This window comes from Pteronotus mesoamericanus, unplaced genomic scaffold (assembly GCF_021234165.1).
Source record: "Pteronotus mesoamericanus isolate MK-2021 breed Mesoamerican mustached bat unplaced genomic scaffold, CSHL_Meso_final scaffold_408, whole genome shotgun sequence".
In the NCBI taxonomy this organism is placed as follows: domain Eukaryota; kingdom Metazoa; phylum Chordata; class Mammalia; order Chiroptera; family Mormoopidae; genus Pteronotus; species Pteronotus mesoamericanus.
The window spans coordinates 3,883,469-3,997,452 of record NW_026555315.1 but is presented as its reverse complement, the minus strand read 5'-3'; the positions used below and the strand labels follow the sequence as shown (position 1 = coordinate 3,997,452).

Sequence of the window (113,984 nt, the reverse complement as noted above, 5' to 3'; positions counted from 1 at the left end):
TGCGACATACACCCCATAGCTAAACAGGCTATTTTCCTCCCTGGGGAAAATCCCAGCAGAGCCCAGCAGAGGCTGTGCAGACCTCAGCGCCTCCCAGGCAGCCCTGTCTTCCTGGCCGGCCCTCCTGCTAGGCCACAGCCTGGGTGCAGCCTCACCCTGTGCCTGGGAGGAGGGGAGGTGAAGGAAGGCACTTCAGTGAGTGGTCCTTGGGTGGGGACAGAGGAGGGGAGGAGAGGCGGGGGAAGAGGGCCTTCAGCCTCTGTCCTCCCAGAGTGTGGGAAGGGGCTGGGAGCAGTGACGGGGTCAGGACCCCTCGGTCCGCAGCTGCCGAGAGGGACGGGTGCTCAAGTCCATTGCTTGGTCTGTTGTTTGGAATTCCGGAGCTCATTTCCCACAGAAACAAAGCTCAAGTGGAGGCTGGCGTCCTGCCTGGCCCAAAGGAGCCAGAGTCAGCTAATAGTGACACGGCCTCTGAAGACCCTTCACACTCTCCACCATTGTCTGCGACTGGCAGGGCGCCGGCAGCAGCCTTGGAGACCGCAGATCCTGGGGCAGCGCTGCCAAGGGCTCTGGTGGCTGTGGAAACTGGGCCAGGCCGAGAGCTGCTCTTACACAGGCCACTGCTGTGCTGGGCAGGAGGGTGCGCGCATGCGTGTGCATTGCATGTGTTCAGATATTTCTAAGCGCAGGACCCACCTAAGCATGCAGCGAGTGTACTGGGCCGGGCAGCCCTGGGCAGCTCCTGCGTGTCTCTGTGCCTCCGTTACTGCATCTGGAAATGGTCGTGGTAGGTTTGGGCTAGATGGGGAGTTTCTAACTAGTTTTCTTTTGAACAGTTTCTCTTTCTTCCAAGCACTCTTGAGTAAAACCTGCCCTCGTTAAAGTGTCGGCGGGGTGGCGAGGGGCCAACCACTGCCCCCGTTGCCCCCTCCTACACGGCCAGGCTGCCCTGCCGCGGGCACCTCCTTAGAACGCCGGTCTTCTCAGGGCATGTTTGAAAAGTCACCAGACTGGATTCATCCACACAAATGCACAGACACACACACACACACTAACACACACCCAACACTCATGCGGACCTGCACACACACACAGGCACGCAGACAGACACACGAACACAGAAACACAGAGACGCACCCACGCTGACCCTCCGGCTTCAGCGCTATCCTAGACTCAGACTCACAGAGGAACGGCAGGGGCGTGGGTAACACTCCAGACCGGGATGACGCCGAACCCTGGGGGCCCCCCCGCCCACGCCAGCCTCTCACAGGCTGTGCAGCCCTGGGGGCGCCAGCGCCCTGCTGGGAGCCGCGGGGCTGCAGTGCTGGGCTTCTGGATGAAGAGGCGCACGTGAGTGTTGGCAGCTGGAAGTCACTCTGTAAATGGCAGGGACGCTGGGGCAGCAGACTCGGCCAGTCCGACATGAAGTCCACCCAGGAAGCACCAGTCCTCACCCGTCTAGCTCACATTCTGTGACGCGCCAGGGCCCTGCGGGTCAGCAACCCACAGGATCTCTGCACGGGAAGTGTGCGGGGGCCTTCCCCAGGAAGGCCCAGTGCCAAGCAGGGAGGGAGGTGGGGGCAGGAGGGGATGAGACGGGGGTGGGGGGGTCCATGCAAGGCGGCGGGCTCAGAGCAGGTAAGGGGGCTGAGGAGCCGCCCTTGTCTTGACAGCTAGAGAACAGCCTCCCCCACAGGCTCCAGTGCCCGGGGGGAGCTGGGGGCCCTCGGCTGCCAAGGGAACCAAACTTTGAACACAAAACGCCCTGAGCAAGGCGGCCCCTCCCGGAAAAACAACAGCCTGGCTGCAGGGGCTGACGCGGGACTCTGGAGGAGGGGCTATTTTTAGCGGCTGAGGCAGCCAGGGCAGGACTTGTATGGCCTTGCTGTCTGGCTGCATAACTCACCCTTTGTCCCCCGTGACCTTAGCTGGGCACTGAAAGGCCTCTGTCTGCCTGGGCAACCCCCTGCCGGGGCCTTTTCTGGGGTGTCCCTGGGCTCCCAAGCACCGCGGGCGGATTGAGCTGGCCTGGAAGCACATTCCCCCTGCAGCCTCAGGGAGTGGGTCCTCCCCCGAGAGCAGAGTTGGGGTGTCCCAGACCAGGATGGGGGTTGGGGGCGGCAGGGGGCACCGGGCCTTCCTGGGGGAGAAGCAGGGGCTCTGCTGGGGTGCAGGGTGCAGGTGCTCCAGCCTGGAGACTGAGTGCTGGTCCAGCGACACGGCTGAGTGCAGGGAGAGGTGGCAGATTCCAGAGGACACAGGTCCCTCTATTGCAGATGTTCTCGGCTCCAGCCACACCCTGGTCGGCTCGGTCACAGCCTTTGTGGGCTGAGAAGGTGTGTGTGTGTGAAAGGAACCGTGGGTCTCAGGCTTCCCTGCCCAGGCCCAGGAGCCGTGCTCTGCTCCCGGCATGGCGAGGCCTGCATTCAATCCTAGGCGCAAACACCGTGAGACAGGTCTTCTCGGGGCTGTGCCCTTCAGGATGAAAATAGCTGATGGGAACCAGGCCGCCCAAAGCAAACACGGGCGGCTGGGCCGCCGCTGTTCCAGTCCAGGCCCGAGGAGTCGGTCGCCACAAAGGCGAGCACCCTGTTTGAGCCCCCTCTTCCTGGGCCGGGGCTCTCTCTCCCGACAGGAATCAGGGATGGGGGGCTCTGTTCCCTTCTCCTGCCTTTCGAGACCAGCTCTTGAGAGATGAGAAACACCGAGAATTCTTGGTGGGAAGAGAGAAGGATAGAAAAGGGAGTCAGTCATTCAACAAATGTTTATTGAGCACCTACTACGTGCCAGGCACTGGCCTAGGAACCTGGAAGAGGAGGGGCTGGGGTAGACTGCATCTGTCCCAGCGAGGCTCTCTCCTGGAAACAAGGCCTGCATGGGAGAAGGATCTGAAAGACACTTGAAAGGGTCTGGGAGCCTCCTCCCCGAGAGGTGCAAGGCCACGTGCGTGGAAGGTGGCAGCCTCTAGAAATGGGAGTGCTAGGGATGTGTGGGACTCCAAGGCTGGCGCCTTCCATGGGGCAAGCTGGGGGCACAGAGACACGGGCGAACCGGGAGCTAGGACAGCTGCGGGCAGCCCGGGCCCCCTGGGTCACCTCCTCTTCAGCACCGATATGCAGGACTTCTTGAGGGGCCCAATCTGCAGGTGGGCATCCACACTCTCCAGGAAGAAGGCGGGCTTCAGCCTGGTCCTGAAGAGTCCCGCAAAGAAGTGGTCCACGTGGCTCTGGAAGAGGTCACTGGGGGAGGCCGGGGGGCCACTCCGGCGGGCCCGGGTGGCCTTCAGCCGCCGCAGGAGGCTCACCTTGCCGTCCCGCACGGCATAGAAGGCGAGGGCCCTGTCAGCATATTCCAGGCAGACGCCGACCGTGGGCGAGAAGGGGTGAGGCAGGGGCGCCTCCAGCCCGTTGAACCAGACGGAGAAGCTGCGCCCGTTCCACTGCAGGCAGCAGGAGTGGCCGTTGCGGCCGAGGCGGCCCCGGTCGTAGGGCTCTTGTGGGGGGAAGTCCTCAGCCATGACCCCCACGCTGACCCAGCCCTCGATGATCTCCACCTCCCAGTAGTAGGTGCCCCGGTCCAGGGCGCCCTCGCCCAGCACCTGCTCGCAGTGGGTAAAGCGGGTGGGCGACTCGGGGTAGTTGATGGGACACAGCACCCTCTTCACACCCTTGGTTCCAAACAGCTGCAGGAACTTGTCTGCTGTGTCACTGTCCAGGTCCACGATGTAGGCGACTGTGCCCCCAGCGGGGCGGGAGAGAGGCGCAGGGCTCAGGGCCAGGCTCAGGGGGCACCTCCCCTCCCCTGGGTGCCCAGCTTCCCCGACCCAGCCTCTCCCCGCCTGTGCAGCCAGCGCGGCTCAGCCCTGCTGGGGAGCGCCCCGTGAGCTGGCCTCGCTCACCCCCTGAACAAGGCGGGGAATCCAGGCGCCTGAGCACCAGGGCCCAGCCGCGCTGCATTCGGGGGCCCAGCGTGAACAGAGGGCAGGGCCCAGGGCCTACTCACACTTGAGGAAGTAATCCCTGGGCACCTCGCTCTCCAGGGGACCGGTGCTATCTGGGTCCTGGGACTCAGCATCAGCTGCAGAGGAGAGAGAGTGGGGAGGGGGTCTCCCCCGCAACCCAGGACTGGGCTGCTATGCAAGGTGCCCCTCCCGAAGCTGTGACCCCCATTCCCTCCTCACCCCAAATCCTGCCAGCATCCTAAGCCTCCTGGGACAGGCACGGCGCCCAACAGGGCACCCCTGTGGTCACGGGTACACCTGGTCCTCGGGTTCTGCCCCCTGCTTCACTTGCCCCCGGTCCCCAGCCTCTCTGTGGTTAAAGGGTGGTCTAAGTGTCTAAGGGAAGCCCCCTCTGCCCTGTAGGCTGTGGCCAAAGTGGCTTGCTTGTCATTGCACAGCGGTGGCGCCAGTCGCTGGTAGGGTTTGGGTCCCACCCTGCAACAGGCACAGTTTCCACCCTCTCCGTCGGAGCGGGTGCCAGGCCTGGGGGAAGGATGAGTCACTTGGACGGGCACCCACCTTCCTCGTCGAGCTTCTGCAGCCCGTCCTCATCCCGGCTCAGCCCCCGCAGCTGCTCCCACTGGCTGGTGCAGGCCGTGGTCAGCCCGTCTCTCACCGCCTTCACAGCTTGGGATGACTTGGTGAAGCTGAGCTCCCTCGGGGGGCTGGGCCCCGGGCCGCACCCCTCCTCCAGGGCCAGCCTCAGGGCCAGGAGCTCCTGGACAGACAAACGCCCATGGAGGGCCTGCGGCCACGGCGCCTCCCAGCGGGGGCGAGACAGCCTGGCTGGCCGCGAGCTGGCGCGGCCCTGAAGGCTAGCGCCCCGCCGCCTTCTCCTCCCTCGGCCTGGCCCGCTCCCGGGCCCTCACCTGCAGGAAGCTGACGGAGTCCGCCTCGTGGACCTGACTGAGGTTGTGCCGGGCCTGGCTGAGCCTGCTGCGCTGCTCCTCCTGCCGCCGAAGGTCTCCCTGGGAGCGGCCCAGCATGGTGGCCTCCCCCTCCTCGATGAAGCCCAGCACTTGGGTCTGGAAGCCCTGCAGGGCCGCTGCAGCCTCTGCAAACAGCCGGTTCACCCTCTCTCGCTCTGCCAGGGCGGCGCTCTGCAGGGGGCGACAGCGGGAGCAGCGGTGAGGGCAACGACCATCCCTGTTTGGGGCCGTCCCTCCCGGCCCACCATAGCACCCAAACCCTCTTGAGGGGACAGAGGGAGCAGCTGCAGCTGCCCGGAGTCTGTGCTCAGTCAGGGGAGACACTAGCGCTCAGTGGCCCGGGGCACTGCCCGGAGCACAGGTTTCCTTGGGGGAAGAGCCTGCGCTGCCGGCCACGGCGCCGGGAGCTGCGGCAGGGGGCGGGGCGGGGGGCGGGGGCCGGGCCCGACCTTGATGAGGGCCACGGTCCGCCGGGACTGTGCGATGCTGGCGCCCAGCTCGTCCATGCGATCCTCCACGGCGCTCAGCACTTTGGGCTGCTCGGTCTGTGGAGGACAGCCTTCTTTAATTTAATTTAAAATTTTTAAAAATTGAGGGGAGGGAGGGAGGGGGGAGAGAGAGAGAGAGAGAGAGAGAGAGAGAGAGAGAGAGAGAGAGAGACATCTATTTAAGCATTCATTGGTTGATTTTCCCAAGTGCCCTGATGGGGATCAGACGCTCAGCCTTGGCCTATGGGAGCAACACTCTAACTGAGTGAACTATCCGGCCAGGGCCGATGTCCTTCTTGAGTGCGGAGCCTGGCAGGGGCCGCAGCCCTGTCCTGGGATCCCAGACCTCGCCCAGAGGCAGGAGAGGGGTGGCCTGGGAGCACTGCGTGTGCACAGGTGGGGCTGGGAGTGGTCAGGATGCCCCACGACATGCCAGAGGCACCTCAGGCCCAGGCTGGTGCCATTCCCAGACGCCCAGGGAGAGCACAGGCTGCCTGGGGGTCGTCTGCCCGCCCTCTCTGACCAGTGGGCTCGTGCAAGGTCACCTATAGTCTTCAGTGTTGCTCACATTCACTTGAGAACTTCCTTCCGTGGGGAAGAGGCAGAGAATGGGGGTGAGGGGTGGCTGCACAAGAGGACATTAAGCTGTCCCGGGGATCCCTGTCCCCAAAGACTGTGTGTCCCCAGTCCAGGGCTGAAAAATGGGGATTCCAGGCAAATCCCCTGGGTCTTATGAGTCACAGCTCCAGGCAGGAGAGACGGAAAATCCCAAGGCCGAGGCGCCAAGGCTGGGCTGGAGGCCAAAGGAAACTGGGGGCGGAGGTAGCAGGACCGACTCTCCGCACACGCTCCCACCGCGGGCCCCGGAACAGCTGGACAGAGCGGTCTGTGTGCTCGGCTGCACACCCTTGCCTGCCACACCCATCGTACCCGCCGCCTCGGCCCTGGGCGAACCCAGGCTGGGACCGGCGGGAGCCCGGCCGCTTAGCATCGGTCGCGCCGCGGGAGCCAGCCGCCCGGGATCCGCGGGCCGGACCCGAATCCCTCCTGCCTCAGACCCCCATGGGCCCCGCCGAGCCTTCAGGCCCCCGGCCTGCCCCGCGAGTGCTTTTCGCGTTCTCACTGGGTCCTCCTTTCCCCCCATTCCATCTCAAACGGAATGTCCCACAGCGAGCGGATGACATTGTCACGGCCAGAAGCGAGAGCAAAGATCCTCAAGTTACAGGAGAACATTCACCACCACGGGAAGGGGGGTGGGGTGGGGTGCGTTCCACGACCCTCCGCCGGCTCGCACCTCCAGTCACCCGCCCTCCGCGACCCGCCGGCAGCGCCCGCGCCCCACCTCCTGGAGCGCGCGCTCCTGCTCCAGCGCCACGAGCTCGTGGCCTCGGTGCTCCTGGGCGGCGCAGGCCTCGCACAGGCACACGCGCTCCGCGCGGCAGTAGCGCTCGAGCGGCCGCAGGTGGCGTGGGCACAGGCTCTCCTCCAGCCGGCGCAGCGGCGGCACCAGGCGGTGACCGCGTAACGCGGGGCTGCGTTCGTGCGGCCCCAGGTGTGCGGGGCAGAAGGAGGCGAGGCAGGAGAGGCAGGAGAGCGCGGCGGGCAGGGCGGCGCCCTCGGGGCACGCGTCGCAGCGCACCGGCTCTTCGCCCGCCGGCCACTGCTCGGGCGCGCAGGGAGCCGACGGCTCCGGGGCACTCGGCGGCGCGCTGGGCGCCCCGGGCTCGGGGGACGCGGCCGGGGCCGGGGCCGGGGCCGAGGCCGGGCCGGGGCCAGGCCCGGGCCCGGGCCCGAGGCCCGAGCCCTGACGGAGCTGCAGCAGTTCGGACAGCGTGTGGTTCTTGCGGAGCTGCAGGCCGTCGGGAAAGGGCTCCTGGCACAGCGGACAGCGGGCGGCGCCTCCGGATGCGCCGGCTCCACCCGCGCCGCGGTGCGGCCAGAGCGCGCCCAGGCAGGCGAGGCAGAAGTTGTGGCCGCAGGGCAGCGTCACCGGCTCCCGCAGCGGCTCCAGGCAGATGGGGCAGTTGAAGGGCCCGCTGCCGTCCATGGCTCCGTGGCCGCCCCGGCACCGCCTGTTCTGCTCCCGCCTGGGAGGGACCAGACCGTTCGCGCCAGGGCGCCGCCCCCTGGGACAGAGGCCAAGGGTCCGGTCCCCGCCTGTCCTCAGCTCGGACCGCCCCTCAGCGCCACCGGCCCGCCCGCCGGCCCGCCGGTTCGCGACACCCGGCCTCAGCTCTGACGGCGCTGGGCGACCTCTAGGGCACCGCCTGCCTCTGCGGGGCTCGGGGGCGAAGGCTCCTCCGGGGCCCGTGGGCCGGGGGGCACGATCTGCTGCAAGGTGTGTGAGAGAGGGGGCGGGGGGGGGGCAGAGAGTGCGAAGGGGAGCACCCTGAAAGGAAGCTGGGAAGGAGTGCACCCCTCCACTGCTGCTCCACGCCTCCCCCAGGCCTGGGCAGGCCGGGCTCGCCACCGTGTCACGCCGGCACCTTTGCCCTCCAGCCCCTTCTTTGCACCATTAGCAAAGTTCCTGAGCTGCTGACTGCAGGGAAAAATAACGGCTGTAGAGCGCACGCTTTTACCCCTTAGCGGCTCCCCTTACCCCTGGTGGGGAACTTGGACTTTCCCCAATATGAAATGGGAAGTTGATGTCGTCCACCAAGCCGTTGCCTGAGGAACTCAGTTCCGCTCCATGGACACTCGTGGGCACCTGGGCGTGCCTGGGGCAAGGGGTGGGGCTTCCCCAAGTGGAGGCATTTGTTGAGATTCATCGTACTGTGCGCTTAAAGTGGTGCATGTTATTGTCTGTAAGTTATACTTTAATAATGTTAAGTTTACAAAAATAGAACGGCAACAAAATAACTAAAGTAACATTGAATTATACCCAAAGTATAAAATAAACACCCATGTCTCCATGCTGATATAAATGACTCGATAAATAAATAACTGGCGGAAAATAGCCAGATTTCCCACTCAGAAGAATTCCAGTTAATTTTCGTAGGCACCTCACTTCCCACCACTCACTTCCCGTCGAGTGGGGGCTGTGCAGAATACTTTGCTCCCAAGGGGAGCAGAAGGGTGATGTGGCCCGGGGAAACCTGGCCGACGCTGCCTCAGCCGGGGGGTCACGTTCAACGCCAGCAACGATACGTCTTGTTGATAACAAGCACCCTTGATAGGAGGTGGTCTTCCTCCCAAAAAGCCCATACCCTGCTTCTCATCAAAATGAAAACATCAGACAAGTCCCAGTTGAGAAGAAGTCTGCTATATACCTGACCAGTACTCCGGGACATGGTCAAGGTCATCGAGAACAAGGAAAGGCTGAGACACTGTCACAGCCAAGAGAGGACTAAGGAGACATGACGACTAAATATGATGTGTAACCCTGGACAGGATTCTGAGAGAGAAAAAGGTCATTGGGGGGGGAAAGTAAGGAGATTTGAATAAATTGTGGAATAAAAAATGAGAATGTAATCATGTAAGCTCTTGAATTGTGATGAGTATACCATAGTCGTGCTAACAAAAGGGGAAAGTGGGAGTGAGGTATGGGGGAACCCTGAACTATCTTCATAACTTTTCTTTAAATACATAACTATGCTAAAGATTAAAAAAAAAAAAAAAAAAAAAAAAAAAAGCAAGCCCTGGCTGGTGTGGCTCAGTGGATTGAATGCCGGCCTGCAAAGCAAAGGGTTGCCGGTTCGATTCCCAGTCAGGGCGCATGCCTGGGTTGTGGGTCAGGTCCCCAGTGAGGGGCACACGAGAAGCAACCACACATTGATGCTTCTCTCCCCTTTTCTCCTTCCCTTCCCTTCTGTCTAAGAATAAAAATAAATAAAATCTTTAAAAAAAATCCAGAACAATTGAGGCAAATCTGTCTAAGCAGAGGCCTGCAAACCTCCTGCTGATGAGACGCCAAAGCGGTCTGTCCAGCACTGGGGTCGCGCCTGTCCCCACCCCACCCCGGCCCCCGGTGCCCCTCCCCTTTCAGAGCCTGGGGCAGCCTGCAGAGCCCCTTTCAAAGTCATGTTTTTTTTTTCTTCTTCTTCTTCTTCTTCTTTTTTTTAAATAAGTGAGTTTATTTTTTAAAGATTTTATTTATTTTTAGAGAGAGGGGAAGGGAGAGGGGGAAACATCAATGTGTGGTTGCTTCTCACAAGCCCCCTACTGGAGACCTGGCCCACAACCCAGGCCTGTGCCCCGCCAGGAATCCAACTGCTGACCCTTTGGTTTGCAGGCCAGCACTCAATCCACTGAGCCACAGCAGCCAAGTCAAAGCCATGCTTTTAAATGTATAAAGTAGAATGCATAGGATTCCAGGAAACCAATTAACACTGAAACACAGGTACAAAAAATATTAAGAAAACAAATTTGTTCTGTCGTTACATATGTGTGTCTTTAACACAAAACATAACAAGATCTGCTGGAGGCCTAACAGTTACCGTATTGTTTGAACAGGGATGAACATAAACGGTGTTGCAAATTCTCTATCACCACTGGAACATGCTATGAAAGTGTCCCCGATTTCTATTAGTGACAAGTCACAGGTATTGCTGATAGCATTGTGATGTGTGCTCCCATTCAGAAGAGAGAGATACACTAGATTTTGGCTAGAGGACAATGAAAATGAAGACGGACTTACCCCCAAGACTCCAGGTTTTGAATGTTTAATTAAAAAAAGAAATGTCTAATTTAGAAATAAAATCAGCATCTCCTGACACATTCCCTGGGAGGAAAGAAGAAAACTAAGGTCTATTAAATACTGCAAGAGAGGTGCCATCTGCTCCTGCCTAGGGGTTCATGGGAAAGGAAGGGGCCCCATGCAGGCCCTCCCGGAAGCGACATTTGAGCTGGGTTTTTGTGGACTGACCACTAGGACCCAGGCAAGCAGAAACTAGGGCGGGAAGAGACTGTCAGAGCAGAAGGAGTAGTGGAGCGAGATGGCCTGGGTGTGCCCCGTTTGGCAGGGAGGCGGGTAATGAGTTCCATACGTTGCTTTCCACAGGGAGCTCTTGATCATGACCGACCCTTGTCTGCCAAGACTAGAGCGGCTCAGAAGCTCGGGCACCAGCACCGCCCTGCTCCGCGGCTTGGCAGGCAGGCCACCTGGACTTGCTGAGACCACGTGCCTGATTCTGGAGGCAACAGGGGTGCCCCTTGGGGTGGGGGGGCTCAGGGGCGAGTCCCAGCTGGCCATCTGCCCCCCGCCACAGCTTGCTCAGGAAAATCTGCTCCCCCAGGAAGACGTGGGGATTTGATTTGTCTGGGTGGTGGCATTTTGGTATTTCATTTGCAGTATCATAGCTTTAAAGGTGCTTGCCCAATATATTCATTCTTTTTTAAATGAGCTGGCCCTTAAGGGGAAAGGGCACCCTGAGCTCTGCTGGAGCATGTCCACGCCTGTACGTCTCCCCTCTGCCCTCGCAAGCATGTTGCGAAGTGTAAGGAAATGGACCGCCGAAGGGCTCCGTGTCTTGCCGCAGGTCACATAACTCATCCTGCAGGGGAGGAGGAATTTAAGCCCAGAAGGTGCAAGCTGAAAATAATCCTAAACCTCATATGTGAGCCTGTCTGGCTACAGTATTGCTTAAAAAAAAAAAAAAAAAAAAAGGTTGAACAGAAACAAAAAAGAACAAGCAAAAGCAGCCTGGCCAAGGACAGCAATGAAGAAGTCATCCTAACTTCGCTTGCATCTTTGAAAGAATCTGAAGTGGGACCCAAGCCATGTTATTTTGCAATGCTTTTGATGAGCTTTTTAAAAATTGGACGTGTGTTTATTTCAAATAACATCTTTAGAGTATTTTAGAAAGTAAACAATTTAGTGAGGCTTATAATAATAAAAACCGGCAGTCCCGGGCCCCGCCTACTCCGGCCTCTTGCTCCCACGGACCGGACCGTGGGTCTCTTCCGGCAGCTCCCCGCCCCCGGTGTCACTACAGCCTGTCTTCGGAGCCCGGAGCCTGTGTGTGGACGCTGCACTCGGGTTCCTGGAGACCTAGGTTCTTGCTCACTTCCCTTCCGTGCCAAATTCCGTGGTCTGGATCCCAGGTCTCCCTTCCCTGTCACTGATTTACTTCTTTCCTTTGAGAAAGTCCCCTGGGAGCTTCCTGAGGCTGCACGTGGAGGTGCCCTCAAAGGCCTCTGTTCAGCCCTCGCCCTGGACCGACAGCTTGGCTGGTCTGGAATTCTGGGGTGCAATCCGCTCCCCTCCGGGTCTCGCAGGCCCGGCTCCCCCACCTTCCAGCTGCCAGTTCCCCGAAGCTCCGCTTCCCACGGAGCAGCTGCTTCTCGGCGTCTCACCTCTCTGACCTCCGACCCCACGTCCTCCAACTCCACTGGCCCCTCAGCCCGTCTTTTATTTAGTTTTTTTTATTACACTTTTTTTCACTTACAGTTTACATTTAATATTATCTTATACTAGTTCCAGGGTACAGCACGGTGGTTAGACAATCATATACTTTACAGAGTGTCCCCCACCCCGCCCCCGATATTTCCAGTCCCCACCTAGCGCCGCAGTTGTTACACTGTGACTGGCTCTCTAGGTCCTGAGGGACCCTGTCGTGTGAAACCTCTCCTGCCCTCCCCTGCCGTCCCGCGTGTCCATCCTGATTCCACCTTCCAGAAGCCCAGAGGCTGTGAGCAGTGGGGGAGACACTGGCTGTCCAAATGTGACACCTTGAGCCTGTGCTTCCTGTCCCTCCCTACCAGGGTATGTTTCTGCCAGACTCCAGCGGACCACGTGATTTACTGCGAAGTTTTCCAAGAGATTTGTAGATGTCTTGTCCCTGTGCCAAGAGAAGTGCTGCTGCATGGCACTGTGCAGAAATGGCGGTAACAGTTTGTCATATGGCATAACAGTTAATAGTCACAACACAGGGCGCTCCCACAGAACCACACGGAAAGGACCGACCACCCAACAAAAAAGCAAATTCGTGAAACAAGTGACCCCAAACACTTCTCTCTGTGGAACTGAAGAGGGAGCCAGTCTTCCTTCCTGTCCCTTCGGAGGATGGGCTCAACCAGTTGGACCCATGTCGGGGACTTTGGGGCCAGGAGGGATGGCTGCAGCCCGAGCTGTGGGGTGCTCAGCAGGGATGGCCGCACGGCTGCCCAGGCCTGCCCCCTCCCCGCGGGGCCTTAACCCGGCTGCTTCCCCTCACTCTGCCGGGCTGCCCAGCGTTCGAACCCACTTCCCAAGCTTGGGGGTCTCCCCCGCTTAGGAGCCCAAGGGGGGGCTCCTTGCCCAGGCTGCACCAACCGGGGGCCTGGCCCTGTCCTTGACCGGAGAGCCACGCTGCTGAGAAGCAAGGCCACGAGATGGAGTTTGCAACTGTGGCAGCGACCAGGCCAGATAGCAACGTGGGAGGGAGGTACATTTTTAACAAATACAAATATACTGTGTATTTTTTTGAGTATGTGTTTTACATGTGTTATCCTTTAGAAAACTTCTTTTTTTTTTTTGAGGGAGATAGAGACGCTGGTTTGTTGTTCCACTTATTAATCAATTTATTGGTTGCTCCTTGTATGTGCCCTGACTGGGGATCAAACCAGTGACCCTGATATATCGAGAAGACACTAACCAAATGAGCTGCCCGTCTAGGGGCTAAAAAACTTCAATTGTGAAATATTTACACATGAGTATGTAACACTTTTATGTGCAGTGTAAAAAGTTATGAAGCAAACATCCTTGTAATCGCCACCCAGATCAAGAAGCGGGATGTGTTCCGTAAGGAAACTGCAGCTGCCCTCTGACCCAGCAGCCCCACAGCCGGGAACACAAGCCAAGCCGCACACAGGGAGCTTCGTGGAACCACGTTCTCAACAGCGAGATCCCGCAGAGAGGCAGCTGGCGCTGCGCTGGCCCTTGCTCGCATCAGTGCACCTGCTCCCCACAGCCGGGCGGGGCCCCAGGCGGAGGTGCGAGGGGCTCACTGATGCGATCAGGGGCAGAGGGGGCGACGGGGGAGGGGGAGCAACTTGACTCACGGGCACTTCATTTGGCCTTCGGTTTAAAAATAAAATCTTCAAGTGCTCACCGGTTTTCTATCGAGCAATTCCATTTTAGCTTGTACAAAGCTCCCTGCTCAAAAATATTCATTGTGGCCATATTTTTATAGCCCTAAATAAAACAACCTGAGTGTCCAATAAGGAGTGAGTAACTCCTGAGAAGCATTAGAACGACTGTTTACATTCACAAAACAGTTTTTATCAAGTGAAAAAATGCAGAAAACACAATTTTTAAGGAATGGCCATCACAAGGATGACCAGAATAAAAGCGACCAAAATGCGCTTAAACGTTAAGGAAAAAAAAAGAAATAGAGACAGGCAAGGAAGAGGTAAAAACCCATTTTCTCCAGATTTTCTCTAGGAACTGCTAGTGGCTGGCTTCCCCACGCACTGATGCTCCTTGGTCTACCTTGTCTCGATGGGAGGCACCCTGGAGCTCACATGTGTACCAGTGGGCTGCACACCACGCATGCGCCACGCGGCACACACGCTCCTCCAGGACCAGGGGCCCCTGTGCGCTGCCCTGGCCTCAGACCCAGGCAGCTCCGAGAGCTGGGCGCTGCCTGGGCAGGGCCCCCCCTTTTTACTCCATTCCTAGTCCCTATCCCCTTCAAAAAGGCTGGAAAAGTAAACTCCTGTTTGGGGGTGTCCTCCCCACCCTCCCAAGTGCCTCAGCCTAGGCTGGAGCCGGTCTGCTGGCCAACAGCCAGTCCCATTACAGCTGTGGCCTCAGGTCCCCAGGCCAGGGGCTAGGCAGCTCTTGGGCACACAGGCATGCTGGCACCTGTCCCCAGGCGAGGCTGCCATCCGGGCCTTCCTCAGGTAAGCCCGGAGGTCTCTTCTTGGAGCCCTGGAGGGAGCCTGGCCTCAGGCCTGTGGCACAGGGTCAGGGTCCTACCCTCCAGGAGCCAGAAGATGGGGCAGAGGGGCTGGGTGAAGATGGCATGGAAGGTGTGCAGGCGCTCGACCCTGGGCTCCAGGCTGTAGAAGGTGAGGTGGCCGGCGGCCAGGTCCAAGTCCATGCCCAGGAGCTTCCCCGACACCCTTGGGAGGCGCCGGGCCTCCCCGTTGTGCCAGGCCTGGGTGCTGTCCTCCTGGATGCAGAGCCCCCACGAGCTGGGCCCTCGGCCGATGTTGTCTGTGTAGGGCCCCTGCTTCTGCCGCGTCAGTTCTGGGTAGGCGACGCCCAGCGTCACTGAGTGGTTGGATGTATGCACCTCCCAGTAGTGCCGTCCCGACTGGAAGCTCTGGGCACACTGGACCTGCCAGAGCTCGAAACTGCGCGGCTCGGCCGGGCCCCGGGGCTTCCGGCAGTGCTTTACCTGCTGGTCCTGCTGAGACAGGTAAAGGTGGCGGTTGGCGCTCTCTGGGTCAAAGGTCAGGTTGCGATAATCTGTTGGGGAGAGATGGACTGAAGGTGAGTGAGCGGGCAGGGTGCCTGTGCACGCCCGCCTGCCTGTCCCCAGAGGGGAGAGACAGCAGCGGAAGCTCGCTGAGGGACCCGAAACCCCTGCCAGGCGCGCAGCAAGCTGAGCGCGCACGGATGTCATTGCAGCATCCCATCCTCGCAGCCACCTCGGGGGCACAATCTCCTCATTTCAGAGGAGAAGGCGGAGGTCCAGAAAGGTAACCCAGCTTGAGAGCGGTGGAAGGACCGCAATTGGTTCCAGACCTGTGAGCCTGGCCATCTCCTGAAACACCGTACTGGTTCCACCTGCAACAGGTGTGTAAGGGAGGGGGGTGAGGACAGACCCAGGGAAGGGCGCGGACGGGACAGTCACAGCATGTGCCACACACACATGCATACATACACGTGTGTTCACAGTGCACATGTGGACACAGACACACCCGCACCTGTGCACAATGCACTCGCACACACAGGTGCGCGCGCACGTGCCTAGCCGCCTTACTCTGCCAGAGTTTCCTCCTCAGCGGACAAACTGGGCTTGGGACCGATGCCACAGCACCTGGGGCCTCTAGGGAGCAAAGCAGTTTGGGGAGGGATGAGGAAGGGAGCCCACGGCCGGCTGACTCCACTCCCACCCCCAGCGGGAGGGACCTCTGGGCCTGGAGGGGTATGAAGAGATCAAGGTCCTCCTTACCCATGGGAACCAAGTCAGCAGTGTCAGCTGGTGCCCCGTGGGAGCCACCCTCATCCAAGAGGAGGCCGCAAAGCTGGCTCAGACACTCCTTCAGGCCACCCAGCTGCTTATCTGCGTCCCACTGTGGAGGGGTCAGTGGCCCCAGGGGCTCTGGGGCTGCCAGGAGCTGCGATTCCTGAGTCCCGGGGGTAAGTGCAGTCAGCCAGGGTGCCGGGGGCAGGCGCGGTGGTCCCCTGACCTGCCACCCTTCGCTCTGGTACCTGGAGGAAGGTTCGGTCGTCCAGCTGCCCCAGGAGGTCCTGGATCCTGCGGTCGAAGCGAGTCGCAGCCTCCAGGTGGTCCCGTAGTCGCTGCTCCTCCTCCCGGGCCTGTGCCAGTGCCCGCGTCTTGGCCACGTTGAGGTCCCTCAGCACCAAGTCCCGACGCATCTCCAGGGCCTGCATCAGGCAGCTGAACTTGCCAGAGACCCTGGAAGCCAGGGTGCAGGCCGAGCTCTGGATGGGCACAGAGGGAGGCGAGGGTGGCCAGGGCCCTGCCCCTGCCAAGGCAGGCTGGGCCACAGCTGCCCGCTGGGCTGAGGGGTGTGGGTGTGAGGGCTGCGGCTCCTGGGCCCTCTGCCCCCTCTCAGCCCCTCACTCCCTGATTTCAGGGAGCATTTTCGAGGTAGGTCACACCTCCTGCCCTGTGTCCCAGGGACCACCCGGTAGCTGCCTGGCAGACACAACATGAGGCAGCGGCAGGGCGGGCCAGGCTGTACCTGGATCTGGCTGCTTTGCTGCTGCAGTTCCTGTAGCTGGCTCTCAGCCTGGGCGGCCTGCTGCCGGGCAACCTCCAGCATGGCTCTCAGCTGGGCCTGTGGTGCCCACCGGGGGACAGGGGACAAGTGACATGAGGGGGCCAGGACTGGCTGCCAAGCAGCCCTCAGTCAATCAACAAACGCATGCATGGGCTGAGCACCTCTGCTCGTGCTGCCGCGGGTGAGGCTGGCCGGTGGCCCAGCACACAGAGCGGGGCCTTGGTCCGAGCTCCGGGAGGTTGGGTCGGGGTCCAGGGAGGCCCCGGCAGGGCCCCTTCCCCGCTGGAGCAGGACAGCGCATGCACAGAGCAGAAGCCTTGTGCTGAAGACCGACTTCCAGTCCCTCCTACCATCCGAGCAGCCTGCGGCAGAGCACCAGCTCTCTCTGGGCTGGAACCCCATCTCTCTGGGCGTTGCAGTGAAGCGGGGGTGGCCCAGAGCACCAAAGTTTGATGCGAGCGCAGCGCAATGCACACGTAAGATCGGCTCTGCCGAGTGTCCCGCCAGGGCCGAGGCCCAGCCTTGGGCACGAGGGGAAGAGGGCACTCCTGTTTGGTTGTGCCCCCTCGAAGATCAAAATGTAGTCTCCCGCGAGCAGGAAAAGCTCTGTCCTCCCCTGCCCCCCAGGAGTTGGTTTCCTGCACTTGGTCAAGAACCTGTCTTGAGTCCTCCCCTCCCAGCAACACTGTGAGGAAGGATGGTGCAGCCTCTCCTCTTCCAGGTAAGGAAATGGGTGACAGAGGTCGACAGTGTGGCTGAAGTCATCAGATGTTCCTAAGTCAAACGCTCAGCCCTTTTCCAGACCCAGAGTGGGGAGTGAGAGGCGGACTTGCCTGGTTCGCCTGCCTGGCCCCCAGAGGACACCCACGCAGCCCCTCATCACTTGCCGTCCCTCTGGCAAAATCTAAGTTCCAGTGCCACATGGGTCATCTGGTCGTACCACCTGCCCCCTCTGCTGTCATTGGCTGCAAACTCCCACGCTTAATGCTTAATGCTTGCTCTTCATGCCACCAATAGCATCATCCGGGCCTCATTCCCTAATACCTGGGCGGCCACCCGGATTGCCCTCCAACTCGCAGGTATCTGGACTCCTTGGCCGCCTTGCTACGCCTCAGCTACTCTATCTCATAACCCTGGCCTTGTACCCAGCTCAAAAAATCTCTGTTCCAAGTATCTATTTTCTGACCACCATCTTCTTGGAATAAAAACATCCCAAAGCTGCCTCCTGCTGAAGCTGCCCGCGCACAGAGAGCAGACTGGGTCCCCCCCGCCCCGCCGACCGGCGTGTCACCTCGCGCTTCCCGCGCTCAGCGTCCATCAGCGCCCTCTCGTGGAAGTGACACACGCTCACGGTGCACGCGCTGCACACACAGCGGCCCTCTGTGCGGCAGAAGAGCTCGAACGGCCGCCCGTGCAGGGGACAGCGAGCGACGGTGTCGGCACCGGTGTCCCGGTGTGGGGCCGCGGCGGGGCCGGGGGCCTGGCGGCGCTCGGCGCGCACCACCTCGAGCACGTCGCTGAGCGCCACGTTGCGGCGCAGGTCAGCGCCTTCGGGGAAGGGCTCCCGGCACTGCGGGCAAGCCTTCTCCAGGCGACCCCACCCGTCCCAGATGCAAGCCCTGCAGAAGTTGTGGCCGCAGGGCAGAGTCACCGGGTCCTCGTAGAGCCCCAGGCAGATGGCGCACGTCAGTGTGTCCTCCAGTAGTTCCTTGGCCATGGCGGCGGCGGCCGGCGGGCAGGAGGGCAGGCCTGAGCCACCCCGGAGGAGGGCCGGGCCTCTTAAAGGAGCCGCGAACCTGCCGGTGCGGCGGGGAGGAGCGAGGGCCCGCCTAGGGGGAAAACGGTGACAGGCTTTCCTGGAGGACCCGGACCAGCCACCACTGCCCGCGCCCGTCGCCTGCAGTGCACCCAAGCCAGCCCTGAGACTCCCCCCATCTAGGCTCAGAGCCACCCTTGCCTGCCTCCTGCCAACCCCAGGCTGGGAGTTGGGCTCCAGTTCTCCCTGGTTCCACCCTGAGACCCCCATCCTGCTTCCCTAGACCCTCCATGCAGCAGCTCCTGAGCAGGGGATCTGGTCTTGGCCTCTAGAGACAAAAACCCCAGTGGGCCTGCGGCGTCCTCCTGGCCAGCACCTGGGCCCTTCATCGGAACGTCTAACGCCACCGCGGCCAGCCTCCCAGGGGGTTGGCGATCGGAGAAGAGTGCACTGGGAGAGGCCGGCGGTAGAGCCCTGACCCGAGGGGCTCCGCCGCGCTTTTCCCTTGAGCCGTTTCAGGCACTTGCCAAACCAGGACGTCTCCCTTCTCTAGGCGACGCTTAAACAGCGAGGTGGAAATTTCTGGTCACCAAGAGACAGACCAGTCCTGTGGTTTTTTTCACACCCCCTTTAATGGAAACCAAAAGTCTTCTTCAACTGCACTTGGAACCCCACTTCCATGTGGGTCCTCTGCTGCTCTAGGCTGTCATGGAAACTTTATTTTTACTTTTATTTTTTAAAAAAGATTTTTGCTTTGAGAGAGAGGGGAAGGGAGAAAGCGAGGGAGGGAAACCTCAATGTGAGAAACGTATCGGTTGCCTCTCGCACGACCCCTACTGGGGACCTGGCCAGCATCCCAGGCATGTGCCCTGATGGATCAACTGGTGAGCCTTCGGTTCCCAAGCCAGCGCTCAATCTACTGAGCCACTCCAGCCAGGGCAGGACCTCACATTTCTGGAGCCGTGGCTCCCCTGCAACTGAGCAGAGCGGGCTCTGACTGCTAACCCCGTGCCCGGGGGCAGGGTGTGCCAGGCCAGCCCCCGCTGGAGCGACTCTCCCAACTGAGCCACCACACGCCCTCACTTGAATGCCAAGTGTTTCTTCCTGGGAAAGGTGCACTGATCTCTGGCTTGGCTACCAGGCAGCTCTTTTCTTTAGAGGGCAGACACACCCTAACCACTCAGGGAGGCTGCACGGCCTCCCCAGGCTCGGAGCAGGGCGTGTGCCCGAGGTCTCTGAGGTGACTGGGGTTCACAGGCCGAGCCGGCAACACGCGGTTTGGCCAGGGGCCGGCGGGTCCGTTTCCAGAGGGGGTCCAGCTTTTCTTCTGGACTTGTCTTCAGCCACAGGGTCACGGGGCCTCTGGCACCCACGGACAGCAGCGGTGAGGGGTTACTTCCTGGGGTGGGAGGCTGCCCTCTTCCCACCCGTGAGGCAATACTCCCACCCCCAGGACCGGTGGGCAAGGGGTGTCTGGCTACCCTGGACACAGACCCAGACCAGTCTAGCGGAAGGCATCTTTATTCACGCACCCGCCCCTGCCACGACCCCTGGAGGGTCTCTTCACTCCCAGGCCCTGGCCTGGGGGAGGGCCGCAGAGGGGCTGCCTCAGGCAGGGCCTGGACCCCACCGCGCGGCCTGAGAGGCCCAGAGCACTCTGCAAGGTGAAGGGCAGACTGGCCACTCAGTAGATGCCATAGGTGGGCTCGTGACTGTCTCTGTACCGGTCCAGGTAGCGCAGGGGCTGCCGGTGGGGGAAGCGCTTCTGCTTGGGGTGGTGAGGAGGTGGCCGCACAAACTCGAACACAGGCTCCCGCATGTCTGCAAGAGTCGGGGGAAGACATGGGCTGCTGCTGGCCCAAGCCCCTCTGCCTTGTGCCTAGCCCGGGACTGCCCAGGAGCCCACCTGAGGAACTTCTGACCCCCTCCCCGTGACCCGGGGGAGCCGCCTGTCAGGTCAGAAGAGGTCTGTGGCTCAGGCAGGCCACCCCCTCCTTCGGCCCAGCGTGCCCTCACCCAGAAGCTGGTGGAAGATGCGCGTGACCGAGTCGTCCCAGTGGCACTGAAAGAAGGCCAGGCCAGCTGGAGTCATGGCCTCCTGGTGTTTCTTGTAGAAATCAAAAGTGCGGAAGGTCCGCTGGGCAAGCTGGTGACTGGGAGGAGACGGGGAGAATCTGAGAGGGGAAGTGGGCCCCGGGGCCCCGCCCCCACCCGCGGCCCCACAGGCAGCCCTGAGAAGCCCCTTAGGGCCTGCCTAGCACAGCTCCCGCCTGCCTGTCTCAAGGCCTGCGTTACCAGAGAGGAGAGTGGAGCAGGGCTGACCACCGCTGGGAAGCAGGCCTGGGGCCGGGAAGGAGTTGTGGGGGGGCGCGGGGCACGGAGGGGGTGCAGATTACCAGGGTGAAGGCCGGGTGTCCCCAGAAAAGTCGATTAGCTTGTCCTGCTTGAAGAGCAGGAAGGCGAAGCGGTGGAAGCCAGAGCCCCGGGCAGGGAATGGGGGGAGGTAGGGGCACGTCTCCTGTCCGTCAGCCACCCTGTTGCCTGGGATGTTGGTGCTGGCAGGAGAGAAAGTAATCGGTCAATAGCCTTTCCACAGCAGTGGCCGCAGTGTGGCTGCAGGAGCACCCCAACCCCGCACTCCGCAGAGGCGGAAACAACTCCCGGGGACACAGACCCCCAAAGGATCTCTCCCAGATCATCAGGTGGGAGGCGGAGCTCTGTGAGCCCTTGGGGCTCAGAGGCGGAAGCCTAGGGTCCCACGGGCAGTCAGCAGGAGAGCAGAGCCCCACAGCCCGTTTGCTGGGCCCTGTGCCGCCAGTGGGGCTGCCACGGCCATTCGGGTGGAGACCGCGCCCGGCCCCCTCTGAGCTGCTGCTCTCTCTGCTTCCTGAAGCTCGGGGGGTGGTCAGAGTGTTCGCCCAGCCTGGCACCGGCGTGGCCACTGTACCTGCCTCGAGAAGCAGCCCCAGAGGGTCCTGCTGCACAGGCGGTAACTGCGCTGAATAAAAGTGACAGAAACCAGCCTCCCAGCCAGTGGCCTTGGTTACCCAGGAGTCCCGAAGCTGGGGTCACCTGCCTGGTGCTCAGAGCCAAAAGCCACTGAGAATGTAACAGGCAGGCCAACCTGGGCAGCTCACAGCTTCCAGAGGCCTCTCATGGTCCCTCTCCCATTTGACTGTCACGGAGCACCTTGGGGTGATTAAGGAATGCGGAGGCATCACCCTTGATTTAGAGGTGAGGAATTGAGTTCGGGGAGACCGAGAGGCCGGTGGGAGCGGCCCAGGCCGTGGCCTGCCCTTCCTCCTGCCTGTCTTCAGCCACCGGATCACAAGGCCCCTGACACTCCCAGGAGCCGAGATGAGGGGCTAACTCCAGGGGAGGGAGGCTAATCCACAGTGGATCCAGGACTGAAATTCAGGTGCGCCTCTCCCCACGATGCCAGGGCCTCCCTGCACGCCGGACCCGCTGCCCTGCCCTGGGTACTCACACCAGCCAATGGACGTACTCGGCATCCGGCTCCAGCAGGTGTCCGTCTGCACATAAACACACCCGCTGACTGGGCGCCGGGCCACCCCCCGCCCTCCCACTGAAGGAGCTGGGGCTCTCCGCCCGGCCCCTCCCCCAGCTCCCCAGGCCCTGCTCCCGCAGGTGAGGGAGGCAGAGAGGCCCAGTGCGCCCTCCACACCCACCCAGGTTGGTGAGCAGCAGCGTCCACGTGGAGCCCTCGTCCGCCTCATAGGTCACCTCCGGGGCCTGGGCAGCCTGGCGGGGGAGAAGGAGGGAGCTGTCACCCCCACCAGGGGCTGACGGCTGTTGTAAAGAGACCTTCTTTCTGGAGAGCAGGGGTCTGAGGGAGCCTTGGAGAAGGGAGAGCCCACCCTGATCCAAACACCCTGACAGCCCCTCCGGAGGCAGGCCAGCACAGAGATGGGTTCTAGAAGGAATCGCACAGAGCTGCCTCTCCTGAGACCAGGTGGCGATGACCAGGGGCTAGGAGGGCACTCTAAAGACAGCGGCCGGGATGCTGCTGTGTTTTCTTTCATTTTGTGCCCTTTTCTTCGTAATTATTATGATACTATTTGCTAGGAAATCAAAGAGGAGGTACAGGGCAACAAAACTCCGAATCAGACCACATATATGCCATGCCTGTGCCCTTAACCACCATGAAAACCTCCTCTGGAACTGCCTTCAAGAAGGAACTGTCTGTGCCCCGCCCCCACCCGTGGGGTGTGTCTGTGCACACAGGGCCCGGAGGGGCGCAGGCCAGCTCTTACCTCGGTGGGTGTGACCTCATTGCCGTGGTATACGGGCATCAGCTCGTCCTCACCCACAGTGTAAGCCACGTGCAGGGGCACTCGGGGCACAAAGGTGGCACCGTGGAACAGGTCTCTGTAGAGGCCGTAGTACTCGGCCAGACGCTTCTTGTGGTAGGGGCCGCAGGTCCTCTCCCATTCAGCCCGCACAGCCTCCAGGGGCACGCGCCCTGGAAAGGGACGATGCCAGTTTGGACGCAAGGTAGGGGTGGAGGTAAAGCCAGGGCCTCCCTTGGGAGGGCTTACCTGTGCGCAGGCGGGCGGCCCGCTCCTCCTCCACATTGGCCCGCAGTTCCCGAAGGACCCGTTTTCGCTCCAGCAGTTGTTGGGTCCGACAGACCCTGGGTGGAGGCAGCCCAATATCAATCTTGTCTTTGGGATCTACGGGGGGAGGATGTGTTGGAGGACGTAGGATCAATCCTTGGTAAAGCCACCTGTCTCTACGCAGTCCTCTCACTTGCCCAACATGTGCTGCTAAAGCTTTCCCTTTACTTCACAAAACTCATCTCCTGTGTAGTCTGCCTCACAGACCTGAACAGGGTCTGGTTGCTAAGCAAACCGGATTATCTTGAGGTTGCATTTTCTGATCCCTAAACCAAGATACACTGTCTGTCTAGGTGATGGGAAATGGAGGCAGACGGCCTCCCAAGTACAGTTGGTATCACCGTCAAGCCTGTTTGCAGCTGGGCAGACACACACCTGGGTCTTCAGTAGAACAGCTGAAGCTAGAAGGACTTAAAAAGCACTTCTCACACTTTCACAAACCATACAAGTCACCTGGGAAATTTAACAAATTTTATTCTGATTCGCAGGTCAGAGCGGGGCCTGAAATGACATTTGTACCGAGCCCCTGGGTAGTGCCCTGCTCCTGGTCCCAGAACACACACCAAGTAGGCAAGGCCCTAGAGAACTTTTAACCCAACACTTCTTCCCGTTTATGTTAGACAATGACAACAATTAACACACACTAAACCCTTACTAAGGATGGATTAGTCTAGGAATCCCAACAGACTGTGTCCTTTAATCCTCGCAATTTTGTGACACAGGCACAATTATCTGATTCTATAGTTGAAGGAATAAAGCTCAGGGAAGTCACTCCTAAGAGGCCGACGTGGCTTTAACTCCACGCCTGTGCCTTTAACGGCCGTAAGCACTGCCTCTGTAAATGCGTTCCAAAAGGATGCACTTGTCGGTTGCTCCGTGGCAGGGTTTCCGAGTCACCTCGCCCAGAGCTTTTAATTTCATTCAGCAAAGTACTGCACACTACGCCGGTGATGCGGATGCAAGGATCCAATGATGGCAAAGACAAGCGGGATCCCTGTCCTTAGGGTGCTCACCATCTGGGAATGTGGCAACGAAAAGAAAGTACGGATGCAATGTGGCCAGAGCTACGTACTATTTTAGGAGCGCAGAGCGGCGTTCTAACTCCAAATGGCCGGGGGGTGGGGGAACGGGGACTGGCCTAGAAAGGATTTTAGGAGTAGAAATATCTGAGGTGGAACTCCAGTAGTCGGGGAGGGAACTTTCCAAGCAGGGGGACGAACAGGTGTGAAAATTGCTAGTGGACCTGGCCCCTCCCCCAATGCTCGGGGAGGACGCCGGTGGGGCCCCTGCTCCGGTCGCTCCGCACCTGACTCCTGCACGAAGTGCTCGCGGTAGGTCCGCCACCAGTGCGGGGCGCGCGCCTCCTGCTCAGCCCGGCGCCGGTAGCGGTCGAAGCTGCGGTATTTCTCTAGCCGCTCCAGGTTGCTCACATCGATGTCCTCGTTGGGCATCGGCCCCAGCGGGGGGGTCCGGCGGCTCAGCGCGGCTGCGGACAGAGAGTGGGACGTCAGGCCGACAACGGCCCGGCCCCGCGGAGGCCGGGGGGCGGTGCTCTGGTTCGAGCCTCAGGGTTCAAGCTAAAGGGAAACCTGCTAGAGCCCCACACCCTTAGACCCCTCACCCGAGGTGCTGAAGCCCCGCCACCTCCGACTTCCGCCCAGCACGGCTCGCCACCAGGGCGCCGCCATCTTCCTTCAGGTCGGCACCGCCCTCACCCCGGACCCGCGAGTGCGCCGCGGAGGCCCCGCCCCCGCCAGGCCCCGCCCCCGAGCCGGCGACCTGAGAGCCGCGACGCCGCAAAGGCTCCAGAGCTCCTTCCTGGGAGCCCGACGCCCTTTCCCCCAGCCGGAGGCAGCTGCGGGTTCTGGGGTCCCTGGCGGGTGAAGTGCCCGGTGGACTACGGGGCGGAGTTGCGAGCGGTCAGGGCTCCGGCCCGCGGCCGGCCACCATGGGGTCGGCCGCGGGCCGACACCGGGGGCCATAGTCCGGGCCAGGCAGCTGCCCAGACGCGCGGAGGTCGGCCTTTTGCGGGGCTTCGGTGCGGCTCTGCCCCCACGCTCAGAAGGCGGCATCCTGAGCCCTCAGTGGCGCAGCGCCCCGGGCAAGGGAAAGGGTGTGAACACTGATTCTGGCTGCTGGCGGTCGAATTGCAGAATATAACCTTCCTCGTACCTTTGCATTACTTTATTTGGGGAAAAAAGCAGGTAATGATAGTACGTACCTCGTTCCTACGATAGTACGTAGGATTAAATAAAAAAAGTTACATAAATCACTTGCCGTGGTATATGTGTTAGCTATTGGTCACCTCCAATTTACTAGTGTCCATCCACACAGCAGCATAAGCAACCTGGTTAAGACAGTGCCTCAGTTTAAATCCTTTCTGGGCTGTGTTGTTCGTGGGATCCAGGGCCAAGGAGGTAGAACTTGGTACCCCAGGTGATCCAGCCCGTGCCCTGATGCGCCAGCTTCCGTGACACCGTCTTAGCTTCACTTAGCACTTTTGCTTTCTAGGGCACAGGTCCTTTGCACATGATGTCACATCTGCCTTCCTCTCTTCACCTTTCCCCCTGTGCCCTGGCTGCCAGTTACAAGTGTAAATTGGTCCAACTGCTTTATAGAGCAATCCGGCAATAACTGGTAAAGTTTAACTAGTAAAGCACATCGTCTGTGACCTAGAAATTCTTCTAGGTATCCACCTTAGAGAGGTGCTCACACATATGCCAAAGAGGCATACACAGCACCGTCTGTGACAGCTCTGTAAATAACACGGAAAACTGGAAACATCCTAAGGGCCCATTAGCAGAAGAATGAATAAATAAATTGTGCAATAGTCAAAGAATGAAATAGTATTCAGCAAACTGGAGCTACATGAAATTGCATGAATCAATGTAAAAAAATGAGAAAAAAAAGTTTGCACAACAATATATACAATACCATTTAGACAGATTTTTTAAAAAGTTTTAATTAATGATGGGGGGTAGGGAGAAATACATCAATTTGCTGTTTCATTTATTGATGCATTCATTGGCTGATTACTGTATGCACCCTGACCGACTGGGAATGGAACCCACAACGGTGGCATATCGGGATGACACTCTAACCAATCGAGCTACCTGGCCAGGGCTAAGCAGATTTTTAAATACACAAATCAATATTGTGTATTATTTGTGGATACATATATAGAGTGAAACTAAAAATGTAAACAGAAGGGCTATCTCAGAATCATGTATGGCAAGAAATGAACAGTAGTTGGATTAAAAAAAAAAAGAATACAGCAATTTAAGGGGTCCAAGATGAAGACTACAAATTGTGGGTAAAGTAGTAAGGTCCCTCTGAAAGCTGTTCTGAGACCAAGGCACAAATTGCCCACTCAGCCCACCCTCCTCTGCCTTCCTGCTCACGGGGACACTTCCTTCCTTCGGACCCCGATTAACTGCCCGCCCAGAGAGGCCGCTTTACAGGTAATTGCGATCCCACCCCTGCCCTCAGGCACCGTCCGGCTGGCCAGGGCCCACACTGCCTGGGGCAGGGGCGCACTCTGGTGTGTCCCTCGGGGTTGCTCAGTGCTCTGTATCCTCCCAGGGCAGAGGCCCTCGCTCAGTCCTCTTCATTCCCACTCAGCTATGGCTCGTGGCAGGCGAACAGAACAAGAGAATCCTTCGTGCCCTGTACCCCCTTCACCCCGCCCCCACCCCTCCATCACCCCCAGTGCCCCCCATCCCCTGCCTCTGGGGTAACCTATTAGAAAAAGCCAACAAGGCCAGTGTCCATGCCGAGCTAGCCACTCAGGCAGCTGGGAACAAGGCAGGGACTTGGCGTGAGCCCGCCCGAGAGCATGAAGGGCCAGCTGAGTCCTGAGAGCGCTCCAGGCTGGGAGGTAAACTCTGGCTGGACACAGCACCCCCTGCCCTAGCAGCCTCTGTCCCTGACCAGGAGGGTAGAAGGCCCTTCAAAACGTGTGGTCCGACTTGACGTCCCTCCCCATTAGGGAGGGGCACGGTGCAGCCTCTGCCGGCCTCTTGGGCGGGGAGGGCAGGAGGCTGCTTGCGGCATCCCTCGAGAAGACCCCTGCCTCAGAAGAGGCCCAGGTGACAAGACCCCCAAACCACCTGCCTGTAGAGGAGGGGAGGGCCACAGAGCCCAGTCAGGTCCTGGGGTCTGAGCTGGACATCGTGGGACAAGAGAACCACAGCCGAAGCTGACTGTGTCTCGGGGCTGAGATGCTCTCCGCATTGTCTCCCCTCTGGGGCCGTTGCACCTCGAACCCTGGGAGGCATGGTGGCACCTGCCCGCCTCAGCCACCAGGTGGTGCACCTGGAAAGATGGCCCGGGTGTCTGTCCACAGGCAGGGCTGTTCTCAGGCCCTCGCTGAAGCTGGCGGCCAGTGCGGCTGTGGGGACAGTGTCAGGGTCTGAGTTCTCTGTTGAGGAGGCGGGGGCCCTTCAGGCTGAATGGGAGATCATGTTGTAGGAGGCTTTCTTCAGCGTCTCCAGGAAGAACCGCTCATTCTCCAAGAAGTCTCGGTCCTGGAAGGCAGAGCTGGGTGAGCAGTCACCCTCCGGCCAGGTCCTGGGGCGTGGGCGAGGGCCTGACAGCAAGGCGGGTCCCTGCGTGGTGGCCCCGCCAGCCCTTACTGGGGCCCCTTCCCACTTACTCCCTGGCTCTGGGGCTCTGGGGCTCTGGGGCAGGGAACACACACACTGGAGTGGGAGAGCAGGTATCAGTCCTGGCGGGGCCATTCGCTAGCACCTGGCTTCACCCCATGAAGCCTGTCTGTGAGCTGGAGACAGCAACATTGCCTGCCTCGCAGGGCAGGGGGAGGGAAAAGGCTCATCATGCACACAAAGTTTTCGGTACAGAGCCTGAAACGCAGGAAGCACTCTGTAAGGCATGGCTGCTGCCACTGTTGTCACAGGGTCACTGAAATGCAACTGAGACAATACAAGCAGCGGCTTGCAACAGAATCGGGCCTAGAGGACAGGCCTCAGAGACGGTCACTAGGCAATCTGCACGGTTATTCTCCGGGGGTGGGCTTGGCCCTCCCCTGGCCAGGATGTGCTCCTCTCTGCCTGTGTCCTGACCTGCTTGTCACCAATGTGACCACGAGGGGCAGTGACAGGCCAGGGCTGCTTACCTTCTCGGCTGTGTGTTTCAGCAGCACCAGCTTGGCGTGGAGGAGCGAGGGGCCCAGGCTGGCGGGCGGCTGGCTGCCCTGAGGATCGCTGGGAGCTGGGGCCACGGCTGAAAAGGCTGAGGGGGAGGCAGGGGCTGAAGCTGGTGGGAGGGCCGGGCTCCACAGCCTGTCTCCCTGGGGCCTGCTGTCTCACCGCCGGCGGGTGCAGCCAGGACCAGCCTTCTGGGCGTATCCACCAACTCTCAAAAGCCTTTGAAAATGCTCATGGGATTTTACTGGGCAAGGCCAATTCTAGGAACTTACTCAAGGGTAAGAATCAGCAAAGGTGAACAGGTGTATGTAAAATATTTCCACTGACATGCTGTTTATCTTAGTGATAAAAAAAAAAAAAATCACCCAGGAGCCCTGGCTGGTGTGGCTCAGTGGACTGAGTGCCGGTCTGTGAACCAAAAGGTTGCCAGTTCGATTCTCAGTGTAGGGCACATGCCTGGGGCCAGGTCCCCAGCAGGGGGCGCATGAGATGCAACCATACATCAATGTTTCCCTCTTCCTCCCTTTCCCTCTCTAAAAATAAATAAATAAGACCGTTTTTTAAAAAAATCACCCAGTATAAAATCATTAAAAATATGGAACAGCCTCATAATGGAAACATACTGATTAAAAATTATGGTTCAATGTTTAATTACTGATATGAAAACATGCTCCACATGTATTATTTACAAATAAAAAAATCAAGGTACAAAACAGCATATATGATGTCAACTTTGTTTTTAAACACACACACACGGCAGTCTAGCATGCTATGCACCAACATGTTAAAAGGAGCTTTCTCTAGAGAGTGGGGCAGAGAGTGAATTTAAAAAGAGGTCTCCTGCCCTGGCTGGGTGATTCAGTTGGTTGGAGCATCATCCTGTAAACTGAAAGGTTTCTGGTTTGATGCTGGGTCAGGGCATGTGCCTGGGTTGCAGGTTTAGTCCCTGGTCAGATGTTTTCTCTCTGGCATTGATGTTTCTCTCTCTTTCTCCTCCCTTTCCCTCTCTCTAAAATAAGCAAGCATGTCGTCAGGTGAGGGTGAAAAACAAAAAGTTTCCTCCCTCTATTTTCAAATTTATTTTTCTATAATGAACACGCATTCCCTGTGTAAAAGGGTAGGTACGAGGTGACTTAAAAACCCAGCCAGCCCCCGGGGCCAAAGCCCGGTCCTTCTGCAGCCACTTACCGCTTGGGCCGGAGGCCGCCAGGCCCTGGCCCCTGGAGAACAGCCCCCCCAGGCCGGAGGGCAGGTCCTGTCGGACACGATCCAGCTGCAGCCTCTGCTGGGCCAGACTCAGATGCTCCTGTCCCCCGTCCCCGGAGAAAACGACACAGATGTGAGAGCTGGACGCTGGAGAGAGGGGTCAGTGGGGCCAGACTGGGGGGAGCCAGAGTTGGGAGGGGCCTTGCCTGGTGCACGTGCTGCTCCTGCTGCTGCAGCCATTCCTGCTGCCGCCGTACCAGCTGCAGCCGGGCCTGCTGCTCTGACTGCACCTGCCGGGCCTCACGCAATGCCCGCTCCCCCTCCTCGTACTTTTCTGAGGCCACCTACAGGGAGGCCACCTGGGTCAGCCAGGCCGGCTGAGGTCAGGGAACCTCCCAAGCCCCGGCCACGCCCTGGGCTGAGCTGCCTGGCACCTGGCTCATCCTCTCCACCTCCTCGGAGCGGAGCCTGATGCGCAGGGCGGCGGCGCTGACCCTCTCCTTCTCCAGCCGCAGCTCCTGCCGCTCCCGCTCCAGAGCCTCCCTCTCGGCTGCCAGCTGGTCCTCCTTGGCCCGGAGCTCGCTTGCCCTGATCTTCAGCTCTGCCTGCTCCTGGAGATGGCAAAGCCTTCACTGAATTACCCTCTTGGGAGCTGAGGTGGGCTCTGCTCAGGGTTTGAGAAGCCTCTGGCCAGCCCGCTTTGTTGCTGTGGCTCCACCTGACCCTGACTCTGGGAGGAGGTGGTGAGGTTAGGGGGTCCGGTCACAGAGGCCTGGGGCCAAGCCTCGGTGCCACCCGTCACCCTGGGCTCAAATTCTCTAAACCCCCGTTACCTTATCTCTGGAATATCTAAGTCATAGGGATGTAATGCAATTGAGTGAGCGATGTGTACAGAGCAACTAGGACAGTGAGATGAAGTTGTTACTACACGATTATTGTGGTTTTAATCCCGATGCTCCGTTGCTGTGCCCTTTGCTAAGCCGATCCATCCCAACGGAGGAGCAGACACTGAGGACTGGGAAGGAAGGGGGCAGGGCTGGCGGCTCGGGGCCCTACCTTGACCAGGCTGACGAGGGTGCCCTCCCGCTGGGTGTCCACCTGCATGGCCCGCTCCGCCTCTCGCTGGGCCCTCTCCTTACTCAGCTTCTGCTGCTCGAAGAACTCGGCCCACTCGGCGGCCAGGCGCCGCCGCTCCTCCCCACACTTGCGCATGACGGACTTCTGCTCCTCCAGCAAGGCGCTCTGGGAGGAGGGCGTGAGGGCGAGGGGTGAGCGTCCTGGGGCACAGCGGCAGGACGGCGGGGGAACGTGGCATGGCGGGCCTCACCTTGGCCCTCTCCAGCTCCTCCCGCTCCACGGCCATCTGCTGGGCCATGACCCTCCTCTGCTCCTCCAGGGTGCGCTGCGTGGACTCCGCCTTGGACTGCTCGGCACTCACTCGCCAGCGTTCCTGCGGCCAGGTCAGGGCTGAGAGCGGGCTCCCCCTGCTCCCAGCGAAGCCTGACTGCTGTGCAAATCCACCTGCGCCTCACACACTATGCCACAAATGCCTCCTTTCCAGAGAGATACAAAAGGAGGGGCACCCGAGAAGGACTCAGGGCCAGCTGCTGGGTGAACTGTAACGGCTCAGGGTCCTCCGCTGCGAGGCCCCAGAGGCAGCAGCATCCCTGCTCCCTGAATTGCCAGCACTCAGCCTGCCTGTCTCCCATCAACCAAGCAGGCAAAGCGCTGGGGTGGGCATGATACCGCATATGCCAGGGGACGTGGGCGTTTTTAAAGAGTAAAGCTTACTCTTGTATGTGAAAGTATATAGGAAGCTCGAAATACGTTGGTAAGAGCATTTCTCCCAATGTCACAGGCATCGCCTGTTGTGACAGATTCCAGTGACTGAAAAGAAAGTGGAATGTGCAGCTGATGGGCAGAGAGGGCTCAGCTGCGGAAGGCAAGGGCACTTCTGGAGGTGGGGAGGCGGAAGCAGGGGCTGGAGGGGCAGGAGGCATTTCAGAGGCCATCCTGAGGCCATGGAGGTGGGCTGGGAGCGCTGCTGACATGCCCGGCGGAGCCCTGGGGGAGGACGGCCCACCTGCTCCAGCAGCCGGCTCTGCTCGTTCAGGCGGGCCTCCATCTTCGCGATGACCTCCTGGAGCCGGCTCCGCTCCTCCTCCATGTCCCGCTGCTGGTGGCCTAGCCTCTCCTGCAACGCTTGGGTGGGGGGCCACAGGGCACTCAGTGTCCGCCCATCTTCCCACCGAGATGGGAGAGGAGGAGGGGACACGCGGCTCACATGGTACCTCGGAGCTGCTCGTCCCGCTGCCGGATGCCCAGCTCCCGCTCCTGGGCGGCCGTGAGGTGTGAGGCCTCCACACGGGAGGACAGCTCGTTGAGGCTGCTGGAGAATTTCTCCATCTGCTCGATGACGCCGTTCAGGGACCTGGGGAGGATCCGGTCACCCCGGCCTGGGGACCCCAGCACCTGCCCCTGGGGTGGGCAGGGCCTGGACTTCGCCAGTACCTTGTGTGGGAGGTGGCACTGGTGACAGCGTCGATCTCTCGGTCCTTTATCAGCTTCAGTCGCTGCAGTTGCTCCTCGTGGTCCTTGCGCATCTCCAGGATGGAGGCCCTGCAGGGTCGCGGGCAGGGCGGGCTGTGCGCTGCTCCTCAAGGGAGGGCCGTGCCGCCCCTCCCCGTCCCCTAGGCACTGCCTCAGTTTCCCTAGCTCCTCAGCCTTATCTGTCTTGGTGCCTTAACACCAATGCCACAGCCACTCTCTAAGGGGGGGCCCTTCTGTTGTTCAGCAAAGGGCACTTCCACAGAGGAAGAGACAGGTGTGCCTGCGCTCTGAGCAGCGCTGAAAGGCCGGCTCTGCCCTCACCAGCCAACTCCTTTATTTACCTTTTCTTAGTTTTGTTCTAACCTAGGAAGGCAAGCAAAGCGGCCCACCAGGCACACAGTGCAAACCGCATCCAGGGTCGGCCTAGTAACTAGACTCAAGGGGTCCGGCAGGGGAGCGGATGAGCTTGGGATGAGTCAGCTTGTGGTGGTCTGCTGCCGCTAGGCCTGGCCCCAACAGTGAGGCCCTGTGGGCGCCCCTCCCCCATTCCTGGGTGCGCCAGGTCAGTGTACCGGCCTGGGTTCTCACCTGCAAGGAAGGGGTCAGGCCTTGGTTCAAAGCCTGCTGAGTTACGGCTCTGGGGGTCTCATGGCAAACAGGTCCTCTGAGTACCCTTGAAGCCTGCTCCCCCGCCCGCCTGGGCGGCCCCCTCACCGCTGCAGCTCCCGGAGCCGCTCCATCTCCTGGTCCTTCTCCTGCGCGGCCGCTGCCAGGCGCCGTTGGTGCTGGGCCGTGAGCTCAGCTCGGGCCCTCTCGGCTTCCTGGCAGTGAGACAGGTAGTGGGCAGACAGCTCCTCATTCTCTCTCCGCAGCCGCTCTTCCCGTTGCTGGTACGATGTTTCTAGCACCTTGACACGGCTTCTGCCAACAGAACGCCCAGCCGTGAGGCTCAGAAGGCGAGGGAGGCCTCCCGAAGGGCCTCCGGGAGCACAGTGGCCAGGGCAGGCCATGAGCCTGGGAGAGCCCAGGAGGCTGCAGGCAGAGGGGGTACCTGTGAGCATTCTCGATGAGCTCCAGGTCAGCCTGGTGTCGCTGCTGCAAACTCTCCAGCAGCAGCTTGTGCTGGGTCCGCTCCAGCTCCAGCTTCCGCACCTGAGAGGGCAAGAAGGGCCACTTGGAGGGCGGGGAGGCAGGTCCCTCAGGCTCCCTGGGGAATCCTTCCAGCCCCCAAGGGGACACCTTCCTATCGCGACACCGCCCTCACAGGCAGCCGCCCGACCCTCACCTGGGCCTCCAGCTCTGCCAGCCGGGCCTGACTCTGCAGCAGCTCGGCCTGGAGCTCGGCCGTGCCACTCTGAAGCTGCACCTGAGCTGCCAGGAGCCGCTTCTGATGTTCCGTGCCGGGCAGCAGGCTCTGTGCCAGGGACTCTGGGAGGAGGGACTGCAGAGAGGGTGAGGGGCATTCCAGGGCGGCCGGGGGCAGGGGCTCTGCGAAGCTCAGCGGCCTCCGGCCCTCTGCTCACGGGCCTCCCAGACCCTGCACCTGATCTGGGGCTGTAGATGGGCACAAGGACACGACACCGAGAGCCTGGGAAAGAGGCGCTGGAGAGTCCCACGGTCAGTGCGCCTCCCCTCTCAGGTCTGGTTAGGAGAGCGAGTCTCCCTTCTTCCTCAGAACACCACCCTCCCCAGCAGTGTCCAGATTTCTAGACAAACAGCCAAGTCCGAGCAGTTTTTCTTTTTCTTTTTAATTTTTGAAAATTTACTTATTGATTTCAGAGAGAGGGAGGGAGAGGAAGAGACAATGATTTGTTGTTCCGCGTGTTTATGCGCTCCTTGGTTGCTTCCTGCATGCGCCCGACTGGAGGTCAAGCCCACGACCTTGGTGCATCAGGACAGCGCCCTAACCAGCTGAGCTGCACCAGGGCCCCAGCAGTCTTGACGACGACAAAAGTCAGGACCCTGACCCCTCTACTAGGCTTCCTGCCCTCGTGTTGATGGCTGCCCTGCTTCGCCCACCAACCCCCATCTCCAAGGGGGCTCCTGGGTTACCAGGGATATGCTCCTGGGGGGCCAGGCCTCCGCAGACCCAGGGCTCCGAGGTGACTACCACACCTGGGGAGCAGATGGAGGTGTGGAGGGGGGATGGCGAGAACGGAGGAGACTTTCTAGGTTGAACTGAGACAACTGCGGCTCTGCTTTCTGACTGGAGCATTTCTGGCCACCCCTGCCTGGGTGCCGCCTCTAACTCCCTATTAGTGCTGGCACGTTAGCACCCAGCTCTGCCCGCCAAGGCTACAGGTGTAAGAACGTGCCGGCAGGGGGAGCCAGGGTGCGCTCTCTGGAACCCTAGCAGGCTGTCACGCCAAACCACGGGGGCTGCCGCTGAGGATGGGAGGCCTGCTTCATGGGCCTGGGGCCTACACCTGTTTGTCCGCCCTCCCTACCTGGACAGGCACAGAAGGCCCCGTTGGTTCCTGGGAGCTCGGGAAACGCACCGCAGGCTCTGAAAAACCAAGAGCAGAGAACTGAGAGGGAGGCCCACACAGGCCCCAAGGTCTCGTGTGTATTTTTGTGTTCCAGCATCGGTGTTTTCTGGGAGCCCCAAATGAAGCTCAAGGTGCCTCTTTCCTACCCAGATTTAACCCCCAAACAAAGCAGAAAACAAACCAGTGCCGGAGAGGTCTCTGGGGGCTGTGTCCTTCTTGGAGTCACCTTCACAGAGGGCCATGGTGGCCGGGTTCCATGATACGGGGGACCTGAGGACACAGAAATGGGGGGCAGTAAAGGAAAACAGCAGCTTCACATCATCGACCAGAAAGGCCCAGTGGCTGGCAGCTCCCTGAAGCGAGATCTCAGTGGGTAAAGACACGGGGCTCCGGCTTCACTGCGCTGGACACAAGGTATCAGACACCGTAAACGAGTGGCCCAGGCCACAGGGAGGCCCAGTCCAGCGCACAGCGTGCCTCTCACCACCCTCGGCCCTGGCTGCAGGCATACCCCACGGCGGCAGGCCGCGCAGGCGGCTTTGGCGCTGTTGGTCCTGAGATCCCCTCGGCAGCTGCTTGCTCGAGCCCTCGGGCGCTGCCAACAGGCTGGCTGAGGGAGCAAATGCTGAAGTGAAGGTGGCCAGGTCCAGGTTAGGCTGGACAAAGCCGGGACAAGGCCCAAGCATAAAGCTGTGCTGCTACCCTCCTCCCAACCCCCTCCCACCGTCCTGTCATGGGAATCCCCCCAAGCCGGAGCCGGTGGCCTTCCAGAAGCCCCTCCCTGCCCAGTGCCCACCGCAGCACAGTGAGTGCCCAGTGACCATCTGACGACAATCCCGGGAGTGACAATGGGGATGTTATAGGCACCAGAGTTGGGTTCAAGTTCAAGGCCTTTAGACGGAGGCCTTCTGCTCCCTCTCCTGCCAGGCCCAGCTGTCCTTGGGGATCCTCCCCCTCTCCTGTCTGCTGTTCCTGCCTCTCTTCTTGGCCCTTGGGTCAGTGGCAGAAGCTCCCCGCTTGGTTTCAGGTCCAGGTCAAAGCCGCCCTCCTCGTTTACACCAACCCCAGGGCTGAGTGACGTCCCTGGCCTGTCACTTCATGTCCCCTTTCCTCTGGCCACACAGCATCTTGTCACTCCTTCTGAGTGATCCCAGCCTTTCCAGCCCCTTCTGCCTTCCTGCCCTCCGGGGTCACTCACCATCCTGCCCCATAGGACCGTCGTTCTATGGCTTCCCCCCGGGAGTCGCCTCTTGGCCCGTGTCTACTCTAAAACCCCCAAAGAGCACCAGCAGACGTCAACCCACATGCGCGGCACTTCCTTCAGCTCAGGCCAACAAAATCGCTGACCACTGGGGCACTGGGGCTTTGCCAGCCCACGAGCACTGTAGGCAGGGCCCCTGCTCAGAGGTGACCGCATGTCTGCCACATCAGGGCATCCTCCGTCTCCACCTGTCGAGTCAGCGCCAGTCCGCACAGCAGCCGGGCACCCTCTGCGCAGCGCCCGGAGGAAGCGTGGGGAAGAGGCGCTGCTCCCTGCACCCTGCCCGGTCCTCCCGCCCCGAGAGGCGCGGCCCAAGCCCGTACCTGCCAGAAGGGGGTCGGCTAGCCGTCCCCACCCTGTTCTGGCCCTTCGGGGCCACAGTGTACTCTTCCCTGGCCAGACCTCGGGACTTCTTCAGAGACAAGGCGTGGCTCAGCCAGTCCTCCTCCTCTTTTTCCTCCAGCAGTCCCGGCTGGGAAGGTTGGCTGGCTTTGGCAGGGGAATCTGCGCCCTTGGGCGGCGGTTTTGCCCCCAAGGAGGGGGAGGGCAGCCCCGCTGGGGCCGAGTGCTGGCCTAGAGCAGCACGCTGGCTCTCGGGACCCGGCACAAAGGGCGTGGCGGGCGCAGGGCCTGCCCTCCGCGGTTCTCTGGTGGGAGAGGGAGGGAGCAGGTCCTCGTCTTCGTCCTTGAGGCCCAACCAGTCAGCTCCTCCCTTCCGGGAGTGGGGGGGGCTGGTTGTCACTGGGGTGCTCTGCAAGGAGCTTGGTTCTCCCTTCAGGTCTGTGCCACCTTCTGCTAAGAACCTGCTTTAAGACAGAGAGGACGGGGTCTAGGGAAGGGCGAGCAGCCTATCCCAGGAGCCCCTGAGCAGTCTCCCCTCCGCTGCTGGGGTGGGGGACTGTAAGGCCCACGCCAAGGAGTCACGGTGCCCAGGGGCTTGGCGTGGCCAGCCTGAGGCCCCGAGAACATGGGGCCCACATCAGTTCAGGTGGCGGCGTGGTGGCAGCTGAGCGGTTTGTAAAACACCATGACACACAGACATCTTGAAGTCTGTCACATGAACCAGGGACAACTGCATCTGCAGTGAACAGGACCAAATGACACCACAGGCACCTGTGCCCAGGGCAAAAACCAGTTGGATCAAATGGTTTCCCAGCAAGTCATTTTGTTCCCTGTTCATTTATTCGGTCACTGCCTGTGTGTTTTACTGGCCAGTGGCAGCAGGTCCCAAGGTGAGGACACACTGGGACTGGAAACAAATGCTGGTGTGTACAGAGGGCTATTTAAAGAGAAAGAAAGGCTGGTGCAGCCAACATGGTATAATGTTAACAACTGCTGAGTCTGGGCAAAGGGTAGGGGAGTTCTTTGTACTGTTCTTACAACTTTTCTATCAGTTTGGAATTTCATTTTTTTAAGTTAAATTTTTTAAGATTTTTATTTATTTTTAGAGAGGGGAATGGAGGGAGGAGGAGAGGAGAGAAGCGTCCATGTGTGGCTGCCTCTCGAGCGCCCCCTGCGCTGGGCCGGCAGCCCAGGCCTGTGCCCTGACTGGGAACCGAGCCAGTGACCGTTTGGTTCGTGGGCCGGCACTCAGTCCACTGAGCCATGCCAGCCAGGGCTGAAATTATTTCAAAATACAAAGTTTAAAATATACACTGAGAGAAAAATTCCAAATTCAGACAACTCCCCTTTTCCCTCCAGGGAGGCCAGCAGCAGAGCTGGGGCCCAGGCTCCCCCCGGGGGCTGGCTGTGCCACGTGGCCTGCACTGCCAGGACTGGGCAACCTCCCTCTCCCTTCAGCCCCCGCAGAGCCAAAGCCTTGCGCAGCGCAGCCTCCCAACAAGACCGCCGGGTGGGATGGGGCAAGGCCGGTCTGCTCCCCAGGGGGCAGCGTGTCTCCAAGGCCAAGCCCCCTGCAGGCCCGCTTACCTGACCGACTGCCGGCGGGACTGCCGGCCCTCGGAGGAGCCCACGGTGGGCTGATAGGCCCCAAAGATGAAGTCCTCATTGCCCCAGGTATCTTCTTTGTCTGTGAATGAAGAAGCCTGTGACCTAGGGCAGGGGAGTCCAACTCTGTTGTGGCTACAGGGCTCTGTTTTTCAAAAGCTGACCCGGCAGCTTGCCGTGGAAGACACGGGCAGGGGCAGCTGCTTGGCAGGAGGCGGGGGTGAGGGGCAGGGCTCCACTCCAGCGCTCGGAAGGCCATCGGGGAGCCGCGAAGAACGCACTTGTGGGGCCCTCCCCCACATCCCTTAGGTGAGGCCACTGAGCTAGTTGTGTGTGTAACAAGGACGATTCAGCAGGTAACCCCTGGGCCAACGCTTTCAGAAACGCCACAGTGGTTTTCAAACTCTGAGCTGCTACCTATTAGCTGGTGAAGCCAATTTATTGAGTTGCAACAAACGTATTTATAAATCAAGTAGCATATAAATAAAAAATAGCAGTATTAAATGTGGTGATTATGATTTCGTAACTCGTCTTAGTTAGAAACGTGCACAATGTGTGCGTGTCACGACGTAACGTGCATTTCTTATCACGGGCTGTGGGGAAACCTGCTCTGGGCACCGCCCCGCCATCTCCCTGCCCCCCAAACTTCCTCACCCTGTGGCCTCTGGTACCTCCCATCCAGCTTGAACTCCCGGTGCTCCCCGGTGTCTGGACGAGCCAGGTGCTTGGAGGCAGTGCCTCGACCCAGCAGCTCATCCAGCTTGGAGCGAGCGGGGCGGGGCCCTTCCCTGCAGGACGGAGCACAGGGCGGGCTGTGTGAACGCCAGGGGCTCCTGGGGCGCCCACGCTGTGCCCGCCCTCTAGCTTCTTCCGGGACCTGCAGCAGCAGCCTGGCCAGGGAGTCTCCCCTCCTAAGGATCCTTACGGGTCTCCCGTCTGCCTCCTCTCTGCTTTGGGGCTGTCTCCAAACCCCAGGGTGGCCATGAGGTCGTCCTCGTCGTCAAAGAGCAATTCTTCTTTCTTTCGGATGGGGGTGTCCCCAGGAGTTACAGGAATGGAGGGACCTAAGAGTCAGAACATGGGGCACAATGCCCTCAACTGTGATGTCCGGATGGGTTGAGAGACATGTTTCTCTGCCACCTTGACCCTTGGATCGGGCAGCAGGCATTGAACATATTTGGTTTGCCCATAGGACCTGACCCACCCTCAGGCTTGCACACCCTACGGCCCTGTCCTGAGATGAACCATCTTTTGATCCTGGATCTTAGTCCTGAGACGTGCCTGGTGGGTCTAAGGCTCTGCACTGGGAAGTTCTGTTACCAGGCTGCCTACAGCATCTTCCCCAGGACAAGAAACAAGCCCACTCTCCCTACCTTGATCTCTGGCTGGGGCCGGGCCCTTCTCAGAAGCTGCTTTACTCTCTGTCACAGGAGGCTTCCTGGCGATTCCTTCCTCATCATCAGAGAGGAGTCCTGCCAATGGGTCTTCCAAGCCTCACAGCCGGAGGGGAAGCACACGTCAGACTGCACACTCGCTTCAGGACAAGGAGCCCTGTGCTGCGCTGGGGGAGCTACTATGCCGTTATCAGCTGCTCTGATAGAGAAATGCGCCCCTGCACATCGGGAGGGGCCTGTGTGAGGGGCTCCGACACAGACCAGCCGCACGGGGAGAGGGAGCGGGAGAGCACCCGGGGCCTGCGGTCCAGCGTGGCTGTGCCAGGCCTGCCTGTGACCCCAGACTCTGCTGCCTGCACAGCCTTCTGGAAACGTCCCTAGGCATCAGGAGAGAAGTCAACATCCATGTATTCATGAAGGGAAAGGAATTTTTCCTATACTCTATAAAATTTTCGGTTTGATATCTGGTTTCAAAGTCCTTGCATATAAGATTCCCAGATATCCAGGTGAGTACACATAATTAGTCCCTCCCTGGACTCATGAGGAACTAAATCAGTGGCACCGGTCATCTGCTCCTTGTCTGTGGGCAAGCAAGTAAGTGTTGCCAAGGCTACTCCACTCCCCAGATTGGAGTGTCCCAGAAGCATGACTGTGAGGCCTGTGGTACCTTCAAAAGAAAACTTCTTGGACTGATGCCCAGAGCTGCTGGGAGGCGGAGATGGTTTCATGGTGGGAATGGTAACCCCTGCAGGAAGCAAAGAGAAGGCAAGGCCGTGGGTCTGGGTCTGTCCTGGCCATGGTTCTTCCATGACTGGGGCCGTGAGGGCTTGCACTTCTTCCAGGTGGAGCTGAGGGCTTATGGCCCTGGACACAGCCACTCTCACCGGCTTCTGGCAGGGAAGCATAGTCTGGAAGCCACCTGCGCCGAGTCACAAGGCCCTCCAGAGACACGGGCTTGAGAGGCACAGGCTGCCGTAAATTTTCCAACTTAACTCAAACATGGACTGCTTCTCCAGGAGCTGCCATGCTGGATTTAGGGGATCGAACAGGCGTAGGAAGCAAGCTCAACTTGTCCCCCTTCCCCATTATCATCACTCACATATAAATTAGCTCCTAGCCTCTCCATCCCAGGCAGAGAAAACCCTCAGGACAGGAAAGCTTCCTTCTAAGCATCTTCCACATCCCCAAAGCTCCTTAGATCTGAAGAACTATGTCCCACTCACCTTTCTCACTGGCTGTTAACATAGCAGCAGGTTTGGGGTTGCTAGGCAGCTCTTCTTTCCCAGAACCCTTTGCAGCACTCTTGCTAGGGGCTAGATGAGTCTTCTTCAGACCTAACACATCGGCATCCATGTCATCCAGATCCTGGAAAAGCAGGAAGGAGGGGGGAACCCCCACAGGCACTCGGCTGGCGGTTGCTAGGCACCTCCATGTTCCCAGCAGCCTGGTGGTGATGTTGCCTTTTTCCACGTGGGACAAATGGGGGTCTGGCCAGACAGGGTTACAGAGCAGGACAGAGGCAGGACCGAAGCACAGTCCTCCGAGTCCTCACACACCCAGCCTCAGGCAGGCCCGGGTTTCAGGCTGGGACCTCCTAGCAGCTGCTGTCCGTGCTAGGACAAGGCGGGGCTTTCAGCAGCTCCTCATAGACTCAGTCAATGCTGAAGCTGTCTACAGACGAAGCCAAAAGCAGGACCCCCAGCCCCCTAAGGGACGGCTGCGGGTCAGTGAGAGGGGGCCTGAGGCTTTTTGTCCAAAGTCAAGGAAAAATCTGGATTCCTTAGCCTGCCGGGGTCAGGGGAAGTGAAGTGCAATGAGAGGCAGGAGTGTGTGAAGAGAATGCCGTTCTGTGTTAATGAATGTTCCATGGTGATGACATTGAAAGCCACACGAACCAAGCCAGGACTGCCACTGGCCCTCAATACGGACCCACTGAATGACAATTTTGGTAAGGGGGGCAGTTGGTGCCCCAGGGGCAGAATTGTGAGGAAACAAAAGAAAATGAGAAAACTACTCAGAGAAAGGTGAGCTGGGAAAGAAAACAGAACCACAGGCAAGCAAGGGCAGTGGTGGGGGCTTAGCTCATGGTTCTGGAATGAGAAACTCAAAGTCACCACCAAAAACTGAGTCGGGACTCAAGGGTTCTGTGCAGGGTCCCAGCTGGCTGCCTTGGGAAAGTGATTTCAGGTCGAGGTTAAAGAAGTTCAATCTGGAGCCAGGAGAACAGACTGCAGTTCCTCTGGGCCCCACAGGGCTGAGAGTGAGCGCCCAGCCTTGACAGGGAAGGCGGCGTGTGTGAGCCGGAGGGGTTTTGGGTCCGGCAGGGGGGCGCTGCCGGAGGGAGGGGAGGGAGAACTGAGGGCGACTGGAGGCTTTAGACTCTGGCCAGGCCACTTGATAGAAAAGTCTTCAGAATTTACATCTTGAAACTCCATCGCCAAGATTAGCTTGGAGCTTGAACTGATCAAAGGACAGCTGTACTGAGGGACTCGGCAGGGGATGTGGGGAGACAGGCTAAGAATAAGCTTTAGTGGAGGCAGTCTCCTCATCTCTCCCCCCAGGGGGCAGGGAGTGGAAGGGACGCAGCCCGGTGAGTTTCTGGGTGGGAGCCAGTCCCATGTCACCAGAGGCCTGGGGCCTGATGTGTCTCCGGGTGGGTGAATCTCTATAGGCCAGGAAAACGGATTCTCTCCCAGAGGGGTGGAGGGCAATAGCTCATGGGTGAGCTCCACTGTTGCCCTAGGAAGGGCTCAGAACACAATCTCTAAAGGGAGAAATTAGAGGGAGAATGAAGGCCTGGCACGAAATATGGGCACCCCAGCCCACAGGCTCCCCGGCCGTGCAAGCTGCTTCATTACCTTCATGGCCTGCAGCAAAGCCTGAGGATCTGCCTCTGAGACGTCCGAAACCTAAGTCCGCAGGAGGGGAGGACGCGTGTTAGTCGGGGCCCTTCGGAGCTCAGGGCTCTGGCCCCCGAGGCGCTGCTTCTGTTAGGGCTGGGGCAGAGCCCTGCCAATGGGGCATAAACAGGAGGCTCTGTCCTCCTGTGGGGCTGGGTGTTGTTTGTAGTCGAACCTGCGCAGGTGTGGAGACCCAGAATGTGCTGCCGCTTTCACTTCCTCCCAACTGGAAAGACCACTCCCATCAGATTGGACTTTTTTGAGTCCGACAGGACTCAAACCACGCCACTTCCCACCCCTGTGACTGGGCAGCAGTGGAGTTTATTATGGAAGCACCGTTCCAAGGGGCAACAGTCCAGGCTCCCATAGCGGCCATGAGCTCTAACTTCTAGGTCATCTCACTGGTAGGAAGGAAAAGCATGTTGCTTTGGGCATTCAGCAGCCCTTGGGCGTTGTTTTGCTTTAAGAACAAACTGGCTCTGCAAGGCCTTCCAAACAGTTCTGTGAGCGGCCCCTGGCCACCACACCCAACTCACTGTTCCCGGGGATCGGCAGAGGCTGGGGAGTAGGGACTGGACCAGGCTCACCTCGGCATCAGCTCCCGCCAGGTCTGCGATGGCGCCGTAGGCATCGTTGTCCAGGAGGGACCTGCAAAGGGGCGGCATCAGCACCCACCTGCATCCCCTGGGCACTGGGTGAGTCTAAAGAAGGGGGGCTTAGAGAGTCCAAGTGAACGGGGAGAGATACTCTTCTCTGGGAGAACAGAGCTGCTAAAAGGAATTTCACAGACCACCTAGTGCAGTGATTTTTAACTTTTTAAAAAAGGAGTACAGCCTCTTTAAAATCGAACTGTTGGAAACAACAGGTAAAAGAGAAAAACAGATCTGCTGCAGCTAAAATGAAGACGGATTGGAAAATTCAAAAATCTCTGCCCTGTAGCTCAATTGTCATGGGAACTTTAGAAGAACAAACAACCTGAACATCACCAATCTAGGCCAATCCTCTTATTCTGAGGGTAGGGAAACTGAGGATCAGAGAGGTTCAGGAATTGGCCAAGGTCACACAGTAAGTAGCAAATGTAGGACTTCTCCCTGCCAGTTCTGACCACCTTCCATCCCCCAGGCTCCATTCCTGAGTGGGCAGCTAAGGGAGGATGAGGAGATCACTGACCTCGAGAGCGGAACACACAGAAGTGCAAAGTGGGGGAGGGGAGGCTGAGCGTCTGGACGGAACTGGGTCGCGGATGCCCATCCAGGCCTGTGCTTACTTGGCTCTAGTCCTTGCAGAAGGGAGCATCTGGGCTCCACCTGCGTTATCTCTGGCATGTGAGGCGAGCTTAGCAGGCTTCTCAGGTGGTGTCACTGGTAAAAAAGAAAACAGAAAAGATGTCATTCGGCTACAGAGAACTGGAGTGAAGGTGAGAGGAGTCGCAAGCTCCTCCCCAAGCTGTCTCTCAGAACTTCCCATGGAAGGAAGGGCCCATTTGGAGGAAGGGAACAGGCCCCATAGGCAGGCTCCAATGTCACCCCTTGAAAAACCTGAATGGGGGAGAGGGCGGTGTATTTCCAAGCAGGAGGGCAAGCCTAAACACCAGCGGGCGACACATGAAGAACCCACTCCCACCCCATCCCCACAGAAATGCAAAAAGAACACCACACTTCCAAGGGCCAAAGCTGTCAGCTGGAACGCAAGGGCATGTGCGTTCCCTTGCTGGTGTTGGTGGGGTCTCCTGGGCCAGGTCAGGGGAACCTCAGCCTTGCTGTCCCTGCTGTCTGCAGTGAGCTTTGCGTGACACTGAAGCCCTGTTCCTTGAAACATCAAAGATGGACACACAGGCTAAGGGACTAGTGCCCACAATAATAAGAAACTCTTATTATTCCAGTTAAAAAATGGGCCAAGAACCTGAACAGACCTTCTCCAAAGAGGATAAACAACAGCCAATAAGTACATGAAAGGATGCTCAACATGAGGAAAATGCACATTGAAGCCACAATGAGCAGTTTTTCGCCCACTAGCAGAGTCAGAATCAAGCAGACAGATGGCAACAAGCATCAGCAAGGACGTGGAGAAACCGGGACCCTCTCACACCGCTGCTGGGAGCGCATAAAGGCACGGTGGCTGCCGAGAGTAGATTGGCGGTTTCTCAAAAAGTTAAATATAGAGTTACCATACAGTCCAGGAATTCCACTCCTAGGTTTACATCCCCCTGCCACAAAGCACACACAAACTTGTGCAGGAATGGCCCTAATTCATTATTCATAATAGCCTAGGTACCGTGTAGAAACCACCCAAATATCCATCAACTAATGAGTGAATAAACAAAGTGTGGAATACCCACGCAATAGAACATCGCCCAGCCCTGGAGAGGAATGGAGAGAGGGGTCCTGAAGACATGGTAAATGAAAGAAGCCAGATGCTGACGCCTCGGACTGCGCGATTCCATTGTACAGAAATTGCCCAGAAGCAGCAAATGCGCAGGGGAAGGAGGTAGATCAGCGGGGCCCGAGGGCCAGGAGGGGAGAGCGCAAGGAGCGACTGCTCGGAGGCACGGAGTTTCTCTGTGGGGGACGGAAGGCTCTGGAATTAGACTGTGGTGATGGTTGTACGACTTTGTGAATAAGTAAAAGCCATTGAAATGTACACTTTAAAAGGGTAAGTTTTATAGGAATTATATCTCAATTTAAAAAAACAATCAAGCCTAAATCAGGGGATTCCAGGAAGAGGCACTTACTCTCGTCCCCCAGGAGGTCACCAAGGACATCAGCAATGGAGCCTGGAAGAGAAAGGGTGGCGCCATGACTTCGGCTGGAGAGAGTGGTCCTCACGGCCTCCCACCCTGAGACCACACCCCGGACCTCAGGGCTCGCAGACCCTGGACCTTGGGCCCTAGCGCTGTCTGCACTGGCCACGAGATGCTTTCTCATTCTCTGGCAGCAGGTCACATCGTCTTATTGAAAGACCCCAGGGTAGAAATTGAAAACAATTTGCTCAAAGGAAGATGGTGCAGCTTTTCGGTAGACCCTACACTCTGTGTGACACACTGGCCGACAAGCCGATCCCCCAGACTCTGCACCAAGCCCGGTGTGCTTCTTCAGGAAAAGTGTCCAAGGTTGCTGGCACATACGAGCTTCTTTCATGCCAACACCCCCTAATCCCCGTCCACCTGAGAACCCCCAGAACTACTCTGGAGGCACACGTCCTCGGCCACCTTCCCATGGGCATGTGGCAACCCGAGGGCGAGCACTCAATCTGTTCTCGCACGTAGCTGGAGTGCCCTCACCCCAGCTGTGTGCTTCTAGATACAGAGGCCAGGGAGAAGGATTTTCTTCCCGAGTCCCAGCCCTTCCTTACTTCTGAATTACTTTAAGGGCCAATGGGGCAGCACAGGGAGGCCCCTAAAAGACCAAAGCTGCCTGCAGAATTAGGGGAACCGCCAGGAACATTCAGGCATACACAGTAAGCTACTTTTGGACCCAAGGTGCAGGAATTGCTTTTGGCTTAAGGGTGATGTTCCACCTCTCCACTCACCTTTCAATCCCTTCTTGGTCTTTGGTGCCTAAAAGGAGAAAATTAAATCACTTTGAGCGAAATCAAACAATGAAGGTATGTTGAAACTGAGAGCACACAATGAATTGTTTTGCCTTTTGCCAAGTTACCAGTGGTGAAAGGAGTGCAGATGGCATTTGGAGACAGAAGCCCTTCGTGCTGTCCCCGAGGTTCTGAGAACAGACTCATTCAGAGTGGAAAGGGCCTCTACCAGCAGAGGATGCCACTGTGGGTACCTCCCGCCACCTCAGCCCCACTGGGGCAGAAATCTCCCCCTTCCCCTGATTTCCAGATGCCACGCACAAACCCTCCCAGCCAGGGGAATGTCTTCCTCTATCCCATAGCCCCAACTCAATACCAGCAACAGACGTAAAAATGCTTCCAGCAGGACATTCAGAGGCTCGGAAGAAATGCTTGAAATGTGCTATCAATGTTACTTCCCTTGGCCTTTGCCCAGGGACCACCTCCTGGTCCTGGTCACCCAGCCTACAGCGTTCTCCCTGCAGTCAGGATCGCGGGGGTGGGGGCGAGCTCACATTTCCAGGCATCTTACGCACCATCTCCAGGCTCTGGGGGCTGCTTGCAGCTCCTTCTCGGCCTGGTCCAACTCATTTGAATGCTGCGCACAAGAGCCTCGCGCTCTCTGGTGAAGAAAATTAAAGGGGTTGCTTAATATTGATGTAGCCTTAACCACGCTTAGGTCCAAGGCCTAACGAGGCTTCTCTCTCTCTCCTCATTCAAGAGGTCACGACCTATTTCCCTAAATTAAAAATTCCTTACTGGAGGAGCAATTTAGATGAGAAGCAAAGTGCTCTGGGTAATTTGATGAGCGTTCGGAGCCTGGAGATTCCACGCATAAAGGGCCATGCTCCTCGTCCCTCGCCCACCCGAAAGAGGACGCGGGACGGCAGGTTCGGGTCTCAGAAAGGAGCTACCTGGCTCTTCGGCCCCCACACCTGCCCAGGCAACACCGCGCCTACTTTGCAGGCAGCGTTCAGTACCGTCAGCGCAGCCGAGTGCCGGCTCCGAGACAGTGCGTGTCTCCACCGACAATGTAAGTTTTTTTCCTTCACACTAACTATAAATCCGACTCGCTCCATTAACAGAGAGAACTGTTTTCTTCCGAGTTATCACGCTCTCCCGTCCCCCGCGCTCCACGTCACGAGCACCGGCCTTGGAAGAAGGGAGTCGGAGCGAGCCGTCTCTGTTTCCCTGCTGTTGGCCTGTCCTGTTAGGAGAACGCAAAGGTTCTCTGGGGTTACATCCAGGGACCACGCTGAAGGTTCGTGTTTCCCTTTCTACAACGGCACTTTCACGACCTAGGAGTGCAAACTCGCTGTGTCTCACGCCACGCCCAGAACTTCCGGTTATCCCCTGTGGGTCGTGTGCCAGCCTCCTAGACCACGGGAACCTCTCCCAGAGGCTTGCAGAGTCTACGGGTCCCAAAGTACCATCAGGCCCTCGCGTCTGCTCAGCCTACTCTAGACAGTCATTTTAAAATCCCGAGCCCGCCCCTTAGCAAGGGCCCTTCCGAAGGCACCCCTCAGTCCCGACCCTTGCGCCCTTCCACGCGTCACCCATCCGCGCACCGAGCCCCTCTCCGCCCCAGCGCAGCTTACGGTCCTCCCAGCCCCTGAAATACCCCGGGTTACGCGCCATTCCTTTCGGAGGCGCAACCGCTGGGACTTGTCCGAGCCATAGCCGCGGGTCTCAGTCAGGCCTCCCGCTTCGGAGCCCCGCGGAGCCCTTCTTTCAGTCACCCAGCCCCCTAAAGGAAGGGGAGACGCGAGGCATCCTGGGAGTTGTAGTCCGCGTCCCGCTCACCTGCCAGAGCAAAGGGAGCAGGGGACGCCAAGATAAACTACACTTCCCAGGGTACCCTGCAGCGGCCGTTAGTCGAGACCCGGCCTCGGTTTGCGGCGCTGCGCGTTGCTAGGAGCCGCCACAACGCCACTAGAAGAAGACTGCTGTCTCCTAGGCTGGTGGGAGTCTTCCTCCTGCCATTCCCTGGAGGCCAGGGCCCCAAAACCGAGCACACTTCTGAGACCTGACTCGTGACGGGGAGGGTGTGAGAAATGTGTTAAGATCGAAAGATTGACACGTCAAACCATAATTACGTATTTATCCCACATTCCAGAGCTTGGGGAAGCTGCTGAGACCTTCCTGTTCAATTAAGAAAATCCGAGATGTAAAACCAGAGTGAAACCCAGTACCATCACCAATAAGAGCATAACACAGATTTTATTAAGGGACTTTCAATTTACAAAGGAAAAAGGGATTAGTGCTTTGGTTTAACCGCAGGCCAAGTAGTGCTGGCTGGTCACCACTGTCTAACCTCGATTGACACGCCCTGGACCCAGGCACCTTCTCCACTCTCCCGCCCCTCTGACAAGAACAGCCCGGGACGAGTAACGAGACACGCTAACTGCATCTTGTCAGGTAGGAGCCAAACTCAAACCTCAACAGTAAAAGAAAAAAGGTAGCAAAGTAATTATACACTCCAAAGGATACAAGTCTTATCCTTGCATGCATAGCAATTGTGAATAAAATGGTGTTTACGAAGTACTAGTCAGCAATCTGAATATTACGTGGAAGCTCACGTATTTGTTACCTATGGAACAGTCAACAATATTGTGGCAAAACAACTTACTTGGGTTCAGAGCTCTTAAAATCACTTCCAATTTACCATGTTCTTCCTGAGATTATGAATGGTTCACTTAAATTCAAGGCAAAATTGAACAAAAACCCCTTGGAATCCAGGAATTTGCAGGTCTGCAACAGCTAACACCTGGTAACCAGCTCCAAAGTTTCCCTATATGTTTCTATGTTTACTATCCTGGACCACAGGAATAGTTACTGAAAATGTCAAGTATGTACAGCTAAAGGCAACACTCTACCACCAACATTTTAAAATGAAAAATCATTTTAGTCATTTACATATGACTTGGTCTAATCCTTCAAGAATGGAGTAATTTTCAATTAGTTGAAATGATCTCTGCATTATTCCAAGAAAATGATCAAACCTTTATGAGAGTCAGGAGGATCAACAGAAGACTCCCGGTCTCGGGTGAATAATCCTTTTCCTGCCTCTGCTCCTCTCTCCAGCTGCAGAAGCCGCTGCTGCTTGAAGACAGCCTGTAACTCCAGGCCTACCTTCCACATGTGTAAAAAGATCAGCAGCTGTTACAATCCACCTGTATGTATTCTCTTCCTTCCCAATAAGATGGAAAGAACTCGGAAACGGGGAGGTGGGACTAAGCAGCACTCTCCAGAGAACTCCAGGATCATGAACTTGAATCGGTGTATTCCTCTGGTAGTCTCGATGGCTCTGAGACATCTTACAGCAATTACAGATTTTAGTACCATCGCTTCAGGCGGGCCTCACTCCTTTTGTTTGTTCTTCGTGTTACCCATACCTAATTATCCTGTCTTAAAATTCTTCAGAATTTGAACTTAATTGTGGCACACTTCCCCTCTTCAATCATTCTATTACAGTTGTCCGCTTTTTCCCCTTTGCCCCCTCCGCCCAGCCCGCCCCTCACCCAATCGCACTGTCCCTGTCCACACCTCTCATACACGCGCTTTGACTCGTCCCTTCCCCCTCCTTCCACGACTCCCTCCTCTCCTCCAGCTCAGTCTGTTCCTTGTTTCCATTTTTTTCACTATTTTGTTCATGAGAGTCCAGTTTTGAGGTCATGCAATATGTCTTTTATATCACTGAGTGTTAAGTATCCAGTTCCATCCATGCTGTTGAAAAAGGTAGGCGCTCCTTTCTTTCTGTGGTGTAGTGTTCCCTTGTGTAAATGTACGAGTTTTTTAATCCACGCATCTACTGATGGGACACATGGGCTGTTTCCAACACTTAGCTATTGTAAATAGCACTGCTGTGAACATAGGGGTGCATGAGTGCTTTAAAATTGGTGTTTCAAGACTCCTAGGGTATAATCCCAGCAGTGGAATTGCTGGGTCAAAAGGCAGTTGCATTTTTAATTTTTTTGAGGACACTCCATGCTGTTTTCCACAGTGGCTGTGCCAGTCTGCATTCCCGCCAGCAGCGCACTGCAGTTCCCTTTTCTCCACACTCTCAACAGCACTTCTTATTTGTTGATTTATTAGATAGCCATTCTGACAGGTGTGAAGTGATACCTCATTGTGGTTTTCCCTCTTGTAAGTACAAATTAGTGAGCTTTTCCTACATCTTTATTCTTTGATTACAGTGAGTGAAGTTCAAGACAACACATTCCAGTATTAACAGAAAATAGTATCAAATAATTAGATTTTTTTTATTGTTTTTGTCATTTCAAACACCCTCAGATCGTGATTACAGATATTCACCTGTAAAGTATTTAAGTACGAATTGTGAAACAATTCTACATTTAACAGGTCAATATTAAGCAATTTAAATTTACCGTTATTTTCCAGAACCTGAAAGGATATACCCAAATGAGATTAACACAGTGTTTTACTTCAACCTTAACACAATTATCAATTTATTCTCCAGGTGGAGATTAAGGCTGTGTCAACAGATAGTATTTCTGCTGGACCTAAAATTCTCACATTACCAGTTCCACAGGGAGAGATTTTATGTCAGGACCCAAGACAGGAATTACATTTCCACTGAATGATGCTATATTCACAAGACTGATTCTAGAACAACTGGTTTCATGGGATAGATGTCACAGATACGGTTAACAGGTTAAAAAGAGAAATCAAGTGATGTGTTGTTTTACATTGATTTTAAGAATAAACTTCATTAAGAGGTATGTTTACCCTTTAAATATAGAATGATTGTGTAAAATTGGGTTTCAGCTGAAAGGACAATTTAGCAATTCAGATAAAGCCCCTAGAAATACACTGAGAATAAAGCCAGATATGCAGTAGATTCTATAGAACTTCCATTTATCCTTTAGTCATAGTTTTGCCTATATTTTATGATCCAAAAATCAGAACACATAGTTTGCAAAGTGTGTTTCTGTGCGATTCCTGGGTGTAAGAGTTAGTAACCTGAGTGATGCTTTTATTTTTGTCATGCCAGATACTGTCACCTCCAAGCATTTTAATGATTTGGGCCAAATGTCAGAACATGTGAAATCCTGATTGTTCTAGACTACCCAGTTAATACGATCACCAGAGTCAGAGCAAGTGTAACTGAGAGCTCTCCCTGTCCTTACTCTACTCGGGAGGAACTGTGACTTTTGTCTCCTTTCTTCAGCACCTCTTTCTGAAGGTTAAGGGAGAGGGAGGGAGGGAGACCAAACACCACTGATTGAAGTCCCATCAGTTGTCGTATGTCCTATGTGTTCATAACTTTGCTACCTACCTCTTCCCAAGAAGTTGGGGACAAAGGAAATTGTAGTGTTACTACAGTGACAATTTAGGGATCCTTCAAATGGAACACTAGTTCCCAACTACACAGGACCATGATCTTGATGAAGAAATCCTTGTGTTGGAAAAACGCTACTATAACCAAACAGAAACAGTATGTCCGCAACCGAGGGCAAGCAGGCAGGCAGTGTGCCAAGCACAAACCACTCCCACCCAATTTCCTGATTAGTTTATTTCCCCCAGTCCGCTTTCTTCAGCCCTGCTTTTATGCCAGGGCCCATGCGGGAGCAGCAGGGTATTTAGCAGAAAGCTTAGAAGGGTTCTACCCCACTTCAAAACACCTTTGCCTACAAACATATATCCAGTGATTAGCAATTAAGATGTGAAAACATTAACTACTTAGTAGTTAAATTCTAATTATCAAAAGTTATAGTCTACTAGGACCAGCAGCGTAGCAAAGGGAGGACACAATGCATTTCTTAAAGTTTTTTCTGAATGCTTAACAAGCTCTCTTTCAATGTTAATTGCACTTAAAACACATTTGTTTTTTCATTTAATCTCTGTAAGTTGTTCATTTTTTCCTTCATTTATAAAGGGGAAAAGGGTCAACTGATCATTTGCCCAATGCCTCTGATTCGATAAAGACTCTGCACAGATCCGTGTGACATACAGCGCGCGTGGAGTAGTACAGCTGCTTTCTGGAGCAGGCTCCGCTTGCTGCTGTGACCGTCACAGCTTGGACTGCAGTGGCTTCAGGTGCTTGTAGTAAGATTCATGGACCTGTAGGGGGGAGAGAGGTGACTGATGAGGAGCTTGCAGTGGGAGAGAACATACTTTTAACCAAGAAGTTATCAGGACCTTTTCTGGATCCTGATCCAAAGAAACCGAAGGGATGCAAAAGTAGAACTGAGCCAACTGGGAAAGTCTGGCCATTGCGTCATTCATGACATTAAAGAATTATTAATGTGTTTAGGTGTGAGAACGGTACTGTGGTTATATTTCTAAAAAGAATCCTTATCTTTTGGAGATGGATACTGAAATGCCTATGGATAGAAATATCTTGGGTTTGTTTCAAAATCCTCCCCAGGAGGAGACGGTGGGGGCTGCCGACAGCCGTTGTGAGCGCACAGGCGCTGAAGCCTGACAAAGGGCACGCGGAGCTGCGCCACAGCACTCTGCGTGGGTGTTTGACAATTTCAGTTAGTTGCTAGTCAAGGAAATGAAGAACCTGCTCACTGTGGGAACGACCCAGTTCCCTCCTGAACCTGCTGCTTGAACACAGGGACTGTCCAAGGCGAGCTTTCGAAGCTTCTACGGATGGACCGTGCTCGGAGGTCTTTCCTGTCCTAATATCTAATTCAAGAATTTAAAAGGTGAAAGAAAAGTCATTGTTTTTTACCTCTGTTTTGTTCAGGGGGGATAACCTGGCCCACTGAAACAAGTTCTCATACACATTCCCGTCATAGCGGCCAAGCACAGAGCCCAACGACCTATCCTGAAAATCAAACGCATCCACCAAAGCCACCGCATCCGGGCGAACGACAGTCAGCAACTCCTTGATGCGCTGGTGCACTTGGATGACCTGAGAGTCTGTCAGGATGTTCTCCTGGAAGAAGCGAGACAAGCAAACGACATACATACGTGTCTGTACAGGTGCGGCCAAGCTCGGCTTACAGTTGCATTGTGACATTTGAATTAATAAAGCTGTTTAATCATAACCTGTTCTCTCTTCTTTCCATACAAACTGTAAAGCTACAACTGTAAACTACTCCTGTATCTAGACAGATAGGTATATTAAACATATGCACAGTTATAAAGCAGACCACAATAATTTTTCTACAAAAACAAAAACTTCAACTTAGGAAAATACTGACCTGAAGAAAATCCCCTGCTTTCTGACTGATTCCATACAGAGAATACAAGAGACATAAATTCCTCAAGACAGCCTGGATGGATTTATCTTGAATTTTGTGGAGCTGTTCTGTAAAGAGCTTAACTACCACGTAGTGGCAATGTGCCTAGATAAAGAGAAAGAGGCAGAATGTGAGCCCTTTGAAAAAGATCCTCCATGCGTTGACAGGGTTTCTGCCCTCCCAAAACGGGGGCAGGCGGCGGCGTACAGCGTGCAGAAGGGGAGATGGAGAGACACCTGCCACTGACCTCACTTGCTCGAACGAGGTCGATGGAAGTCTGGTTCCACGCTACCTCCTTGCTTTTTCTGTGACTCACTTCAGTCTGAAGGTTTTTCGCAGCAATTTCTACTAGTCTGTTAAGTGAAAGAAAGATGAAGCTCAGAGGAAGCAATCAATGGTGCACATGCCTGCTTCCTCTTCCATCAGGCCCTTGGCCGAGGCCCCCACAGGGCCATTCCAGCACGGGGGGGCGGGGAGAGCTCACCTGGCCGCACGGAGTTTATACGCCTCGGTGAGGCTGTCGGGGCTGTTGATGTCCACTGTGGTCGGCCAGGCTGCGACCTGCTGCGGCTGGATGCGCTGACTGGGCAGGTCATTCAGGTAGGACACCATGCCACACACCAACTTCCCTGAGTGCACCTGATCGTAACTTTTCATCAGGAACCTAAAATCATCAGTACACATGCTTTCAGTAACTACGCTTCTTGTGAAACAGAAATAAAACAAAATCTTCAAAAGGCTTTAAGTTATGTGGCAGGTGTTTCAGCCTCGCTAGTAGGATCACAAGATAAAAATAGTGGGTCCTGACAGAAGGCAAGATGTCTTTCAGGAACAAATATAATGTGAAGAGAAAACGTGGTAACAGGAACCAATGAAAAAGGACTCAAACATTCTTATTAATAGAGAACAGTCATCATGAATTAAGATTCTCACCTGGCCGTCTGTAGCATCATGACAGTATTTTCTCCCTCGAAGGTGCAGGTGGGGGTGAAGGTGACATAAATATTGGGAAGACCACTGCAGTGAGAATAGCCATGCCCGCCACAAGCCATCCGACAGGCCTCGATCGCGGTGTTCGCTGTCCAGGAGGTGAAAGCTTTCAGCCCAGCGGTGAGCGCGTGAAGCTGAAGGGGAAAGCCCAGGTCATCAGAACAGCTGCGTGCTGGCAGCCCGAGTTGCAACAAGAACCATGAACCCCCTTCTACCGGTGCCGCTCACTTTCAGAATCACTGGCCACACACGTAACCAAAGCAGCATGGTCACCCCACACTCCCTACAGAACTGGTCGCCTTGGCCCAGCCACCCGTCACGTTCCCTTGATTAACAAACGGACAACGTGACACAGTGCTTCCGGAACTTAAAGACAGAACCCACACATCCTCATACCTAATCCGCTTCCAATCAGAAAAATTTCTGCATCCTTTGAGAGTATATGGACTATTCAAGAAACCCCAATGTGCAGTTTCCTCTGGACATTACTTAGCAGGCAGATATGAAGAGAAGGGTGCCCACAAGTGAGCGGGACTCCACATGTACCTCGGGCAGCTCGCTCAGGTCCCCGTGGCCAATGTCTTCATTGATCCGATGGTAGGTCTCCTTCATGTATGCGCCCACGAAATGGAAGGCGTAGGCAGTGGCCAGCAGTGGAAAGAGTTTATACTGCTGGGTTTGAAAATCCAAAATCTGTGGTTCTGGTTCACTAAAGGATATGCAAAAAGTAAAAATTAAACACACAAACAGAACTTACTCTGTGTCCGGTTCCAGTCTACGCCCTTTGACACATTAACTTATTTAACCCTTATTTATAAAGACCCTGCCTGCGCTCATGCAGCTAGTAAGGGGCAGATCCTCAACCCACAGTGAGGCTCTCCGGCTACAGGAGATGCCCTTAACCATCTCGTTAGGCTGTCTCAGGTGGACAGAAGTTTCTAGCTGTGAAGTTATTTTTCTTTGTCTTTCCAGCATGACTAAGGAAACCGTGTCTTGTGGCAACATACAAAATCAAAGTTAGTTAACTTTACAGGAGGAAGGCAATGCTTTTATTTTTTAATCTAAAGATTTTACTTATTTATTTTTAGAGATAGAGAAACACAGGGAGAGAAGCATTGATCAGTTGCCTCTCATACGCCCTCAACTGGGGACCTGGCCCACAACCCAGGAACATGCAACGACCAGGTATGGAACCTGCAACCTTTCAGTTCACAGGCTGGCACTCAATCCACTGATTCATATAGCCAGGGTGGAAGACAATGTTAGAAAAATGTAATCCACTAACTAGATGGCTGAATACACTATTGATACACATTGACCACAATTATGGAGAGGACCCAATGCAGGGAGTTAAATATTTGAAGACTAAGATCTGCTCTTATCAATTTCTTTATTCCTTCTTTAAGAGTAAAAGGGTTGGACTGGCCCAGTAGCTCAGTTGGTTAGAATGTCATTCCGATACACCAAGGCTGTGGGTTTGATCCCTGGTCAAGGTTTTACGAACAAAACAAAATAAAAAGAATAAAAAGGTTATCAGGGAGTCATGCCCACATGAAAGACTGTAGTAGGAATGAACTATGGGCACGAACACAACAGAGAATCAAGTTTAATATCACTGCCCTGGCTGGTGTGGCTCAGGGGACTGAGCGCCGGCCTGCTAACTGAAATGTCATGGGCTCCATTCCCCGTCAGGGCACCTGCTTGGGCTGCAGGCCAGGTCCCCAGTTGGTGGTGTACAAGAAGCAATCGATTGATGTTTCTCTCACACATCGATTTTCTCAATTTCTTTCTCCCTTCCCCTTCTCTAAAAATAAACAAATAAAACCTTAAAAAAAAAAAAGGTAAAACGATAGACACGTCCTTCTTAAAAAAAGTTTCATGTCGCTTTTACCGCGCCCAATCTGCAGTTGTTAGTAGCAATTAGAATTTTCGAACTACCTAAATGTTTTGAACATTTCATGTATAGAGCTCAAGTAATACTATTTTTTAAAAATACTTGAAAGACTTACGTATTTATTTTTAGAGAGGAAGAAAGGGAGAGAAACATCTACATCCCCCTCAACTGGGGACCTGGCCCACAATCCAGGATGTGCCCAGACTGGGAATTGAACCAGCGATCTTTCGGTGCAGGCTGGCACTGGATCCACTGAGCCACACCAGCCAGGGCTCAAGTAATACTATTACTGTTATTTTTGGAAGGTCAAAAATAATAAAGTGGTACTCTCATGCTTTCACTTAAGGAAAGGAAGCCCCGGTTCTAAGGAGTAGGCGCAGCACACTGCCATCTCAGCGGATCCTGCAGCAGACGCGACTTCCCCATACCACATTTGGGCAATCTGATATCTGAACGGACTCAAAGCCAGGGCTTCAGTAATGAGCCCACCTCGGACCCCACCCTTACCTGGGCTTGATTTCAGACTGGTGCCTCACGGCACTGTATCGGATGGCGATGGTGCATGCCTTAGCCAGAGCGCGAGCGGCTTCTCCCACAAGGACGGACCTGATAAACACCATGGTCCCGTAGGTCAGTTTGTTACTCACGGGTTTCACGTAGGTGCCATCGGGCTTCACCTGGAAAAAGAACATGGGATTGATGATTCCTTTTGTTAAACCCAAGACACAGTTTAAGCCAGTGGTTCTCACAGTGTGGTCCCCAGAACAATGGCATTGGCGTCGCCTTGGAACTTGTTCGAAATACAAAATCTCAGTCCTGCCCCGACAGATGTGGCTCAGTGTGCTGGGCATCATCCCGTAAAGTGAAAGGTCGCCGGTTCGATTCCAGGTCAGGGCACAGGCCTGGGCTGTGGGTTTGGCCCCCTAGTTGGGGCATGTATGGGAGACGGCCCATCTGTTTCTCTCTCCCACCCCCTCTCTAAAAATCAATACATACAATATTTTTTAAAAAAATATCAGCTGCCAACATTGACCTATTAAACCAGAAACTCTGGGGGCCAAGAAATCTGGATCTCAGCCAGCCCTCTAGGCGATTCTAACGCACCTCAGAGTTTGAGGTTGCTTCTGTGGCAGACTGAACATGCTCCCCAGACCTGCCAAGGGCCTTCGGTTTCACCGTCACTGTGAAAGCAGCATCAGAGATGGGACTATGCTATGGTCTTCTAAAGGCAGGGCCTTTTAGCCCTGTGGTCACCTACAGCCTCAGTGACCCCACCTTTGACCCCCTGCTCCCAATTCTGCAGTGACACACCTGGGCATACTTCATCAGCATGTTTTCCCTGGGGATACGGTAATGGTACATCTTCAGGTAGCCGTTATCCATCTCATCGTAGCCAAATTTAGGGCCAATATCCCCAACAGTGATACCTACCACGAAAGAAAGGAAGGTCACCAGGGGCTCACACTCTGGAACCCTGGCTGTCCCCACTCCTCTTTAGTTGTGTATTTTACTTTTTGCAGAAGGAAAGTGCTCGGTTTACGTTTTCGTCCTAACATCAGATGAACGATTCTAACCTGGCAAAGGCTTATGGGTTCCAATTTCACGAATAGGTACTATGAAGGCGTGTAATCCATAGCACTTCCCCTTGGTGTAGAGCTGGGCAAGTACTATCGCATGATTTGAAGTCTTCCCAACTGCAACATCAAAGAAAACCACAGAGGGATGAGCAATCGTTCTTACACACTCAAAGGACAGAAACAAAAGAAGGGGGAAGGACATCTGTAACTAGAACACTAGACCCCATCAGTAAACAGGTGCCCAGAGAGCCTGTCTTAGGACAGCGCCACACCTGGTTTGCAGAAGTTAATCCACTTAGGCTGACAGCTGATAAAAGTCGTGAAATGTTCACAAAGCAATCTTAATGGGTAAGTAACTGACATACAACACTGGATAAGTTGAAGGTGTACTACTTGTTGATTTGATAGTAATCCATTTTAAAAGACAGCTTACTTTATTTTCTCCTTAATTCCTCATTTACATAAAGACAATTATAGGATAACCAAAAGAACATTAATTTACTTCCTTTTTCTCCCTTAAGGCAGGGCTTTCCAAAACAATAGCCACAAATGGCCATTTACATTTAAACCAATTACAATTAAATAAAAGAGTCCCTTCCCCTGTCAGCTGGCTGCATTTCAGGGGTGCGGCAGGCATGCGCAACCAGTGGCGACTGCGCGGCGCAGCAGAGGCAACGCTCCCCCCACCGCAGAGCTCTGCGGGCCAGGGCTGCTGCAAGAGACGTTTGGTTAGTGCGTCCTGAGATATTTGTCTGCTTTTTGCCTGCTAGCTTTTTTTTCTGAAATTACCCTGATACATGGAAATGTGTAAATGAAAAAACTAAGAAAAGCAGAGAGAGACAGCTGTCCTTTCTGTGCTTTGTCAAATGTACAAATGTCTGAAACATGTACCGCATGGGAACATGAAATACTGAATAGCTTACAATAGTTTATTTAAGCCTTGTAAAATTATATTTTCATACGAGCTCTACACCCTAAACATGATCTTTCAATATATCTTCAAAAGATCCAAAACTGTTAAAAAATTCACTTACGTCCACCAGGCCACCACTTGATGGAGGTCACAGTAGGACTGTTGAGAATAAACTCCTGGGTTTCAGGGTCATAAGTGGCTGTGGTTTCCAAGCCTCGAAGATGAGTTCCTAAGGAAATTAAATTATATTTACTTCAGATAGAATATGGGAAAATATGAGAAAAAATAGGTACAGGGTAAAATCTCCTGTCCAGTCTTTTAAGGTCTAATAGCTCAGAGGATAACACGGTCTGATAACAGTAAAATGTTTTCAGCTAAGCTACAAATGGTTGATAACCAAGACACATAATTTCCTATACTTAGGTAACATTTATTCAGAGCAACCAAAAGACAATGAAAAGGCAGCTTAGAATCACAGTTTCGTAAGATCACTGGATATGAAATTCACAGGAAAGATAACTGCCCTTCTAAACCCATCTCTTAAGTTGTGAGTGTGCCAATTTCAACTCACTTTATTGTGCTTACCGCACCAACTACAAGAATAAGATAACACGTGGCAGGAAGAGACTCTAGTAAAGGCCTTTTAAGTTGAGAATGTATTCCATAATGATTGCTAGAATGGAAAACAAGTCTCAAAATGGTATAACTGTTATGGGGGAAAAAGACCTAGAACAGTGGCTTCCTTCTGGCTGGTTTGCTAGTGGGACCAGGAAGAGGTCCCAGTTTCCTGTTTGCTGAAGAGGTCATGTTTTAATTAAATACAAGTCTCACTGAACACAAACTCTGAAACAGGGATGTTCAAGGTGACCAACAGACAAGGCCCGTGTAATCAACAACCTTCCCCAGAGTGGAAATCAAAGGAACAAACACCTGAGAATCCTTTCAACAAAGCAGCAGTTTTTTAAGAAAACAAGATTAACATTTACAGAATAGATTACGATGAAATGTTTTTAAATGCATAACTGAACCAAATGGTATCCCACTCTGAGTCTTGAAAATCCTGTAATGCATAGTTCAGCACCAGGGCTGAAAGCCAGAGCAGCCGTAAAATGAAGATGAAGCCACACAGAAGGAAGGAACAAAAGGCAAATACACATTAGACTAGCTGTCCTGAAACCTCTGAGGAGAAAGAGAGGAGCCAAAACAGATGGACAACAAGAGCAAAAACGAATTCAGAACAGACAGAAAAAGGTAGGAGGGGGTGGAAAGAAAAAAGGCAGCAGATATAAAGCATGGAACCAACTGCCTGGAGTCGCAGCTCATCTTATTTTTCTGAGCTCTGGCCAAGCTGCCTTCAGAGCTTTACTGAGTTTACTGAATCAGGCACAAATCACTTGCAGGCATGAAATGCAGCATATTTTGGTTAAATAAGCCACTCATTTCCTGTCAGCAAATCGAAGAGCATGTATACTACAAATCTGTATTTCTTCTGGAACTGCTGCAAGTTCACTAATGTATCAGTAGTAAGGGTATTAAGACAGTAAGGAAGAAGGAAAGATGGGTTCAGACTCTGTGCGCGCGCACATTCTATACAACTTTGGTGAGCTTGGAAAAGCACTTAGTAAGGCCTGACTTGTAATTTTTTCTTTTTTGGTAAAAATAATCTTTTTTAATTTATTTATTTAAAGATTTATTTATTTACTTATTTTTTAGAGCGGGGAAGGGAGAGAAACATCAATGTGTCATTGCATTTTGCGTAATCCCCCTCCCCGGGGACATGGCTTGCAACCCAGGCAAGTGCCCCACGCTGGGAATCGAACCAGCGACGACCCCGGTTCGCAGGACAACGTTCAATCCACTGAGCCACACCAGCTAGGGCTGACTTGTAATTCTTGACCTTCTAAAGGGGAACCAATTTATTAAAAAATCAGTATATATCTTGATACTGTAACCTTTCATTTTTCACTGAGCAAAGCAATATTTTTGCTAAGACGCGTATGCTGAAAAACCTGACTTCTGCAGAAAGGTCACATTTAAACAGCTCATACATGGCACGCAGAGGTGCCACCGCTAACACATGGCGGGCACTCCATACCTGCTAAGCTTGCAGCGCCCCGCCCAACCCAGAAGATAGACTAAATACACCGTACCATGACCCATCTCTGTCTGGGCATAAGTGCCAATGATCTCCAAGTTCCAGGCGGGCATGAAGAAGCGCTCCTGCTGTTCCGCAGTCGCCTGGTGAAGCAAGGTGGGCAGGAACATGCCCAAGTGAAGATCCAGAGGCGAAGGCCCTCGGTGCACAAAGCTTCGAAGGAATACCCAGGGCGGGCATTTGAGGAGAGCCATCGGGCGTGAGAGAATCAGCAGTGCGGACAGACAGATCGAGGGAAGGGAAAAAAAACACAAACCTCTGTAAGTATGAGTTCGCTGGCGGACTGTATCGTGTACAGGAGCACTGCCCCTTTCTGTATTACTTTATAATTCTCAGCTGTTTCCGTTATTTTTTTTTTTTTTTTTTTGAGTAGGCACGAAGTATTGCCATACACTACTCATCTCTAAAATAACCCAGTTTGGCAGGATTGGCTGCTGATTCCCAAGCCTGTGCAGCACAAAGCCATGAGAGCAAGGCAGGGCGTTCTGGGCTTGCCGTTAAATCAAAGGAAACCAAAACCTGAAGAGCCTGAATGGAAAGCAGAATCAAGGCCGAATGACAGTTTCCTCTGACAAGCAGCCGAGACCGAACACAGTAGCTCTATGGGGGAGGCTTTCAGGGCGCAGCCCCAGCGATGCTGGGGCCCCGTCTGCCCACAGGCGTCCAGCACTGACCCCCGCTCCTCCGCTCGCTCCGGTCGTTTCATTCGGGTTCATCATAAATACCGAGCCACGTGCCTCTGAGACAATTTAATACAAAAACTGACAGTGCTCTTCATCCCAATAAGTTTCAGAAATAAAAAAGACATGCAATTTCTAGTGAAGACTATAATAACTACAAATAACAGATTTATGCATAACAAGCTCTCCATTACAATTTATGAGACTTGTCTGTCACTAACGATAAATAAGCATCTTAGTAGTCATTTTAATTCCACTTTCTAAAATCACTCTGTCCCTTTTAAAATCTGCAGGTGCCTTAGACTTCTGTGTGAATGTGTCTTTAATAGGAAATAGTTCTACGTGCCTTCCATATGCCCTTGTATTTTTTATGTTCTGGCATTCTATTGAGCTTTCAGCTCTAAGCTAATCAACTCTACACTGGTCTTATGATTCTCTTTAATTATCGTAGAAACATTTCAGTTTTAAGACCTTTCAATCTGTCCCATGTCAAATGAGGAAGAAAATACCCAAGGCTCCCTGCTCAGGCAAGGGCTGGCCAAGTCTGTCTCTCAACTGGGTGCCCGTGCTCTCAGCTAACCGATCACATGAAAAAAGGAAAAATCAAAAGACTGCGTGACTGGCTCATTTTACAAAGAGATAAAAAACTGAGATGAGCTAAATGCTTTCAGGGCAAAAAGATAATGGCAAAGAAAGGACTAGAACCATATTGCCTAGCCCTGGCCTAGCCCTGGCTGGATAGCTCAGCTGGTTAGAGTCCCAATATGCCAAGGTTACAAGTCCCCTTGCTCTCAGGGCACACACAAGAATCAACTCATAAATGCACAAATAAGTACAACGAACTGTGTCTTTTCACACTCTCTAAAAAAGGAAAGAAAAAAAAGAATCTCATTGCCTAATCACATCGTCTAACCTAGTACCACCATGCTAAGGACACTTGGAGCCTTGCCAAAACCACGGCTACCTAGGGAAGCATCCAGTCAGATGGCACCACCTGCGGAAACTAAATGAGAGGTCCACTGGCCTGCTCCATGCTATTCTTGCAACTTCTTGTGAATCTATAATTATGTCAAAACAAAAAGTTAAAAAAAAAAATTCGTGGGATGACAGAGCACCTTTCACTCACAATCGTGAACACCAACAGTCCCATTTTTAAAAGAATGGTAACAACGGAGAAAAATAAATGTGTGCCTAGGACTCAAAAAGAGAAAACCCTTTGAACCAAGACTGAAAACGGTGGCCTGGGACGAGCCACTTCCAAGCGCTGATAACCCGCATTACTAGAAACCAGAGCAGCCCCGGCAAAGGAAGGGCCGCTCTGCAGCACCAGGCACGGGGGAGGCGCCGCAGCCGGGTGCGGCCACAAAACACATGCAGTGAGGCAGTGGTAAGGCTGCTACAATCAGAAACTGGTTTGAGACTGAAGAATGTTTTCAGGAGGAAAAATGTCTCTGTGACTAAGATTATTCAGAAGTGGATGGAATTTAGACATATTACAAGGAGCAAGTGAACTAGATAATTTTTTGACTTAAACATTTGTTGTAAAAAGTGAACTATGTATTGTAAAGATTATATATTTTTTAAAATAATTTATTTTAAAATTACAAGGCACTAGCATGTTAGCTGGTGAAGTGCTAGAGTGAATTCTTTGAAACCCACAGCACCAAAGGCCTGCCCAGGCTGCTTCCTGTGGGATACGGGGCCGCAGAGGCTGCCTGCAACACCGAAGACGTAATTCAGTGCATGACACATGAGGGAGGAAGAAATAAAATCAATACCATCATGAATACATGATTTGAGAAAAGCTGTAAGCTATGAAGAAAAAAAAATCCTATCAAGAAAAAAAAAAATCACTGCATTCTTAACCATTAGGCCCATTCAAGTAGAAACCCCATAAAAGAGTTTTGCCAAAGCAACAAAATATTTAAAATTTGTTAAGTGACAAAGTTCAGGATATTAAAGATTTAATTAGGAAAAAATATATACTTAATAGGAAAAATAAAAGAATACAGGAAAGAAATTGCTAATCCTTGGCTGAAAGGACTAAATAAAGTTAATACTTCCCAAGAAAACAAAAGGATTTAATGTAATATGGATTTTAAGTTCCTGTAGAATCTATTTTATGGCTTGACAAACTGAGATCAGAATTCTCCAGAGGAATAAGTATACAAGAACACAAAAGACATGCATCCTGACATGTCACAACCGCAGGCTCATCCTATCAGATTTTAATGACCTTCCAGAGTGACAGCAAGCCCCAGTTTATGATGCTAGAAGAGAACCAGAGGAGGAAATGAATCGCTGTGATGCATTTAAGATTCCAGAAGTAAACTGGAACTGTTATAAAACTACAAGATGAACCAGGAAGAACATAAGAATGGAAAATGAGCTAATCATTAAGAAACACAGAAACAGTACTGGATTCACTCATCATTCTATAGAACACACAGGTCAAAGCATTATTTATATATATCCGCCCGGTGTAGCACAGTGGACTGAGCGCTGGCCTGCCAACTGAAGGGTTGCTGATCTGATTCCCAGTCAGGACACCTGCCTGGGTTGCAGGCCAGGTGCCCAGCTGGGGGTGTGCAAGAGTCAGCTGATAGATGTTTCTCTCGCACATCAATGTTTCTCTCCCTCTCTTTCTCTCTCCCTTCTCCTCTCTACGAAAATAAATAAATAAAATCTTTTAAAAAAACCAAAACTGGGAGAAAACAGAAGAAAACTTATATCTACTCAGAGAAGGATGCATTGAATATATATGGCCAAAATGTTTAAAGAGACAGAAGGCAATAGGAAAAAATACTGGAAGGATAAAATATCATCATATAAGGTCAACATGCATATTCCATTTAATCAAACTCAAAGGAGACGAACCCAGTTTTATATATGGGAGATTCAGACAGTAAGCCAAAATGTGTAATAATATCCAGGCTCACTAGCATTGGAAAATAAAACTCTTAAGATAGATAGTACTGTACCAAAACAAAATTAAAGCAACCATGTTGATAGGCCTATGGAAATACATGTATACTAATAAGTTGTTAAATATATTGTAAACTGGTTCTTTGTTTCAGGAAAAGTCTTTGAACTATGCAACAAAAGCTATAAAAATGTTCATTTCCTCCAATGCACTAATTTCTTTATGCGATCTCCTAAAGGCATAACCCCAAAGAACACACTTTGTGTAGAGAAGTTTATATTGTTATTCATAAATGAGTGGGGAAATCAGAATCACCCAGATATGGAGCAAGTCTCACAGGAAGTCCAACAGCAAAGAGGCTCACCCAGGGAAAAGGGCAGGAGACTGTTGGGGAGACAGCAGAGAGCTACAGGGGCAGAAAGATCAATGACTTATAAAATCAAGTTTACACCCTGGCTGGCCTGGCTCAGTGGACTGAGTGCTGGCCTGCGAACCAAAGAGTCGCCAACTGGATTCCCAGTCAGGGCACATGCCTGGGTTGCCAGCCAGGCCACCAGTAGGGGGTGCCCAAGAGGCAACCACACTGATGCTTCCTTTTCTCCCTCCCTTTCCATCTATAAATAAATAAAATCTTTAAAAAAAATAAAATCAAGCTTACTATTTTTCAAGTTTCAGAGGATGACGGGTGCTTCATTGCATATTTGAGTATTCATGATGGGAATTTGTAAAGGTACTGCACCATCTTCAAAGATGATCACTATGCACTGTATAAGCTCCATTTTCCTTCATATTAATACCACCATCATGCAGGAAGAAATCACCAAGTGACCAAAGCTTGAAATGATCGTAGGTCTGTGAAGACCATGCATACTATCTGCTCTGTGACCTGGAGCAGGATGATGAACGCTGGGCCACGTTCTAGGCTGTCTCTTCCACACCCAAACCCCAGGAAGAGGGCGCCTTCTTCAGCCCAGACCTCTGCCTGGAAGGCTCGCAGACCCACACACCAAGTGTCAGATTTTGTGTACCCAGGCAGACAGGCACTTTTAGGAGACATTCTAGAGGCAGGTGATGGAATTTTAGATTCTTGAGAATCCTGCAAGGAGCATGAGCACTATGGAGTCTCCTCACTTCTCAGCGGCTGCCCAGGCATGAGAGTCCCAGACCTGCCCTGGGCCAGGTAGCTCAGGGGGTCAGAGCCTCATCCCAATACACCAAGGTTGCAGGTTCAATGTCCCGTCAGGGCACATCCAAGAATCAACCATAAATAAGTGGGATAAACAAATCGATGTTTCTCTCTCTCAAATCAATAGAAAATCTTAAAAAAGACTTAGGAGAAAAGGAATCCCAAACTCAAAGTTACAGTCAATTCTATGAGAACACTTTAGACAATAATGTCCAAAGCCTCAGAATTTAAATAGTCAAATCTTCACCTTGTACAAGTTGCTCAACTGCCAATCTCTGATGTTTAAGAGCTTTTTATGTAACCTGTCTAGAGCTATATTGTCACGTGAGGGGCATGAACTGACTGCCTGGCTTCCCTGGAAAAGAACGAGAGTCAAGGAAGCACAGCTTACACGAATGGGCACTGACAAGATTCCAGCGAGGAACTCCACCTCATCTTAAAACACTGTCCTCCAAAGCAGGGGTTCTCAACCCTTCACCTCACGGCACATATAAACTTTGCTAAACTCATTGCTAAAGTATGGTGGCGCACCAAAAAAAATACATTTTTTGCTGACCTGACAAAAATTAGTGTATTTTTACTATTTTCATTTAATCTTCATTCTATTTCTTCCCATTACCATTAATGTCCTTATACCCCCACCCCCTATATTTAATAATTATTTTAATTGTTAAAAATAATTAAAATATTTTTAATTCACTCACACTGGACAGCTACTGGTATGTTGGCTGGTATTGTTTTATTTGACAATCTAAGGGGAAAGAGATTACTGCCCCTGACTAAATAGTCAGGTATTGCATGTTTAAAATTCTCTTGGCACACCTGTTAAAAAACCTCTGCTCTAAAGTAAACTATAGAGATTAATGTAACAAGGTGCAGCTAGGCCCCCCTAAAGGGATTTGTAAAAGGGCCCAGACTTGGGGTGTCCAAGAAAAATATGGGATATGCTCCCCCCGCAAGGCAGCCCGCCACGGGGCAGGTCAGGGGGATGAGACACGGAGCAGGGCCACTAAATCATTTTGCCTGTCAGTAACAGCAGGACAGCTTCAAACTTCATACGCAAATGTTATTTTGCATTATCAACCAGGCCAACCAAGGTTTGTGTAATGTAAACCCAGGATGTAACCGGGCAGGTGTGCAGGAGAGCTGCAGAGACCAATCAGGAAGAAAAGGGGAGAAAGGACTCTTGCTTGTGGGACAGGAGAAGGTGCCGAGTGGTTCTGGACTAAGAACTGGAGATCGTGGGACGCGGCAGATGGTCCCGGGAACTGCCAGAGGCCTGCCTAGCCGAGCCCCGGGCTTCTGTTCTTTTTCTTCTGAAGGATGGTACCCCTGGCTGGGCGAAGAGGGGAAGGCAGGACTGAGTGTTATGTGGGTGTTTTAAAGGGATTTTGAGATATAACAGTGACATTCAGCCTTTATTAAAAACCTGTATAACTTGAATAAGTAGTTCCTTTCCTTTTCAACCAAACTCTGCCACACAGGGAGCCCGGGAACAGTAGGGGGTGGTACGTCTGTGGGGGGGGGCAAATGATACGTTGTTCTGGCAACAGGTAATAGCATCTGGGGCACCCCCCCAGGGGGTCCACATTCGGTAACATTAAGACAAAGTTGGTTCAAATACAAGAAAATATCCCAAAACTAAAAGCAATAGGGAAAGACAGCTCTAACATGCAAACTTGCCCAGAACAATATAGGACCTGTAGTCCAATTTCTGGGTTCCTCAAACCAGTAAAGTTTAAGTCTTCATTTCTTCCTTTCTTCCTTCAAAATTCAGGGCAAATACATATTTTGAATGTACTTTACAAAGAAAGGTAGAAAGATTATAGCAGTAAGAGATAAACATATCAAACCCATTCAGAACCATAAAGCGATTTCAAGATTCTCTCTTCCCTGGCCTGCTACCCTCGCCAAGACAGAAAGACTGTATAGATGTTATTTTCCTTCCCTCAGGACACCTTTCTTCCGGCTTGTTATTTCAGTACTGGCTATCCTGAAGCTCAAGTCTTGTTTGACAAGGTGTTCAGAACACCCCAAACCAGCAGCCCTCCGAAGGATTATGATAAAAAGCATTTCTTTAAACCAATCCACAAATCAAAATGCACCCAATCAAACACAAAACCCCAAAACTTTCCTGATAGTTGCATAACAGAAGCAATATGACAATTAGGATTGAGACTGGGCAGCACAAATTCAAGGCACACAAATCTGCCAATGACCTTGCCCATGAAAACGAACTTATTTCACAACAAAACCAAACGCCAATTTTTTTAAAGTAGCCAGGCTCTTAGGAATAATTTAACCAAAAATTATTTGTAATGCAGTCCACGGACATGTATAGATTAAGATGTATAAAAGAAACAGAGAATCACTGCCTTTCTTTCAAACCATCTCATAACCCCGCCAGTGGGCAATGAGTAAAGACACTTAACTGCTCTAACCCCCTGCCTTCCATGTAAATCCATTTTTAACTTTATTTTAGCAGAGGCATCCACCGGATGTAGAAGCATCGACTCTCAAGAATTTCCAAGAAAAACTTTCATACTCAGACACGAACACAGCGGGGCGGTCTGGCACATTGTAAAATGAATGTGTGGAACATAGTAGGCAACGATGGAGGGCCATTCAGGCCAGAGTCCTGAGCCAGTTTATGGGGCACTGCCATGGACGAGGAGCTGAATTTTATTTAAGACTGGACAATTTCAAAATAAATTCCTAAATGGGTAGCAGGAGGGGGGAAAAAAAATCAAATGCCAGGAGTCATCTGATAATTGAAGTTGGGTCACTGAGGCAGGTCACCCACAACCCTCGCACGTGGACGAACCATGGCCCAACTTCGTCTGAGCGTAGGTGCCAATTATCTCGAGTCCTTTGGCGGGATGCAGCCATTTTTCTTGCTGAGCACGAGTGCCCTGATTCAGCAAGGTGGGAATAAAACATGGAGAAATTGAGGTTCATGGGTTCCACAAAATTGATCTTATATAAGCTACAGAGAGAAAAGAAAAGGATCTCAGCCTCACTCTAGAAACTGCATTCTCCCACCCCTTGTTGCCAAACAGCGTGGTCTTCAGGATGAAGGTGAGGAAAATTCAAACCCCTTTCTTATGAAATTAAATGTAAAATTTACCATTTTATCATTAAAAAGCCAACAGCAGAATCTGCCCCTTGTCATTTCAGGGCCAGAATTCTTCTTTCATTCTGTACTTAATCCAGGAAGCAAATTCTACCATTGTTTTAGCCTAAAAACACCTTTTGTTTTTGGTTTTGCTGGTGTTATGTGTTGGTTTGGTTGGTGAGATTTTTTTTGGAGTGTGTCTTTATTTTTGCTTTATTTTCAGGTTTTACTTGTTTTTAAAAAAAAAAAGAATTCCATAGAAAGAATTATTTTTAGATCTGGTAACAAAAACTCCAAAAGAAGAATGATGTAGGAAGGACACTTGATTTGGGGTGGTCAACACAATGTGCAGACGGTATCATAGAACTATACACTCGAACCTTATATAATTTTATTAACCAACGTCACCCCAATAAATTCAATTGAAAAACTCAAAATAATTTGTTAATTTTTTCTGTATGGTAACGCTATTCTGGCTACATTAAAAAGAGTTCTTTTAGAGACACATAATGAAATATTACAGATGAAAAAATGAAGAAGAACGTAAACCACTTTTCCCTAGGTAACCAAAGCAAACATCCAGGGTGGTAAACATACATTCCAGGGCTGAAGCGCAGATAGGTCGGTAGGTAATGTGAGCATGGTTCATGTTACCGATGGTCTCTAAAAATCACTCCAGGTTAAGGAACTCTTATCATAATGAAATTTAGTCTTCAACTACTTTCTAATAAAACAGAATCTGAAATAGTAAAAAAAAAAATTATACAGCCCTCCTTGGCTACACTGCATTATAGATGTACAGGGGTCTATTGTGTTCCATCCATCCATGCACCAAGGGCCTAAGGCACAACATAAGGGACTGATACCATGAGTTCTCAAGGGATAAAGAAGAGGTGGTGCCTGTCGTCCCCTGTGATCGCCCCCCGCCCCCCGCCCCGTGTATCCTGGTCTGTACAACAAACAGAAGGTTAATTAAAGGACAGAGTGGGTACACTGCCAATTCTTTTGCAGAGGCCCTGAAATCACTCCACCCCGTCCAGCGTGGAAGACCGCCTTTCGGCAGTGCCAGGACTCGCTCAAACATCCAAGGAATGGCTGGACTAGCCAACCTCAAAGTCCTATGATTGGTACAGCAACATCACATATTAATTGAAACTGAATGGAGGGAAAGAGGGGAAAGGAGGAGTATGCACAGAAGCGGTGAGCTGTTTTCCAAGTAACTCAGGTTAGCAGCTCTTGGCTGCTGCCACCCTGTGGAGAACGTACTTCCCAGAACACACCCCGTCTCACGGAGGGGAGCCAGGGCCTCAGGAACAGCTGAGTGCAGACTCCTCCTCAAAGGCACCACAGCACTCCTTCACAATCCTGTCTCTCCAAAAGAGGAAATCAGCCTACAAGAGTTTCTGAGAAATGCAAGCAGTCATTTAGATGCTGGAAGTGGGAGAAACATAAGACACTCCTACTTCCACAAGGGAACTGGGGCTCTGGGCTTATAAAGCGACACTGACACAAAGTAATGCTAGGAGACAGAGGAGAAAAATATGTGACACAAAAAAAGACTGCCACATATTTATGTTCTTAATATCATACCGCGATTTTTTTTTGAGGCCACTTGAAAATCAACTCAAGAACAAAATCCAAGTGCTTCTTTTTAAGTTATGTTTAATCCCTCCTGAAGTTGCTTTTCAAGAAACTGACTTTAAAAGCCTAAGGAGGATCAAAAAGAACCATGATTGGTTCTCCTTAGGATTTTAAATTAGTCTCAAGAACATGTTTTTCATAGCAAACAGTATAATTAACAGATGAAATTAGAGGAACGGAGATCAGGAAAACAACTTTTCTATTTATATTCCCTCAACAACAAGGTCTTATTTTTTTCAAGGACTGAACAGTTCTTTTGTTGCTCAAGTTGAGAAATTGCAAAGTATTTTACTAATACTTAGTCAACCTCAAAATACTCTCATAAGGGAATTGTATTTTGATAGGAAAAATGGATGTAAGAGACCACCAAATGCCCAAAATCCCCAGGAAAAGAGATATTACTGTTTCTTACCACTTCTAGCATATCCCCACCCCAATTTTAGCATTTGAGAAATCTGGTGTATCTTAAAATTTAGGCTACATCATATTAACTTCCTTAACAGTATGTAAAACATGGATGGGAGTTAAAATCAAGGGCAGGCTTAGGCTTGATGGCATTAGTTAATTGCAAAGGTTACTTTTTATTCCCTTCTCTTAACCTAAGTCGATCTTCCTGTTCTGTTCTACGGATATTGGAAGAATGTGAAAGGGGAGTGTTAAAGATTTTCCTTTACAGCACCAAACAGCAAGGTCTACATCATAAGAAATAAAGCAACTGGCTGGTGTCCACTAATCTTTAACCCACATAAAGGACTCTGTTATATTTCCTTGTGACTTCAAGTGAGTCTGGTTACCACAACAAATGATGAAATCTTCGAACCAACTCTGACCCACACTGCATCAACCACTTTAAAAGCAAAACAAAATAAATCTCTGTGCCATTTCTTGGAATAAAGTCTTACTCATATTTTAAGGTTTACAAACCCAACTCAGGTAATTCAGAAACACAATGTTCTAAGAGTTGCTCAACTCCCGCAATTTTCAACAGGTATGCGGAAGAATTTTTAAAACATACATCACCTGACTACTTAGCCAGGGCATTGACCTCTCTTCCCGTATATGGTCAAATAAAAAAATAACAGCCAACACAATAACAGCCATCTGGTTTGAATGATTCAAAATTACACTTTTTTTTTTTTTTTGGTCAAATCGACAAAATATGTATTTTTGGCATGCTGCAGAATTTTACTAATTAGTTCACGTGTGCCATGAGAGGAAAAACATTAAAAATCACTGCTCTACCTCCATATTCCCACAGCCATGAGTTACAAACTTAAATAAAAAAAGAGCATTTGGAAGTTTGTAAATGTTCTGATTTGGGCTACCAAAAATAAATTAATTGTATTTTTATACTAAAAATGGAGAGGAACTCTGAGGGTAGAGCTAAGGGTTAAAGTAAATTATTTCATCTTGACAATAATAACCAGGTAAAGATTAAAATAATCAGATATCAAATGTACTAGAGGCAGTAATATTATGGGAGGAATGACTATTACTACATAAAGGCAGAACTTGTAACATGTTTCATTTTTTTCTTGGTTCTTAAATATACACCATTCATACCATTTAATCTTTATTAATAAAAACATTGGAGTTCTAAAATGTAGAAACCCTAAAGGAGGAAAGGCCCAGGAATAAATAAGAAGTGTAGGAGGTGCTACAGGCCAAAGGAATCCTCTACAAAGATCATGCAGACTGTTTATTTAGAGAAAGGCAAAAGCAAAGTGCACTTTTTCCCAATTAAAAAATGGTGATGGGGGGAGGCGGTCTGAAGGCGGGAGAGTAGAGAGAGGATATATGGTGATGGAAAAATAAAATAAAAATAAATATACTACAAAACCAAGATTGTACACTTGAAACCGGTATGACCCTATTAACCAATGTCACCCCAATAAGTTTAATAAAACTAAAAGTAAGTAAAAATAACACCACAAGGCACAACCAAAAACACAGACGGTCTGACACAAGGCAGTGCTCTTCGCCGCACTGGGAGCGGGCACGCTCCGCGAGGCCTCCCGGGCGCCGAGCCGGGGGACACCGCCCCCCGCCGACAATGCCACGTTCTCAGAACGCGTTCTGTTCGTTCCGGGATTCGACCAACGTTCTTCTTCAGCCATCCCTAGGCTCCCCTGATTAAAACTCAAGATCTACACCATCACGTAAAAATGTGGTCCTCGTACGAAATACGTCCGTGTTTGGTCTCGGAACACTCCTCCGAACTCCGCCTCTAAATCCAGCAGGCCTCCTTCCCACAAAGAGCCATGGCACTGAGTTTAAATCGGTCAGAACGGAGGCGCCTGGCCGAAGACACCTGCGGGATCCTTCAGACTGCAAACCGCAAGGCCTCCCGCTCCTTACCGGCATTGTACCGCGTCATCCCTCTAAAGGGCTCCCGAACGAACGCGAACACCATTTCCCGCATACACAGCTTTCAAGGGGCATAAAAACACGCCAGCCTGAGACGTCAAGCGCCCAGCAGGAGGACCCCGCAGACCGCGGACTTAAAGTCTGAGCCCGTGCCGCAGATAAAAATGCCGCCCACCCGAGGGCACACCTACTTTTTAAACCATATGATTTCATCGGGGTCTGAGATGCCAAACTCCCTCATCTTCTTCACCAAGGCGGCACTCTTCTTGACAGCCACCTCGTACCGCTGGCTGCGCGAGAGGAAGTTCAAGTCCTCGTGCTGGAAGTACGGGTCGTGCAGGATCAAGTTCTCTGGAGGGGATTAAAGGGCATCAAGACGCAGACAGACATTCTGGGCTCTCTTACACCTCCCCGCACGGCACAGGTCCCGCTTTCCGGAGAGGCTATCCCCACCCCACCCCCGTCGCCACAGGCCCCCCCCCAGAAGTGGGGGGTCCCAGCGCCCCGATAGCTGGGCCACAGCCTGCGGCCTTCGGCACCCTCAGACTTCGTATCTGGGGAGCCTCGCTCGGGGAAGGAGGGAGGCCCGGCACGCCGCCCTCACCGATCTCTCGGCGGCGCCGGGTTTTCTGTGGGCTGCCGTCCAGGATATGCGTGAGCAGATCGGGGTTGAAGCTGGCGGCGGCCCGCTCCCGGTGCAGGTCCGGATTCATGGTGACGACAAGCGGAGGTCACGGAAGACGAGACGAAGAAGACGAAGGATGTCCGTAGCCAAAGTGCCAGCCCGGCCAGAAGAGCAGCCCCAGTACCGCGCGAGGCCCCGCCCCCGGCCCGCCCCTTCTCCTTCACCGCGGCCCCTCAGAGGGTGAAACGCCTAACCCGAAGAGGCGGCGGCGCTGGCGCGGTCGCCGTGTCCCGGCCGACCACCGAGGAGGCGAGTCCCAAGCCTTCTGCCAGGGGAGCCTCAGAGCGGACCCCCCGCCCTCCACACCAGAGAGGAGACCCCAGAAGAAGTTCAAGAAATTGGCCGGGGCTGTCGCGAGTCGAAGACGCGAGGGGCTCTCGGTAACTCGCCCCTCCCTCGTCACGTGATCACGTGGGGCGGAAAAAGGAAGCCTAAGGCTTCCTGGACGCCCGAACAGGTTGGCTGAGGGTTGGGGAGGGGCGGGACGACTAGGTTAAGGAAAACTGCGCCTGCGCCTCGCCCCTCTCACGTCCATCCTCGCAACCCCGCCGCTCCCGGGGTCTCCGCGCGGAGGCCTGCTGGGAATGCAGACTAGGTCTGCGAGGTGGAGCGCCTGTGGACTTCGCGCAGTTGCTAGGGGAGGTCGTAGGATTTCCCAGAACTTCCCACATTGGATCAAGAAAGGACGGCAATGAAAGTAGCACTGGGAAGAGGCTCCAGTTGTATTTTGTTAAGCTAATGGCACCTCTGCTGCCAGAAGTGTGGGCAGCTCGGAGCTGGGTGTGGGATTGCGGGTGCTCCTCCCGGGTTGACGGGGTGGGCGCGTACTTAAAGTGAGACCGAGCTAGCCCTGTGCTTATACCATGGAATTCACTTTATTTTCTCAATTATCTTCGTCGTCATCAAAGTTGTAAGTGCACGTTTTACAAACCTGGTACAGGAGGATTTGTAATGAAAAGCAAAAGTTCCCCATCCTCCGAAGCAGCCACTGTTAATTAGTCGTGCTTTTAGTTCTGGTCCCTAAAAATTTGTGAAATACTTAAATGCTTTTAATTCATTTTCGTTAGTTTTTTACTTCATCACATAATAAAGATAAACTACACTAAACCATCCCCTTTATATCTCCCTAACTTACCTTTGAAACTTTAATCGATATTTAATCCCTATTTTTTTTTAAACTGCAGTCGTATTAAGGAATGGCCAAACCTGTAGAGAATTTTTGTAACAGTTTATTTGAGTCAAAGTGACGACATATTTGGGGAAGCAAGATGTCAACTGCTCCAGACAACAGTTTTGCAGCTGCTTTTATGCATTTGAAATTACGGAGAAAACATAAAGATTATTATACGGAGGTGGGGAAAAGCAAGGAGGGATTAGATTACATAAGAGTTAAGTAAGATTATGTGTTCTCTGGAGACTGATTACATTTATTTCAAAGGTGTGTTAACCTAGATGCACAGGGACAGGACAGGGCTGGCTTAAAACCTTTCATTAACAAAGTTAAAGGTGAGGTTACTTTACATCGAACCTCCCCACTCCCCACCATAAAACTATAAATTTAATACCGTGTTCCTCCCAGTACTGGGAGTAGGCTAAGATGAGTGAGGCATTCACCTCCAACATAAAAATTTAAGAAGTGCCAAACTATTAACCAAGGTTAATAGTGTTTTAATGCAACATTAAAAAAAATCGAAATTAATGCAGGAGAATCCACAATGAATAAAATACCAAAAATGTAAATGCAGACAAGATCATTATCACTTTTTTTTCCAAGTTATAAGAAAAAGTTTACTTAGAAAGTTACAGAGGTAGTAGACAGGCCCCTGGAGCTTAGGAGACAGAACAGCAGAGGTAACTCACATGGGAAGAAGAGTGGGAAGGGAGACACTGATTATTCCTTTTGCTCAAGCTCCAGCATACCTGGGGGAAGACACTGTTACTGATGCTGTTTAGTTTGGCTACTGTGTTTAGATTGCATTCCTCTTTGACAGATACTGTCAAAACCTGGCTCAGGTTCTGACCAGTGTGGCTTAGTGTGTTGGCCATTGTCTTGCAAAGCGAACAGTCTAGCTGATTCCTGGTCAGGGCACTTGCCTGGGTTGCAGGTTCAGTCCCTGGTCAGGGTGCTGCTCAGAAGCAACAGGTCAATGTTTCTCTCCCTCTCTATCTTCCCCCTCTCTAAAAATAAATATATGAAGTCTTTTAAAAAATTAATTTTTAAAAATATTTTATTCTATTACAGTTGTCCCTATTTTTCCCCCTTTGCTGTCCTCCATCCAAAAAATTAATTTTTAAAAACTGACTCAGAATATCACCAACACAACCTGTTGATAGACTAAGTTGATTTATTGCTACTTGGGTAAGAAGAATGCTACTTAGCAAAGCTTTGGCAGGGTCTCAGAGAGGAGAAGGTAAGGCCCGAATTTTTTGAGGACTGGAAGTTTGGTTTAAGGCAGGTTTCTCAGTTCAAGGTCTTGATTAGGATTGGTTAAGAGCCACTGTACAGTAGTCCAAAATTCGTGGAAAAAAGGGAAAGAATTCAAAGAATCTCTGGGTAAACTGGCTGTTAATGTTCAAACCATTTGCCTGGGCTTGATGGTCTAGGAAGGGTAAAAAATTGCCAATGAAGGCAGCAGACCACAAAGTCACCTTCATGGAGGCATTAAAGGTGTGGTTTGGGTTGTTTGTGTCCAGGCTGAGTGTGGGAGTAGATGGTTTTGTTTTCACTCTCTTCTGCACGAATACATTCAACCATGCAACACTTACTATGATGTCCCAGGTGCTGTATGGGACTGAGGATACACCGAGGAATAATGTGACCCCTGACCTCATGGAGCTGATAGTCTCGTGGGAGGCATAGACATTGAACTAGTAAACACATCATCATTTGAAATGCTATTATTTAATAAACTGCAGTGAAGAGAATAAAGCAAGGTGAGGCAGTAGAGTGATTGGGGGGGAGGGGGAATGCTACTTTAGATGGGGTAGACAGGGAAGGCCTCACTGAGGAAGAGGTGAAACTGGAAATGTCGGCATTCAGGCTGCGCGTCACTCCCAGAACCGGTGAGTAGAGACAAGGATTGAACCTTTATGGGCACTTCATTCAGATGCCGGTCATCTGAGAAGATGGTGGGTTACGTACCCTAAAAACCTTCTTAACATCTCATTTCAAGCTGACCTTTTTATAAGGAGAAGAAAAGGGCAGATAAGAGGTTTGGGAAAGGGCTAATCAGGTACGAGTGGCAGCACAGTAGGTGACTCCTAGTATTTCTGTATCTGTTGAACAACAGTTCTTTATCTGCGTCACAGACTTTCCTCTCTGGAACACAGCGGCTCTGCTGTCAGCCTCCTAGGGGCAGGTGTCCCAGTTCAGCAGAAGCTTCCCAGACGCATTAGCACTTAAGCCTATCAGCTATAATAAAAGCGCAAATCTTTTAACTGTCAGTGCATGATGTCCTGGAGTTACATGCAGGTTATGTTTGCTGGGTTTCTTCACTGTGAAGTGCACCGTATTTCTCTTTGTAATTAATACTCTGTGGGGAGATATGTAAATATCCTGTTTCTCATAATTTGTATTAACATCCACAGATTTCTCTGGTATCTTCCTCTGGTGATTGGAAAACTTTCTTTTTTCTTTTTATTGAATTTAATGGGGTGACACTTGTTCACAAAATTATACAGGTTTCAGATGCGCAGTTCTACAGCACATCATCCGTGCACTGTGTTGGGTTCAGCACCCCAAGTTGAGTCTCCATTCGTCACCATTTATGCCACCATACCCTCCTCCACCCTCCCTCTACCCACCTCATAAACTTTTAAAGACATAGTGAAATAATCCTTTTTTCTGCTTACTGTTAAATTCTTTAGCTGAGATCACATGTAAACTCTCTATACCCCATGTGATAGAGCCTTTCAAGGCCATAGTTCAAATCATGAATCATATAATTCGATTTTTTGTGTTGAAGATTCATTGTGCAATATAGGCTAACAAAGAATTGTAACTTTTAAATCATTAACGAGTTGCTTCTGGGTTGGTAAACATGCAGGGGCGTGTGGGAGCCGTGCCCTCGGAAGGTGTGGAAGATCCACGCCCCTTCCCACATACCTCGCCCTGTGCATCTCTTCCATCTGGCCATCCCTGAGTTCTATCCTTTCATAATAAACCAGTAATCTAATCAAGTTGTGGAGTGGTAAACGTACACAGTCAGGATTCTTGTCTTCAAGAAAGAAATGAACCTTTCCAGCGGTGATGACCTCCCCACGACAACATGCCTCTCACTAAGGAGCTCCTTCATCCCTCTCCAGAAGAGAAGAGGGAACACAAGCAGAGGTGCCTGGCACAGAGCCCCAGTTCTTAGAGAATGAATGGGAGATGCCCTGGAGGCTGTTACTTCCGGCCGCCTGTAGCCGAGCACTAGCTGCAGTCTTGGGAGTGCCGTCGCCCCGCTGGAGGCCAAGCGCGGCGTACCCCAAATCAAGATGAGTGGGGGACCCATCCCAATAGACACCTTCTGGGTTAAAAAAAGAGAGAAAGAAAGAAACCCAAAGCTGATAAAAGCCATGACGAACTCGGTTACAGGGGTCACTTCTCTTACCTTTGATCCCACTACGGAAACCTTGGCAATTGCTGCAGAAAAAAGCAATTGCCAAGTCAGACTGCAGTCAGACTGGTTCACCATCCTTCCTGTACAGTATTGTCAAACTTCCCAGTCCTTAAAAAGAAGCATATTTCTCGTTTCTACCAGGGATTTCTCTCCCAGGAGGGCCTGGCGGAGAGAAAACGGCAAGGCCCTTCATTGACAGGTGGCGCCACTACTCCAGCTTCTAAGATTAGTTGAAACAGCTGAGTCAGAAGCCTGTCCTGATCTCAGGAACTTTGTGTGATAATATGCGGGTGACGGCTTATGGAGTCAGCTGTGCTTTCTTAATAAACGCAGAGCAACTTTTGTTTAAAAAAAAAAAAATGGAGGTTAAATTTCTAAGTGTATGCCCTCCAAGAGTCAATCCTACTGCATGATGATTTTAAAAATAAAAATAAATTGAATGGCATCGTTACTTAAAGCTCAGCCTATTGTATACATGGTGCTTCAGGGTGGAAAAATTACCCTAAAAGAGATTCTAAAATTTCAGCTTTTTGCAAGGTTGGACAGGATTGTCCCCATAATCCCAAACAAGAAGCACAGCAACCTCTTGGCAGTGTTTGAGAGTTTTTTTGTTTAATTTTTGCTTCTCTCTCACCCCCAAAGACGATTAGAGGGTGTTTCGTTTCTGGTGACAGAGGCTCTGCTCCCTGGTCCTGCCCTGCAGAGCGTGTGCATTCAGGGGAGAACTGGACCTTGGCCAGTGGCCCATGGGGCACAAGCCAGGAGTGTCTAGGACACACTGCTGATGTGAGCAGGGACCATGGATGACACAACACTACTGACCTCACCGGGAGACTGAAACGAGTTGTACAACATTCTAAGTTACATTGCACTTCTGGATGAAAGCTATGTCATCTGATTTCTGCAACGATCTTGCTTGGGATTATTTCATTACCATTTTCTTTGTGTCTCCACGTTCTTGTCCTATCAAGAAATAGTCGAAGGCTCTCACCTGCAGGATCCCTCTGTCACCGAACAATCATTGCTGAATCCCCACCTTGCTAACATTCCACATGAGGCTTCTCATGTTAGAGAGTTGCGCGCTCGCTCGTGCACAACCTCTCTCTCTCTCTCTCTCTCACACACACACACACACACACACACACACACACACAGAAAGGTACATATTATATGTACGGGCCTCCTCCTCACATTTTTTCCTGACAGTGTATCTTGGAGATCTTGCCATATGAGTATGTATAATGCCTCATTTTTTAAAAGCCTGTGAGAAAAAAAATACAATAAAGATTAAATAAAATACCAAAAAACAAAAGCCTGTGAGTGTCCCATTGCATTGTTAGTACATCACATATTCACCAAGCCTTCTCTTTCTTTTAAAAAAATTTTAACAAAACCCCATAACCCCAGCATAACCATGAGAAAAAACATCAGACAAGCCCCTATTGAAAGTCATACTACAAAATACCTGAACAGTATACCGCAGATCTCTCAAGGTCATTAAAAAACAAGGAAAGTCCGAGAACCTGCCACAGCCCAGAAGCATCTAAAGAGTCAGGACGACTAAATGTGATGCGTCTCCTGGGAGACTCTAACAGAAGGGGGACACGAGGGGAAACAAAGGAAATCCAGATAAAGCATGGAGTTAAAAATCACCTCTATATGGGTTCGTTAATTCTGACAAACATGTCACCCTAATGTAAGGTGTTAATTACAGGGGAAGCTGGGTACACAGGAACTCTCTATACCATCTTTACACGTTAAAAAAAAAATCTTAAAGTATTCCAAAATAAAGGTTTATTTTAAAAAACATGAAGACTCCTTTTATGTACAACTATGAAAGAATGTCAAAATACGGTAATAAAAAAATCAAGACTCAGAGCAGCATGTGCCCACAGCTCACAGGGGAAGAAGCAGGGCAAAGCCCGCGCAGTGCCCCTTTCCCTGGGCGCATGTGCGAGTGCCTCTGCGCTGCCACGCAGAGTGGAGCAGCTGTGACAGGGGTGGCAGACTGTCATCCGCCCTGTGGCAGAGCCCTCCTTTAGGGGATCAGGGAGGGAATGGGTTGCACAGGGATTGGAGCAGGAGCAATTCTCTGCTACGTGAAAGCATAACCTACAAAAAAAAATTATTTTTAATTTTAAACCACCACCCACTGGAATTAGCCTTTCCGATGGTGCGGGTCTCAGGCATCTGCTAATCTCTGTCCCATTGTCTGCTTGGTTTGTCAGAAATCTTCAGAAATCCATCCCAGCTCTTCGGTGACGGGAGCCAATGACGCTGCCCAAACCTGGGGTCTACTACTTCCCCTGGGAGATCAGTGCTGGCCAAGTTCCTGACGGGGGCGCCTTGAGGACGTTCGGCAGGTGAGGATACTTCTTTCTTCACAAGGTGGGGGCATGTTTAAGTGGCCCCCCAAGAACAATCGAAATAGTTTTATTATCATTTTGTCTAATTATTTTTAAAATGCTAAAAACTTCATATGCCTTCATTGTAAGAAACATTGACAATCCGTAAATCAAGAAAAAATCACCTGTGATCCCACAGTCAACAACCACTGCTAACCTTTTGGTGATTACTTTATAGACTTTTCCACGCGTGCGTGTGTGTGTGTAAGCATGCGGGTATGTATATACACTATACACACACACACACACACATATGTACTGTATGAGTCATGTATTGCTGTGTAACAAATTACCCCCAAAATTTAGTGGCTTAAAACAATAACAAAAGCTTATTATTTCATTGTTACTACATGTCAGGAACCTGGGAGTGGATTAGCGGGGTGGCCTGGGCTCAGATTCACTTCTGAGGTCGCAGTGAAGACGTTGGCCAGACGGCCAAGCTCTGGGAGGCTGGACTGGACTGGAGGACCTGCTCCCAGGGCGACTTGTTCACAGCTGGGCGAGTCAGCGCTGCTGCTCTCCAGAGGGCTCAGCCCCTCCCAGGGTAGGTTCCTTCTTGGGGCTGTTGGCAGAGCCTCGCGACTTGGCAGCTTTCCCTGGAAGGAGTGATCCAACGGGAGAGAGCGAAGAGAAGGCACATTGCCTTCTATGACCTAACCTTGGAGGTCAGTCTCCATCATTTCTGCAATAGCCTATTGGCTACATGAGTCACTGCTGATCAGGGTGGTGAGGGGTTACCCAGGGATACAAATGCCAAGAGAAAAGAATCATTGGGGAAAAAATTCACTATGTCTCCTGGAGACATGTACACATATGTAGAAATCTTTTAACCTACATGTGATCCTATTGTATTATTAAATGGTACCATTTATGTATTTTCTTACTTGGATATGGTAGACCTAGTTCCATGCCAAGTGTATAGATCTATATCATCACTTTAAGTAGATCCACTTTATTTCATGGCCTAGATATATCAAATTTATTCACCGGTAACTAATCTATTTACTTAACCAAAAGGTGTTGATTTTCAACAAAGACACCACTGTATTTGAGTGGAGAAAAGGAGGGTCATTTCAGCCAATGTTGCTGAACAACAAATGTTGTTTCATTGCTTTACCCATTCAACAGAGTACTACTGAGCAATGAAAAGGAAGAAGGTACTGATTTACCCAACAACATCAATGAATCTCAACATCATCATGCTGAATGAAGGAAGCTAGACACACAAACGCATGTGCTGTTACAATTTCATTTGTGCGAGATGCCTGATCAGGAAAACTCATCTACAGAGACCAAAAGCATGGGAGGGAAATAGGGAAACTGACTTCAAAGGGGCACAAGGGAACTTTCAGAGGTGATAGAAATGTACTAAATCTTGACTGGGCCGAGGGAGGGGAGTTACACCAAGTATGTATTTTTGTTAAAACTCACCGAACAGGTGTCTCTTAATGCATGTAATTCATTCCTCAACACTCCACTGAAATTATTTTTCTGATTTGTTGCCGCCATTTTTACTTTGTCTAATTGAAGTATGGCAGACCATTTCCCCCCGGATTTATTGGCCTCCCCAAACCTTGTAAGCATTGTGGCGGTTGTGTCTGTGGGTAGAAACGATCACCCTTTCCCTGGCTTCCAGGTTGTGCCTCTACGACGTGGCCCAGTCCCGGGCGACCCTGATGGCTCGACGTGGGTCTGAGCAGCACCAGGTGCTCGTCTGCACCAAGCTGGTGGAGCCATTCCAGGCGCAGACGGGCTCCCTGTACATGGTGCTTGGGGAGCTCGAGCACCAGGAGGGTAAGCTGGGGCCGCGCGCCTGCCTTGTCACTCTGAGTCCTGTGTGGAGGCCACTCTGAAATGCTCTGGCCAAAAAAGGAAAAACGGAACCTGAACAACTCACCCTCACACCATGTGGTGTGCTTCCTAGGCTCTGGCTAGTTTATCAATTACGCTATAACCTGTTTCCTTTACTTTCTTAAAAAAATGTTCCCCAAGTTTCTGAAAGTCATACCTGCTCACCATTGGCAGCTGACACAAGGAAAGAAACATGACAATGAGGAGACAGAGGCAGAGCACGGGCCGGGCATGGAAGTGGCCACCCCACCTCAGCCAGGGCAGAGGGGCACACGTGGCTGGTCCCCTGGTCAGGTCCAAACTCCTGTGGGGACACACAGGTCAACCAGACACGAGGCATGCCCCAAAACAGGATGGTGGTGCTGCCTAAAGTCACCTGTCTGAAACGTTTACACTAAGAGTTTGCTCAGGAGATAGAGAAGGTAAAGAAATGCCAGCTCTGTGTTGAAACTCGCTGGCAGTGCCACCTTCTTTGGGCACCATCCAAAGGCCCGAGGGCTTCCTGTTCAGGTATTAGGTCTTTCCCCACTCTCGTCCAGAGTCCCTAATAGGATTTCCCGGCTGGAGGCTGCCCTGGAACTCTTGCTGTAAAACCCGCATGTGCGCCCCTTCTGGTTTGTTCCACGGCACTGCTGTTTCCTCCTGTCGTGTCCTCTGGGACCTTCCCTCTTACATCTTCGAGCCTCCTTTGCATGTTTTTGCAGGTCCCACAGGGACCTGCCTGAAACCTGCCTTCTCCCCAGGCCCACACCTCCCCACACACCCTCCCTGGTGGAGGCCCTGTCAGCTTCCCAAGCCACACACCCCACTGAGGTGGCACCTGCAACCCACTGGCTCCTCCGGTTTGTCACTGCACGCCTTTCTCTTTGACCTCGGCGGGCAACCAGTTCTGCCACCCCGCGATCTGTCCCACCTCTGCCTCTGACACCCACAGCTGTCCCCAGGGTGACCTCACCTCTGCTCCCTGAAGCAGCTCCAGCCTTTGCCTCTCCCGCCCCGTGGACTCGGGACCCCTCCGTTTTCTCCCTTCTTCTCTCTCCCATTCCCTTTCCTCCCCTCCGGCTGGACCTCACCACCACTTCGACCCTGGCAGAAGTTCCAGCCCCTTGCCCTCCCTCACTCCTGCCTGTTAAACCCCAACCTCCGCCGGCTCAGGCTCCTCCTGGCTGTCGGTGGAGAAAGCCCACAGAGCTCCTTGGAGTCCTGGCACGATGATTTCACGGCCTTTTATCTCACGGGGGCCTCCACGCTGCTCAGGAACCCTCCCACATGCCCCTCTCAACCCCAGGCCCACAACCCACGCAGCTGTTTCAGGCAGCCACCTGCTCCGCAAGACCCCTCCTTGATCACGTCCCCTGTCCCTTTCTGCAAATGACCGCAAATCCTACATCCCGGTAAGGTCAGAGCTGCAGCAGCAGTCCGTCCCCCTCAAATTATACGCCCGTCCACGCCCGTCAGCAGCCCCCTTGCCCCAGTCTGGGACGGAGAAGGGTCCCTGCGGCCTGAGGCATGGCCCTGCGCTGTGGCTGGGATCCGTGGCCTGCCCTCTGTGGGGGTGCTGCCCCCTCAGCGGAGCCCACCACCTGTTATAGCGGTTCCTCCCCCTCAACGCATAAAGCCCTGGAGCCACTTCCACTCTAAAGTAACAACGACGGGAGCGGTGCCAGACAGTGCCTGGGGCGGCCGCAGCAGGTCTCTGCCAGACCTGGGTCCTTGCCGTGGAACAAGGAGAATCCAAGAGCGTGACGGGGCTTAGTGAAGTACAGTAAACTTATTACTGTGATAGACTGCGTTCGAGAAGGGATAGCAGGCGACCTCGGAGAGCGAGACACATCGATGGGGTCCAGGTGGGGGGTTTTAATGAACCATGGGCTTCGGATGCTGGGGGGGACTGTCTGCATGGCTTGGATTTCTGTTTTCTTTTTGGTCCTCTCAATTACAGGAAATTGAGGAGGAGGTAGCAGGGGAACAGGTGGCCAGCGAAGGTGGCATCTGTGATGTTCCGGCCAGGACAGACAAGGGGAGGGGTAGAGCGTGAGGCCTTTGTTCCCCGTTCTAACTTTCCTGCCTCAGTAATAATGGTAATAATGTCGTGCTCTGCTCTGTGTGCCTACCCGGCCGTGACCCGCCTCCCCTTCGCCATCAGGCTCCCTGAGAGGCCTGCTGTCTCGGCCGGGCCCCCTCCTGTCCCGCTCACAGCTCGGCCCACTGCACCAGGACGGCTCCCATAACTCGGTCCCTCCTTCCTGCTCTAGCGTCTCGATCTTTGCAAGAAGAGGCTCCCCTAACGGGCCCTTTCTCTAGCTGTCTTGTTCATAACTCCCTTCTCCCTTCCCTTGACACTTCCTCAAACGCTATTCTTTTCATGCCGCTGGCCTTTCGCAGGTGGACTAACAGATTGGTCCCTTGTGATAATCGTATTTTTGAAGCTCACCTGCATGTTTAATGGCTGTGAATTTTCATTCCCAGGGAGAAACAGCTCGTTCCACTATGTAAACCTAGACAGGAGGGCTCCGCAGGCTGAGGGGGAGAGGGCTGTAAGGGAAGCACTGTGAAATGAAGCCCAATACTGAGGCAACGCTCGTATGGGCAGTTTGGAAGCATTGGGTGCAGGCTCCTGTTTTGAGATTTTAAACTGTGCCTTGGACCCCGCAGGTCATGCTGAGCACACACAGCTGCTCCGTGATAACAATGTAGGCCACGTGTGTCACAAGAAACAGTCTATTTAATGATGCTTAAGTTACTGAGCAAAAGAGTTGTTTTCAAAAGATAAAAAAGGATGAATGTTAATTACTTTTGTCACTAAAAACTGAAAAGTCTAATTAAGTTGGGAAAAATATATGCTTTTTAGAATGTGCAGGAAATAGAATTAAAAGTAACCTGTTCATGGAAGGAAGGAAAGAAGGAAGGAAGGGTGGGTCTCGACCTCGTAGTGCTGCGAGAAGTTTAGGCAAACATCTGTTTGGCTGGCAGGTATACTGGCCTGGCGACGCCTGAGGAGGGATGGGAATGGCCCACACTGACCGGTGGTTTTGGGTATTGTCACAGGCCCACTCCACCCCAGGCCATGTGTCTCTGCAGCCCAGCACTGGGGCCAACAGCAGCCAGTGACACACAGGCAACTTTCTGTTTCAAACAAGTTAATAATCTTCCCGTGTCGAAGGCTGGAATCTACATGATCCCACACTCTGAATTCTGCCCGGCTGCGTTAAGTCAATAAAGTGGCCTAGAGACAAGGGAAGGCGCAGACCTCGCCTGACCGCGGGCCTCCCTCTCCCTGCACTGCGTCACGGGGAGACAGGACACTGTCCTAGAACATTGGGTGCAGTCATCGATTCACCCAGAGAGCAGAGAGAACAGGAGTGAAAAAAGTAAAAGCAGCGTCAACAGAAGAAACATTCAAACCTGTAGAGAATTTTTGCGAGTTTGAGACAAACTGACGACAATCGCCAGGAAGCACAATCTCAGCGGACTGAGCAATGCTCTGGAGAGCGGCAGTGAGGCACCTCACAGTCCGAGGGGGCGGCTGGGGGGGGGCACGTGACATCCACTGGGATAGACTGGGGAGGGGGGAGAAAGCAAGGCGTGGGGGTGGGGAACCTCTGGGACTGGAGAAAAGGTGAAATGAAAGACACTTATTTTCCGTAGGTGGGTAAAGGATAGTCAACTGTCAACAGTTAACACGATAACAGTAACTGTGAGGGGAGTTGTAGTCTCCGTTCTGGTGGGGGTGGGGGGAAGGGAAGTTACCTGGATGCTGCAAAGGTGCAAAAAGATGGTAGACAGGCTCAGTTAAGGGAAAGGTGAGTCTTTGTTAGAGAAAAACACCGGCTTCGGACTGGCCCGACTGCTTATAGTTAAATGAGTTGTCGTTTCAGACCATACTTGGAGGTCACTTGGGGTCTCCGGGTTTGGAAGGCCATCTCACAGGCCTCCCCTGAGCTCGTCAGGTTAATATATGGCCCCTTTTCTTCCATGGAAGAGCCGATTAGGGCAAACCCCAGATGTCTTATCCGTTTGATGTCACTTGCACCTCGACACCATCAGGTCACCATAGCATCTGCTAGGAGCCCCCTGAGCCCCTTGTCTGGGGTGGGATGACTTGCCCCTATAAGGCCAAGGTCTCCCCCTTGGGTTTAGTAAACGTGGGGGTCTCTTTGCCCTGATTTCCAATGCCAGAGGGTCCCGGGATGCCCTTCCCTCGGTACAAATGGAAAACAGATAGGAATAAGTGGAATGGTGACAGAGACCCCCCCCCCCCGCCCTCAACCTCAGGCACTCGGGCCCTACAGAGAAGGTAGCAGGAACCGAGATGACAAGGGACGGAAGGGGGAGGTACGTCTCTCTGGTCCTCCTTCCCTGGAGAGGCGGAATTTTCAGGCTACCCCCTAAGTGCCGGACACGTGCCTGTAGTGCATGGGGGGTCCAAGTAGACAAATGGCCAGTGTCATGTGTGCTCTGTCACAGCTGTCCTGTCAAAATGCTGGACTGAGCTCTGGCCTGGTGGCTCAGCTGGTTAGGGCATCACCCCATACACCACTGAAAGGTAGCGGGTTCGATCCCTGGCCAGGGTGCTTATAGGAGGCAACTGATCGATGTTTCTCTCTCACATTGATGTTTCTCCCCTCACCCTCAAATCAATAAACATATTCTTGGGTGATCGGACAAAAAAATCTCGGGACTGAGAACAGGCAGAGGGGGGACAGCTGGCCCGCAGCGCGAGCCAGCGCCTTGGTGTTTATGTCTTTCAGACGGAGGTCCAGTGCTGAAGGCGCGAGTGCTGACTTGCGTGGAAGGAATGAATCTCGCCCTGTTAGAACATGCCATTGGAGAGCAGAGGACATACCAGCAGGAGAGGGACAGCCGCCCGTAGCAACTGGTGGCTTCTGGGGACCCTCCCCCGACCCTGCGCCTGCGGTCAAGGCCACGGGAGAAGCCACAGCCGCGACAGAGGAGTCGGAGAAGATGCAGGGACTTACCCCAGTGATGGCCTTTTTCTGGAGCCGGAGAGAAGAGCGGGGAGAGCTTGTTAATTGGAGATTGTTCCAGAAACGCAGCCTGGAGAGGAGGCACCAAGGCCTGACACCCCTCCCCCAGGAGGGCACAGGAGCCGAGCCCTGGGCGCTGCGGGCTGTGGGACTCTAGGGAGGCACGGAGGGTTCCAGAAGGTCCTCGGAATAAAGGCCCGGGGAGACCTCGCTGTGTGTGCACGTGGTGCAGCGCCCGTCGCGGCCGGGAGGGGGAGCCGCGGAGCCGGCAGCGCGGGCTTTCTGGTGAATTCTCGGCTTCGGGCCTGAGGGGAGAGGGCCGGGGGCGCCGAGTCCAGGTTGGGGGCCCTGGGACGCAGGGGGCGCGACGGCGCGGACGCTCTGCTCTGAAGGCGGGCCGAGCGTCCCCAGACTGGCCGGGCCCAGGCCCTCGCCCTGGGGCGGGCCCCTGGCTCCGGAAACCCTTGCTGCCCCCTGACTGGCCTGACCTGACCCTACGCCCTCGGGGCAGCTCCGGGCCGGCTGGGCAGAGGCGGGCCGAGCCCGAGAAGTTAGGGCTCTCCAGCGCCCCATAGCCGGGGCCTTGCTGGCGGAGACAGTCCTGCTCCAGACGGGGTCCCAGAGATGGGGGCGGGGCCGAGGCAGGCGCCGGGGAGCTGGGCGCCCTGCGAGCGCGGGCAGGAGGGGCGCGGGCGGGGCCCGGGGCTGCGGCGGGCGGGGGCCTGGGCGTGGAGGCGAACGCCGGGGCGCCGTCTGTTTCCCGGGCAGCTCCGCAGACATGGACGTGTTCCAGAAGGTAGAAAAGATCGGAGAGGGCACCTACGGGGTGGTGTACAAGGCCAAGAACAAGGAGACGGGGCAGCTGGTGGCCCTCAAGAAGATCCGGCTGGATCTGTAAGTGCTGGGCCGGCCCCGAGACACCCCAGCCCGAGGCGACCCCCGGGCCCAGCTACCCCGTCCACCCCTCAGCTCAGGGTTTTAGGTTCGGCTCCTTTACCGAACACTGCCCAGGTACACCGGGGTGGCCGCAGGGGTGCGGCCCTCGCTGGTCCTCGCCGCGCCCAGGCTTTGCCTTGGGCCCCTGGTGGGGATGAGTGTGTTCTGAGGAGCCCAGCGCCTGCTCGCTGCCCCCCGCCCCGTCCCCCACCTCCAGGGCAGAAGCATCCTTCATCTTCTATTTCTTTTTAAAGATTCTTACTCTTTTTCTTTCAGTTTTTATTTATTTTTAGAGAGAGGGCAAGGGAGGGAGAGAAACAAACGTGGTTGCCTCTCGCGCGGCCCACAACCCGCACTGACTGGGACCGGAAGGAGCGACCTTCTGGTTCTGAGGCCAGTGCTCAATCCACTGAGCCACGCCAGCCAGGGCTGAAGCAGCTGTTGTGACTCCCTGCTGTCCTCTCCTTTCCTGCAGAGAGACCGAGGGGGTCCCAAGCACCGCCATCAGGGAGATCTCCCTGCTCAAGGAGCTTAAGCACCCAAACATCGTCAGGTGGGGTGGGGAAGGAGGTGGGGAGGCCAGGCCTGTCCCAGGCGCCCTGGGGGCCGCATCCTGACTGGCGTCCCTGGCCAGGCTGCTGGACGTGGTGCACAACGAGAAGAAGCTGTACTTGGTGTTTGAGTTCCTCAGCCAGGACCTGAAGAAGTTCATGGACTCCACCCCCGTCTCCGAGCTCCCCCTGCACTTGGTCAAGGTACGAGGGGCCGCTCGGGGAGGTCCTGCTGCCGCCGTGCTCAGCCGGCCCCTCCTCCACCTCCGCTGAGCCGCCTCCTCTCACGCTCACTGTTCCAGAGCTACCTCTTCCAGCTGCTGCAGGGGGTCAATTTCTGCCACTCACATCGCGTCATCCACCGAGACCTGAAGCCCCAGAATCTGCTCATCAATGAGTTGGGTGCTATCAAGCTGGCTGACTTTGGACTGGCCCGAGCCTTCGGGGTGCCCTTACGCACCTACACCCACGAGGTGCCATGGGACAGGGGGGAGAAGGGCAACTGAGGGGAAGTCACCTGTGCCCTCAGCTACCCTGAGCCATGCTGTTTTCCCATCCCCACAGGTGGTGACACTCTGGTATCGCGCCCCCGAGATCCTCTTGGGCAGCAAATTCTATTCGACGGCTGTAGACATCTGGAGCATTGGCTGCATCTTTGCAGAGATGGTAGAGAGAGGGACAGACACGGCCACAGGGAGGCCACAGGCAGGGTCCTCCTGAGCGGGGGTGGGGCTCTGATTCCCCCATGAGAGGGGGATTACGGGGCTGGCTAAAGGACTGAGGATTGGCCTTAGTCCCAAAAGGCCAGGATTCTTAGCGTAGCCCTGGGAGAGGTCTTGAAGGCGCCTCCCTGGTCTCGCCTCTTCGCTGGTGTTGGATTCCCAGTGACGAGGGAGGGGACCCCATACCTCCTCCTCTTGCCCACTCCAGATGACCTGCAAAGCTCTGTTTCCTGGTGACTCGGAGATTGACCAGCTCTTTCGCATCTTTCGGACCCTGGGGACACCCAGTGAAGCCATGTGGCCAGGAGTCACCCAGCTGCCTGACTATAAGGGCAGCTTCCCCAAGTGGACCAGGAAGGGGCTGGAGGATGTTGTGCCCAACCTGGAGCCAGAGGGCAAGGACCTGCTCATGGTAGGTTCAGGCAGGTGGCTGGCGAGGGCAAGAAAGGCCTCCTAGGTCCAGCTGCTGCTCCTGCCAGGAGTGTCCCTGTTGTTCACCAGTGTTTTATGTAACCCTGGCTCCTTCTGAGTCCATGCTGGTGTCTTTTCTGACCCTTGTACACAATTGGCTCGTTCCAGTCCCTGCGCATATTGATTCTTCCACCTGGAGACCTTTCCCACAATTAAGTCCAACGTTTACCCTCCCTTTTAAAACGTCTCTGTCCTAGTTAGCTCGGTGCTGTGATTCTTGCCCCTTTGTCCTAAGTTGCTGTGTGTTTTCGGTAATTTTCCCTGCGGTTACTCCTACCCTGTCTAAAGTGTAAGCTTCTCCAGGCAGGGACCCCAGCTGCTCCTGAGTCAGTGTTCCCCGCAGCACCTTCTGCAGTGGTCATTCTCACACAAGGCCGGTCGCAGCCGCCAGGGCCGCCACAGTCCTCGCCCACCCCTCCTGTTGCTCCATCTCGATCCCTTGGGCTGGCCCAGAGCCGAGTGCCCGCTAGGACTTGGAGGCACGCTTCTCCCTTGAACTTGGTGTTGATTAGAGGACGGCCGGGCAATGCTTTACCTTCCGGCTCCATGTGCTGCTTTCCAGAACTGTGTGCATTCACCAGCCCAACCAGCAGGAGAGCGTAGATGCCAACCAAGGCTTTCCGCACTCTGTCCTGGTGGCTCGGAGGCAAGGGGCCCTCCCCCGGCCTGGCTGGCAATGGGGACTGGAGTTTCTGCCCTACCCGCAAGCCCGTGCCCCCTGGCAGGTTTGGCCCACGCTCAGAAGTCTGTCTCAGCTAGTGGCTGGCCAGCCAGACAGACGACCTCGGTGAGGGAGGGACTGACGCAGCCTCTGTGGCCTGTAGGAGGCCAGGGGTGACTCAGCAGGGCTGGACCGGAGCCAAGTCTTTCCCTTGCTCCCAGGAGTGTCAGAGCTGGCTCCCGAGCTGGGAGGTGGTGGCTTTGTGCAGTCCTGAGCCTGAAGGCACACTCTGGGGCTTGGGGCCCCCCGGGCGGGGTTTACCTGGGAGGGTAATTCCTCTCCCGCCCCGGGCCGCCCCCAGGCCCCATCTCTTTCCCCTTCCTCCTTCCTTCATAGCAACTCCTGCAGTACGACCCCAGCCAGCGGATCTCAGCCAAGGGCGCCCTTGCCCATCCGTACTTCCTGTCCACCAAGACCTCTCCAGCCCCCCACCAGTGTGTGCTGGAACATTTTTGCCGCTGAGAATGTGTCAGGCCATCGCCTTTAAGTCTCCCTCCAGCTGCTGCCCCAGCTGCCTCCTCATCAGCTTCCACGAAAGAGAACGTGTCTGGGGAGAGAGCAGAGCTCTAAGGAATTTGGCATCTGCCGTCAGAGAGCTGAGTTTGGGTTAGTCCTGCTGACAAGTTAGCGAGTTCCTGTGTTGTTCGTTGGGTTCGATGGTGCCATCTCAGGATCGGGGAACAGAAGCTCCGGGCATGAGGGGTATGTGAGAGGCTGGGTCTCCTGGCACTGGGGCAGCAGGCCAAGGAGAGCGGAATGCCTGCCCAGCAGAGCCCGACTCTGCGGGAAAGGGTGCCCCCGCTGGCCTTTTTGGGTTTAAAATGTTTTGGAAAAGAGTTCAGTTAGAGTCCTAAGTGAAAGGAGGGAAAGGGGACCTTGTCCTGCTCCCAGAAGAAGTCGGGGTGCGTGTAGCTGTTCTAAATAGTTGTCACCTAGGATATGCTTATATTTGTTTGCCTCTGGCTTTAAGAACAGGAAATAAAAGCGATGCACTGAGTTTTCCTGGGTCGTTCTGTCGGGGGCATGCCAGGGACTCGCCCGTCCACGATCTCCTTCTCTGACCTGCCAGCTTATCCCTCCCAGAGTCACGGGGGCCTCACCCTCTGAGAGCCCCTGGCTCCTAGGAGGCCCCGTGGGCATGTTCACCCCCACCAGGGAAGCGGTGTGCCTCATGCTTGTGCCCCAGACAAATCGACTCTACATCAGCAGTCCCCAACCTTTCTGACACCAGGGACCGGTTTCACAGAGGACGGTTTTTCCACGGACCAGACAGTGGGGGAGGGCCGGAGGGCGGGGACAGGAGGCGAGTTCAGGTGGTAATGTGCACGAAGCTTCTTCACTCGCTTGCTCGCTCCCTCCCTCTGCTCAGCTCCTGCTTGTGCAGCTGGGTTCCAGCAGGCCAAGGACCAGCACTGGTCTGTGGCCCAGGGGTTGGGGACCCCTGCTCTACATCCCCAAATGTGAACAAGATGCTGGGAGAATGCGTTTATTGGAAGTACTGGGTTGGGGAGGAACAGGTCTGCTCGTCTCTGGGTCTGGGGATAGACTGGGCACCAAAGTTAGGGGAGGGACCTGACACCGTGAACGCTGAGGAGTAGAACAGGGACAGACAGAAGACCTGCACCCCGGATTAGGCTGCTCTGGGGTGAGGGGTGCATGCATCCTACCCTCCCCCTCACATAGACTCCTGAGACAGAGCCCCCCTCAGCGCAGCACTCGTGGCATGGTGGGGGAGGCCGAGCGGAAGCAGCGGTACCCCTCCAGCGCGGCCGGGAGGAGCAGCAGGCCACTCAGGGGGTCTTTCCGGCAGCGCCCCATGGCCTCCTTGTAGCTCAGCTGCTCCTTGGAGATGGGGTCTGTCAGATCCTTCTCGTAGCTGGACTCATCCTGCAGGAGCTGGGCCAGCTCTTCACTGATCATCCCAGACTGCACGGCCTGCGGGATTGGGATGCGGCCTGTCCTCTTGGGGTCGATGAGGCCTCCGGTCAGGTGCTGCACCAGCAGGTGTGGGAACACGCTCTCCCGGGGCATCCAGCCCTTCTGGACGGCCTCGCCCACCGACAGCCTCCTCTTGGTGATGGGATCCTCGATGCCGGTGAAGGCCTTCTGGGCGTTGAGCAGCCTCTGCGTGGAGGTATTCTCGATCAGCCCCCTCTCGATGGCCTTGTGCACGGAGTAGCGCTCCCGGCTGAGGAGGTCCACGATGCCGCCCGTGGCCGCCTGTGCCTCCAGCAGCTTCTGCCCGCTGATGGGGTCCAGCATGTTCTTGGCCATGGCCGTCTTGATGGTGCACTTGTTGTCTGTGGTTGTGTCATAGACCCCAGCGATGGGGAAGCTGTCGTCGCCGAGCCCGAGAGAGAAGCCAGAAGAGAAGAAACAGAGGCTCTGGGCAGCTGGGGAGGCGACCGGGGACTTGGAGATGATAGAGCCGATAGAGAGTGAGGAGCAGGGCTTGGTCTCCCCGGCCACAAGCAGGGCGAACTCAGAGATGGGCAGGTGGCCGTCCTTGTAGAGATGGTACTCCTCCTTGGAGATGCGCCGGCAGCGCAGGGCGGCCTCGATGGAGTACTGCTTCCCGCTCTTGAGGTCCAGGAGCACCGACTCTTCCCCACAGGGGCCTGAGGTGGTGACCTCCTCCCAGTCACACTCAAGCTCCTGCAGCTGGAGGTACTGGTCTCGATTGATGATGCCCCTCTTGTAGGCCTCATACGGGGACATGTCCTTCCCTGTCTCGGGTTCCAAGATGGAGATCTTGGTGGAAAGGTTGGTCTCTCGCGTCTGCGTCTCCTGGTTGAGCTCCTCCCGGCTCACTTTGGTGTGCAGATCCCGGAGGGTCTTCTCCTTCTCGTAGATGTGGTCCTTCTCCTGGAGGATGGCCGCCTTGAGCTGCGAGAGCTCCTGGCCCTGCTGGGAGGCCTTGTGCTGCTCGCTCTCCGTCTTCTGGCTGAGCAGCTTCGACGACTCCTGCAGCTGCAGCACCTTCTGCTGCTTCTGCCTCTCCAGCTCGCGCAGCTCCTGCTGCAGCTGCCTGCACTCCTGGCTCGCCTGGTTCCGGGCCTTCTGGAGCTCGGCCTCCTCCCGGGCCCAGGTCCTGCTCAGCGCTTCGGCCTTGTCGATCCGCTCCCGGAGGCGCTGCACCTCCTCCTCGCGGCCTTTCCGGCTGGCGCGCTCCCTACTGAGCATGTCCCACACCCGGGACCGCTCGCCCTCCAGCACCCGGTCCTTCTCCACCCTGATCACTTCCTTGTAGATGGTCTTCTCTTGTGACTTGGTTTTCTGGAGGATGTCGATCTGGACCTGCAGGTTCTTGCACTCCCGATGCAGCTCTGCCACCTGGGCCTTCTCCTGGTCCAGGTCCTGCCGCAGGACTTCCGTGGACTTCTCCAGCTCTGGGTCCTTCTCTGTCTTGACCACCTCCTCCATGATGATCTTCTCCTGCACCGCAGGGGGCCGCTTCTCGAGCTCCTGGATTCGCAAGGTCAGCCGCCGCAGCTCCTTCTCCACGGCCAGCTTCTTGGCACGGTCCTCCTGGAAGCTGAGCAGGCCCTCCTTCTCCTCCACGCTGGCCAGCAGCTGCTGCACCTCGCGCTCCAGCTGCCGCCGCTGGCCTACCTCCTCATCCAGGCTCCGGCTCAGGCGTCTGTGTTCCTCATGGAGCTTCGGGTCCTTCTGGGTGACCACCACCTCCTGCACCACCACTTTCTCCTCGGGCCGCCTCCTCTCCAGCAGCAGATACTTGTTCTGCAGCTCATAGACCACGTCCTCGGTGGCCCGCCGCTTCTGGGTCGCCTCCCGCACCTCCTGGCGGAGCCGCTCGGCCTCCTTCTCCAGCACCGGGTCCTTCTCGTGGCGCACCACCTCCTTGCTCACCGTCTTGGTCTCCACCTTGGACCGCTCCCGCTTCCACTCGTCGCGCTCGCCCTGCAGCCGGATGCGCTGCTCCTGGGCCCGCCCGCTGGTGTTGACCAGCTCGTTGAGCTGAGCCTTCAGGCGGTCGATTTCCCGCAGCACCTCTGGGCTCTTCTCATGCTTGACCACCTCCTGCGTCACCTCCTTGTACTCCACCGTGGGTTTCTGGGCACGTAAAACCGCCAGGTCGGGCAGCAGCTGCTCCACCTCCTTCTCCACACTGCTCCTCTTGCTGGCTGTCTCCTGCAGCTCGGCCCGGAGCCGCGTGATCTCCCGCTCCGTCTCTGGATCCACCTGGAAGGTCTCGTGGACACGCTCCTGCAGCTCCACTTTGGGCTTCTGCTTCTCTACTGTGCTGTACTTGTCCTGCAGCTCCTTCAGCTCCTTGGCCAGCATCGCGTTCTTACTCCTCTCCTCTTCCAGGAGGCTCCGGAGCCTGGACGCCTCCTTGAGGAGGCCTGGGTCCTGCTCCACCCTCTTTGCCTCCTTCACGATCACCTTGGGCTGCACGGCACTGATTTCCCGCTCCAGGTCTCCGATGCGGGCCTGCAGCCTGGCCACGGCCTCGTCCGCCCTCTTCCTCTGCGCAGTGTCCTCCTCAATCTGCAGCCTCAGGTCCCGGGCCGCCTTGACCATTTCCAGGTCCTTCTCCACCTTGACCACTTCCTTCACCACGACCTTCTCCTTCACGTTCACCTCCTTCTGCTCAAGGGCCAGCAGCTCCTTCTTCAGCTCCTCCAGCCGGGCTGCGACGACGGCGTTCTCCCCGCGGAGGTGCTGGAGCTCGCTGCCGAGCTGGGCCGCCTGGCTGTCCAGACTGGGGTCCCTCTCTATCTGGGTCACCTCCTTGGTCAGCAGATGAGGCTGCATGGCCTTCCTCTTGCTCTCCAGCTGCACGGCCTTCTGGGCCGCCGCCTCCAGCTCTGCCTGCAGGCCGGCCCGCTTTTTGCCCTCGCCTTCTACCTGGGACCTCACCTTGGTCAGGCTGCTCTCCAGCTGGGGGTCCCGGTAAAACTCCACCACTTCCTTCTCCTCCAGCCTCTCCAAGGGCCGCTGGGTCCTCAGCTGCAGCAGCTGGTCCCTCTGCTCCTCCAGCTCACGCTGCACCTGGGCCACCCGTTTCCTCTCCTCCTCCAGCTGGGACTTCAGAGCCCCTGACTCCCTTCCTGCTTGGGCGGGGCTCCCAGACCCCTGCCGTGCATCATGGGTGCCCCGGGTATCCTCACTGAGCTCCTTCTGCGGGGTGAGAGGAAGAAGGGGAGAGCACCAGCGAGGCGAGGAAGAAAGTAAGCCCCATTCCTCCTCCCACTCGAGATCAGAGACCCCTCCCTGCCTCCTGAGACATGCCTCCCGGCACGTTCTGGGAGGTGGAGCTGAAGGCCTGAGACGCTTGGATGCAGGATTTTGAGAGGACCCATTAATCCCATGACATTAGGATGCAAGGCAGGGCCCAGGCCAAGTTTGCACAGGAACAGACAGACAGAGCAGGGTTGCCTTCCAACCTTCCCCCGACCCCCTTCCATTCGGGCTTCCCAGCACGGGCCCACCCCGCTCCAGGGGATGCCAAAGTACTCCTCTGGGCAGGAGAAGCTGGCGAGTCCCTCGGCCAGTCACCAAGAGCCATGGAGAGCCTCTGGCTCCCCGTCTCCCAGGGAGGACGACTCTTGGGTCCTAAGGCTGAAGACTCTGTGGGGATCTTGTCCTGTCCTCACCAGGAAACTGCCCGGTGGCTAAGCTGTGAGCCCCCCAAGTGGCACCTCCAGGATCTTACTCTGAGATGGAGACCGGCCTCTGAGAGCCACTGGGGAGAGAACTGGGGGAGGCAGAACCCCGGGACCACAGGGGGCGGGGTGGGGTGGGGGAAAGGAGGACAGCCAGGTCCACCACGGCCAGCGGCCTCGCTCGGGAATGGAGTGGGCACCCCCATACCTTCTCCAGCACCTTTCTGGCGAACTCCAGCTGGTGCAGCTGCTGCTGGTGCACAGCAACAGCCTCGGTGTAGGCTTCCGTCAGCTGCTTCTCCTGGAGAGGCCAAAAGGAGGGCGCGGGGCGCCATGGTCAGCTCCCGCCTCAGGCAGCAGAGCCAGGGCCCCGCTGGGTCCAGTCTCACCTGGGCCTGGATGCTCTCCTGCAGGGGGGCCACACGGGGCCTCTTGGGGGCCGAGCCTGCCTGGGTGGGCTCCAGGGAGCAGCGATAGGTGTCTGCCTGCAGCTCGTAGTCCTGAGCAGAGAGGAGGGGTCAGCAGGCTGGTGGTGGGGACTGGCGGGGGGGGGGGGGGTGGCGGACAGGGACGGGGTAAAGAGGGACTAGCCAAAGTGAGACCGCTCACCTGGAGGGCGTCCTGCAGGTCCCGAGAGACGCGGGACACCGTGGCCTTGTCCCGCTCCCGGCCCTGGATCTCCCGCAGCAGCCTCTGCCCGGGGACAGGTGAGGGCGAGAGTGAGGGTTCGGCCACCACGGGCGCCCTCAGGGCCCCAGGCAGGGCAGGAAGGTGCCTGCGGGCAGCTGCCCCTCCCCCTCCCCAGCCACCATGGCCTCGGCTGGGGACATTTCCCCCTCTACCTGGCCACCCTGTCTGTCCAGCAGGCCTCAGCGGAGACGTTGGCTCCTTCCAGACCACTTGCCCAGACCCCCTACCTGTCCCCAGTGGGCTCCCACGGCCCTCTGGCTCCTCCGCCGAGCACTTATCAGCATCATCATGGCCCATGACATGCTGGTGTCCCACCAGCCTGAGCTGCCTGAGGGCCGAGCTGTCCCCCAGCCCCTGGTTCATGGCCAGTGGGTGTAGGGGCCTGGCCAGTAGGAGGGAGTGGGTACAGGAGGAGTTGGAGCTGCCAGGGCCCTCGAGCCCGCTGCCCACATCAGACCAGACAGCAAAGGGCGGGCAAGCTGCTTGTGGGAGCAAAGCGGAGCCATGTGGGTGTCGGGGGTGGTGATGACCCAGGCCTCTGTGGGCTGAGCTGTAAGGTCTTTTAGGACACTGGCTACTAGGGGGCCACAGGCGCCCAGGCAGCTCTGCCTGTGGGCGGGGCTTCCAGGGAGGTGGATATGGCTTGAGTCCTGGCCCTGGGCAGGGGCCTGACCTGTCCCCAGGTCGCTTGCACCCCGGGCCCCTCACCTTTTGTGCCTGCAGCTTGTAGGCGATCTGGCTGGGCCCGTCACTGGGCCGCAGCTGGTTGTGGGGCAGGTGCTCCAGCCAGGAGCTCAGGTTGTCGCTGCAGTTCTTAAACTGCTGGTGGGTGAGGCCAGTGTCCTGCAGCATCTTCTCCCTGCACGAGGTGAGGCCCAGAGCAGAGGTGAGGACTGTCCAAGACCACACAAAGAGGTGGAGTCACCTGTCCAAGGTCACACAGCTTGCCAGCAGCGGCCCCGAGCCCCGACGGCCCAGCCACTCACCGCAGGTCCAGCTGGTCCCCCACGGCGTGGTAGCGGTCAGTGAGGGCCCGCACCCGGCGCTGCTGGCTGGGCAGGTCCTGGCAGAACTCGTGGAAGTTGTTCTGCAGTGCGCTGCACGCGTGCTCGGCCGCCTTCAGCTCGCGGTGCAGCCCCAGCACACAGGCCTGCTGCTCCAGCAGCTCCCTTCGCTGGCGCTGGGGGGACAGCAGGACGGACCGTCGTGGTTATGTGAAACGCCTGTCTAGCCCCACCTGCCCCTGAAACCTTGTCCAGGCTACAACCCGCTCCCGCCAGGAGGCTGCCTGGCCCTCACCTGCAGCTCGCTGATCCTCTCCTGCAGGGCGCCCGGGCCAGCGGGGATGGGGGCCTCCTGGGCCAGCACGGACTCGAAGCCTTGGATGACCCGGTCCGCCTCCTGGATCTGCCGCTCCAGACCCAGGGCGGCCTTGGCTCTGCCGCAGGGGAGGCCAGGGCGGCCGAGGGTCAGCCACCCGCTTGGCCACACCCCTGCTGCCCTGCCCAACGCACCCCTTCCCGGTCCCCGGTCCCCAGAGCACTCACTTCTCCCCATAGAGGTTGCAGAGAACCTGCACGTCACTGTACTTGTTCTTGACGTTGTTGAGGGCCACGGGCAGGTGCAGGGCAGCCAGGCCCACCGGCCGTGCTGACAGGAACACCTCACACTCCTCCTGGGCTGCCTCCTTCTCTGCTCCCAGGCTTTGCAGCTGCTGGGCAGTGCCCTGAAGTGGGGCAGGGGCACAGATCTGTGTTCTGGGCAGGTGGGTTTCACCCAGGCCTCCTGCCAGCCGACCTAACTCCGCCCGCGAGCCTGAGAGTGTGGTGGGCACGTGCTTGGGCCCAGGCTGGAGGTCTGGGAACAGGCCTGGCCCTGCTGCTCCCCGTGTGGATGGCCTTCGGCGGGTGGGCCTCTCTGACCCTCAGTCTCCTCATCTACGAGTGATTGATGGGAGGGTGAGGTGCCACTGTGTGTGTCAGCTCAGCAGCGCCAGGCAGAGCTGCACACTGTGATCTTCACGTCTCTGTCCTGTGCGCAAGCCCTCAGTCCCTTGCCTCATTGCTGGAGGTCAGGGAGCAAAGCCCTTACTCTGTCCGCTGGGGGTTATTTTGTTGGCTTTTTATCAGTTTCTCATTCATATATTCCATAAGTCATAGCTGCCAACACTGTGTCATACCCTGCCCCTTCCAGTCTTCGCCTGGACCCTCAACGTCCCTAATGTGGCAGAGACTGTGACTTCAAAACCCAGGGACCTATCTGGGGACTGCCGGGGCAGTGTGGCCAGTGGGCCCAGTGTGGCCAGTGTAACGCAGGCCTGAGGGCCTGGACCCCAGCAGACCCAGAGCGTCCCTGGGGTCAGCAGAGGCGTTTGCTGAGACAGCATCAGCGCAACGCCTCCTCGGCCCCACTTCCTCTCCGGCCCCCCAGGCAGCACCCATGGGATGCCGTGACAAACACCCTGCATGCGCACCTCCGCCCAGAGCAGTGTCCCGGACCCAGCCTGCAGCGCCCCGGGTCATCCCCTCCCACCCTGGGGCCCTCCTGCCCAGCCGCCCCTGACCCGGCTGAAATGCCACCTCCCGATATGGACGGCTTGTTGTGCGGCGAAAGCCAGAATCTGCACCGCAATGTGAACAACATGACTCCAGTTTCAAAAAACCAACCCAAACAATGTGTTTGAGGAGACCCCGGACCGCAAGGCTATAACCCAAACCGCTACCCCTCACCCCCAGGGGTGAGGGAGGGACCCTTCCCCGCCAGCACCTCAGGGTGCTTTGCACACTCTGTGCCCTCTCCACCCGACCCCTAGCCTCCCAGGACAAATCACCCTGAAGATGCTCCTGGCTTCCCCGCTGCCTTCGCCCCCTCCAGCTCCCTAGTGCGGGGCGCAGGGCTGTTACTTCGGGCCCTGCCCCTCTAGAACTTTCCTGGGCCTTCTCTTGATCCTCTAGACAACTGAGGAACTGGGCATTATTGTAGCTGTTTTCAGGGATAAGGAAACCAAGGCCTGAAGAAGTGGAGTGAACCACCCAAGGTCACAGAGCTGTCGGCAGAGGAGCCGGGCAGGAGCCTGTCTGTGTGAGCCCTGGGCTGAGCTCTCCTTCCCTCAACCCCAGGTCCCTGCGCCTGCCCCCCGCACTCGCCCTGGCCTAGGTCGCGCACCCCCGGGCGGGGCCGCCCCTCACGCAGCTGCCCCTGCCCACCCACCTTGTGGCTCTGGATGCGGCCCTCCAGGTCCTCCAGGGGTGCAGTGCGGCTCAGCGGGGCCCGGGCCCAGGCCAGCACCTGCTTCTCTATCTGTCCCAGGTCCCTGTCCAGCCGGGTCATCTGTGTCAGGAGCTCCTGGGCCTGCGGGTTGGCTGTGGCCGAGCCCGTCGGAGCTGCGGGCACAGGTGCCTGTGAGGGCCCGGGGCCGAGCCTGCGTGGGCCCGTCTGCCTCAGGGGCCCGTCCCCGAGTGCCCTGGGTATCCTGTGTGGGGCGGGGCGGGGCGGGGCGGGGCCTGCCTGAGGGGGGCACAGCCCCAGGGGCTTGCCAACCCAGGAGATGGAACCCCCACGGCAGATGTCCCTCGCCCTGGCCACCCGTGCCCGTCGCAGCCCCCCGGCAGTGGGCGAGAAGGAGGGCGTTCCCTCTGTCCCAGCAAGCCTGCCCCCCCGCCGCCCTGGCCAGCCCTGGGTACCCTGCTGGGCAGGCCGAAGGGGCTCCGCAACGCTGGCCTTCAGGCGGCTCTGGACCGTGGCCAGTTTCTGCTTCAGGGCCTGCAGCTCCGAGGCCAGCCTGGATGGGGCAGGGCAGCAGGGGATCAGGGAAGGGGGTCCCTCCTCCCGCTCCCTCCCCCCAGCCCACACAGACACCAGTCCCGACAGAGGCCAGGCAGCAGCCCAAACCCCGCAGGGCCAGCGTGGGCCCGCAGCCGCCCCCGCCCCCGAGCTTCCCCGGGCAGACCCACTTGGAGGCCCTGGTTACGGCTTCAGGGTCCGGAGCCGGGACGCAGAAGCAGGCGGCCGGGGCGCGCTTGGTCTCTCCGCCCAGGCCCTGCACGACCCAGGTGTGCGGGTCAGCATTGTCCACCAGCGTGTACCGCTCACCCCGCAGCAGCTGCACCTGGGGGGCAGGGGGAGAGGCTCGTGTAGGCCCGGGGCCAGGGCTGGAGACGGGACCGAGGCCAAGATGGGGTGGGGGCCGGGGCTGGGGACAGGTAGGGGGAGAAGAGGTGGGGAAGGGCAGGAATTGAGGTGGGAGGTGCAGGGGTAGGAGCCGGGGCAGGCCAGGGGCAGCCAGGGCTTGGAGAGGACTGCGGGGGGGCAGTGCGGGGGGCGGAATGGGTGGGAGCAGGGCGGGGCGGGGGGCAGAGGGGGTTGAGCTCGTACTTCTCCCGTGTCCCAGTCACAAAGGCTGTCCACGAGCAGAGGCTGCCTGGGCGGGTGCCTGCGCTGTGGCAAAGGGGCCACCTCCCGGCTCCGCCGCTGCAGGTCCCCGATGGTCTTCTCGGCCATGGCCAGCTGCTTCTCCTCTGCCTGTGGGGTCCCAGGCCGTGGGGGATCAGGCCGGGCTGGCCCCATGCCCGCCCCGCCAAGGAGAGCCAGGGGTCTGGCCTTCATGAGGATGGCTTCTAGGCCAGCCCAGTAAAAGTGACCCCTCCCTGGGGGCCCCGGATCCTGGGGTCGGCCGGTGGGGTGGGTGGGTGGGTGGGTGGGCACTGCCCGGGATCATCCAGGCCTCCAGAGTGGGAGCTGGGGGCCGCATTGCAGGTGAGGGAACTGAGGTCCAGGGCGGGGAGGGGCTTCCAGTAACAGACCAGCCTCCTCCTGCTAGAGCGGCCCCCTCCCCTTGCGCCCCCCAGGCCAGGGCTCAGGCAGGGCCAGGTGCTGGGAGGGGTGAGGCCCACACACGCGGGCAAGTCCGTTCCCAGCAGTGGGTGCGGGGGGGCCTGCTGGGGCCTTCTCACCTCCAGCTGTAGCAGCAGCTCTGTGGGGGCACCGGGGGTCCCCCCAGGGGCAAGGCCGCTCTGAGTGTCCAGCCTGGCGTTGAGCTTTGCCAGGTCCTGGCTGACGGAGTCGGCCTCTTCCTGGAACTGAGGTCGGTGGGTGGTCAAGCGCAGAGCCCAGGCACCCCACTGCCCGCCAACCCAGCAAACCGGCTAAACCCAAACTGCCACTTGTCCCCACGCTGCCGGCCTTCCTGCCCAGGCGGTGGGGCCCTTGAGCCGGAGCGCTCTGCACACGGGACACGCTTGGTTCACTGAGCTGAATTTCCCTCAGTGCTACAAATGCGCTGGCGGTGTCCTTCCGGCACGGACAAGGGGCAGCCGCCCGCTGCCCCCCTCCAGCCCCTGGGCCAGGCTGCGGCTCGGGCTGGGGCTCGGGCGGGGACCCGGGCTGGGACCCAGGATGCACAGTCCGGGTGTGTGCTCTAAACAAACACCCCACAGCCGGGTGATATTTCGGAACTCGTGTTTATGGGAGTGATGTGGTATCGTGGTTATATAGAAAAAGGAAAAGGAGGAAAAAACTCCTTGGCTTTTGTCTCTCTCAAAGTATGTGAAACATTTTGGGTGAAAATTACCAAAGGAAACAAGTCCCTGTTGGATAGTATATCAATGGTTCTCAGCACATTTTATTACTGTTTTTTCTAAGGAGGTATTTTAGACACCTTTTCCTTAGTTTCCCCACCATCGCCACGAAATTGCAATGCCGTCGGTAGGCTCCATGTTCCTTCATATATGGCTTAGGCATGAAGAGCATAGCACTTTTTTTCATTCGTGAGAACCAACTTTCACTCCCTCGGAAGCACTGTCTCCCCGCTGAGCATGTGGGTGTGGCACTATTTTCCCTCCCGTTTTCCCTCTGGGACCCAGTCAGAGATGCACCTCTGTCATGTTTAGGAGGTGCCTCGTCCACCACCATGCAAGTGTGTCCTGTGGTGTCCTCCAGGCACCTGTGGGGCCCCAGCGGCCGCGCCGCCCGCACCCCCCACCCCCGCCCAGCCTCAGCCCACAGGCTCACCCAGCGGTAATCCTCAACGTGCTGCAGGTGGCTCTCCTGGCAGATGCACAGGTTCAGGAAGTTCTGCCACTCCATCTTGAGGGCTTCCTGGTGGACCTGGGGACAGCCGCGTGGCACCCTCGAACCCTGGTCCGTGCACCCACCCGGCCAGCCCTGGCCTCCGTCCCCAGCCTGGGCCGTGCCTCCCTGTCCTCTCCCCAGCCTCCCCGGGAAGCCCTCGGTCAAGGCAGCAGGGACCCGGAGGCCTTGGCACCTGGATGGGCCCCACAGCCGGGTGGCCGAGCTCCACCATGCGTTCCCCGTCGTCCTCCAGCTGGTTCACACACTGCTCCTGGCTCAGCAGCTCCTGCTCCTTGAAGTGCTGGGGGTGGGGGAGAGTCGGGAAGCAGGCAGTGAGGACCAGGACGCCCATGTGCACCCCCCAGCCCCGCCCACCGCGCCCTCCCTGCCGCTGACCTCATACTCCCGCCGCACACCCACGGGGTCCGCCATGAGGTCGCTCCAGTCCTGCTGCAGGATGTGCTGCTGCTGCCGCGCCAGGGCGCCCAGCTGGCGCGTGCAGCCCTGCAGGTGCGTGTGCAGGCTGCCCAGGCTCTGCCCTCGCTGCGAGGCCGCCTTCTGCGCTCGGGGAGGGGGTGAGAGGCTCCGCGTCAGGCTGCACCCAGGAACACAGACCCTGCCAGGGCTCAGGCAGCCGCCCGCCTGCTCCCAGACCACGCCAGCCCTTCCTCCTGCTCACCAGCAGGTCCCGGTATTGGCTCCGGATGGTGTTCGCGTCCTGCCTCAACCAAGGGGGAGAAAAATCAATGCAGGCCCAGTGAGAGACCGTCCTGGGGACACTAGACCCCGTGCCCTGGGCCGACCGGGGCCCCCTTCTCAGCCCCTCGCCCCAGAGGCCAGCGGGCCTGGCTCAGGCTCTGATGGGAGAAGCGGGGCGGGGCCTGGGACACGTGTGCCGGAGGCTCACCCACCGGCCCCACGAGGCTCCGCAGCTGCTGCCCGTAGGAGTCGATCTCCTTCTGCAGGATGTTGTGCTCCGCGATCTGCTGCTCCAGCTCTGCCATGCCCGGCCCGTACTGACCCTCGCACACCTGCTTCTGTGGAAGGGCCGGCCACTCAGCTCCGCATGGGGGCCCCGGACAGAGCCCTTCCCCACCCTCCCCACATCCCCATCAGCAGGAGTGGAGCTGCTCATTTGGGCAGAGGGTGGACAAGCCAGGAGACTATCCTGGGTGAGTGGCAGCTCTCCCTTGGGGACGTGCCATTCTCCAGGGGCCCCCGCCGAGGCCTTCGCCATGGCTGCAGCCTCTGAAACCCACTGGTCCCCGGGTTTGGGTCTCAGCCTCTGAAAAACCTTCCGCACTGCCACCTCCTGCCCCAGGCTCAGCGCCTCCTGCCTGCACGCCTCCAGCCACGCTCCCGGAGCCCGGGCAGGCCCTGCCCTGCCCATGGCCTCCCCACTGTCCCTTTGTGGCACCCTTTGGTGTGGCATCAAAACACAGTTCCTCATTCAGGGCGAGAGTTCGGGGCGGTCGTGATCGGGCTCTGCCTGCCGGCCCCAAGAACCCCACGTCTGGTCACACCCCATGCATCCCCTGGCAGGCGCCTCAGTGTCCTCTCCTCACCACTTCCCCCCACGTAACCGAGCCTCTCCACCTCCCCGAGGCCTCGGAGCCTCCTCTTGCAGGAAGCCTTCCCTGACTGCACTGTCGCCTTGATCTCTCCCTCCCCAGGCCTCTAACCCCCTCCAGGGCCACGCATGTAGCGGGGCCCCTGAGGCCACTCTGTGTGGTTCTGGTCACCACGTCTGGGCGTAACCTCCGCTCCTCGCCGGCCCCAGACCTGTTTCTGCTCCAGCGCCCGCGCCCAGTCGACCCTGGGCCCCACGTGCGGAGGCAGCACCATCGTCTCGTACAGGGCACGGTACTCGGCACACTCCTGGGTCACCCGCTCATGCAGCTGCTTGATGCTGCCCAATGAGACGCCGGCAGGTCAGGGCCGAGCCGGGGCTGCCCTGGGGCCCCCGCCACCTCCGTCCTGGAGCGCCAGCCCCGCCACCGCCCCACTCACTCCTTCTCGATCTCTTCCGCCTGCGGGTGCTTGAGCCGCCGGGCCTTGTCCACATCCAGGAAGAGGTCCTTCAGCAAAACCTCAGCCTCCTTCAGGCTGCGCCCCACCTCCTGCCGGTGCTGCAGGGCCTGGCTCTGCTCGCTGTGCAGCCGGTCCTGCGGGCAGGGCGGCATCCCGCGGCCCGTCACTGCCCGAGCCCCCCAGGAGCCCCGGCTGCGCTGGCCGACGCCGCGGCCCCACTGGCAGGGGGACGGGCCCAGGGCATCTGCAGGGTGAGCTCCAGGGCACGGGCGAGGCCTGGGCGCCTCTCGAGTCGCTTTGGCCCCCCCAAATTAGAAGCTCAGCAGAGGAGTGCTGAGCCCTTTTTTTCCGTTGTGTTTGGGGAGTGGCCAGTGAAGAACAAAGGTCGTCTGTCCCATCTTCACCGCGACTAGTGGACACACCAAGGCATGACAATGGGCCTCTCATGCCCCCATGGCCTGCTCCCTGCCCCCGAGGCCTCACCTGCTGCAGCCTCTTCTGGGTCTCCAAGATGTCTCTCTCCACCTGGTCCGCATTGGCCTGCATGCGGGTGATGAGCAGGGCCAGCTCCTGGGTGGCAGCTCTGTGGGGTGGTGGGGACAGAGGGCAACACAGTTGGAAAAGGTCCCTCTGCTCCCTTTGGGCAGAGGTCCACCCACCCAGCTGGGGTCCCCTTCCCCCCGCCTGGCCTGGCCCACCCACAGCCAGGCTCACGCCCTGGAGGGAAGAGTCTAAGACCCGGGGGCTCTGGTCTCCCTGTAGAAGGCTGAGTTACTGTGTGTGTGTGTGTGTGTGTGTGTGTGTGTGTGTGTGGCGGGGGGAGCTGCACCAATCAGGGATCGGAAAGTGAGGGTCCCAGGTGTGCGTGGCACTGTGATGAAGGCTGACCTCACTGTCCTGGCAATAAGTTCCCGACTCCACCCAGCTCCCTGCCGGGAGGGCCAGCAGCCCAGGGAATGAATCACAGCTCAGCCCTAATACCTGAAACGGTGCGGCTGGGCCTTGGGGCGCGGCAGCGGAACTGGCTGGGGGCCGGGGAGCAGCAGCACGCCCCCCCGCCCCGCCCCACCCGCAACGTCCTCCCAGCCCAGCCCTGTCTCCTCCTGGCCCCCCAGCCCAGGCTTTGCCCGCGCCCAGGCTCCATCCAGAGGAGCCGCGCAGCGTTGGGGCACAGGGGTGCCAACAGATTTCCAGGGGGTCCCAAGCCCAAATGGGGACCCGACTTGCTCCAGGTCACACAACCAAGAGCAGACCGTGAGCCTGAGCCGGGTCCCCAGGGTTCTTTCCACGCGCCCAGCCAGCAGCCTCTACGGGGCCCCGGCTGTGTGCATGAGCTTGCTCTCTGGGGCCTAGAGGGTCAAGAAGACCTAATAAAAGGAAGAGCGGTCCCAGCCTCAGGAGCACAGCACCTTGTGAGGTGACAGTCTCAGGGAAGGGAAGCCTTCACAAGCAGAGCGTGGAACCAGGGATCAGAGCACAACCCCCTCCCCCGCCCCCCACCGCTGGGGCAGAGGGGCAGCGCAGCAAAGGCCCAGCCTGAAAGGCTCTGGCCAGACGGTGTGAGCCTGACCGTTCCCCGTCACTACTGCTGTGTGGCCTCGGGCAGGTTACTTAGCCTCTTTGTGCCCAAGTTTCCCCACTCATAAAGTGGGCTTTAATAATATCTGACCCAGGTCAGTGTGGCTCAGTTGCTTGGAGCATCATCCCATAAACTGAAAGGTCACCGGTTCAATTCCCGGTCAGGGCACATGCGTAGGTTGCTGGTTGAGTCCCGGTTGAGGCATGTAAGAGAGGCAATGAATTGATGTTTCTCACATCGATGTTTCTCTCCTTCTCTCCCTCCCTTCTCCTCTCTCTGAAATCAATGCGCATGTCCGTGGGTGAGGATAAAAAAATTATTTTAAAGTATCGTGTGCCTCACTGTGTTAAGAGAACTAATCCACCTGAAGCATCTGGTACAGAGCCCGTGCAGAGTCAGCACCCACTAAGTGTTAGTTTTCTTTTAAAATCTGTATTTATAGATTGATTTTTAGAGAAGAAGAGAGAGAAAGACACATCGGTTTTTTGCTCCACTATTGACGCATTCATTGATTGATTCCTGTACGTGCCCTGACCGGGACCAAACCCTCCACCTTGGTATATCAGCGACGATGCTCCAACCACCTGAGTTAGCCGGCCAGGGCTTGAGTAAGCGTTAGTTTTTATTCCAGTCGGAGGCGAGTGCTCTGAAGGCAGGGACCTGTCGGTTCTATTTGCAGGGGCATCCCCAGCGCTAGAGCACAATAAACGCGCATTGAACAAGTGGGTTGCACGTGAGGGGAATGAGGAGCGCTCTTTGGGGGCTGTGGCTGGAGGACAGGGCCATGCGGGCAGAGACACCCGGCCAGGACAGCACTGCCCAGGAGGCTGCTGGGGTGGGGAGGCGGCAGGCCCTGCGCCCAGGGGGGTCTGCTCCCGCCCGAGGGGCACTGTCCGCCCTCGGCGGGACAGGTCACTCCAATGACAGTCTTTAAGTGCCACCTTTCCTGTCCGCCCAGAGGCCCAGCCTCCGATTTGTCAGCCTTCGCCCTGATCTCTATCAGGATAATAGGCTTTCTGCCTCCATCCTCATTTCCACACCTGGGACCCCAGGTAAGCTGCCACCTGAGCCTGCAGAGGAGGCTGAGGGCCAGTGAGCAGGAGGAATGCCGGCCAAGCCCGTCCGCGCAGTGGGCAGCTCTGGGGAGCCCGCCGGGCTCTGCAGAGAGCTGGGGGAGCCAAGGAGGCTCCGTGGCCTGGGGCCCGTGGGCCTGCCCCTTTCCCCACAGCACCCCTCCACACACCCACACAGGAGAGGAGTCACCCCGATTCCGACAGAGCTCTCAAAGCCAAACAAAAAGCATCAAAAAGAAAAAGAACAAAAAAACAAACCCCAAAACAAGCCCTCAAGGCCTGCGCTATGAGCCTGTGGAGACAGCTGCACCCCTCTCCCCAGTTCCGGGCTCCTGTGGCCTCAGGCCTTCCACCCACCCTGTGCCCAGGCCCCAAGGGTCACCCTGGCCCCAGCAGAGCCTCGAACAGGAGCTGGGCACTGCAGCCTCCCACCCCCTGGCAGGAAGGCAGCTGCTCGGGCCCCTGTCCAGCAGGACTCCTACAGAACAGCCTCGACTCCAGGCCCCCAGCTCCTCCTAACTAACCCCGCTGCCGGGATGCAAGGAGCCCCAGGCCAGCCCTGGCCTCTTGCCAGGGCTGGAGCTCGGCCTGGGACAGGGGGGAGAGTCCACCCTCGGATACCGAGTGCCCGTGCTGGGCTGGCCCCGGGCTCCAGCTGTGCCTCCAGACAGCGGGAGCACCGGGGTCGGGCACCACCCGCTGGCCCCATCCCCGGCCCCACTCACCGGCTGGGCTTGCTGGGGGAGCCCTTGACCGGGGAGCCCTTGGGGGACCCCTTCCCCTGGGAGCCTTTGCTCAGCCCCTTGAACATGGTGGTGAAGGCAGGTGCTGGCTCGGGCTGGGCTTGGCGGGCAGCAGCGTGTGTCCTGGCTGGCGGCTCAGCTGGGCTCTGGTGAGGCGGGGCGGCTGGGAACCGGGAGGAAAGGCAGTTTCTGGGAGGCCCCTCTCTGCAGGTGAGGCCTGGCGGCTGCGCATGCACCCACACTCGCCCACGCTCACACCCGCTCCTGCACAACCAGTTTGGGAGGAAAGGGCAGAGCCAGAGGGCGGGGCGCCCCGCCCTGCCTGACTCCCGGAGAAGGTTTGGGCTGGTCACACCCACAGGCTCAGAGGGAACCAGCAGCGATCACACCCAGCTGGGGAGGCAGCTGGGCGCGGGGGCGCCGGGGGCGGGGGGGCGCCGGGGTCCAGACAGGCAGGCAGAGGCAAGCACAAGCACCCACGTGCAGGCTCGGGGACAGAGGCCTGGCCTCAGAGCCAGCGATCGGTTAAGAAGCCCCTCCAGCCAGCACAGCTGTAGGGCTTGCCCCGCCCCACGCCTCTTGCCCCTCCTCTGGCGGGGGGAGGACCTAGGCTCCCCACTCCCACCCAGGTCTCTGCTCCGTGTTCTCTGAGGCGATGGGGAATCCAGGGGCATTCACCCCACACGACTGGCACTCGGTGCATTTTAAAAAGGGGCCCACCCAGCTGGCTCCTCGGAGCTGAACCCAGCAGTGCCGCCGCTCCGCCCCCTGGCTGGCTCCGTGGCGGTGTCCCACCTGTTCGTCACTCCACGGCCAGACATAGCAGGACACGCGTGACTGGGGTCCTCAGAAGAGTCGCAGACCAACTCCAGAGGGGCAAGGACTCCTCTGGACCCTCCCCCAGGCGCCCCCAGTGTTAAGTCTTCTGACTAACAGGTGCTGGTGCAGGAGCCCCTGGGAACCCACTGTCCTTGAGGTCTCCTGCCTCCCTGGCTCGGTTTTCCCCGGAAGTGGCCCCTGGTGGCTTTTCTCAAGTCGGATGGAGGGGCTGACCACGGTGCCAGCTCTTTGGACTTTTCCTCATGTTGAGTCCCAGAAAGGCCATTGTGGTAGCCGCCTTCCTCTGTGGTGGTCCCTGAGCCCCCGCTCCCGCGCCCCCGCCCCCCGCATTTCACTGGCCCAGCTCAGGAAGCCGCCGTCTGTGGCTGGGGTGGAGGAGGGCTTGAGGGAGCAAGAGGAGGGGTGCATCACACCGGGTGTGGGGCACCCAGACGCCCTGGCAGGCCTTGCCGAGGGCAGAGAACATCTGAGAAGGGAGAAAGGCCCCAGCAGGCTCGGGAGGCCAGGGACAGAAGCCTGAGACTGGCCCCATGCCCCAGTGGGACAGAAAAGGCCTGAGTCCCTTATGGCAGCGTCTCATGGACAGATCGCTCAATTTGGCTCCTCCCCAAGAAGAAAGGGGACACAGGAGTCACCCATCCTGGAGGGGGAGGGGCTGCAGAGGCAGCGGATGGGGGTGGGAGGGCAGCAGGAAGGCGGAGGGTCTCTGTTGTTCTCTCTCTGGCTGCAGTGGAGAGGGACAGTGGGGCCCAGAGGCCACTCGGCCTCCGCCCCAGTCCCTCTCCCCACTTTGTCCTGGGTGACAATTTTCTTCTAACCACTAGTACAGCACACCTGCAATCAACCGTCCTCAGAAAGGAGCCATTTGTTTAAATGATTGCAGGGTCCAGGGGCCAGGCCCAGCCTCGGGCCTCTCATCCCAACCTGGAGTCAGCACAGCACAGCTTTCTTATCTCTGCGATGAGGCAACGCCCCCGGAGAGCCGGGACGGGGAGGCAGCCCTTGGCCCACCGTCTGGCCTCCCCCGCCTCGAGGACTCCAGGCCCCTTCCTGGGAGGTGCCAGCCATGGGAGGCAGAGCCTCAGGGGGAGATGACGTCCAGGCTCCAGCCGAGAGGCCGCGCTGAGCCGGGCAGGGAGAGGCGGCGCCCCTGCTGGGGCGCAGGTGGGGCAGGCCAGCCAGGCCGAGACCTGCAGCACTGGGCCCTCGCCTCCTGCCCGCAGAAGTTCTCCTGGAAGTAAATGAGTGCGCAGGGCCCCCACGCCCCAGGGATCAAGGCTGATTCCCTGCCAGAAAAACCAGGGCTGAATTCCTGCCGGGACCGTCGAGAGCCCAAGCACATCAGAGCCCAGCTCCGGAGGAGAGCCGACCCGCAGCGGGCAGCGGGGTCCGAGGCGGCGCCCTGCCCACGGAGGGATGCTCCTGCTGCGGTGGCAGCGTCCTGGCCCCCAAGGGACAAAGACAGACAGACACAGGGTTTTAAATATGAGAAAGAGAGAAAAGAAGAGTCGCTCATTCAGAAGGCAGGGGTGGACCTATACAGCCCGCACAGCAGCCACAGGCCCCGCATGCCTCTGGGGGACGGGAAGTGTGGCCGGGGCACGTTGGAGTGAGTGCGTTTCACACCGGACGTCGAAGACCCAGTAGGAAAAAGGGACGTAAAATAGCTCCGTGGTGTTGCATATCAGTTACATGCCAAAATGATGGTTTGGATGTATACAGTGAACTGTATTTTTAAAAATTTAATTTCACCTGTTCCTTTTTTACTTTTTTAATACAGCTGTTAGAACATTTAACACCAGGGATGTGGCTTGCATTTGGGGCTCACGTTGCCGTTCCGGGGGATGGCTCAGGCCTGGGAGCTGGGCAAGGCTCCCAGCAGCGCCCTCCTGGGCTCGCCCTCGCGACCTCTCCTCCTGAACCAGGCAGGGGGCCCAGGGCCTGCTTCTCGCTCTGCGCCGTAGCCTCCTGCTCGGCTGGCGCTGGCTTCCTCTGTGGGTTGAGATCACTGGGTCCCCAGCCTGCGGCCAGCACTCCGCCCGCTGTGACTCGAGTGGCAGCTCACTTCCGTCCCGGGCCTGAGCTCCTGGCCGGCTGCCAGGGCTGCTTGCAACTCGCATGGCCTGAGGCTGGGCAGGAGGTGTCCAGCCCTGAGGATGCTCAGCTCACTTGCAGGCGGCCAGGCAGTAGGTGGCAGCTGGGAGGGTGTCCCAGGGCCCAAGCTGCCCACTCGCTCCTCCAGCTCACGGGGCTCCTGCGGGGAGAGCATCCCTCTCCCTGCTGAAGCGGTGGAGGCACCCGCCGGGCCCCCGTGTACACCCTGGTCGGGACAAGCTTTGCCCTCTCAGACAGCTGCCCTCCATTTATGCGAGAGCTCTGCCGCCGGACCCTGGGAGCCGAGCTGGCTGGTAACTTACCTTCCTCAGCTCGCGGAGCAGCGAAGGTCCCCCCACCAGCTGAGACGAGTGGACAAGGGCTGGTGGGGAGAGGAGTTGGGACATGAGCCCCCTTTGTCTGCAGGTGCTCGGGGAGGTAGAGGCAACAGCCCCAAGAATCCACAGAGCGGTCTGGAGGGGGCTCTCTTGGCTGCAAATCTGCCCAGTGAGTCTGATCCAAAGCAATGCTGAAGGGAGAAGCAAGTGATCCCGGTCCTCCGCCTGGAGCCAGACAGGCAGGAAACGGTGCCGGCCGTTCCCCTTGGGCCTTTTACGGGGACAGTGCAGGGGAAGCAACTCAGACACACAAACTCTGCCTACGTTGAGAGAATAGCGCTCCCCATACTAGGTGGCGAGTCAGAGAACGTGGAGGGGTTCTCAGGAGTCCCCAAGTCCCAAGGCTGGCTAGTATGGCGAGGCCAGGCTTCTTGAGTGCCTATCCCTTCTGGGAATGGTTCCCTTCCCTAGCCTCGGGCAGGTGTGGTTCCAGTGCGGGCACAGCCCATGTCTCTGGCCACTGCCGCCACCTGTGGCACAAGCCACCTCTGAAGCCCAGAAGCCTGCGGGGCCTCCGGGTCTCCCCGGGTGCCCACGGGCTCTGGGCCACTCTGCCACCTGGAAGAATGGCCAGCCTCAACAGCCAGGTCTGGGGCCCTGGGGCCTGTCCTGAAGACGTCCAGGGCGGACGCAGGCCGCTCGGCACAGGGCCGTCAGCCTGGCTCGGCACAGAGGGATGGCTGCAGCGGCCTCAGGGAAGGGCCGCGGGGAGGTCCCGCTGAGCCCTGCTCACTGGGTGGGGGAAGGAAAAGGTTCATAAAATGAACAGGGGAAAAAGAAAGAAAGAACCACGAACAACAGTCTTCATAGACTAATTCCTGATTAGTCTTTATTGCCAGGAAATTGGAAAGCGCCCCAGGGCAGCTCACTGGACTCAACCTGCTGCCGTAAGGACTTTGCTGGGACCTGGCTGGGGTGGGAGGCAGGCGGGTGAGGCGGGGGGCCGCTCAGAGAAGGGAGAGGCCGCTGGGAAGGGGAGGGTCTCCTCACCTCTCAGCTGCGTTGGCACCGCCAACTCAGGGCAGAGCAGCTCACGCTCGGCGGCCCCCGGGCTAAGACGGCCGGGAGCCTCCCGCGGAAGGGCCGCAGTGAGCAGGAAGCACGCCCACAGGTTCATCCTAGCAAGACCGCCTCGGGGCCCAGGCACGGGGCTCGGGTGCGGGTGGCTGTGCGGGCAGCAGGGCACGGAGGGAAATTCACATTCGTCCCGTGCCTACCGGGCACTAAGCCCTCTGTGCTCTTCCTTTTTCTCCGTAAGTTAGAGAACAGATGCGCCGGTCATACAGGCGGCGGTGCCCACTGCCCCTGACTCCAGCCATCAGACGGAGCAGCTCACTGCCATTACCAGCTCCCAGGGGCCCAGTTACCTGCCTGTCCTGCCTCTCGCCGGAAGGTCCCTGGGACAAGGTCAGCCTCATAAAAAGGACATGGCTCTTTTCCAAGTGGTGAGGGTCACTCAACCATAGGCTGAGCCAGAGGCCCACAGCTGCAGGTCATGGAGGTGAACGAAACCTGCTGCCGGAAAGGGCCTGAGAAGCAAGGCCCGGCTTCCTGGCAGGACCATCGCAGGGCTGGGAGGAAGCAGGGCCGTCCTGCCTGGGACTTCTCCGCAGCTTCCTAATGGCTGCTGAGGCCGCCGCAGCCCTGCCCCCAAAGCAAAAGCAAAAGCAAAAGCAAACACACCCCTTGGGTCCTTAGATTAATCACAGCCCCTTAACAGCTGGGACCCGACCAAAGGTTCGCTTAAGTATCCCATCAGCACTTGCCATCCGAAACAGCCTAACTTGTACCAACTAACCGCTCGGCCAGCCAACACCTGCAGTGTCGCCGTGCCAGCCGGTGCTGGCACGCAGGGCCGACGCCCTGTAGCTCGGGGCCGCGCCCCCTGCCACCCACTGCCGTGCGCATGGCCTCTCGGACACCCAGCACACCAGCAGGCTGGATCCTTCCAGTTGCTGAGCTGTCAGGACGTGGGCAGTTTCCAATTTATCTCTCAGCTTCGGAACATCGATAAATTTTACAGCTAACTCTGGTTTCCATCTCCTCTGTAGCAACAAGTGTCTTCAAAACAAAATATTAGAACCAACACATATTTCTCCTATCTTTGGACATCATCCTCGACCTCTGAAGGCTCCATGCTTTCCAAGGCTGAGACAGCAACGTGCTGTTTAGAATTCTGGGGTCCATTAGCCCGGCGCAGAATGAAGGACGCTGTGTAAGAAGCCGCCGCTCTGTGCAGTGCAGACAGCGAGCCGGTGGAGCACAGCCCCACCCTCGGTCCCCAGGGTCCAGCCTGCGTCGCCTTGGCTTGGGGAAGCGACAGGCAAGACTGACGAGGGTCCGGGCCACTTCGGGGGGAAGGGCACAGGTTGTCGCCTCAGGGCCACAGTGAGAGGCTCAGGTCGCCAGCAGGTGAAGGGGGTGGAGTCAAGCCCAGCAGTGTTTCATTTCAAACGGGGAGCCTGGAATTCTCACTTCGTTAATGTAAAACCAGGGAAAGACAATACATCAAAACGATGCACATGGAAAGGAGAAAAAACCCAGCCCCAGCTGCCTCGCACTGCTTTTTTCTAAACAGAACCAACAAGGTTAAAAGCAGACAAACCCAGACAAATTGCTTGTCTTCTCAGCCCCACGTTGAGCATTATCCCGATAGCGGAGGCCAGCTTTTCACCGCCAGTGTTTCTGCGGGTCAAGGCCATGGCCACCCAGCAGGCAGAAAAATAAAACCATTAACACCGTCTTAAAAATACAGTCTGGATTGAGCCCTGGCTGATTCAGTGGATTGAGCGCTGGCCTGTGAACCAAAGGGTTGCAGGTTCAATTCCCAGTCAGGGCACATGCCTGGGTTGAGGGCCAGGTCCCCAGCTGGGGGTTTGTGAGAGGCAGTCAATCTGTTTTGCACATTGATGTTTCTCTCCCTCTCTCTCCCTCCCTTTTCCTCTCTAAAAATAAATAAAATCTTTAAAAAAAAATAGGCTGAATTGAGCTTTCCTCCCTCTCCGAATCAGGGGAGACAGAAGACCCTTACAGGGGCCGAACCTGATGGCTGTGCCA

At 55.5% G+C, this 113,984-nt stretch overlaps 8 protein-coding genes across 10 annotated transcripts; 2 read left to right on the top strand and 6 right to left on the bottom strand.

The window, feature by feature from the left end:
• Positions 1–2,807: 2,807 nt before the first annotated feature.
• On the bottom strand, positions 2,808–7,490 carry TRIM47 (tripartite motif containing 47). The gene is made up of 6 exons (XM_054593374.1): positions 6,760–7,490; positions 5,379–5,474; positions 4,870–5,100; positions 4,520–4,718; positions 4,003–4,077; positions 2,808–3,732 (listed from the first exon to the last, which is right to left on the bottom strand). The coding sequence occupies exons 1-6, from the start codon at positions 7,462–7,464 to the stop codon at positions 3,092–3,094; spliced, it is 1,947 nt and encodes a 648-aa protein (XP_054449349.1). The 5' UTR covers positions 7,465–7,490; the 3' UTR covers positions 2,808–3,091.
• Positions 7,491–14,194: 6,704 nt separating this feature from the next.
• Positions 14,195–18,033, bottom strand: TRIM65 (tripartite motif containing 65). Its single transcript, XM_054592898.1, has 6 exons — positions 17,608–18,033; positions 16,278–16,373; positions 15,781–16,014; positions 15,521–15,695; positions 15,329–15,394; positions 14,195–14,811 (listed from the first exon to the last, which is right to left on the bottom strand). The coding sequence occupies exons 1-6, from the start codon at positions 18,031–18,033 to the stop codon at positions 14,237–14,239; spliced, it is 1,572 nt and encodes a 523-aa protein (XP_054448873.1). The 3' UTR covers positions 14,195–14,236.
• A 1,566-nt stretch (positions 18,034–19,599) lies between these two features.
• Positions 19,600–24,427, bottom strand: MRPL38 (mitochondrial ribosomal protein L38). Its single transcript, XM_054593332.1, has 9 exons — positions 24,331–24,427; positions 24,016–24,195; positions 22,632–22,766; positions 22,347–22,555; positions 21,762–21,834; positions 21,560–21,605; positions 20,469–20,627; positions 20,089–20,225; positions 19,600–19,893 (listed from the first exon to the last, which is right to left on the bottom strand). The coding sequence occupies exons 1-9, from the start codon at positions 24,395–24,397 to the stop codon at positions 19,757–19,759; spliced, it is 1,143 nt and encodes a 380-aa protein (XP_054449307.1). The 5' UTR covers positions 24,398–24,427; the 3' UTR covers positions 19,600–19,756.
• A 2,074-nt stretch (positions 24,428–26,501) lies between these two features.
• On the bottom strand, positions 26,502–46,923 carry FBF1 (Fas binding factor 1). Its single transcript, XM_054593224.1, has 29 exons — positions 46,810–46,923; positions 45,725–45,810; positions 45,150–45,177; positions 44,353–44,394; positions 42,889–42,982; positions 42,209–42,269; positions 41,580–41,630; positions 39,945–40,086; positions 39,389–39,466; positions 38,701–38,820; positions 38,253–38,391; positions 37,982–38,115; positions 37,310–37,409; positions 35,704–36,183; positions 34,301–34,389; positions 34,078–34,136; positions 32,916–33,071; positions 32,682–32,782; positions 32,345–32,551; positions 31,592–31,699; positions 31,372–31,511; positions 31,164–31,282; positions 30,408–30,530; positions 30,137–30,322; positions 29,515–29,691; positions 29,287–29,424; positions 29,063–29,180; positions 27,844–27,959; positions 26,502–27,235 (listed from the first exon to the last, which is right to left on the bottom strand). The coding sequence occupies exons 2-29, from the start codon at positions 45,725–45,727 to the stop codon at positions 27,152–27,154; spliced, it is 3,393 nt and encodes a 1,130-aa protein (XP_054449199.1). The 5' UTR covers positions 45,728–45,810; positions 46,810–46,923; the 3' UTR covers positions 26,502–27,151.
• Positions 46,924–50,221: 3,298 nt separating this feature from the next.
• ACOX1 (acyl-CoA oxidase 1) lies at positions 50,222–72,681 on the bottom strand. The gene is made up of 14 exons (XM_054593148.1): positions 72,451–72,681; positions 72,038–72,197; positions 59,930–60,087; positions 57,901–58,008; positions 56,864–56,983; positions 56,601–56,716; positions 55,797–55,966; positions 53,942–54,104; positions 53,339–53,529; positions 52,890–53,069; positions 52,653–52,758; positions 52,367–52,510; positions 51,892–52,098; positions 50,222–51,272 (listed from the first exon to the last, which is right to left on the bottom strand). Exons 1-14 carry the CDS (start codon positions 72,557–72,559, stop codon positions 51,222–51,224), a joined length of 1,983 nt encoding a protein of 660 aa, XP_054449123.1. The 5' UTR covers positions 72,560–72,681; the 3' UTR covers positions 50,222–51,221.
• Positions 72,682–72,692: 11 nt separating this feature from the next.
• On the top strand, positions 72,693–86,576 carry TEN1 (TEN1 subunit of CST complex). 2 transcript variants are annotated; one of them, XM_054593149.1, is made up of 4 exons: positions 72,693–72,911; positions 79,364–79,498; positions 81,177–81,334; positions 86,143–86,576. In XM_054593149.1, exons 2-4 carry the CDS (start codon positions 79,407–79,409, stop codon positions 86,262–86,264), a joined length of 372 nt encoding a protein of 123 aa, XP_054449124.1. In that variant the 5' UTR covers positions 72,693–72,911; positions 79,364–79,406; the 3' UTR covers positions 86,265–86,576. The 2 variants fall into 2 exon arrangements, with proteins under 2 accessions (XP_054449124.1, XP_054449125.1); XM_054593150.1 differs by having other exon boundaries at positions 72,693–72,988.
• Positions 86,577–87,157: 581 nt separating this feature from the next.
• Positions 87,158–90,760, top strand: CDK3 (cyclin dependent kinase 3). Of its 2 annotated transcripts, XM_054593325.1 has the most exons (8): positions 87,158–87,273; positions 87,791–87,868; positions 87,950–88,070; positions 88,169–88,339; positions 88,431–88,532; positions 88,684–88,699; positions 88,810–89,000; positions 90,117–90,760. In XM_054593325.1, the coding sequence occupies exons 1-8, from the start codon at positions 87,158–87,160 to the stop codon at positions 90,240–90,242; spliced, it is 921 nt and encodes a 306-aa protein (XP_054449300.1). In that variant the 3' UTR covers positions 90,243–90,760. The 2 variants fall into 2 exon arrangements, with proteins under 2 accessions (XP_054449300.1, XP_054449299.1); XM_054593324.1 differs by lacking the exon at positions 88,684–88,699 and having other exon boundaries at positions 88,797–89,000.
• Positions 90,761–91,484: 724 nt separating this feature from the next.
• EVPL (envoplakin) lies at positions 91,485–107,678 on the bottom strand. The gene is made up of 22 exons (XM_054593386.1): positions 107,578–107,678; positions 104,684–104,783; positions 104,180–104,334; positions 103,952–104,078; positions 103,081–103,206; positions 102,849–102,887; positions 102,566–102,727; positions 102,363–102,470; positions 102,110–102,205; positions 101,053–101,178; positions 100,475–100,621; positions 100,054–100,208; positions 99,784–99,881; positions 99,311–99,483; positions 97,648–97,826; positions 97,400–97,538; positions 97,087–97,280; positions 96,809–96,959; positions 96,020–96,103; positions 95,800–95,910; positions 95,619–95,711; positions 91,485–94,925 (listed from the first exon to the last, which is right to left on the bottom strand). Exons 1-22 carry the CDS (start codon positions 107,661–107,663, stop codon positions 91,485–91,487), a joined length of 6,090 nt encoding a protein of 2,029 aa, XP_054449361.1. The 5' UTR covers positions 107,664–107,678.
• Between the last annotated feature and the right edge of the window lie 6,306 nt (positions 107,679–113,984).

What these genes read in the sequence shown, in the direction of transcription:
- EVPL (XM_054593386.1), bottom strand. Translation starts at nt 107,663, where the DNA reads ATGTTCAAGGGGCTGAGCAAAGGCTCCCAGGGGAAGGGGTCCCCCAAG. An exon ending in TCCCCCAGCAAGCCCAGCCG is followed by an intron (nt 104,784 to 107,577) that starts GTGAGTGGGGCC and finishes ACCACCCCACAG; the next exon opens with AGCTGCCACCCAGGAGCTGG. An exon ending in AGAGGATCAGCGAGCTGCAG is followed by an intron (nt 97,281 to 97,399) that starts GTGAGGGCCAGG and finishes CTGTCCCCCCAG; the next exon opens with CGCCAGCGAAGGGAGCTGCT.
- CDK3 (XM_054593325.1), top strand. Translation starts at nt 87,158, where the DNA reads ATGGACGTGTTCCAGAAGGTAGAAAAGATCGGAGAGGGCACCTACGGG. An exon ending in TACGCACCTACACCCACGAG is followed by an intron (nt 88,340 to 88,430) that starts GTGCCATGGGAC and finishes CCATCCCCACAG; the next exon opens with GTGGTGACACTCTGGTATCG. An exon ending in AGGGCAAGGACCTGCTCATG is followed by an intron (nt 89,001 to 90,116) that starts GTAGGTTCAGGC and finishes CTTCCTTCATAG; the next exon opens with CAACTCCTGCAGTACGACCC.
- TRIM47 (XM_054593374.1), bottom strand. Translation starts at nt 7,464, where the DNA reads ATGGACGGCAGCGGGCCCTTCAACTGCCCCATCTGCCTGGAGCCGCTG. An exon ending in AGGAGCGCGCGCTCCAGGAG is followed by an intron (nt 5,475 to 6,759) that starts GTGGGGCGCGGG and finishes TGTCCTCCACAG; the next exon opens with ACCGAGCAGCCCAAAGTGCT. An exon ending in ACTCCGTCAGCTTCCTGCAG is followed by an intron (nt 4,719 to 4,869) that starts GTGAGGGCCCGG and finishes TTGTCTGTCCAG; the next exon opens with GAGCTCCTGGCCCTGAGGCT.
- TEN1 (XM_054593149.1), top strand. Translation starts at nt 79,407, where the DNA reads ATGACGCTGCCCAAACCTGGGGTCTACTACTTCCCCTGGGAGATCAGT. An exon ending in GCCTTGAGGACGTTCGGCAG is followed by an intron (nt 79,499 to 81,176) that starts GTGAGGATACTT and finishes CCTGGCTTCCAG; the next exon opens with GTTGTGCCTCTACGACGTGG. An exon ending in GGAGCTCGAGCACCAGGAGG is followed by an intron (nt 81,335 to 86,142) that starts GTAAGCTGGGGC and finishes TATGTCTTTCAG; the next exon opens with ACGGAGGTCCAGTGCTGAAG.
- FBF1 (XM_054593224.1), bottom strand. An exon ending in CAAGAAGTTTTCTTTTGAAG is followed by an intron (nt 38,821 to 39,388) that starts GTACCACAGGCC and finishes TCCGGCTGTGAG; the next exon opens with GCTTGGAAGACCCATTGGCA. An exon ending in CTCATCGAGAATGCTCACAG is followed by an intron (nt 32,552 to 32,681) that starts GTACCCCCTCTG and finishes TTCTGTTGGCAG; the next exon opens with AAGCCGTGTCAAGGTGCTAG.
- MRPL38 (XM_054593332.1), bottom strand. Translation starts at nt 24,397, where the DNA reads ATGGCGGCGCCCTGGTGGCGAGCCGTGCTGGGCGGAAGTCGGAGGTGG. An exon ending in GCGGGGCTTCAGCACCTCGG is followed by an intron (nt 24,196 to 24,330) that starts GTGAGGGGTCTA and finishes CTCTGTCCGCAG; the next exon opens with CCGCGCTGAGCCGCCGGACC. An exon ending in GAGTACGTCCATTGGCTGGT is followed by an intron (nt 20,628 to 21,559) that starts GTGAGTACCCAG and finishes CTCTCCTGCCAG; the next exon opens with CACCAACATCCCAGGCAACA.
- ACOX1 (XM_054593148.1), bottom strand. Translation starts at nt 72,559, where the DNA reads ATGAATCCGGACCTGCACCGGGAGCGGGCCGCCGCCAGCTTCAACCCC. An exon ending in GAAATCATATGGTTTAAAAA is followed by an intron (nt 60,088 to 72,037) that starts GTAGGTGTGCCC and finishes ATTCCTTCGAAG; the next exon opens with CTTTGTGCACCGAGGGCCTT. An exon ending in TATAAACTCCGTGCGGCCAG is followed by an intron (nt 52,759 to 52,889) that starts GTGAGCTCTCCC and finishes TTCACTTAACAG; the next exon opens with ACTAGTAGAAATTGCTGCGA.
- TRIM65 (XM_054592898.1), bottom strand. Translation starts at nt 18,033, where the DNA reads ATGGCCAAGGAACTACTGGAGGACACACTGACGTGCGCCATCTGCCTG. An exon ending in AGCAAAGCAGCCAGATCCAG is followed by an intron (nt 16,015 to 16,277) that starts GTACAGCCTGGC and finishes GTGCCCATCCAG; the next exon opens with AGCTCGGCCTGCACCCTGGC. An exon ending in ACGACCGAACCTTCCTCCAG is followed by an intron (nt 15,696 to 15,780) that starts GTACCAGAGCGA and finishes CCCGGGACTCAG; the next exon opens with GAATCGCAGCTCCTGGCAGC.